Raw genomic sequence first — 122,945 nt, forward strand, 5'->3', positions numbered from 1 at the left:
AAGCTTTGTTATATGGTACCTTCCTGCAAATGCTCATTTGGATTTATGCACCCTCCAGATTCCTGCCTCTACTCGCCCAGCTCCTGCCGCCACGTTCCAGTCCCGGTATCGCTTCCAGCTCGTCTTGTCTCCTGCTCGTCTCGTCTCCTGCTCGTCTCGTCTCCTGCTCGTCTCGTCTCCTGTCCGGTCCTGGTCTCTGGTTTGTCACCCGCTCCCCGCTCTGGTCTTCGTCTGCTCCGCCCGCCCTGGTACCGCACCTGCTTCTATCCCCGTCCTGGTCCTGTCCTGCCCGCCTCTACCTGCACCGCACCCGCCTGACCCGTCTCCCGCTCCCCGGTTCCTGTACCTGCTCTTGTGACCTGTTTAAAGACTGCATTTTCACCGCTGTAAATAAACACTGTTAAAACTGCTCTGGTCTGCATCCTTTGGTCCTATCCGCACCGTTACGACACTTTTTCAGTGCAATAAACACAACCAAAATGAAAAAACTGCTTTAATTTTAGTCTATAAAGTTACATACTGTGGTTTAAAGTTGGAAATACATTGAAAAGTCAAAATAGTCTTGGCGTAAAAGTAAATTAGTTAAAGATGCTTTACTTGATTTCCTCAGCACACAACAGTAGCTCGTTACTTTCAATCAGAGGGACAGCCCGCCTATTTCTGATATAATATAATGTCTATGAGGTTTTAGCCATGCCGCGCTTAAATCCACTGGAGGACCCTTATGTTTACAAAGGTACATCTTTGTTTGTCGGGCCATAGACCGTATAAAAAAGTGGCTTAAGTGAGTGTGACGTCACCCACAGTGTTTAGCTCCACTCAGATAAAGCTCATCGGTTTGGAGCCGAGTTCCATATTAGGAAATCCGACCGTGAGTATTATAGCAACCAAAGAGCCAATCGGGAGTCAGGCTGTTGAAGGCTTAGCAACGCTGTCAATCAAACCTGTTCATATCTTGAGTTACTGACACATTAGCAAAATAATAATGCCAGGATCATGTAGAGCGAGTGAATAATATTTATGATCAAAATAACAAGTCTGATAGCAGCAGAGAGGCCTGAGAGGTTTTTTTTTTAATATAAAGTGAACTGAAGCCAGAGTCGATGGAGCTGGAATCGCGCCCGTGATACCTATTTGGAACGTGGCGTCTAGCAGGTTAGCTATGCCCATTTATATATACAGTCTGTGGTTGGGGCTAATGCTAATACTCATTTCAGTGCCTTATACATATTCAAATAATGACACTGAAATGATCTACTCCTCATTCATTCATTAGCATTAGCACTGACTCACAAAGACTTCCCTTTGTAAAAGCAGAAGTGTCCTCTGCTGAAGTTTTCCTCACATGTGTAGTGTTTAACATGTTGTCCATGACATCACCCACAGCTCCCTGTCCACTTCTTTAATCTGTCAGAATTTATTGATTTTAGTGCCACTCAGAAAAATCCCAGTTGTGCACAGAGCCAATTTAACACTAGGATTCCCAGAATTCTGAAACTACATAAAGTCCCAGTCTGGCAGCGGAGTTCTGAGGGAGTTCTGCCATAGAACGTTGGTTAACTGGCAACAGAATATTTCTCCAATTAAAGTTACATTGAAATGAATAGAGCACTCTCTCATTACTTATGTGTATTAAAAACAAGCTGATGGAAACGCAACTTATTACTGCTGCGTGTTTTGCACTCTTCCATATTGACATTGTAGTGTTGGTAGAGTATGGGTTGTTATTATTTTTTATCTGCCCTGGGACCGGGGTCATGTGCTTCTGGGCAACCAAATAAATACAGTTGTCCCTCGCTATATCGCGGTTTACCTTTCGTGGTCTCACTGTTTTGTGGATTTTTTTTGGTGCAATTTTACATGCTTTGTTACATCGTCTGAGCATACATTGTGTTCTGCGTCCTGATTGGCTGAGGGACTGTAGACCATTGTCCATCAGTCTCCTCCGTGCCGTGTCTCCTGTGCAGTACAGAATGTGTTCAGCCAAACTGACATAAATGTTGGATCGCAGTGTGACTCTGAAGTGCTGTATGTTTGCAAGTTTTCTCCCCGACAAACCCCACAATGTCGATGAAACGTTCTGCACTGACAGTATTTCTAAAAGTTATCATTTTTATTTACAGTATAGGAAAACATTTATATTTTCATCTCTCAAATATATGTTTGGGCCTGAAAACTGGTCTTGATCTTTGGTTTCGTTTTATAATACTGTACTTATTTTTTTAAACTCTACGAAGGTTTGAACTTTGAGAGTGTTTAAAAAAGAGAAATGTGAGGAAATGTTAAACGCCTGTGTGAGAAAAGCGTATAAAGTGTGTGGTGAGGAGTTTTACAGCTGCAAAACATATATAACAGTGCACCTCCTGATTCTCGGACAGTATAACATTTTATAATCAGATGCAGACAGTACACAGTAGACTGTACAGGGGCAAGACTCATTTTCTTCAAACACATGGAGAAAAACATCAGGTACAGGGCCTTTTAAACCTATTCAATTCATTTTTGCAAACATATAGACGTTTGAAGTGCGCAGCTATTTGAGAATCAGGAGCAGAGCGTTTCACACAATGGCAGCAATGGTTCAAAGGCAGCAGACAAAAGACTAACTGCGCTGCATTTATCCTCTTAAGTCAGTCAGGCTTTATTCCCAGAATGCATTATGTTTGTGTACTTTGAGTTGAAGTTTAAGACAAGGGTTAAGTTTGTTTTTGACCCCAATCAGTCTTGTGTTGTGATGAGGGCAGCGTACGACTCGGGTCTATTCTTCTGCTCGCCTGATTAAAGAGAGCGAGTGCAAGAGCGAGAGTCGAACCGGCAACCTTCGGATTAGCGGGCAAACGTGAGCTACTGTCGGCCCAGAGATGGCAGCACTGTGGGCTCATTGTTAACAAATAATAAGGTTCAACATTTGTGGATTTTGAGTTGGGATAGTAGTGTCAAAAACAGTAAATGTCCCATAGAGTTAAAGTATATAAGTCATTTGAGACGATAAGAGACCAAAAAATCATCAATTTCTACAATGTGACCACAGCCTGATTTTGTTTTAGATTTCACCGATTCTTATTTTTTATGAAATGCTACCGAATATGAGGAAACTGAAAGGAAACTGTTGCCAATTGTTTTAGTGGCTTCTCCATTCATCCATACACCTGACGCTTGACACATGACACACTAATCTGAAGGTTCACAGTTCACATCCTGCTCTACACATAAACTGACCCATAGTTTGCTGATGTGATTCCAGTTCGCACAGATGAGACAAGCAAGTGATGGCCAACTTAACTGTTAAATCTGTGGAGAGGCAAGTGCACTCACAAAAAGACAGGTTTTTGTTTTTTTTTAAAGGTATTTCTAGCAAAAATACAAACAAAAATATTGAACATTCCCGGCAAAGAAATAGGTCATACACTTTAATATTTGGTTGGACCACTTTTAGGTTTGATTGCGTCACACGTCCGCTGTGGCATTGTTTCGATTTCGCTTCTGCAATGTCACAAGATTTATTTCCATCCAGTGTTGCATTAATTTTTCACCAAGATGTTGCATTGATGATGGTCGAGTCTGACGCTGCACAAAGCTTCTCCAGCACATCCCAAAGATTCTCAATGGGGTTAAGGTCTGGACTCTGTGGTGGACAATCCATGTGTGAAAATGATGTCTCATGCTCCTGATCCACTCTGTCACTATTTAAGCCCGATGAATGGAATATGCCCGTGCCATCAGGGAAGAAAAACTCCATTGATGGAATAACCTGGTCATTCAGTATATTCAGGTGTCAGCTGACCTCATTCTTTGAGCACAAACTGTTGCATGTGTGATGAGTTAGACCCACTCGAGAAGATGAAAAGTAAAGCCTGATAACATAAGCATAACACATGACATGTATGAGAAAGTTTCCTCTAATTGCTGTGGGATTTGTAGTCCCAGCTGCATGTGTTTGTAGTCCTTACCTTCACCCTAGTGTTTGTTCTGGGCTTTTGTTTACACTGAAGCTGGGATGTGCTGCCTGCCTGGGGTCCTTTGGAAACATGTATTAAAACAAGTGAAATAATCAAGGCGCACACAGAGAATGAATCTAAGAACTAAAAGTACACCTAAAATCTAGTGAAGACTACATTGTGGCTTTATCATTGTGCTTCCTGTGAGTGGAGTGGTGTGTGCTGCAGCTCATATGCCAGACTCTGTGCCAACCTCAACAGAGATTGGAGAGATCGGTTCCGGGCTCAGACAATTCACTGAATGTCCTCCCTGCTCTTCATCCTTTTTTCACTGTCAACTTCCTCTCAAATATGGCCAAATAGCCTTAAAAAACCCCACATATTATGCAAAATTGAAACCGTGTTATACTGTTGTTCTCCTCATCAACAACATATATTATATTTTCTTCCATTAGCCAATTTCAACTCGGTGTGATGTGTCATGTTTGTACAAATGAAAAACAATCTGTTACTTTCTAATGTGATGTGTGGCTATGCATCAGAGGTGTCGACAACTGCTCTTTGTTGTGATTATGTTTAAGCCAATCAGCTTGCATTGGGCACCACATTTTTTTAACATGGAAGTCAGCGGAGTTGTGTCTTAGTATTAGATTAATGTAGTCCAATACAGATCATTATGATGTCTGAATTATAAAATAATGATTAACAGGTTACATAGATTACAACTATATAGCAGACACAAGCACAGTAGGTCTTCTTGACTCTATTAATCCAAGGTCGTCTTTGCTAAGCACAAAAAATGCTGCATTTGCCTGTTTAGTTGCATCACAGATAAAACTACTGACTTTTACATGGTATTTAAGCCCATAACCCATCACAGGATTCATTGTCTGGTCAAATTGTGTTCACAATGAACATATGGCTCTATTAGCATAGCATTCAGCAACAGAGTGACACTATATAAATGTGACCATTTACTCTTTAATCCTAGTGACAGTGTTTGTGACACCAAGACGGTACCTAAATTATTGGCGAGACAGAGGGTTAAAATGTATAATTGTATTGCTCTATATTGGTTCAAATTCATACAAATTGTTTTCCAAATGCATTTATTAAATTATTTGTTTACTTATTTATTCATTTATTATTATTTATTTCAGTTCAATAAATACAGGAGAAAAAATCGTACCTATTTTAATGTAATTTTGTCACATTCGGTGGGCCGGATTAATAAGTTCAAAGGGCCATGTGTGGCCCCCGGGCCGTAGTTTGCCCATGTCTGTGTTAGAGTGTATAGGCTGAACTCCCTGTGTGAAGCGTCCCCTGTACTACTGAAGGATGACACACAAATGCAGCTATACTGTATGTCAAATGAATTGGAGTTTTATCAAATGGCACATTTGTCAAGTGCAGGTGTGGACATGTAGAGGACCCGTTGAGGGCTAAGTGAAGAGGACGTTTCAGAGAGCACATGCTGGTGTGGACATGTTTCAGAGGACCCGTTGAGGACTAGCTGAAGAGGACGTTTCAGAGAGGACAGGCTGGTGTGGACATGTTTCAGAGGACACATTGAGGACATTTCAGAGAGGACGTGCTGGTGTGGACATGTTTCAGAGGACACGTTGAGGACATTTCAGAGAGGACGTGCTGGTGCGTGGGCCGGTGCGTGGGCCGGCTCAGTGCCGCTCTGGGCCTCCTTGTCGCGGGGAGCAGATGGTGACGGAGCCGTGTCTCCACAGACTGTTCCTGACACCAGCTCTGCCTCACAAAATGCAACCATTTACAAGTCATTACTGTAGTTTGTTAGAGCTTAATATTCGGCTCCTTTTTTCCCAAATCATACCTCATTTATTACCAAACAAAACCGTCCTCTGGAGACCATGTGTGAAAATGTGTTTGTTTTGCTCTGATTATGCAAAAGAGAGCTAACTTTTGTTTGGAACGCTAACACTGAGGGATTTCAGGATTTTGCGCAACTTGAGTCAACATTTGTTAATGGATCGCTAAGTACCAATTTAATGAAATAATAAATACAGAAATAATAGCACAAAGTCAAGCAAACAACTTTAACTAATTCTGCAGAGCCAAGGTCTAAACCCATTTGTTTCGTTTTTATTTTTAATTCATCTAAAGAGGAGGCAAAATGCAAAATTGCAAACTTTTTGGATGTTTCTACCATAACATTGTTTCCTCGTCCAAAACATCCCTGAAGAATGTTTTTATGTCATCTGTGCATCTTTGGGCATTCAGAGCTTTCTTACAGTCAGCAGGACGATTCTGTCCAATTCTCCGCCCACAAGCCTCTGTCACCCAGGCTCCCACTTGGCTATTTTCCCTAAATATACAAAAGCATGATACAAAAAAATACACTACAACTTCACAAATCTGATACAATGAGCAGTACTTTCATTAGCTCACTGCACGCTGATTGCGACTCAAACGTGCTCTGAAGGGGGAGTGATTTAGCGCAGAGAGCAAAGGGATACGAGACTCATAAATACATGAAATGTGATAATACCTTGTTTTTGGTGAATAAAGCATTAAAAGGCAACATGGTGAGATCGTCAAACTCATCCTTCACAGCAAGAACTATTTGACTTGAATTTCTCTACGGGGAAGTGTACCTTAAAATATGTAATGTGTTAATAATTAATACCCCATAGAAGTAAAATAGCCCGTCTGTAACATTTTATGATATTTATGGTATTTATCATAAATTCCACATTAGTTAAAGGGGCTGCATCCATTTTTTTCATGTAATTAAGTCAAATCTGTTTTTCTCCAGTACAGATATATTGTAAAGAAGCTCTAGGGTGAAAATCAAATTAATGTTTGCTGTCTGCACCTAATTACTAATGGTCCTATAATCAGGAAGTGTTCTGTTGGTATGCTAAAGTGTGTTAGCTTTAAAAATGATGTAAACTCTGCTTATTCTCTGAAAGTAAAAGTGAAGAATAACTTTAGACCACAGCAAACGTGAAAATTAACTCAAATTAACTGTTTTTATGTCAGTAAAGTAGAGTAAAAATTATGTGCAGCACCTTTAATCCAAATAAGTCACCCGGGTGTTCACCTCTGAAGCATGAAGCGGGGCTCATTCATGTTAAACTCACTTTGTCTTAATTTGAACAAATGCATTTCTGGAGTCGATGTACCATGTGATGATGACAATGACCTACTCTGATATCTCACTGGATTAATAATAGATGCAGACAATCACATCAGTGCGTGTCTCTCCACCAACATGTCCCTTCAGGGCCACCATATATCTAATTATGCAGCTGCAACGTCTCAAAAATATATATGTCTTTAAAAATACGAATAAAGATATGCTTGATACTTAGCCTAAACAAAAGGGACACACCAGGCTGTCAGGTGAGATGTACCAATGTAGCACAATTAGCGCTGCCTGCTAATGAGTGCTCCTGGTGTGCGTGTGTGTATATGTGTTTGTGCGTGCGTGTGTGAGCCGTGCTGAGCAGAATAACAGAGACAGGTGCTTGTTCGTAGCAGCACTGATCTGGCTGTGCGCTCTGACTGGAGGCATGTTAGAGAGAAGGGAAGAGGGGGGTCTAGTACATGAGAAAACAGATTTTGCTGCGATACGATTTCATGTGGTTGCGTTTGCCCTCTGCTCTGGTTTGTGACATGAAGATAGAATCAGAGAAAGCAATAAGGGCTATACCTGATTTGACCGCGTTAAAAACATGAATGTTATTCCCATAGACTGTATATATAAATGGACATAGTTAACCTGATAGCCACCTCGTTCCAGTCACACTCTCTTAGTCCACTTCTTTATACAGTCTATAGTTATTCCTCACATGCCTTATGCTTTCCATCGTAATTATCCACGATGATGACTTTATCAGGGCTTTTCACAACTCTCAAGAGATCAGTGCGGAGTTCTGCCGTGACAGTATAGTAAAAAACAAAAGTGAGTGAAGATGTTTCGCTGCCTCTTCTTCAGTTCTGGTCAGATTACTGGTGGACACTGTCTTATATCTATCTGAAAACAGCTTTTGTTTACAGTTTCAGTATGTAGGCGAGGTTTATTGAGCTACAGAGCCATACTGAGCATATTCATACACCCGTTAATGCGTGTTTTTCATGACAGTATAGGCAACATTAACTATCATGCTAACACGCTCTTCCTAATCACCAGAATATAAAACTCTTTATATTAGATGCAGACAGTACACAGTGAACTTATTCTGACCTCAAGAACTGCTTATACTATAAATCTGTACTGGAGCAGTGCATTCGCTGACTTCCCTGTCCCACTCTGACAATACTTTAAAACACACCTGGCTCTGGAATCACATCCTGTCTCCCTAATTTCAGTCGTGAGTGATAGGCACGTCAACCAATCAGAGAGACACATGGTCCGTCTGTGTCAAAACAAACATGGCGGCTTACGACATGAAAAGAGAATAAAGCAGAGTGATTTATGGATTTAAAAGCGGAGCAGGAGAGGTCCGGGCTTTTACCTGTGATGTGAAAATCATGGAAAATTCAAAATCACATGGGTTTTTTTTAAGTAATCAGAGTACTCAGAGGGAGCGGACTTACTGCACAATTCCTCAAACAAACATGAAAGAAGCTGAATATATCTTTTACAGTCCCTACTCTGCACCATATTCTCCTTCCTCTGCACCATATTGTCCTTCCTCTGTACCATATATTCACTGTTTATTATCACATGAGTAAATACAGTGTTTTAGCTGCATTATTGATCTCTCTCTCTCTCTTTTTCCGGCCTCTCTCTCCCTCTTTCTTTCCTCCATTTGTTGAGTTTCTTCTTTCTCCTCTCCCATTCTTTATTTTGTTGTCTCTTTCTTTCTCTCTCTCCTCATCTTTCTCTTTGTCTCCCCTCCATTCTTCTTTATCTCTCATTTTCACCTCTCTCCCCTTCTTTCCTTCTGTCTATCTCTACTTATCTTCACCTCGTTGAATTCTTTCAACACTTCTCTTTCTTTGTCTCTTTTCCTCTTTCTCCCTCGCTCCACTTTCCTTCTCTCTCCTCCGTCTCTTACTGTAGTCCCTTTTCTATCTGTTTTTCTCTTTCGTTCTTTTCCCCCCTTCTCTTCATCCCCATCTCCCTTTCCTCTCTTTTCTTCTCTCCCTTCCTCTTCTCTTCATCTCTCTCTTTCTCTTCTCCATCTCTCTCGTTCTTCCTCTCCCTCTCTTTCTGTTAAATGAGGCCGGTAATGGACTTGGAGCCAAACCTCCCCTCCACTTCCTGCCTCTGCACACGGCCCGGCCAATCATCTGCTCCCACAAAGGCCTAATTTGCATATTCCCTTAATTGCAGCTGCACCGAGGGCCCTGGTCTGTCTGCTCTCTCCCTCCCTCTCTCTCCTCCACTCGTCTTTGCAAGTGTCTTCTTTGCCGCTCGGCTCTCCCCATTCTTGCTCCAATCAGCGTGTCTTCATCAGGGCTTTTTGTTGGCTCGTGGAGGTGGGAGTGAGGGGGAAGGTGGTGGGGGGGAGGTGGGGGTGGTGGGGGGAGCGTTTTGGCGAGCTCCGCTCTAGGAACACGCTTGTCAGGGTGGAATGATGGTCCCATAATCGCGGCGTTGGAGCTAGCGCTGCACAGAATGACAATAGCTGCTGATGTCTACACGTCCCGCCGCTCCCTTTCTGGCCTTGTTTCATGTTTTCAACCTTTTTATACAAAAGACTGAACAGACTTTTTGTTTTTGTTCTTTCTTTATTTTTATGACTGTTTACACTGCAGATTCTCACTGAAGGCATCAAAATTATGAATGAACACATGTGGAAAGTAAAACAACATAAATCAAAACCTGTTTTAGATTTTTAAAAAGGCACCATTTGCTTTGATCGCTGCTTTATTTGTTGCTCCTGATATTGGACACCTGTGAAGTGAAAACCAGCAGACTTCATCAAGATTTGAGTATGTTTCCATGTGCTCCAGTATCTCACTTATGACCCTTATCTCAGTTATGAGCGCAAAGAGAAACCAGGATACTTATTTCCATGTAAACATGTGTAATCAGAGTATTCTGGATATTTAGAGTAGTTACTATGGTAACTATGGCACAGATATGGCAAGGAGTTAAGTTTAAGTTTTGGTTTTTTTTTGTTTTGTTTTGGGTTTTTTTTTTTTTTGTGTGTGTGCTTTGGTTTGGTTGTTTCTAACAAAAAAGAGGCAACATATCCAGGCCAGCGCTGTCGCAGCTTCAGTAAAAGTCTTTCTTAAGAGGTGAAAAATACAACAGTGCCACAGCATCAAGAGCAACACAGATCAGCACTGACATTAGTCTGGTGTTAAAGTGTGGTTGTGTTAAACAGTAGACGGCTTTATTTTCTTCATAGGTATAAGACATTATTACTTTAAAAATCTCTATTAGAGGTTTGAGGTGTTTTGGGATAGTTCCTGCTCTTACAGTATCTGTTCCTTGAGCACATTCTTTGTACAGCACCATTTTCTTCTGCTTTATCTGAGGTCGGGTTGTGGAGGCAGCAGTTTCAGCAGGGAGGCCCAGACTTCCCTCTCCACACACACTTCCTTCAGCTCTTCCAGAAGGACCCCAAGGTGTTCCCAGGTCAGTCGAGAGACACGGTCCCTCCAGCGTGTCCTGGGTCCTCTCCACGTGGAGGAGCAGCAGCTCTACTCCGAGCTCCTCCTGTGTGTTCCAGAGCTCATGACCATTGGTGAGGGCAGGAACGTAGATTGACTGGTAAATCGAGAGCTTTGCCTTTCAGCTCAGCTCCTTCTTCACCACAACAGTCAGATACAACGACCGCATCACTGCAGACGCTGCACTGATCCACCTGTCAATCTCACACTCCATCCTTCCCTCACTCGTGAACAAGACCCCGAGATATTTGAACTCCTCCACTTGAGGCAGAGACTCAGCACCCACCCGGAGAGGACAAGCCATCCTGGATACTATCAGAATATTGCAGTGAGAGTATCCTGCTTTCTCATAACCAGGATACTGACTTATGCAGGATTCTGAAATCAGGATACTGCATTTACACACACAAAACCAGGACACTCAAAAAACCTGATTATAACTGGGAGACTTACGCATGTAAATGTACTCACTGAGAAAAGACCAAGGGTTTGCAATGCTGTCAATAAAAGGTATATACATATATATACTGTATATATATATATATATATATATATATATATATATATATATATATATATATATATATATATATATATATATATATATATATATATATATATATATATATATATATATATATATATATATATATATATATATATTGTTTTTCCCTCATGATTCATGTCTTAAGCACAGACTTCCACAATCATCTTCTGTAGTTTTGCTGCGTCTGATGAACCATCACGACCCAAATAGTCAAGAATGGTCTGACGAACTCTTCACACCAAAAGTGCTGCTTTTGAAATAAAAGTCCAGGCAAAAGTATTCTGTTGTGGCCATGGGTAATTACTTATTGATTCTTCTAAATCTCATCCAGGGACTTTATCTGTATTGAGTTTTAATCACATAAAAAATGACTGTACTGAGTGGAAATATTGTTTTAAAGGACTCAAATCAAATTGAATTATTCCTGAAAAGACTAAAATCATTTTTGAATTGTATAATTTGGCCATGTATCTGTAGTAAATGTATCACTACACCCCTGTTATGGACTATGGCCCTATTTCAGAAAACAGGTTGAACTAACTGAGCTTAAAGGTCCATATGACACTGTTTTCTGATCTATGTTATAATGTTGTTTCCTCGTCACAAACAGACCTGGAGTTGTGTTTTGTTTCATTCACACATGTTTAACACATAAATCCTGCATATTTAGGCTGAGTTCTTCCCTCAAACAAATAACACTCTGTTCCACCTTGTGATGTCATGTGGTGATACAGGAAGTGCTCCACTGTGTTTTTAAACTCCACACACCTTCACTAGAATCATCTGGGTCATTTCATCCCTGGAATTGGCAATCTCTACTGAACAAAACGTAAAAGGAGCTGTTAACTTGAAACAACCACTTCATGACATCGTGAGGTGGAGCAGAGCATTTTGAGCTTCGGAGATGTAACAGACTAAATAAAGTGTTACTCAAACATGTGTGAATGAAACAAAACACAACTCCAGGTCTGTTTTTGATGAAGTAACAGAATGCTAACATGGTTTAACACTCACATGAGTCAATTTTGTGTAATATAGGACCTTCGATTCCTGACTCAGAGTTATCCTTCCCAGACAGGGCAAACTCCGAGTTTTCCAATCCAGAAAACAGGTTTGAGCCAGAGTTAGACCGCTCAGACTTTGATCACTTTGAGTTTAGCTGAGGAGATAACCCACGATCAATGGACCCCAGAAAAGAGCATTCACCATGGCAACGGTACACCAGAGGAGGCGTCGGTCTTGGAGGGACAGGAAGTCATGTGACCGTGGACAGGGTCAATTCGGGTTTGATGTTAAAATGGGATGTTAAGTAATCCTTTAATGAATAGTTAGTGTGATGCATTAAAACACATTATAGTTTTATACTTGTGCTTTTGTAGCTCATTAATGACTTTTTTACAGCTTTAAAGTCATTTTACACAGCACCATTTTGCAGATGTAGCACTTAAAGGGTAGATTAATATTTGAGCATTTGGACAGCGGCTCTCACACTCACTAGTCCTCGATCTCTTTCCTTGCGGCTCATGTACGATCTCAGGGTCCTGGCTGCATGTTCAGAAGCTTTCGTGACTTAACGTCTGTGGTCTGTATCTCCTCCTTTGGCCAGTTTATGATTCCTGCTGTGTATCTGATTACTGGCAGGGCTGTAGCTGTTTATCGCCCGGGTTTTGTTCTTGCCATTGAGCTGTCTTCTTAAAATATGCCTTACTCGTTGGAGGTATTTGGCTGTAGCTGCAGTCGTTGTTTCCTAGCTACGTTGTAACTACTGAAGATTAGACATGTGATGAATCTGTGAAACTTAAAGGTACCATGTTACAAAAAAATAGATTCTTTGAGCTTTAAGCAGTGTTATAATATCTGGATTTATGTTTTGTTTCATTCTTACATGTCTGAGTAACACTTTATTATTAGTCTGTCTACATCTCAAAAAGCTCAAAATGCTCTGTTCCACCTTGTGATGTCATGTAGTGGTAGTTTTCAAGTTAACAGCTCCTTTTACCTTTAGTTCAGCAGAAATCGGTAATTCCAGGGCTGAAATGATCCAAATGATTCTAGTGAAGGTGCGTGGGGTTTAAAAACACAGTGGAGCACTTCCTGTATTACCACATGATGACATCACAAGGTGGAACAGGGTGTTTTCTGTTTGAATGAAGAACTCAAAGCCTTAAATATGCAGGGTTTGTGTGTTAAACATGTGTGAACAGGTCTGTTTGTGATGAGGAAACAACATTATAACATAAATCAGAAAACAGTGTAAAATGGACCCTTTAATAAACCTAAAGAAGATGATTAATGATTACGGCTCTAACTGTATAATTTTGATCAGCGTGGATATAAAGGACCAGAGTACAGAGGCTTGGTGAGACTAAGCTTTGATCTGAGTGGATGTGTGTCTGCCTGGATCATTCGGAGTTGAGTTTGCAGAACATTTCAGTTCATAAAACACTCCAGAACAGACCCGTGGGTGTGTTTTGCCTCCTGTCTTCACCACCTCACAGTACTTGACCTGTCTATCAGCCCCAACAGCACCGTGCGCTCCTGTTTATTCTGCCAGTCAAATCCTGCTGCGTTAGTCATGTGGGCACGGAGAGGGGGGAAGCGCGGGCGGTTCAGGGAGAAGGGAAGGCGTTTCGGTGCGTTAACAACCCCCTGCGGTGTATACACTGGTGCGCTCGTGAGATAAGCTCGGGTCTGGGCTGCTGCGTGGCACATTTCCATAATTGTCATACTCTGCAGAGAGATGGACACATGTCGGAGGGAGAAGAGGCGTGATGTGCTCCTGAGAGGGGGGGGCGGGGGTGATATATTCAAAGCAGCAGGTTCTTCAGTGACAGGGTGAGTGTGGGGGGTTCGCAGGCAAAGATTTGAAATGGGCAGATGTTGGAATTGGACACTTTAGAGCAGAGGCAGAAGGAGGATGAGACATGTTTGTGAAAATGTTGAGCCATATGCGATCTATAACTCTCTGGCAAATGACTAGTTTCCCGGTGTAGTTTGTATAGTATAGTTTTGAATATCCAGAGTAAAGAAACATTAGAGTCCTCATAATGCATTAAAGCAGGGGTGTCCAAACTATGGCCCGGGGGCTAAATGCGGCCCTCAGACCAGTTTTTTTTGGCCCTCAGACCTCCTGCTGAACCGGCCCAATTGATCATAAGCGGCACTTTTAACAGCAAATTAAACGATTTCTACTATTATAACCTCAAACATCACATTGCAGTGTGATACAGACCTAAAAGTAATGTGTTTGAAGCTTTATTAACACACAGCGGCTCTGTCAAATGTGTATAAAGCACCGCACGGCATTGATGGGCCTCTACTTTGAATATGTTTTGAGATGTGGCCCTTGATAAAAAATTAAAAAAAAGTTTGGGCACCTCTGCATTAAAGGAACTGTGTGTAAGATTTTACTTTTAAATTTCATAAACCTGAAATTCAAAATCTTGTATTTTTGTCCCCAGATACGAGCGAGACATGTTCAAATCAAATATAGCTTTTACTGATAACAATTATAATGCTGATTTGCCCGTTTCAGTGCTGAAATCCAGTTGATTTAAACCTAAAATGCCTCTCTCTGATCTGAATTGTGACTCGCTAAACCCCAGCACCTACAGCCAATCATGATTCATTGCTAGTGCAGCCTCTGCAGCTCAGGGAGTGAATTCTGGAGGTTCTGAGGTTTCACATGAGGCTTGTCCATAAACTGAGAATGAGAAAAAACTTGTTTGTGTTCTCCAACTACAGAATAAGGCACTGGTTACACACGTTTTTTAAACAGTAAGAGCACAGACTACTTTCAAGTCCTTTAAACGTAGATTGTAATACATGCATTTGAAGTATTAAAGAGCAGGTATTACACTTCTATGGGGTGGTAATTGTTAACACATGACATATTTAGATCACCATGTTACCTTTGTATCACAACTCAATCAGTGCGCATCTCGCTAATGAAACTACTGCACATCGCATCAGGTTTGTGAAGTTGTAGCGTGTTGTTTTGCGTCATGCTTTAGTATATTTATGAAAAATTGAGTCTTGTACAGGCTGGTGCTACTAACCGTGAGGAGGCTTTGAATAGGGTCCAGGAGAGATGGCTAAAATACTCAAACATGCACAGATGACATATCAAACCTCTTCAGGGCATGTTTTTGTAATGAGGGAAAATTATAACATGGTAGAAAGCTCCAAAAATCGATTTTGTATAATGTGCGATGTTACATATTTAAGTGTTCCTATCTGAGTCTGGTTATATCTCCACATCCAAGGCCTCTGACGCCCTTTCACCCTCTGGCTCCTTAAATTAAAAGGATCCTCCTGAGCAGCGTCGCAGCCCGAGCTCTACACGTGGTCCGGATCTGCAGCGGTTTCTCCTAATTGAGTTTGGAGTAATTACCAGCAGCCTAATGCATTGTAAGTGCCTTCTAAATCAGGAGTAAAGATTTTGTCTCAGCCTACAAGTGCACGCAGCGATGGGAGGCAGCGAGATGTAAGAGGAGAGGAGACGAGCTGAACCAGAGCTGTGCAGAGGAGAGCTTTTGTGCCTCATGGGGAGGACAGAACGAAGATAGATGGAACCTGCTCACAGTCTACACAGAGACTGATCCCTGGTGCCAGCGTTAGTGGTAATGGAGGTTGGATGAATAAGGCTACACACAGATAAAGGGAAGTTCAATGGAAGTAAACTGGCAGTAATTTTGACCGAGAGGACATAGGCGCACGTAAAAAGAGCTTTCGAGGCAGATGCACGTGGGCTAGCGTGAACACGACAGCCCTGAGTTGTAAGAAACTGAACAAGACCAGTGTGGAGCGACCTCGGGCCGACCTCCACGCGCCGCTTCAAAGAGGTTCATTTTGGTCTTTGGAGTTTATTCTCGGATAAAAGTTCTTTTAAACCTTTCCAATATTTTCTCATACATACCTTGACGTGTTTCTGGAAATGAGCCAGACTGTAGAAGGCACTATTGCCCTACCAATTCAGGTTGGAAAATAGCGCCCAAACTTGTGTAAAAATCATCCGCAAGACATGTCACCCTAATATTATATGAGCCATGTACAGAAGGAAACTGAAACATGCCAAGGTATGAGAGGCAGTGCGTCTGTGTCTGCAGCTCTGTTTGCTTTAAAGAGTCCGTATTACGCTATTTCTATGTTATAATGTTGTTTCCTCATCACAAACAGACCTGGAGTTGTGTTTTGTTTCATTCACACACGTTTAACACACAAACCCTGCATATTTAGGGTTCTCTCGCAAACAGAAAACACTCTGTACCACCTTGTGATGTCATATGGAAATACAGGAAGTGCTCCACTGTGTTTTTCATTACAATCATTTGGATGATTTCAGCCCTGGAACTGTCAATCTCTACTACAGAATTAAACGTAAAAGGTCGGCCTGTCACGATAATTCTGTATCGACTCATCGTTCAAGATATAAAAGGTGGAACAATATTTTTAGGGGTAAATATTTATTGTGTACTTTTGCTTTGCACTGCTGGGAATTTTTTGGTCATTATGTTTTAATATTATTATTTATCATCTATATTTTCTTCATCAATATCTCACATATAAAACAAATTATTATTATTATTATTATTATTATTATTATTATTATTATTATTATTATTATTATTATTATTATTATTATTATTATTATTATTGTTGTTGTTATTATTGTTATTATTATTATTATCATTATATATTTTGTATTTTTATTATTATTTTATTATTTAATTTTTTTTCTTCCCATATATATTTTCTATACCTTCCTATCTCACTTACAAATGACTAGTACTAGCACTCTCCTCTCCCATCTTCACCTTACCCGCCCAGCTGCTCACTTGAAAACTACCACTGCATGACATCACAAGGTGGAACTGAGCATTTTGAGCTTTGTAATAAAGGATTACTCAAACATGTGTGAATGAAACAAAACACAACTCTAGGTATATTTTTGATGAGGTTTGGTCTGGTGTAATAAATGTATCTACTTAGTCTGTGTGGATGTTTATCACAGCCATAGCAACGAATCGGACTCTAGCCACTGGGCCTTCGCTGTGTGTTTCACTTTGTACGGCTGGTCCAAGGAGACAGAGAAGGAGAGACACAAATAAACAAGGCGCTTGCTAACCCCGCCGCCTTCCTCTACCTCGCAAGGATCCTTTAATTAGGATGTAATTGCCTTATTAGCTCAGGATATCGATAGAGGACAGAGCAGAGTACAAGGGGACTACAGACTCGTGTGAAGGCTTTTACAGACAGGGACAGGACAGGGAAGTATATGTGTATATGCGTACACTTAGAGATTTAACTTTATTCAGATTTCTCAGACTGTGGATGGCACTTGGAGTACTTCATGTACTTTTGCAGTTAAGCAAAGGGAGGTATTTATCAGCTCAATTTATCATTTTGTCCATAATTTTCAGTTTATTTAGAATTACAAGACGGACTATTGGCTCTGATGTTGTTTTGTCTATATATTTTGTGTATGTATTTACTCATCCCTTTAATTTAGCTTTTATTATTTATTTTATTTTATTATTATTGTTGTTATTTTATTTTATTTTATTTATTATTATTTATTTATTTTATTTTTTTATGTTGTAAAGTAGTTGTGAAATTTTGTGATTTTTTTTGGTGCCTTCTCTCACCTCCCCCTGGACACCCTGCTGCTCCATTGCCCCCCGATTTCCTGCTGAGGTCAGAGGTCAAAGACTAGCCACATTGCCGCCATGACCCCCTGATGACACTTCCTCATGTCCACCTGCAGCGTGCATCAAACACTTTCCCAACTTTTTTCTTATTTTTGTTACTATGAACACTGATTTATTGGTCAGGACGAGATCTATCCTGCACTTCCTGTTTCCTCTCTGGTACCTTCTGCTCTCTCATCTCCCACTGGACACCCTGCTCCTCAATCGCCTCCTGACCTCTTGCTGGGGTCAAAAGTCAAACGCTGGCCACATATCACCTCTCAGGTCCCCACGGACACGACCTCACGTCCACCTGCGGCATACACAAAGATACACATTTGCACATTAATGCTCAATAGTCACATTTGTATATAGTGTCCACCTTTTAGACAATTAAAACACTTTACATCAAGGAACTACTCACACAGACACAGGGGTGAGGGGGTTAAGCATCTTGCCCATGGACAGTATCTTTCTGTCACAGTTCTACCTGTTTGCATGTTTTTTTTCCTAGTCCGGCTCCGTTTTCCTGCCTGTTCCGGCCCTCCTTTTGTTACCTCCCTGTTTTCCCTGCAGCTGCCTCTCATTTTGTTAATAGTCTATATATACTGCTTCTGTTCAGTCAGTTCTTGCTAGATTGTTATTGTTATGTCAAAAGCAACACCTAAAGCCTTATATCTGAACTACCCTGTTTGCATTTCTGAAATTCTCAATCTGCATTTGTCTGTGTTCGAGTTACCTGTTCCTGAGTTTCCTTCCCTTATTGAATCCCCAGTGTGGAAGAGATTTTCATTGATATTAAATAAAGCTTCATTTCTCAGTTGTTTATTGCCTGATTTACCATGTTGAGTTTTACCTGTTTAAAGGACATCTTCTGTTATGTATGAAGACATTTGGCCCCACTCTTTTTGTTGCATTTGAGTCCTGTTCACCTGCACGATACTGTCTGTCGGAGCTGGAATTACACCGCCAACCTGTGTGTCAGTGGACATGACCGCTCTCCCAGTGACATCTATGTAGAGAGCAGGATTCAAACCTCCAACCTTCAGATCACTGGACAAATACTCGAACAACTGAGCTACTTTTTTATGCTTTAACTCCTTAACTATTCTCCCAAAGCACATGTGTCAAACTCAAGGCACGTGGGCCAAATGCAGCCCGCCACGTCATTGTATGTGGCCCGCGACAAAGTAAATTAAAAGGTATGACTGTTTTAAAATGTCAGTTTATCATTAGATACACAGTTAAACAGCCATTTTTTCATATCTATGCAAATCCAAATGCAATATCTGTAACTCGAATAAGTAATAAATATAGAAATAGTTAATTAACGAATTTAAAACATAGTGACATTTATCTGACAGTTACATCTGGCCCTTTGAGAGCAACCATTTTGTTGATATGGCCCTCGGTGAAAATGAGTTTGACAGCCCTGTCCTAAAGCGTCTGTTGAGCAGCCCTGGTCAGAATTTCAGATAAAAGAAAATAAAAGATTGAGAAATAATTACGTCCAGAATTCCCCTCATTTGTCTCTGCTTAGGCGTGAGTTTGCTCTGAAATATGGAAGTCAGATCATGTTAGCAAATGATGCCCCTGATTAAACATAAGAGATGAACGCTCTGCCTTTTTACGGCTGATAGATGAACATAGCATCGCTCTCATATTTGTGACGCACATTTAGTATATCCCATTACTTTCTCTTGTTACACTACTTCACTACTTTACACAGACGCCCTTTAAAATGCATAGAAAAGACCCGGTCGCCAACTCATTTCATTTTCAATTTGTGTTTTGTTGACAGTAAATCAGAGCCCTGTTAATATCCATTAGCCCTGTGGCGATGACTGCTCGTTTGAACTGCGCAAGAAAAGAAAGGGAGAAAAAAAAACTGAAAAAAGAAAAGAAAGAAGTTATGGCCCAGGATGAAAAAAACAAAAAACAAAAAAAAAAAACATGGTGTCAAAAATTAGCAATTCAACTTAACTGTTAAAGGGGTGAATTATGCAAATGTATTATGACTTTTTTGCTGCTTTCTACCATGTTATAGCGTTGTTCCCTCACACCCTATTTGAATCCTCCTTACTTGCTGGACGAGCCTGTACGAAGCTCCGCCCACAAGTTTATGACCATTTTTCATAAATATTCAAGAGCAGGATGATTCTAGTGAAGGTCTGTGGAGTTTAAAAACACAGAGGAGCACTTTGTGTATTACAAGATGACATCACAAAGTAGAACAGAGCGTTTTCAGTTTGAGAGAAGAACTCAGCCTAAATATACAGGGTTTGTGTGTTAAACATGTGTGAATGAAACAAAACACAACATTATAACATAGATCAGAAAACAGTGTAACATGGACCTTTTAAAGTGCGTATGACAAATTACACTATGTATTTTATTATATTTATTTTTTACTAATAATCTTGTTTTAATGTTGGTGAAGTTTCTACTAAACCCTATAAATGGTTTTAATTAAAGTTAGTTTAAGTTTTAGTTAAAAGCATTATCTACAGTCTCTAGTAATTCTTTTGGCAACTTTAGTGAAAACAAGGCAAACTGGCAGCTTTCTGGTCAAAAACATCTAAATCTAAGTTTGTGCTGCCCCTTGTGGCCACTGTAATTTCAGGTAGATGGTGACATCACATAGGACTGCTCTGATTAAAGGTGTTTCTGATTTGTTTCTGACCTGTTTTTATGTAATCAGACACCACCCTCTCTCCCCGTTTAGTCCTCCAAACCCCGCCCTTCCTCCCCCCTCTCTCTCCCCTTTAGACATCCAGACCCAACCCTCCCCCCCTTCCTCTTTAGTCCTCCAGACCCCACCCCTCCTCCACCCTTCTCTCTCCCCTTTAAACCTCCAGATCCCACCCCTTCTGCCCCCTCCCTTTCTCCCCTTTTGACTTCCAGACCCAACCCTCCCCTCCCCTTTAGTTCTCCAGACCCCACCCCTCTTCCACCCCCTCTCTCTCCCCTTTAGACCTTTAGACCCCGCCCCTCCTCCCCTCTCTTTTTCCTCTTTAGTCCTTCAAACCTCGCCCCTCCTGTCCCCTCTCGCTCCCCTTTAGTCCTCCAGACCCCACCCCTCCACCACCCCTCTCTCTCCCCTTTAGACCTCCAAACCCGGCCCCTCCTCCCCTCTCTTTCTCCCCTTTAGTCCTCCAAACCTCGCCCCTCCTGTCCCCTCTTGTTCCCCTTTAGTCCTCCAGACCCCACCCCTCCACCACCCCTCTCTCTCCCCTTTAGACCTCCAAACCCGGCCCCTCCTCCCCTCTCTTTCTCCCCTTTAGTCCTCCAAACCTCGACCCTCCTGTCCCCTCTTGTTCCCTCTTGTTCCCCTTTAGTCCTCCAGACCCCACCCCTCCACCACCCCTCCACCACCCCTCTCTCTCCCCTTTAGATCTCCAAACCCGGGCCCTCCTCCCCTCTCTTTCTCCCCTTTAGTCCTCCAAACCTCGCCCCTCCTGTCCCCTCTTGTTCCCCTTTAGTCCTCCAGACCCCACCCCTCCACCACCCCTCCACCACCCCTCTCTCTCCCCTTTAGATCTCCAAACCCAGCCCCTCCTCCCCTCTCTTTTTCCCCTTTAGACCTCCAGACCCTGCCCCTCCTCCCCCATCCCCTTTAGTCCTCCATGCACTGCCCAGTTTAACTCCTCTATTTGAAATGTGTGTTTTTTTTGGCAGAGTTTAGAAGTTTAGTTTCACTTTAAGACGTGATAGTGATTAGGAAACGAACAGGATATTTTCGTAATGAGGTGCAACAAACTCATTTATTTAGTACAACAAACTAACTCATTCCACTTCAGTTTGTGTTTCCTTGACAGCGGCTGTTTGTTCCCATTAGCCCTGGGCAGACAAGCTCCGGCTTTAACTCTCCAGGAAAAAAAAAACACCTTTGGAGAGGACAGGACACATAAAGAAGAACATCTGTTTGAGCCAAGATGGTGGACATGCATTTGTATTGTGGCTGTAGGCTGGAGCCATGCGTCTGCGCTCGGAGTTGTCAAGTGTTCTATAAAAGGAAGCCGGGGGAGTGAGAGGGATCGCACAGCACAGGTCTATCTGAGGAGTGAGAGAACAGTGAGGGACGAGCACGTTTTCTATCAGTTTACATTCGCGAGATGAGATATTTACTGAATATACACTGTGTCGGACCTGTATCTGTACTTTACTTAAGCAGATTTTTAAGTACTTTTTAATTTTACTTAACTGTATTTGAAAAAAGGTATCTGTACTTTCTACTCCACTACATTTTTGAACTGAACAGAAAAGTCAAATTTTGGGACCTGCCGAAAAGTCTGAGAGGATTTGTTTTTTACACGTTCACAGTTTGAGTAAAAGTAAAAACAACAAATCAATTCAGTAATTTCGGTTCAACTCAAAATCACTGCATTTGAAGACATCACAATCTGCAAGAAGTGATTTTTTACTCTTTAGGTACTTTTATACTTTTATTTATGTCGATTTTTTTCATGTGATACTTGTACTATACTTTGTTTTGTTTTTTTGCTTCGGTATCTGTACTTTTACTTACGCAATAAAATCAAGTACCTCTTCCACCAGTGCAAACATCACATTAATACTAACAACTATCACTTTAAAATTAACAAATAATCGATGTCAGGAGTTTTGGTGGCTGTGTGCAGTAACTGAATTATAAAAAGAGGACAGATTAACATAAAGGTAAACGCAGATATATTGTACAGCAGCTCTTGAGGTCAAAATATGTCTGTGTACTGTCTGCATTTAATTACAAAGCGTTTTATCGTATTTTCCGGTCTATAAGTAGTTTTTTCATAGTTTGGCCGGGGGTGCGACTTATACTCAGATGTGATTTATATGTGAAATGTGTTTTTTTTCTTCACTATTATGCATTTTTTTGGCTGGTGCGACTTATACTCAGGTGCGGCTTATACTCAGATGCAATATATATGTGAAATATATGTATTTTTTCTTCATTATTATGCATTTTTTTGGCTGGTGCAACTTATACTCAGGTGCGACTTATACTCAGGTGCGACTTATACTCAGATGCAATATATATGTGAAATATATGTGTTTTTTCTTCATTATTATGTTTTTTTGTTTTGTTTTTTGGCTGGTGCGACTTATATTCCGGTGCGACTTATACTCCAGAAAACACGCTAATAAGAAACAGGAAGTGCAGTCGGTTAGCATGCTAGTTGCTGCCCCCAGGTACTATTCAAACACTCGTTATGGTTAGCAGCACGACCCCACGCCTCTTGTACAAGGCTGAACCCACAAGCCTACATCATCCACGCTCCCGTACGGCCATTTCTCATAAAAACACAAGGGCAGGATGCAAAACTATACACTACAACTTCACAAACCTGATGCAATGTGCCGTAGTTTCATCAGCTCGATTGTAATGTGATATCACTCTGAATGGGGAGTCACTTAGGGGAGACTCTGAGCACCAAAATTGAAACAAAAATTGAATTAAACCTTTAGATTTGTTTTCTATATGTTTGAATACGGGTCTAAAGCTCTGTCTCTGTCTTTCATCGCAGACCATTACCTCCACCTCCTCATCAGAAGGCCCAGTCGATCAGCCGTTAACCCAGACACGTGTACATGATCCGGGCTTTGTTCTGGTGCAACTGGCCTCACAGAGTGCTTCTCCCTCCCACACGGGGCCAGGAGTTCGGGCCAAGAACCACAGCTGTCTGGAGCCCCGAAGAGGAAGCCTGGAGGAGAAAGGGAGAGAGTAAGGAAGGAGAGATGTGTGTGTGATAAACGGCATGTATCATTATGCATGTGCAGCCTACGGGCAAAAATCCTGCTAACAGCCCTTACTGGGATTGTGTCGCTGTATTGACTTGATTGCAGTTGAAATCATAAACTGTATATTTAATTGGGCATAGCTTACCTGTTAGCTGAAACGTTCTGAATAGGAAGAGAGCATGGGCGCACTTCCGGCTCCACTGACTCTGCCTTTAATTCATTTTCCAGTGAAAAACGATATAAATGCTGCTGTGAAGCTTTTCATTTTGCTCTTAAAATGTTCAATCTGGTATTTTTATTTCGCTATTGTGTCCGTACATCAAGATATAACAAGTAATAGAAGAAATCAAGCACCTTTTTGTCCAGAGGTTAGCATTAGCAACAGGTTTGATTGACAGCGTTGCTAAGAGCCCACCCCCTGCTAAATCAGCGGTGTGCGCGGGAAGGGGCGTTACCTTCAACAGCCTCGCTCCAGCTTGGCTCTTTGGTTGCTATGATACAGAAATTCGCCGCTATAACTGCTCTAGCCTCGATGAGCTTCATTTGACTGGAGCCGAACTCAGAGGGTCAAGTCACATTCTCTTAGTCCACTTCTTTATAAACATTGTGCCAGTTTTTGTTTCATATGAACCAGCCCAGTGATGATGTAGATACTTTGGATTTTGACAGTTTAAGAACATACTATATACAGTACATTGTCCACTTACAGCTGATTTTCAAAATGCAAAAACAGGAAGCAGGTGTTTAAATATGTCTGTAGCTTTCACAAACTCTATGCTGCATCGTCAGTATCCACGTGGATTTCCGGGCACGTGCACAGCTTTAAAACAGCGTGTGAATTGAAACTGTGGTGGACCAAGTGCGGCCAATCAGAATGCTGCTTCCGGGTTGTCGATTAAATAAAAAAATCTTTATTAACAGATGCAGACAGCGCACAGCAGTCTCATTATGGTACAAAGGGTCGCTTTTACTATAAACTCTCTGAAGGAAATGCAAAATTGACCAAAATAGTTGAGTTCCACAGCTTTACACATCAGACTTTAAAGACCTGCTGTGTTTGTGTCTGCTCTATAGTTACAATCTATAGCTGCTCTATAGTAATCCATGACACCCGTGGATCATTATGTTATAATTTGTACATTTTAAATCACAATAAGAGCCCTGTACCTGTCTGCCTCTCCTATGGACATCTGCAGATCACTTTCAGATCACATATGTTTAAAAATGACTATGCAACGCCGCCGAATCCTACACGTGTCATTGATTAAGAATAAAATTAAAGAACGAAGTAAGTGCAGAGCGGTGGGCGTGCATCAGTGTACGTGCAATATGGTATCTTGAAAATAATTCAATTTATTTTTGTAAAGCCCAAAAATCACAACAGCAGTTTCCTCTTAGGGCTGAACATGAGAACTGATTTGAGCAACAGAAAGTTAGAAAATCAACAATGAAACAGAAACAGAGGGGCAAATTAATCAACAGAAAACAAGCAAATGGAGAAGTGTCCCAGAACATCCCTTGTCCTTAGACCCTCCTGCAAGGAAAAACAAAAAAAAACCCAAAGGGAAAAAGAGAAACCTTGAGGAGAACCACAGTGAAGGAGAGATCCACACTACACATGGACGGACAGGCTGCAGATGTGTCCAGGACTAATGCGAATCCGTTTGCAGATAGACAAAGCATAATAAATGACATAAATAAGCGGTTAAACTTTGCTGAAATATGCGCAAATCACTCCAAAAATAACTTCAGAGGATAAACAAGAAGAGGAAGGGTTAATATCTCTGAAAAGTCCATTTTGCAGACCTACTTTAAAGGGCCTGTACCTGATTTTCCCCATGTAAAGCTCAAATTGTCACTATAGTATTAAATTATTGTACAGCTCTTGACGTCAAAATAAGCCTTCTATGTTCACTTTAAAGCCTTTCATTGTCCTTTAATCAGGAATGAAGGATGTTCGGAATGAATAAGGTAAGTGAGGATTAACTCTGGGCCACTGCAAACTGTTTAAAATGAACTGTTCTGTTTTTCACATTTGTAAAACAGTAAAAATCAGGTACGGCTCCTTTAACACATGAAATATTAAGTGTAAACCATGGTGAATTATTACTGTGAGCTGTACTGTTTTTCACTGCCTCCTCTGTCCTCCCTCGCACTTTATCGTTTCACCGTCAATCATAACATGACCTGACTGGGAGCGACTGTTTAGTCCAGTGTGCGACAAAATGGTCGACCAACAACACGACTGCAAACGCTAATTCCAGCTGCCGTAACTCTCCTCCGTGGATCTATAATAAGAACTGGATAAGACACTCCCCCTCTGTCTCGTCTTTGTGTCGTAAAAACTGATGGAGGTACCAAAGACACACACTCAAAGATACAGTTCACCAGAGTTTATTTGTAGATACAGGAATGTGAATGAAGCTAGACAGAGCAGACAGTTGGGAGCGGTGTCGTACGCGGTCGTCTTGGGTCGCAGGGTCAGAGGCTGGGGTGTTTGTACCGGTCGCGGAGAGCTGGGTCGGAGACGGAGGCGCGGAGTGGCTCCAAGAAGTGGGATCACGGTGGATACATGAACAAATAAACTGGACGTGAAGGACGACCTGTGGAAATACCAGGACAAGATGATCTGGCCCAGAACAGAAGCAGGTGTGTGGAGGTGGTGCCAGAGTCTCCGCCCAGATCCAGGCTCAAACACAGAAGCGAGGGGGGAAAAACAGCACAGAACACACACAAAAAAAACAACCAAATCCTAACACTTTGAGGCCCAACTCTAGCTCTGCCCCAGTAGAAATTCCTTCGATTGGTCAGAAATGATCATGCGGCGCTCGTTTCTGTCATCATACGAACAGGAACAATTTTTCGGGCGTTTTGTACCAATGAAAAACTACACAATGGCATTTTTGGTTTACCTTCCAGCTCTCATTATACTTCTGTGCTCTCCACCCGGACAAACACAAAGCAGCCTGTGCATTGGTATCGTAATCTCTCATCATCATTAACAAGTATCGATCTTGATAAACATACATCAAAGAGCTTGGATTGTTTCAGATAACAGATCGTCAGCTTCAGTTGTGTTTCTACTCTCCAGATCCAGCTGCATCTGTTGTAGTCATTGGCTCCATTCTCGGCTAATCGGGAAGATTTTTACAGCCTAAAAACACTTTCTGCCTCAATCATCTTTTGGACATCTTGATTTTAGATATAATTTTGTATTGAAAAGACTGTCAGGAGACAAGAGGGAAGCAATCCGGTTTATTTAAAGGTCCTACATTATGCAAAATTGACTCTTAAGAGTTTCAAGCAATTGTAGAATGTTGGTTCCTCGTCAAAAACATACAGTTGTGTTTTGCTTCATTCACACGTTTGACTTGACACTTTATTATTAGTCTGTTTATATCTCTATCTCCCAAGTGCAAAATGTAGCTCCTTTTACTCCTTTTTCAGCAGAAATGGGAAATTCCAGGGCTGAAATCATCCAAATGATTCTAGTGAAGGTGGAGCACTTCCTGTATTACCACATGATGACATCACAAGGTGGAACAGAGTGTTTTCTGTTAAAAGAACTCATCTTAAATATGTTAGATTTGTGTGTTAAACATGTGTGAATGAAACAAAACACAGCTCCAGGCCTATTTTTAACTAGGAAATGACATTATGACAGAGATCAGAAAAAAGAGTAATACTGGCCCTTTAAAAATTGTAAAAAAAAATAAATAAATAAATAAAAAATTGTTGAAGAATTTAAAAAAAGAAGTGAAATCAATGAGACAAGGCCCCTGAACGCGCCATCATAACAAAAGAATGTATTTACTTTCCCCGATCTCTGCTCAGTCATACAGCCTCAGAACGTTGCGATAAATCTGTTAAATCATCTCCAACATCACATCATTATCATCATCATTATATTGTTTTTAATGATTCTTTGTAATCCAGAACAACAGAACAAATGAGACAAACATCCATACAAAAGAAGGCATTTTATTTCCCACAGAAAACACACACAGATGAGGAGTTTTCCAGGTCAGCTGCTCATGTTACAGTCATGTGCTGCCATCTAGTGTTCAGTCTATGTCTTAACACAGCACTGCAAAACCATAAAGACCTGCAGGATTGTGTTCATTCATCTGGATTATTGTGACTTCATATAAGAAACAAATGTACATCTTGAAATATCTAAAACAAGCCAGATATTTTTTGACCAAACAGGACTAGGCAATTGCTATAAACAAGAATTAAAACAGTAAAAACAAACAATGTATAGTGGATTTTATCAACACCAATGGGATTATATTTTCTCTTGTCCAATAACAGCTTCATCTGACTAAATGCTGCGCTCTAAGGACATCTTTTCTCGTTCTTTCTCTCCTCTCTTCTGTCTGTCTCTCCTGCCCTCATAACTCTCTGTCTCCTTGTCTCTCCTCCCTTTCTTTCCTCTTTCTCCATCTGTCTATACAACCCCTCCCTCTGGTCGTTCTCCTTCACCCCTTTGCACTCCTTCTCTCTCACCACTCTCTCTCTCCTCTTCCATCCTTCTCTCTTCTCTCTTTTCCTCCCCTTCCCCTCTGTCCTCTCTCTTCACATTTTCCATCTCTTTCTCACTTTTCTCTCTCTCCTCCATCTTTCTCAGTGTGTACTTTTCTGTCATACATGGAGTTTGTTCTTCTCTTTCTTCCCTCTCCCTCTCTCCTGTCTCTCCCTCTATTTCTCTCCATTCCACCTTCTTTGTCTCCCCCTCTTTCTTCTCTTCCTCCCTCTCTTCTCTCTTCCTCTCTTCCACCCCCTCATCCCTCTCTCCCTGCCTCTCTTCTTTAAAGCGAAATATTATATCATTCGAACGTCTGTTTAATGTTTTTTTTTTTACTGGGTTCATTAAAAAACCCTTTAAACCCCCTCCCCCCTTGTCTTCCTCTCCTCTTTCTCTCGTGTTCTCCCCTCTCCTCTTCTCTCTCCCTAGTCCTCCTCTCCCTTCCTTGCCTCTTTCTCCTCTTCTTCCCTTTCCTTTTTCCCTCTCCCCTCTACTCTCTCTCAAGTCCTCCTCTTCCTACCTCTCCTCATCTCCTCTCCCCTCCTTCCCTCTCCTCTCTCCTCTTCTCCCCTCTCCCTCTCTTCTCTCTCTATTCTCTTCTCCCATCTCCTCCTTCCCTTCCCTCTCCTCTCGTTCTCCTCTTCTTCTGTCTCCCCTTCTCTCACCCTAGTCCTCTTCTGCCCTCCTCCTCTCCTCTCCTCTCTCCTCCTTCCCTCTCCTCTCCTCTCTCCTCTTCTCTCTTCTCTTCTCCCATCTCCTCCTCTTCTCTCTCTCTTCTCTTCTCCCATCTCCTCCTTTCTTTCCCTCTCCTCTCTCTCTCCTCTTCTCCCCTCTCCTCCTCTTCTTTCTCTCTTCTCTTCTCTTCTCTTCTCCCATCTCCTCCTTTCCTTCCCTCTCCTCTCGCTCTCCTCTTCTCCTCTCTCCCCTTCTTTCACCCTAGTCCTCCTCTGCCCTCCTCTCTCCTCTCCTCTCTTCATCCCGTCCCTCCTCTCTCCTCTTTGTGTCCTATAATCGATACATTTGTTTGTTCCTCCTGCCTGTTCCTCTTGTCCCGGGGTGTGTGTCTCATATTGGACGTCCTGTGTCGTGAATGAGAACATCCAAATTAAAACGTCTAATTGGTTTCCTCTGCAGCAGATTTACATTGATTAGCGGTGATGGTGCATTGTGGGACGGCACTGGCTCGCTGCTTTTGAGGATTAGGCAAAACCGATGAATTCTGAGCACATCAGCAGCACGGTCCCGCTTTTGTCTCTCGCCGTTTCATCATCGCCGCACTTCTGCCGGGGAAGGCCATTGATAACGGCCCGGGACAGCAATCAGTCATAACAGGCACAAGAAAAGTGGAAAATCTTACAGAGAGGATCACTATGTTACCCTTTGTGTCATGTTTTTGTACATTTATGGAGACCTGTCATGTGGAGGCGTGGATGACGTAGGCGTGTGGGCGGAGCCTTGTACTGAATCTTACAGTGAACATTACGCAGGTTTTGATTAGGGTTTGTTTGGCATTAAAGTTGGTTTCTATTGCTCAGAAATACCTCAAAACCATGTATTTTGACTCCACAGATCTGACCTGTAAGTCGGCCTTGTGGTGTCACCTAGTCCTCCTTTGCCTTCCTCTTCTCTCCTGTTCTCTCTCTACTCCTGCTCCCCCTACTTCTCTCCTCCCCTCCCTTCCTCTCCTCTTTCTCCTCTTCTACCCTCTTCTCTCTCCCTAGTCCTTCTCTCTCTTCCTCTCTCCTCCTCACCCCTCCTCTCTCCTCTTCTCTCTTTAGTCCTCTTCTCCCTTCCTCTCGCCTTCCCTCTCTTCCTCTCCCCTCTTTCTTCTCTTCTCCTCTCTCCTCTTCTCTCTCCCCAATCTTCCTTTGCCTTTCTCTTCTCCCCTCTCTTCTCTCTCTCTAGTTCTCCTCTCCCTTCCTTTCTCCTCCTCTCCCTTTCTCTTCTCTCTCTCTTCTCCTCTCCCATCTCCTCTCCCCCTTATCCTCCTCCTCTTCTCTCTCCTCTTTTCCCCTCTTCTCTATCCCTAGTTCTCTCCTCCCTTCCTTCCTCCTCCCCTCTCTTCCTCTCCTGTCTCTCTCCTCTCCTCTTTTCTCTCCTCTTTTCTCCCCTCTTCTCCCCTCCTCTCTCTCTCCTCTTTTTCTCCTCTCCTCTCTTCTCCTTCTCTCCTCTCTCTCCTCTTCTCCCCTCTTCTCCTCCCCTCTCCTCTATCTCTCCTCTTCTCCCCTCTCCTCCTGTCCCCTCTCTCTCTTTCCTCCCCTCTCCTACTCTTCTCTCTCTCTCTCCTCTTCTCCCCTGTCCTCTCTCTCTCCTTCTCTCCCCTCTCCTCTCCTCCCCTCACTCTCCTCCTCTCCTCTCCTCCTCTCCTCTCTCTCTCCCCTCCTCTTCTCTATAATACTGCTGTATTTCTTTCACTTCATTAAAAACCCTGTACATATTTGTCAGTGTATTTATCTGTACATATTTGATAAAACTCTGACACTTCTTCTTTCTAAACAATTTATATTTTTACTGTAAAGTTTTAACTTCAATATTTTTGCACTAAACACCAGAACAAGTCCAGGGGTGACATTCTGAAATGGGAAAATTACCAGCACTTAATATGATTTCATTAATTAAAGCGGCGCGACTATTGTGAGAGATAAAGCAGATGTCAGCGCTCGGGGCGAAAAGAGAGAATCATCCTCTTTTATTAGGCCACGATCACTCACAGATTAAACCACACTGTACCGCCACTGTGAGCAGATCAAACAAAGAGGATGACGTTTGTATTAAAGACACGCACTCACACATACTGTTTGTGTTGTGATTGTCCTGTAAACACGCTCTGGAGCACCTCTGCTTTGGCATCTCATGTTTTACAAGATCAATATCGTACTAATTCATGTCCAGCCTGTGTGGACATGTCCTGCTGCTGCGTCACGCTGGTGTTTGTGAAAGACGCAGTGAACATCACCTCTGCTCTGAAATACTGAGATCTGACTCCAGGGGGCAGTGTTACACATTTCAGCGTGTGTGCATAGGGCCATGCTGCAGAAGAACACACGCGCCGTTTATAACCAGATTTTATTATTTTATTTTATTATTTATTATTTTTGTATGATTATTTATTTAGTTATTTATTTATTTATTTATTTATAACACGACAGAAGCAGCTCTGCTTTAATCACATATTGATTTTATTATGTGACTTGTAACAACAAAAATGATATTGCTCCATCAGTTCAGGACACCACCCTCTTATGTGTGTGGCCCTGGGCGTAAAGTGAAAAAATTTCAAGAAGAAGCTAAACATCTAAAATTCTAAAAACTATAGACGACATAAACTACATAAAGTACTGCAAAACTACAAACATGTAAAAATACCATAAAGTCTAGAAAATAAAAAGACAATATCTAAACAAGGACCATCTGCAAAACAGTCCTATTAATATGAATGGAAAAAAGGTACAACTTGTACTTCAAGTAGAACATGCACCGTTTGGGAGTTTGGGTTAATTTCCTTTGTACTTTTGGCTCATGTTTTATAACCAGATTTAATGTTTTTATTTTATTATTTATTATATTTGTATGTTTATTATTTATTTATTTATTTATTTATTTATTTATTTATTTATTTATTTATTTATTTAGGTACAACTTGTACTTTTGGCTCATGTTGTATAACCAGATTTTATTATTTTATTTTATTATTTATTTATTTATTTATTTGTTTGTTTATTTATTTATTTATTTAATTTTTTATTTAGGTAAAACTTGTACTTTTGGCTCATGTTTTATAACCACATTTTATTATTTTATTTTTTTATTTATTTGTTTGTTTATTTATTTATTTATTTATTTAATTTTTTATTTAGGTAAAACTTGTACTTTTGGCTCATGTTTTATAACCAGATTTTATTATTTTATTTTATTATTTATTTATTTATTTATTTAGGTACAACTTATACTTCAAGTAGACATACTGCAAATACTATAAGACACACCACAGGTAATACCAACAATTGGACCATCGTGGAAAACCAAAAAAATCCTAGAATGGAAAAAAAAAACAAAAAAAACAACACATTGATAAACAAAAAAATTGATTAAAAAAAAAAAAAAAAGATGCCTAGTTCTTGATTTGTGTTTCCTTAGTGAGGCTTTAGTTGTTGCTTTCTCATTTCAAATAATAACATTTAGTTTTACAGTTGAATTTCACACAAAACAAAAGTAAACGGACAAGTCGAACCGTTAGAGCTGGATCTCACAGAGCCACACACAGACAAACTGCTGCGAGCAAAGTTGAAGTAGAAGAGATGTCCATCCGCCCGCTCCACGATCAAATGGACCAGACCTCGGAGCACGTCCAGGCTGAGCTCCAGGACAATGCAGACCGCGTGTCCTTTTTCCAGAAAGAGATGAAGAACATGGACACTGAAAAGCAGCTGATCGAGGCCATGATCCGGAAATGTGAGGACGCCATCAACACGTATCACAGTCTGGCTGAGGACGACTTGAACTGGATAGAGAGGTTTTCGGAGCTGATGAAACAGTACGAGACCAGGATGAAGGACCAGAGGGACCCGGAGGTGCAGGAGTTCCTCGGACAGTGTCGGGTCAAAAATGGGCGAGTTCTGGCTTTGCTGCTGAGGAATGAAAGACTCATCTTACACTACAAGGTCATTAGGGAAAGATACCAGGCCAAACGGCAGCGGTTAAAGAGGAACATTTCAAAGCGTCAGGCCCTGATGCGACGACTACAGCGCTGATTTTAACTTTCATTTATAGAGCAATAAAATACACATTATTGTACTGAATACGTGCTTTGTATTTAGTCTTTATTTTGAGCGCGGTGGGGCTTTATCTTTGGTTTTAATGTAGATAAAAATAAATAAAAACACATTCCATACCATTACTACAAAGTACAAAATAGTGGTCCAAGAAAGAAGAGTGAAAAAGTATTTGAGAAAAGTACTACTCAGCTAAGAGTAATGGAGAGTAATTGTCAGGATGTAACAAGTAAATAAGTTTAAAATGAAGGAGCGGTGCAAAAAACACAAATCAACATAAAGCTTTTGTCACTTGTAGACTCGCTCACACTGGGAAGACGAACCACAATCTTTCCTTAAGTATGAGTAAAGTTACCTCATACTAAATATTTCTCAAGTAGGAGTAAAAGTGTAGCGTCCAAAAGCGAGTCTGAAAGGTAAACTACCCCCCTCTGCGTACCAGTGTTAATTCATTTTTAAAACACTTTTCCTGTTACTACAAGAGCCCGGTGAAGGTGTAAAGTAAACACACAGACACACAGAGCTTGTCAACATGGAGCCATCGGCTGTGAAGGATTTTTAGCTCATTGTATTTTTTCTAGAAGTTCGTAATGTTTCTCAGCTCATTTTAAACCTGCGGACCTTTAAGAGATAAACTAAAACGAGCACACTTCGATTTTTTCTCTACTAGGCGTGGCAAAGCAAGTGACATGGCTAATTAAGAATCATTTAATAAAAGAAAAGAAAATACTAAATGTGTAATAATCCACCTAGGACAGGCCTAAGACCATAATTAACTTTAGCACAGGAGGCACCCAGGTCGATATTTACTGAGGAAAAAGTACATTTCATTAAGTCAAGTTACAGTTGAGACTAGAACTTTACATACACGATATAAAAAGACATATGAGCTTTTTTTTTCTCACTGTCTGACATGAAATCAGTTCAATCAATTAAAACTTATTTCTATTTGCTAAATGCCAGAATAATGAGAGAAGGATTTTTAGACAACTTTTCATGACTTTCTTCAGTCATACGTTTACATACAGTAAAATGACTATGCTTTTAAACAGATGATGATCTCATGTCTTTGGAAGCTTCTGATTTCTTGTCTTCTGAGCTTCTGGTTTATTGACAACATTTGAGTTAATTAGAGAAAAACCTGTGGATGTATTTGAAGACACACCTGAAACACAATGATTATTTGTGTAACATCATGGAAAAGTCAAAAGAAATCAGAGCAGATATCAGGAAGAGAATTGTGGACTTGCTGGTTCATCCTTGGTCCAATTTCCAGATGCCTGAAGGTGCCACGTTCATCTGTTCAAACTATTATACACAAGTATAAACACCATCCAGCCATCAGACCACTCAGGACAGAGACATGTCCCAGAGATGAATGTGCTTTGGTCTGAAATGTGCATCAACTCAAGAACAAAAGTAAAAGATCTTGTGAAGACGCTGCTGAAGCTGATAAGAGTGTGTCATTATCCACAGTGAAACAAGTACTGCACCGGGAAAGGCCACTCTGCAGGAAGAAGACATTACTCCAAAAGAAACATTAAAAAAGCCAGATTACAAACTGCAAATGCACTCAGAGACAAAGACTGTCATTTTTGGAGTTGTCCAGTTGTTTGGCCGTAATGAGCATCTTTACGTTTGGAGGACGTCCCAAGTATGAAACATGAGGCAGAGTCATGCTGTGGGGGAGGGACTGGTGCACAAAATCAGAGGAGCAAATGATGGGGGTTTAGGGTTTTTTATACATGGCACGCTGGTACTGCTTCCTATTAAAAGGGTTAAAAGTTACAGTTTGGGTCATAATATGTACTTTTATTTCTGAATAATTAGCTTCTTCCCTTATTCCATAAAGGGCTTGTACTGTCATATGGTTCATCAAGTAAAGGATTTTAAATACCTGGGATTATGGGTCCAGTCCTCGGAACAAGACGTGAAAATTACAAAATGTCTTGCCTGGAAACCACTTCAGTCGTGTTTTTGATGAACAAAGTCAATACTGCATAATCTCCCCCTCTTAAGTAATACTTTTCAGATCTTCAGAAGAACTTAGAATCACAAGTATGGAATGAATGAAAAATGACACCACCTGCCAAACCTTGAAGCCTCAAGTAAAGTGTCATTTTTAATTAACAAGGTCTGACCTGGTGTAACGGGCTGAAGTATTTCCTCTGTCTGGACCATCCCAGTGGTTCAAGGGGGACAGGTCTAGACCAGCTTATACTGCGGGTATATTATGGTCTCAGCAAACATAGTATATACTATACTTTAGTAGTGTAGTCTCTATTGTTTATATGTGTTTTACTCAAGTATTACTGTAATCTTTTCTAACTGTGCTGTTTGGTGCCTGTTATATTGGCTCATAGTTATAGTTATATTACTTGTTTCTAACTGTATTGATTTAGGAATAAAAACACAGGTAATTGAATAAATTACAAGTTACATAAGTTATATATATATTCTATAATAAATTCTGAGTCACTTCAACAGTGACACATTGACCACAACTGTTTTCTTTCCCCGATCAAACGTCAGCCTGTCCAGGTGCAGAGGAGATGACACAAGCAAAAATTCAAAGAAATAATGGATCCAATATTTAGGGACATGTCATGTGACCCAGCTGAAAACAACTTTAGTCCAACTATAAGTGATGATCAGATCTATGACTCCCTGAAAGCCGCTCTTGATACTGTAGCTCCCTTAAAACAGAAGGCTGTTAGGCCCAGACCCCCGGCCCCACGGTGCAATGAAGAACTGCACTTACTCAAACGAAAAGGTCAGAAAATTAGAGAGGTCATGGCGCCACTCCCACACTGAGCAATCTTTAAAGCCGTGGAAAATCTGCCTATTGACTTATAAGAAGGCTCTGCAGAAGGCTCAAACCACATAATATTCAAATTTAATAGAAGTAAACAAAAACATCAGGTTTCTGTTCAGCACTGTAGCCGGGCCGACAAACTGCCACAGTGCAGTTGAACCCTCAATCCCTGCTGCTCTTAGACCCAAGGGAATGCAGAACCGTAAGAACAGAGCTGACCACATTGATCGATGACAGAAATGTACTGCTGAAGTTTTCAGGTCTATGCAGGGCCTTGTGCACACTCCATGTAATACTCACGACACAACAGGAAGCGTCGCCATCGTGAATAAAATGTTTCTCTGTGTCTCGGAGCTTTCTATACACACTCACAGCTTTGTAAACAGGAAGCACAGAAGGAGAGGCAGGATCACAGTCGGAGAAGCAGAGAACAAGAGTTTCTATTAGTATGACGATGGATTTTCAGAACTATTGAGTGTTGCATTTTGCACTATACAAAACATTATCATCACTGTGTTGAGGATAGATTGCCAACGCATTACCATGTTCTGATTCTTTGGTGCTGGTGATACAAAGATTACTGCATCTGCATCTGTCCTCAAGAGGTACCAGTCTGTTATCAAACTATCTAAGAGGCTTGGTGAGTTTCAACAAAGCATTCTCAGTGTCTTTAATTTGCGTTTTAACAGAAACAACAGAAGCATGTTGTGTTAAAATCTCTGGGATGGAGTCGAGTTGACCCTCCAGGTGCTCAGATCTCTTTGGATTTTTCCTCTGCTTGTTTGTTGAAATAGCATTTCTACCAAACCACTTGGTTACCTGCGGCAGTCGTATCCCCCCTGGACAAACAATTCTTTTGTTTTTGTTTTTTTGTTTTTTATTAGCCAAGACAAATACTTGGCATATACTATTTTCTCAGGTGATACACTTAAAACCTCATGAGTAACTGAAATGACAAAGACATGCAGCAGTGACTCCAGATGAAAAGAGGCTGTTGAAAGATAAACTGCACAATAAACCAAGATATGAAATAAGAATAAAATCACCATGATGTCTGAACTGTGGTATAAATAAACAATATTTCTTTTAACATTCTGATTCAAGTTGCATCAAAAAAGTACACTTGAATTGCTTTACTCTGCAAAAATAAATAAACATTTAGGTTCATTTGGTTCACACAGCAACATTTAATAAGTTTATTTTTAAAGTGATATGATCCCTCCACATCACTGGTCACAGTGTAATGTTAGTAAGTGCCTTTAGTTTTTTTAACAAAACAAGCATCACCATATATTGTTAAAGATTCACATAAAAACATTAAACCTAACAGGAGACACAATGACAGTGGCAGTTGGTCCTGGTCTGCTCAGACCAGGGGGTAACTGGCTAAACTGGCGATGCCGCACTGGTTCTGTTTGTTTCGGCTCATCTTGATGTAGCCTCCTTCTCCCCAGCCCTCTCCCCAGCTGCAAACACAACACACTGAGTGAGGCTTTTCAGTACAAAGTCAACTGCACTTGATCGAGGAAATAAATAAAAATACCAAAACACCGACATGCACACACAACGTCTGTGAGCTAAAAATACTGGAGAATGTTGCTATTTTTTGGCAATGTAAGTAGCATGCTAATAGAGATAGCAAAAGACGATGTTTAAATCTGTCAACTGGACAAATCGTTGTACGAGTGAAGACGTTTCGCTGCTCATCCAAGTCTCTTCTTCAGTTCAGAAGTAATGGAACATGTGAGAGTACCAAAGGGCCCGGTCGGCCAATCTCATTACGGATGGTAGCTTTAAAAGTGCTTAATAGTTTTGTTCATTCACACTGACACTAGTTAGATCGACCTAAAAGGGATTATTATCTGAGACACACTCTGTCTGCTGTAAGAGATCCTTACCTATTCTTGATTATCCAGTATTCCTGATTTCCAAGGCTGGCGTAGCCCACAGCCAGAACACCATGGTTCAAGTCGCTGCTACTGCATTCGGGCTCATCGTACACTCCTGTAACACAATGTCCACTTTACACTATTTCCACTTTCCCTGTCACATGATCATCCAATGTGTACCTGACTGATAGAGCATGAAGGTCTCCTGAGAAGCATCAATACCCACAGAGACCGGTCCAACGGTGGCCACAGCCTCCTGGAGTGCGTACTCATCTCCTCTGCTGATTGTCATGTAGCCTGTGCACGTGGCTCCAATGTGAGAGGGGTTATACCTGCAGTTACCATCCTGGAACACAACAGAATTTGTATCTATTGGAAATGTACTGTATATGGTTGACCCAAGAGAAATATTTCTTAGATTAGCAATGCATCTTCAAGTCCCTAGTTTTGCAACTTTACACACTGTAAGTGGAAGTTAAACACTGGGGCAACAGAGGCAGTAGCAGAGGGACACATGTGCAGCCTGGCCCTAGGCAAGGCAAGTGTATTTGTATTGGATTTAAACGTAGAGGCCTAGCTCACATCTTCACGTTCTAGGCTTTAGCTGCATAAAACGCTGATTCCTCATGTTTAGTCCTGACTCTGAGCAACAGCAGGAGGCCAGGATTAAACCGGGACTGTCAGGAGGCCAGTCCTTGAGGTCTTTATAGTGCAAGATGGTTCATATCGGAAATGTGTTCCATCCCAAACTCTACCCAGTGTTGAAAGAACATTACAGTCCATGAAATTACTTTGTTTTAGGCATGGTGGTGGTACAAGTGTTTACCTCAGCCTCATAGGGGTAGGAGTCCTCTGTGTCGATGCCTCCATTGTCCTGGATGTACTCGAAGGCCTTGTACATGAATCCTCCGTCACAGCCCGTGTTCCCATAGTCTCCAGAGCAGTCCACCAGCTGCTGCTCACTCAGAGACACCAGTTCACCCGTCTTCCTGAAGGTCTGGCCCTCCAGTGAGCCCGTCTGAATGACAAGAAAATCACTTAATTAGACATAAAGAAAACTGGAACACCGACACATTTATACTGGTGAGGTAGAGGTGACCGGACTCACATTAAGGAGAATGTTTTTCAAGGCATTTTTGAGCAATAAAAACTCCTTTAATTGCTCATTTGCTTAAGGTTTGTACTCAGTGCCTCTGTCTTGCCAATTTATCTGTTCAAAGTACTGTTTACTCACAGCACTGAAGGCCCAGCAGGAGCCACACTGCATCTGGTCCTTGACTGGGGTGACGTAGCCCTTGTCCCTCCAGTCCACAGAGGCAGGCAGGTCTGAGAGTCCAGGTGTGAGCAGGAAGGTGGAGCCGTGATGGGGCAGGGAGCTGTTGAAGGACCTCAGGCATCCCCGGGACACCAGGTTCCTGTACTCTTTGTTTTCCTACAGGATCAGGATCACATGATATAAATCCTCTACCTTAAAGACAAAAACATGAATGTCTTTTCCGTACCAGGTCAGCGAAGTAGTTCATCCCGAGGCGGTAGGACTTGATGCCCTGGTCAGCCAGCATGTTGTGAACCAGCACCAGCTCACGGTTCCGCAGCCACACATCTCTGCGATGAGCCTCCTCTGAGGGGGAGCTGTACGTCTTGTCTACATGTTGACAAGAGAAAAAAAGATCTGGTCACTCCCAATACTACAACCCCAATTCAAATGAAGTTGGACGCTGTGTAAAACTTAAAAAAAAATACAGAATACAATGATTTGCAAATCCTTTTCAACCTGTATTGAACTGAATAAACTACAAAGACATGATATTTAATGTTTTACACAGCGTCCCAAATTCATTGTTATTGGGGTTGTAATAACCTGTGCTCTAAAAAGTTTGATTTTATAAAATTGATCACATGATACAGATTTGGTAATCGCTTAGAAAAAATATATTGATAGAATATAAATCAGTATAAGAATAGTGACGATCAAACATATTTAAAATTATTTGGGTTCAATGCCCACATTGATTAATTAATTAATATGGAGCAAACAGTTAAAATGATCAACAACAGCTTTTATTTGTTGGTTTTAGTTCACCATTTGGTCTGTAACGAAGTACAATAAGAAACAATAGAGCTCGAGTACAAGACCACACTGGTGTGGCCATTTTGGCATAAAATACACAATATATGTATGTTTTTACTATACAGCTCCGTAAAACCCACTGCAGATGAAAAAAACATAAAACATAAACATAAAACATAAAGTGATTTGTCTGCACTTTTGTGTTTGTTTGTTTTGTTTTTTTGTCCTTTCACATTTGTCTGATACTTTGACCCAAATTAACAACATGAAAACCCAGTTTCAGCACATTTCTGAAATATCTTCTGATTATTGTTATTGGTGGTTGCTCCTAAAATATTGTCCACACATATAATGTCAGATAATCAAAACTGGCTGGTAAAGAGATTTCATATTTTGTTATGCCAAGACAAATTAGTCATTTAATTAGACTTTTCTATAAAAGCATAAAAAGGTTATCCATCCATCCATTTTCTTCCATTTAAGAAAAGTACTTTTACTTTTGTACACTGTTACCTTACACAATATATATATCTTTATGTTTTATTTTAGTTTTTAATATAAAGACACTAAGACCTATATATTAAACCATTGAAAAGAAATGCTGTTAAAAACATAATTTTATCTGAATAGATGTGCTGTAAATCAGCTGAGTCAATTCCTGTCATCCTTCCTTACAGTAAGCGTGACGTGCAACAGAAAGAAAACAACATACTCATATGTTTTACTGTCAATACGGTCTATTACAGAATCTACAAACACTACAAGTTTTAGAGAATGAGTCAGAAGAAGATCAGCCCTCCTCATGTAGTTACACTCCTGCCTGTTTCCTCACACAAACATTCACCTGGTAGAACAAGACCCTTTCCCCTGTGTAACCTTGTATCTGTCTTTACAAAAGGCAAAGTCCATCATTATCAAAATAAAAGAGAATTGGGGCGTTACATATGACAGATGGCCCCACCACATTTGTATCACCTGTTCCTCAAATGCAGAGGACGTCTCCTTTCAGAAATTCTCGTAACATTCAGAATGATATATAACTTCTTTTACCTGAGATAAATAAGAGTTTGGTGCTTCGATTGTTGATTCTGCAAAAATCTGATCTGTTTCTCAGTCTCAGCCTCTGGAATCGGGGAGACAGGATTTGATTTCAGGCCCACATGTTTTTGTTTAATTTTGTCAAAGGGTGTGGTTCTGGATGGCCAGGTAATAACAACACCAGGTCAAAAGAGGACGCAGAAAGGCAAAGCATATGCACCGCCTGGTCAAAGAAAAAGGTCACCACCAAAAAAAAAGTTCAGTGGCATTGTTTTGATTTCGCTTCTGCAATGTCACAGGATTTATTTCCATCGTGTTGCATTAATTTTTCACTCAGATGTTGCATTGATGATGGTCGAGTCTGACGCTGCACAAAGCTTCTCCAGCTCATCCCAAAGATTCTCAATGGGGTTAAGGTCTGGACTCTGTGGTGGACAATCCATGTGTGAAAATGACGTCTCATGCTCCTGATCCACTCTGTCACTATTTGAGCCCGATGAATCCTGGCATTGTCATCTTGGAATATGCCCGTGCCATCAGGGAAGAAAAACTCCATTGATGGTATAACCTGGTCATTCAGTATATTCAGGTGTCAGCTGACCTCATTCTTTGAGCACAGACTGTTGCTGAACCTAGACCTGAACAACTGCAGGAGGCTCGTACCTATTTGCTTAGTTAAATCCAGGTGGTGACTTTTTTTTTTTAGCAGGCAGTGTATCAAGATCCAAGAGCTGAGCAAGACCTGTGCCTTGAACTGAACATGACTGGATCATCAGAGCACACCGTAAGTTTCCTTTCTCTGAGGAACTGGATGCTATTCTCAGTCAGATTATTTCCTAATACTTCCTTGGTATTGAACAGCACACACACAGTACGCAAAGCCAGTTTAAGCCGGAGTAAGGCGAGGATGCCTGCTTTCACCCTGTACTATTTCTACTAACTGTACACTGAACAATGACCAAGACCACAGACAATTACAGAAAGGTAAAACAGTGGACCCTTACCCACAGGAACATCCTCTTTCACAGCCACCAATGCACGACCATCATCATGGTAGAAACAACTGCAGCACTAGACAGGCAATAAACAGCAACAAACCAGAGGTGATGAAGATTAGAACCAAGAGGTCACCTGACATAAAGTTCACGGGAACAACAAAACAAGTGGGTCCGTTTACCTGCCTTAGAAGGAGAGCAAAAAACACAGAAGGACAGAAGAAGACGCCCAGGCACCGATTGGGAAAGCTAGAACAGCATTTATGCCAACTACACTGTATGTCGACAATATTCTAGTCAGAATCGTTCTCTTCCAACAGAGGGCGCAATTGAGTATACTTTATAGCTAATACAGTTCTTGTTTTCCTCAGAACCGAGATATGTAACTTTTAGGGCTGCAGTTATTGGTTATTTTAGCAATCTAGTGTCTACATAAAACACTGGTAAATATGTGTGTGTGAATGTGTGTGTGAATGTGTGAGTGAATATGTGAGTGAATGTGTGTGTGAATGTGTGAGTGAATGTGTGTGTGAACGTGTGAGTGAATGTGTGAGTGAATGTGTGTGTGAATGTGTGAGTGAATGTGTGAGTGAATATGTGAGTGAATGTGTGTGTGAATGTGTGTGTGAATGTGTGTGTGAATGTGTGAGTGAATATGTGAGTGAATGTGTGTGTGAATGTGTGAGTGAATGTGTGTGTGAACGTGTGAGTGAATGTGTGAGTGAATGTGTGTGTGAATGTGTGAGTGAATGTGTGAGTGAATATGTGTGTGAATGTGTGTGTGAATGTGTGTGTGAATGTGTGAGTGAATATGTGAGTGAACGTGTGTGTGAATGTGTGAGTGAATGTGTGTGTGAATGTGTGTGTGGGTGTGTGTGTGAATGTGTGAGTGGGGGTGTGTGTGAATGTGTGTGAATGTGTGAGTGAATGTGTGAGTGAATGTGTGTGTGAATGTGTGAGTGAATGTGTGTGTGAATGTGTGAGTGAATATGTGAGTGAATGTGTGTGTGAATGTGTGAGTGAATGTGTGAGTGAACGTGTGTGTGAATGTGTGAGTGAATGTGTGAGTGAATGTGTGTGTGAATGTGTGAGTGAATGTGTGTGTGAATGTGTGAGTGAATGTGTGTGTGAATGTGTGTGTGGGTGTGTGTGTGAATGTGTGAGTGGGGGTGTGTGTGAATGTGTGTGAATGTGTGAGTGAATGTGTGTGTGAATGTGTGAGTGAATGTGTGAGTGAATGTGTGTGTGAATGTGAGTGAATGTTTGTGTGAATGTGTGTGTGAATGTGTGTGTGAATGTGTGAGTGAATGTGAGTGAATGTTTGTGTGAATGTGTGTGTGAATGTGTGTGTGAATGTGTGAGTGAATGTGTGAGTGAATGTGTGTGTGAATGTGTGTGTGGGTGTGTGTGTGTGTGAATGTGTGTGTGAATGTGTGAGTGAATGTGTGTGTGAATGTGAGTGAATGTGTGTGTGAATGTGTGTGTGAATGTGTGAGTGAATGTTTGTGTGAATGTGTGTGTGAATGTGTGTGTGAATGTGTGTGAATGTGGGAGTGAATGTGAGTGAATGTGTGTGTGAATGTGTGTGTGAATGTGTGTGTGAATGTTTGTGTGAATGTGTGTGTGAATGTGTGAGTGGTTCCTTGATATAAAGTGTTTTGAGTGCCGTGAATGTAGAAAAGTGTACACTTACCAGGGCTGTTTGGTCACTCATTTCACATTTGCTTACTTAAAGATACTTAAACCTCAACCAAAATATTTGAACACATTTCGGCCGGATTGACATTGACATAATAAGAAGAAAGGATAACAACAAACACTTCATGGACCGTCAGGTCGTGATGAAAAATAGTAAAAAATAAAAAAATAGAAGAGGTGTTTTATGGTACAGGGAATGTAAATGCACAAAAATCAAAAAAACAAGGCAGTTTCTTGTAAATTTAAAATGCCTTTATTGGTTATGACATGTCTTAATAGACCTGACCCCCAGCCCTGTTCTCATAGGTTCCCTTCCCACACTGCCTCTGTTCGGTGGAGAAGCCCTATTGGAGGAACACATGTATACTGTAGCATTCTGACATAAGGAAACACACCGAATGTCTTCTGGTTGTTTATTTTCTGAGCACTGGGGCTACTGTGGGCCGTAACTCACGCCAAAACAAGAGCAAAACAACGGCAGACTCAACGCACTAGAGCCAGTCTCCAAAACAGACCAGGAACTGACCAACAGAACCTTCACATCAGCATACCAAGTGTCACATACTTAAACAGTTACAAGAACAACAAAATGTGTCAACTCTGAACTAAACACAAAACAATCAGACCATTACATTATTATATCACATGGTGGTTTTGAATTGTGCCCCTGATGAAGGCCGGCAGGCTCAAACACGCCGGGACAAGACATGCTCTGACCAAGAAAGGCATTTTAAATTCATACACTGACACAATATTGTTTGAAATATTCTTCACAGGGATACTCCCAAATAGCTTATACTGAGATATGCATGTTTTGTCAAACTGAAAGGTGAAAGAAAATGATGACACTGATAACGAACAAACTTGTGACCATTAGACCCATCACTTCCTCGTGAAATGTCGTCTGACCAATAAAAGCAGAACAAAAAAGCATCCTAACAGCATCCACAGCGATGGGAAAACACAAGGGTCATTAGATTAGGCAGCACACAATAAGATTTGGACTTATTTTGACTTTAAGAGCTGCTTTTACAAAATATGTGAACTGGGGCAAGACACAGTTTGTTCAAATAGGTCACACAGAGAAACATCAGCTACAGGCCACTGCACTTTCCAAATCAAGAAGGCAAATGCATCTTCCAGCCTTGTCCTGTCATAATCATTGAGTGGTTTGGAGCAAATAACTTGTATTTTTAAGCACAAAAACATGAGTAAATACATCTGTTTGTGTACATTCAATGCAGCCAATGGAAAACCCAGAGGTTTTTTTGGGACATTTTGAGTGAAAGCTATGAAAATATTTAGTTTATTCATGAAACCAATAATTAAAATTGACAACAAGACCTTAAAAAAATTGAAAATACACAAAAAATGGAAGTAGAATACATTTTTGGATGCAATACACACTTAAAAAAAAAGGGAAAAATCAGGTACAGGTCACTTCACTTTCCAAATGAAAAACATTTTGGTCCCCCCTGGTTTAGCTTAGCAACGCCGTCAATCACACCTGTTGCTAACACTAGCAGGAGGGACCTTCAGGATAAAAAGCATCTTATTTGTCCGTTATTAATGCTCATATCTTCATTTATGGGCACACGCAAAAAAAAAAAACATACCAGGACCATGTAGAGTGGGTTAATACAGACATTTTAAGACCAAAGTGAGCAGCAGTTACAGAGAGCGGGGCGACAGTTTTTCAATAGAAAGTGAATTGATGTTGATGTAGCCGGAGCCATACCTGCATCCTATTTGGAACGCAGTGGCTAGCGGGTTAGCTATGTCCAATTATATAAACTGTCTATGGCTGCAACTTTGAAAGGTCAAAATGAAAATACATTTCGTTTTAGCAATGCTTTCACTTTTGGTAAATAATTTACCAAATTTACCAAAAATTCCAACTATTGTTTTGATGATTTATTCTATTCATCATTAGGAAAATATGTGTAGATGGTGCCACGTTGTTTAGATAATAAACAATAAAGCCCCATAGATCCCTGTTCCAAAACTGTATGACATTTATTGACCAACCACAGCAGACAGTCCCTCCAGAGAAAGTTTAAAGAGAAACATAAGGGAAGTTTATTTGCACAATTCATACACAAAGTAATTCAAAGTGCTTTACAGAAGAAGAAACACATTAAAAGTCACAATACAGCCAATCAAAATATAAATAATCACAAATAATCATCATAAAATTAACATTAAAAGAGAAGAGCCCAGAATAAAAACTTTCATTCGTATGCACAGCTAAACAGAACCGTTCTGGATATAAACATTGTCAAAGTAGAGGCCTGTCTCACATCTTCAGGGAGACTGTTCCAGGTTTTAGCTGCATAAAACTGAAACTCTGATTCTCCATGTTTAGTCCTGACTCTGGGCACCAGCAGGAGGCCGGTCCCTGAAGTCCTCAGAGTGTGAGATGGTTCATGTGGCTCTAACATGTGGGAGATGTTCTTTGGTGCTGGTCCATGCAGAGACTTGTTCACACAGAGCTGCTTTAAAGTCTATTCTCTGAGTCACAGGAGCCAGAGACCTGAGCCACAGGACACATGTGTGAAGTACTTCCTAGTTCTAGTCAGGACCCGAGCAGCAGTGTTCTGGAGTATAAACACTATAACTACCACTGATGTGTTCATGACCAGTAATCTCCCTTCCCAGCTGAACTATCTGTTCTCAAATGACTCCACATGACTCCACTATATCAACAGCATGAACTTCTCTTTTCGGAGCTGCCAGGTTTTACTGAGAGCATCCAGCACTTTAATATAATGCTTTTTTAATTGTTTCTTTAATGCATTCACTTATTTGCTCACTGAATATTAATAATATACTGGTGTTCTAGGATGTTGCTTACATGCCTGATGTAAATCCATATTCAGATACTGAGCCTGATCAAATAACTGTCCCTTCTACAGTCTGATCAAATCCAGAAGAGTCTGGACCTGGACAATAGAGGGTAAAAATCTCCGATCCAAACTTGAGACGGCCCAACCACAGTCACTCAAACACAGAAAACATAACATTCAGAACTAGGTAGAACTTATTTTAGCTGAGATTTTGTTGCTTCCATTGTTTCTTTCTTGTTGCTTGCAGTTTCTCAGTCCATATTTGTTTTGTTAAAGTGTGTGGTTCTGGCTGCACAGGTAATAACAACACCAACAAAACCATGGTTAGAATTAATATTTATTCCATGTCATTTCAACAAATTCATTCACAGTGTTTATATGAAAGTGCATATGAATCTAAAACACTGTGCAACAAGAACTGTGCAAAACACTAACATGTAATAGTAGAATTACTGTGGATCGTGTCCCTGTCAAAACCCCAGACCTGCAAACAAAGACAAAACTGTATGTGTGACTGAATACTGTGAATATTCATAGGTTTACCGTGTGATTTTTACACCATTTTTTTACTTGAGCAACTTTTGAATGAATAGTAATATTAATAACTTTACAACAGTACTCTCACTCAATCCACTTTTCAAATCCAATCCAATTTTTGTAGTATAAGAAAGAACGAAGAGTTTGGTTGATAACTGTGAAGTATATCTAAATAAAAGATTGTTTGCCCGTTATACCCCCACTTTTCAAAATAACAAAGCAACTCCACCAATAATTTGCACACTGGGACAGAAGATAACTTAAATGGCAAATAAATGGTCTCATTTATGTCGTGCTTTTCTACTTTTCAGCTCAGTTTATATCAAGCAACTCATTCATTAATCAGTATACAGACACACTGGGAACAAGGTGGGTTAACAAATTAGTTTTTTGGGTTTTTTTTTTTTATGTCAAGAGCCGGATTCAAACTTCCGACCTTTAGATCTGAGGACGACCACTCTACCAACTCCCACTCCGACTTATCATTTTTGTTTTAAATTAGAGTTGGCACTTAATCATACAGTTCATATCTTTAATTTACGTATACTCGACCCTCTGCGCGTCTACGAGAGGCTGGTCCTGACCTGTTCAGACCAGGGGGTAGCTGGCAGCTGTCGCGATGCCACACTGGTTGTGCTTGTTCCTGGTCATCATGATGTAGCCCTTGTTCCCCCAGCTCTCTCCCCAGCTGCAAACACAAGGACACACTCAAATCAGAAAGTTCATCAGGTATTGCAGGTTTTTATAGTGCATATGTCTCCCTTCAACTTCATAACTGATGACGTTTTAGTATTATTGTTATTCCTTTTTGCTGAGAAGTCAAATTTGTACATTTTAACCTTCAAATCTACACCTGTATCTCTAATATTAAAGAAGACGTCTAGTACTTTTGTCTGTTATATTTTGGACATTTAAAATTGATAATCCATATTGATGTAAAACGACTTAATAAAGTTACTAGTTCTGCTGCTACTCTACCCAATCCAACGTGTACCAACCGATTAAGAAAATAAAATTGGAGGATGAAGTACGGCGCAGTGAGCAGTGGTGGAAGAAGTACTCACTTTTGTTATTTAAGTTAAAGTACAGAGACTAGAGCAAACAAAACAAAAAATGGTCAAGTACATTTTTTCACGAGATACTTTGACTTAAGTAAAAGTACTTGTTGAAAAATATACTTAAAGAGTAAAACGGAAAAGCATTTTGAACAGATTTTGACGTCTTATAAAGCTTCAAACGTAGTGATTTTGATAAATATTCGTGCTGAATTTTGTTGAACAGAAACAACTGAATCAATCTTTTTTTTTCTAGCTGTTTTTATTTTTACATTTTTATTTGCTCAAACTACAAAAATAACCCCCTCAGCCTTTTCAGCAGGTCTCAAACAATAATAAACTACTTTTACTTTGTAGTGAACTAGAAAGTACTGACACCTGCTCTCAAAGTAGTGACGTAGAAGTACAGATACCTAAAACTTCTACTTAAGTACAGTGCTTTTATCTGTTGTGCTCCTTCACCGGTCGTGGGCGTGTGTGGCGGTGAAAACGTGGGTAGATCGGAGCAATGACGTCTTGAGATTAGTCAAACGCGCGTGAATTACTCTAAATACAGCTTTTGAGTGGTTATATGAGAAGGGAAAACAATTCTAAGAAGTGTAGGTACTGTATGGTCACATCAGCGGTGTTTGGCTACTACAGTGAACATAGAAAACGAGACACTCCTACTCGGCATTTAATGAGACGCAACGTTTCCATCAGTAGATCTTACTCGGGTCATGGCTTTTTTTGTGTGCCGCTTTCATATTTACCCTCTGCTCACTGATTGGTCGGCAAATCCAAGAATGAGTCACAGGAGGTGAACACGAAACACGATAGAAACTGTACATTTAATTTTGTGTTCCGATCCAAGCCACTAGGGGCCAGTATTTTTAATGAATACACTGTAAATAAAATCGTTCTCGTAACCTGCTCTGTCCCAGTACATTTGAGGGAGGAAACAAGGTGCTGCGCTTCTTTAAAATGAGCAGCTACAGGGTTTCTTACGTCTCCATTTCTAACTTTAGTCCTATTTACAGATATTCGAGTCGTTCGGTGCTGTAGATGTCGCTCATTAAACGCAGGAAGTGGAATAAATGCGCCGGAATTGTCATGTTTCTACGGGAAAACAATTAGAACGTGGTTATAAGCTCTCAAGTTTGACAATTTTGCAGAATAAGTCTCATATTCGTGTTCTTAAACTTTATTACAACTAATGACCAACCACATCAGACAGTCCCTCCAGAGCGTACTATCCAGCACCAACCAAGCTTAACCTCCTGAGACCCGAGCTTTAATCAAATAAAATAATAAAAAAATAAGTAAGTATAAAATAAAAATAAAATAAAAATACAATAAAAATAATAATAAAAACAAATAAAAATAAAATAATTAAATAAAAAATAAAATAAAAATAAACAAAAAAAAATATTCTAAACTCTTAGAAATATTCAAAATTGAACCTTCTCTTGTTGCTGTTCTTCTAAAAATTTGCACTGTGGCCTAAACAAAACACAACAAAATATGTTGTCCACAGATGAGGACAGCAGGTCTCAGGAGGTTAAAGCGAAACGCGAAACATCAACACCACTGAATCGTACAATAACCACCACCGACCTGTTCTTGACCAGCCAGAAATCCCCCTTGTCGGACGACCCATAGCCCACGGCCAGAACCCCGTGGTCCAGTTCGGAGCTGCTGCAGTGAGGCTCGTCGTACACTCCTATGACACACAACCGCATTAGCTCCACCTCAAGGTAAAAACACGACCCGAGCCGTATCTGCACGGTGTACCTGATTCGTAGAACTGGAAGGACTCGTGAGAAGCATCAATGGCCACAGAGACGGGTCCAACAGTGGCCACGGCCTCCTGCAGCGCGTCCTCGTCTCCGCTCTTTATGTCCACGTAGCCCGTGCACGTGGCGCCGATTTTGGAAGGATCGTAACGGCATTTCCCATCCTGCAATACAAAACACAACACAAAATGATGATGTTCACCATAGGATCTATACCAAAATGTCACTCCTGTATGTTCTAATAGAGGTAATGTCTTTTTTTCCTCGTAAGCAGCTATATTTGTTTTGATACGGACAGACCAAGGATGTCTCTGATTGGCGAATTCAGTCACGTCCACGTCTGAACTCTAAATGAAGCTCAACATTGGAGCCATTTTCCCCACAGATTTTTCCAAAAAATTCAGATATTAAGAGTTGAGAGATACTGTGGTTGTTTTAAGTCCAAAGGGGTAATTTAAAATGCAAGATTCTGCTAAATGTTTTAATAACTTTGTGGTTTACAACATTTCAGAAACAGATTTGAAATAAAATTATAGATCTTATGGCTTTAGTTACCACGTAGCTGGTTATCCCTGAGCAAGCTTTTCGACTTTTTTTGCTTCAGAACCCTGACGTGAGCAGTCACTTTTGCGCTTAGAATGAAGTATTACACATGTTTGGGTTTGATTCATAAAAGTCTTTTTAAGTACAACATGATAAAGTGGTGTAGGTGCTGTTTTAAAGGGTGATCTTAATGCCTCTAGAGGGGAAAATACACTTTGAGAAACTGGCTTCTGACGTTACAGTATCAGGTGTATATTCAACAATGATGTTTCCAGGTGAACACTATTTATTAAACCTGCTTCTCTGAATGGACTGTACACTTCACAGGGGTTACACATTATGGCATTAACTCGTGTATTCTGCACGGAGCTGTTTACGATACAGGGAAGGCCTTTAAATAATATAAATAGCATGTAGTTTATAGGAATGATTTTTTTTTCCATTTTCACTCAGCTCCTGAAGTAGAGCTCAAGTTTTTATGAAAATAGATACTTCCTGACATTTTTAGTTGCTCTGTTGAACATTTGTGTATGAGGTGATTTTTGAATGCAGCAATGTGGAGAAAAAATGTACATAAACTGCATTTCTTACATTGACCCCAGGCCGACAGTCGTACGTTTTTCCCCATATTTCACAACTGTCAACGCTGATCGTAATAAAGTCAAAACTGTTTCCTGAAGTATGTTAATCATAGAAGTGACTCGGGGAAAATGTTCTACTCCTCCAGTTGATCAAACTTAAAAACACTGTATTGCCTTGTCCAAACCTGCAGGTGTTTAGTGACGGTCTACATTCAGTTTGATTTGTTCCATTTTTGCAGAGAATACATATCTAATGAATTACACAGTTTGGATTAGTGGTTAGTGAGAAGACCAGGATTAAATCAGGACTTTGGCTGGTTCTTAAGCACTGGTGGTTTTCAGATGGTAGAATGTGAGATGTCATACTCCCAGATGGGGGCTAGAGCTACTTCCTATTGATTACACTGTACTTTGTCATGAAATATCCAAATATCCAAAAGGTAAATCCACAGATGTTGAACCTGACCATTTCAATAGTGCTGTGACCCTAGAACTCACTGTATTACAACAAAAATCTGCATTTAACAGTATTATTTTTATCTGTATTCACTTGTCCTATCGGATGTGATGATGTCACCGGGGACCCAGCAATAAAAAACGACTAAACCAGAACTGAGCAGACTTTATCTGTATACGAGAAATCTGTTCTGGATGTTATTTGCCGTTTATGCTCAACATTGACCTCATTTTAATATGATGGAATATGTCACTCACACTTTATCTGTGTAAGATAAAAAAGATATGAAAAGGACTCAAATTGTTCTGATAGAGACGCCCGTATGAATCCAATGACGCTCCACTGACACTTGAGCTCTATTGCCAGCCCAAGCTCACGGCAACAGTTATTAATAGGTTATAACATGGAACTATATGAAAAAAAAGGCCAGGTCTAATCATCCATGGTTTAAACTGACAGAAAAAGCACAACATATCCTGCTAGTTTTAAGTTAACTAGAGCAGATAGTCCTACTGTCAGCGAGAGCCAGGATCTTTATGTATATTTATGTTTGAAAATGCTTAGTATGTTTGAGTAGTTGGCATGATCAATTTGAGGAAATGTAAATGTTTAAAATGCTCTAAAACTCATAACCAGGTGCCTTTTATCTTTGGGCCCAGTCACAGTCCAGAGAATGTTTGCTAACATCAACTCTGGTGATTTTACGATTCACAGCACTTTCTGTAGTTGAGCTCTGTTTGCTGTGCTGTTTTTTTGGCCACCACAAGACTGTCGTTGTCGGACGTGTTGTCAATCACTGGCATATTGTGTGTGTTTACCTCGGCCTCATAGGGGTAGGAGTCCTCTGTGTCGATGCCTCCATTGGCCTGGATGTACTCGAAGGCCTGGTCCATCAGTCCTCCCATACAGCCCATGTTCCCATAGTCTCCAGAGCAGTCCACCAGCTGCTGCTCACTCAGAGACACCAGTTTACCCGTCTTCCTGAAGGTCTGGCCCTCCAGTGAGCCCGTCTGAAAATAAGAGTCACTTAGTGTTACAAATATCTTACAAATTAAGACATTTTGAAAAATATTCTGAATTACCATGTAAGTTTTTAGACATGTTGTTTGCCTGGAATCTTTCACACAATAGCCGAAATCTCCATGGAGACAAGGTGGTCTCGACAAACTTTATAAATAAATTACATGTTGTTCAGTAACTGTTGTCATTACCCCTTTCCCATAAAAAATAAATAAATAAAATATTGCACCAATTGCTTAATAATGGGTTTATAAGATTTGTGGGTCTGGAGTGAACTCTAGATTGAATGCACTTGTCCACCGTTGTGCACCGTTGGAGGCAGGAGGAGAACACTTAGCAGAGCTGTCAATCATATCTGTTTCTAACACTATCTGGAGCTACCTCAGGGAAAAAAAGGCACCTGATTGGTATTTTGTTAATGATCATATCTTAATTTAGACAAAATAGCAAAAATAAAAACCCCAGGATCATGTACAGCTGGTGTTGAAGCCTTTTTTCTGGTAAAGTCTAAATGTAGCCAAAGAGAACCGTTTACTCACAGCACTGAAGGCCCAGCAGGAGCCACACTGCTTCTGGTCCTTGACTGGGGTGACGTAGCCCTTGTCCCTCCAGTCCACAGAGGCAGGCAGGTCTGAGAGTCCAGGTGTGAGCAGGAAGGTGGAGCCGTGACGGGGCAGGGAGCTGTTGAAGGACCTCAGGCATCCCCGGGACACCAGGCTCTTGTACTCTACGTTTTCCTGAACAATCACATGACATAAACCCTCTACCTTTAAGTCTGACAGGCTAGACTACTCATTTTACTAAAACAGAATTAAGGTAATTATATTTAAGCTTTTGCTAAAAATTCCCAGTTTATAAGTTCAAAATTTTACTCCCTGATTGGAAATGATGACGTCGCACTAGAGAATTCCACAGCTGTTATGAAGCAACCACATTATACACTGTGCTAAAAGTCCTCTCATACACACAGGGATCACAAAAATAAATATATAAGAGAACACTTTTATCTTGTTGAAATAATCTTGTAAGTGTCAGAAAAAAATGTGTTTCTTGTGTGTAAATTGTCTGAAAATTTTTGATAGAATTCTCCCTAGTGTGATTCCTCAATACGTGTAGAACTCTACTCTACTTCTCGTTATTTTCAATATATTTTTCAGCTTTATATTTTCAAGAAGTATTATTCCCCCAAGTTAAGTCAAGATTTGAGGATCATAAAAACCTGTCATGCACAGGCAAAATGTGAATGTCTTTTCCGTACCAGGTCAGCGAAGTAGTTCATCCCGAGGCGGTAGGACTTGATGCCCTGGTCAGCCAGCATGTTGTGAACCAGCACCATCTTACGGTTCTGCAGCCACACATCTCTGCGATGAGCCTCCTCTGAGGGGGAGCTGTACGTCTTGTCTACGAGGGAAGAAAGTCACAAGTTCTGACAGAGAACATGTGCAGTATATATATATGTGTGTGGGGGGTTGGTGTTTTATTATGTAACAGCCATTTAACAGTTTTCCTTGGATGCTTAAAATTACTCTATATAACACATTATGTTGTATAAATAGTAAGTGTAAGAATTGAGATAAGTCATAGGACGTCTGCTCCTGTACCTGATCTCACACACTCTAACGCAGCACACCTCAGTTTATCTGCACACTCACTCTCTAATCCTCCAATACCCTGTCCATATATTTCCTTGTCTCATCTTGCTTGTGTGTCTATCTAAATGTAGGTATACTGCTGCTCGGCTACTTGGCCGGTAGCCCAGTAAATTGAAATGGTTTTCTTAATTGTAGCAGGTCCCAAGTGGGAGAACAAGAATGTGTGTGATAGTAAGACGGGGCTGGATGGTCCACCCATTTATTCACCCAGAAATCCTTTTACTCAAACATATACACCTGCAAATAATCTTGCCAGTTTAGTCTAATCAAACTGTCTGGAGGACGCCAGACACACGAACAAAAGATACACCTTATACATAACAACAGATGGTATTACGAAGGTTAGGTCAAAATGATCCATAATAATACAAATAAAGATTTATGCTAAAGAAAGCCATAACAGTGGAGAGGCGAGGCATGTAGTAAATAATTGTCACAAGGTATTTACAGATCCATAAAAGGGCAAAGGTTGCCCTTTATATATATGTATAGATAGACAGATAGAGAGAGAGAGAGAGAGAGAGAAAGGGAAAAAAACAATGTAAAATTCATAAATATATATATATATATATTACCAAACTTAAGCTTCCATGCGTGGAACTCCAGGTCTTCCAGAGAGACACTGGCACAGCTGCCCACGAGCAGACAAGCAGCAAACCCCAACAGCAGCTTCATCCTGACAGATCACAACAGGTGCACAGAAGTAGTTTCAGATCAGTCACAACACGGAGCTGCTACTTCCTGTTTCCTCTTATCTGTTCATTCCTATTCTCACTCATGGTTATCTTAAGAGTGCCCCTGCCCCACATGAGGAAGTCTATCACTGTGCACATGTGCGTTTGTGCTGGCTCTTACCTGAGTGTAGTGCAGAAATGAGAACACCTCTGGGCGTCCCTCAGGGCTCTTATATAGACCCCTCTGTGTTATTGCCTACAGTGTCTTGTGTCAGGTGATAGTCAGCCGCTTGGGGGAATAAAACAAACCAGCACATGCTCATGACTTTGCATAAATGTATCTTTATGATCACCATTTATATTATCATTTTACTGACTCATAAATGCAAATGATTTTTTAATACAATTGAAATCAGAAGTTACATACACTACATACAAATTTTAAACATCTATTTTTTTTCTCACTGTCTGACTTGAATTCAGACAAAACTTTTCCTGTTTTAGGCCAATTAGGATCACCAAAATTATTTCTATTTGCTAAATGTCTGTCCCTGTGTGTCTCTGTGTAGATTTGCAAATTTGACTCTGGCTTTTTTATGTTTTTTGGAGTAATGTCTTCTTCCTGTGGCCTTTCCCGGTGCAGTACTTGTTTCACTGTGGATAATGACACACTCTTATCAGCTTCAGCAGCATCTTCACAAGCAGCATCTTACTTTTGTTCTTGGGTTAATATGTACATCTCAGATCTCTAGGACACAGAACTCGTCTCCTTCCTGAGTGGTCTGATGGCTGGATGGTGTTTATACTTGTGTATAATAGTTTGAACAGATGAATGTGGAACCTTCAGGCATCTGGAAATTGCACCAAGGATGAACCAGACTTGTGCAGGTCCACAGTTCTCTGATATCTGGTCTGATTTCTTTTGACTTTCCCATGATGTTACACAAAGAAGCAGTGTGTTTCAGGTGTGCTTCAAATACATCCACAGGTTTGTCTCTAAGAAGCGTCATCATCTGAGATTTCCCAGATTGTTTAAATGCATAGTAATTTACTGTAAACATCTGGCTTTGAGGAAGGAAAAGAACAACTGTCTAAAAAAAAGAATCCTTCTCTCATTATTCTGGCATTGACCTAACTGATCTAAAACAGGAAGTTTAGTCCAAGGAAAGAAAACGTCTATGTATTTTTATATAGTGTATGTGAACTTCAACTGTACATTGGATCATATTCAGAGCGACTTTTGTCTTACGCTTTTACAAATCTAACTCTAACCCTATGCTAATTTCAGACAAATCAGCATAGGGGAGTTTTATTAACTTCCCTTCTGGGTGTTGTGCTTTTCATTTCTGTGAAGTACAAGTAACGTTTCCTGCATTCAGTGGATTGAATACTGCAATAGACATTGTTTTAGTGTCTAGGTTGCACTGTAGAATAAGCACATGTGAGAGGTGGTTTCCTCCTCTCTCGAGCTCCACTCAGCTTAGTACTTTACACAGCTGTTTTGACCATTTTTTTTACATTCTTATACAAGTGGTATGGGTTCACTGTAACCTTGCGGATTTACAGTGACATGTCATTAGTTCAAATATTTAAAAGATTTGGGATTTATGAAGTAAAAGTAGGATTCTGTGAGTGCACATTGTAAACAACATCAACATTAGCATAGGGGAGTTTTAATAACTTCCCTTCTTGAAATCATCTCGAGGCAGGATGACTTACTGGTACTGCAGGATTTTACTGTTAAAAAACAAAAAACAAAAAAAAAACTGGATATTTTGCAGAGGACACACAATAATTGCAGCGTTTGTGATTTGATAATTGCTTCAACAAACTGTAATTTTGATTCGATTGTGATTAATTGTGCAGTCGTGTTGTAGAGCCTCCTCTTTCTCATAATCACCTCTTTGTCCGATATAAATCACTGGGAAAAGTGAAACCTTGGCTGAGTGGACTGCAGGTGTGTCCAGGAAACAGTAAGAGCAAAGTTCAAGTGTGTGAGGCTGCAGCAGGGGTAGACGGCAAGAACGACCCAGACAGGTGAAGAGGTGAGGGGCAGTCAATCAGACCTGGACGACGGAGGGATTACACAGACACACGAGCGCACATGTGGTCAGCTAGGTCCACTTTAAAGGTGGCGTAATTGCGTACATTTTTGGGGGTACTTTTGCTTGTAATTGAGTAAAACCATGTAATTAGTACAGTACAAGTCTCAACTGTCCCAATTCATGGCTGTTTCACTGTTTCAGCTCCTCTCTATTCCTAGAAACATACACTGCCTCGCCAAAAAATAAAAAAAATCACCACCTGGATTTAACTAAACAAATAGGTACGAGCCTCCTCCAGTTGGTCAGGTCTAGGTTCAGCATCAGTCTGTGCTCAAAGAATGAGGTCAGCTGACACCTGAATATACTGAATGACCAGGTTATTCCATCAATGCATTTTTTCTTCCCTGATGACACGGGCATATTCCAAGATGACAATGCCAGGATTCATCGGGCTCAAATTGTGACAGAGTGGTTCAGGAGCATGAGACGTCATTTTCACACATGGATTGTCCACCACAGAGTCCAGACCTTAACCCCACTGAGAATCTTTGGGATGTGCTGGAGAAGCTTTGTGCAGCGTCAGACTCGACCATCATCAATGCAACATCTCAGTGAGAAATTAATGCAACACTGGATGAAATAAATCTTGTGACATTGCAGAAGCGAAATCAAAACAATGCCACAGCAAATGTGTGCTAAAAGTGGGCCAACCAAATATTAGAGTGTGTGACCTTTTTTTGTTTTTTGGTGGAGACTTTTTTTTTGGCCAGGCAGTGTATATGACAGTTCTGATTGGACAGAGCATAGAGAATATGTGGATTGTGGTTTGAAATGACTAAATGTATATTAAATACTGATCTAAAATGCTGCTAAAATCTCAGTTAAAAAGTAAAAAATAAAAGCACTCTGAGTAGTGTTTTTCATATGGACTTTTACCATTATGGCAGCAGTATTAGCCATGAAACTCTGTTTTTACTTAGTTTCCACCACTATAGCAGTCTGTGGCTTGACAAATGAAAAAATATCCTTTTCCATGAATGGAGCAACCTGGTTAGTGTAACTAAGATTACAGACTCATGGAAATACATGAATAATTATGTTAATTAAAAAATGCATTTGTGTCGTTTCATTTTATTTTACCTGAGTATGACATGGGTTAGGTCCATAGACTGTATAGGGAAGAGGACTAAGTGAGTGTGACGTCACCCATAGCATTAAATGAAGCTCGCTGGAATGATCATAGCAACCAAAGAGCCAATCCGAAGTGAAGCTGTTGAAGGTCACAGTGCTTCCCGCCACTGCACTGTTTTAACAGGGAGAGGGCATTTAGCAAAGCTGTCCATCAAAACTGTTGCTAGTGCGGGCAACCTCAGTTAAAGAAGGCGCCTCACTGGTCTGTTATTAATGTTCATATCTTGATTTACAGACAAAACAGCCAAATGAAAACACGACGATCATGTAGCATGGATTAATATGAAAGAGCAAAATGATGAGCCTGACAGCAGCAGTTACAGAGAGAAGGGACATAGTATTTCAATAAAAAGTGAAATGGACCCAGAGTCGATGGAAGTGGAAACGCGCCCACGTTTACTTCCTATTTGGAACACAGCGGCCAGCTGGTTAGCTATGTCCATTCATATATACAGTCTATGGTTAGATCAGTCTTACAATGAGCTTGAATGGGAAAAACAGACTCAGTTGCGTGCCACAGTTTTATGTGGTCAGTAGATTTGCACATGATCACAGCATTAACGAGTCAGTACAATACATTACCAATTGTTATGTGGGAGTCGGACAAAACTTCAGTGTCAACTTTATCAATGATTAATCCGAGGGTTGGAGCTGCCAGAATGTAAAGATATGCTGTGACTGCTGTAATCTACATGCCTCCCTCAATAACTAGGGCAAGAAAGCCTTTGGACAATATCAGGGTAAATATGTCCTGTAAGTCTCGATTTTTAATGCACTGCTTTTTTATTCTCTCTCACTGTAAAAATGATCTCACATAAATATTTTTGTTTGCTTTGTTGTTTGTTTGAGGTTTTTTTGTTTGTTTGTTCTAACAATATTTCCAGGGCAACCAGTTCACGGTAAGGATGCATGTTTTGTACATTTTTCAATGCAATAAAAACAACCAAAGTGAAAAGCATTATTTTATTTTGGTCTATTTTCTGACTACGATGTTAATGTACTTTTAGTGCTTTTAGTGCACTAAAATAGTGAAAAATCCCCCTTGGTTGCTTAGCGGTTCCCCAGCTCAGGCAGATGTTTCCAGCCTAGAGCAGGTCCTGTATGATCATGTGGATGTCTTGCACTGTGGGATTCCTCTCAGTTTCATTTTCGACACAGCAGCAGCCTGACAGAGGAGGAAATGCCTCTGCCCCAGATTCAGTCTCACTTCTCTTCTGTGCATCTGTAACCATGATGTCACGAGCATGTCTGATTCATTATGTATTCTGGTTACAGTGATCACTATAGGTCAGAAAGTCACTATTTTAGATGGGAAATTGCAGGCTTTTGATAAAATGGTATAGGCCTGTTACCGAAATTTTAAACCAAGGGGAGGAGATTGGAGAAACAATGAAACATGACAGTGAGGGAAACACACATACTGCATTTGCAAAGAAGTAATGCAAATGTATTATGTACTAGTCTTCAATCTCCTTCCTTATGACTCACACACAGCCTCAGGATGAAAGACTAGTTGAGCTAGCCAGCTACTTTACCATATACTACTGCTGCTACTACTACTACTATATAAAAAGACACACACCCTTATATATGTGTATGTGTGTATGTATATCAATTACAAAAAATTATAGAAATATAATAGCTTTTTCCACACTTTTGGCTCAAGTGAAAAGATAAACAACCCCAACCTTTAGATTGTGGCTTGTTGACCTTTTTCACCATCTAACATGAGAGAAAATCTGATTTTCTATATGAGGCTGTACCGATATGTTTTTCAGCACTTGGAACCTGTTTTGAGTAAGATCAGAGCTCTTGATTACTCACTTATCTCACAGGACGAGAAGTATTATTTGTATATATTTGTTGTGGTGCAGCAGGGTGGGTTTGTTCTGGGGTTTGTGTATATGGGTATGTATTCTTAATTGAATGCTTAATAAAATCACTAAAAAACAAAAAAAAACCTAAAAGTGTTTTGACACTGCACGAATGTGATGAATTCATGAATGTGTTAATGTGTAGTGTTTTGGAGCAATGACTAGGTGGCAGTATTTCACAAAAATACAGTTACTTCTATAATCTTAAGTCTACAGTTTCTCATTCTCATAGTCCTAAAGAAAAGCACACTGGGTATTTTTTATTTTTTTTTCTCCTGCTCTGGCGAAAGGGAATCTTTTGACACGAGCGCAGGTACAGCACTGCCTCTGTTGGGACATACACCCAGGAGTATAGACAGAAATTTCAGGGTCCAGGGACAGAAACCTCACATAGGCCCCCTCTGAGGTAAATTATTGCGATGGAGGTCCAATTCTGGGCTCCTGAGACCCTGAGGCCCGGGACAACAGACCCCGTGGTCCCCTCCTGTCGACTTCTCTGCGTAGACTTAGGCCACGACTACATAATATTGAAACTAATTTATGCCAATGATACAATAACCCGAGAGCAGATTACTACCACAAAAACTATTCTAAATGTACAATATTATTTAAAAAGTTATTACCAGCAATAACTAAACAGCAGAATGAAACGCCTGAATACTGAGTTTGGATCTGTAATGAGTCAGAAGTTATTCATTCAACCTTTTATGGCTTAAAACTCATCATCTACCCAAAAAATAAAACCAAAAATACCCCAGTAGAAATACCCCAGTAGAGCAAAGAAAATGTACACATGATAAATACTGATGATGTTGTGTGATATCGATGTAGTGATTATGCTGACCCTGACCTAGCTGCCATTTCAGGAGATGCTCATTTAAAGGATTTGAACATAAGAAAAAAAAAAAAAAAAAGAAAGAAATTTTACATTCCTAATTCAAAACTACTGAAGGACACAGTCATGTGATATTGTGTCTTACATTAAAGCAGAGCTATTCTGCAGACTGGACTGTTCAGAGCCATGTTAACCATGTTATGGTTGTGTCCCCTTCTCTTTTATTCTCCTGAGCTTATAGTTGGACTGATTCATGCACGTTTGAGCAATCTTTAATTGCATATTTTCATGACGCCACTCAAGATGCCATCAACCCCTGTTTTTCCCTCCACACCCACAGTTCTGTACTTACATAGTTTCTTAATTTATTTTCTTAAACAATGATACATGTAGCATTCAGCAGAGTTGCGTAGTCATTTTGGTACAAATTTAAAAAAACATCTGCTACTTGTCAGCATGATGTGCAGCTCCATCGGAGGGGCTGACTTTTTGTTGTGAATGTTCAAAATCTCTTATCTAATACTCTACATGCATTTGTATTAATACATAAACAAATTGAATCTTACTACGACGGAGTATAAGGGTCACTTAAATAAAAAAAAATGATGTGGGTGCTACAAGAATAAAGTTGAAGCCAGAAAAAGTCGTAATATTACGAGAATAAAGTCGTATCTTTATGAGAATATAGGCTGCTGTGCGTGAATGAGTGACCAGTGCGTTATGAAGAAACAAAGTCAAAGGCAAAGTCTTTTTTTCAAGGATTCATAAAAGTTCTGTCTGGTGTTTGAATGAAGTTGGGATGAAAAGTCCTAGGGTTGTAAATCTCACACTAAAAAAGTGACCCCTCCCACCTTCTAATTCACCAAATACTTTGATTTGAGTACAGTCATGTCATTTCAGTGTTATAGGGCTTTATAATGTCAAAAGTCAGTCATATCAGTTTGAAGTCAGGCTAACCGTAGAACCCAAAATAATAACCTATTTTATGGCTGAGTGGCAAAATGGGGTCAAACTGAACCGAGAGAAACTTCAGTGTCACTTTTTGCTCTCAGTTAAAATAATTTTAAAAATCAAAAATGGCATTTTGCACTCCAGTGTAACTCTAATGGGAAGAACACACACACAGTTAAAACACAAGACAGCGGAAAAGTTTGGTCTCATTCAGTTTAGTTTTGGCACAGAAACATGGCACAAAAAACAAGACTTGATTTATCAAATAAAAATACAAAAAACGACTTCATTTATCAAATAAAAATACAAAAATTCATTTTAAGTCTTTGATATACAGTGACTTTGACAAGGAAACGAGGGACGAGGAGAGAAGAAAAGGAGAGGAGATGAGAAGAAAGGAGACGAGGAGAGAGGAGACATAGAAGGGGAGAGACAAGGAGATTAGGAGACAAGCAGAGAGGAGACGAGAAAGGAGACGAGGAGAGAGGAGACATAGGAGGGAGGTGACCAGGACATGAGGAGAGGAGACAGGAAGGGAGAGACTAGGAGATGAGGAGAGAAGACACGAGGAGAGGAGGTGAGGAGAGAGGAGACATAAAAGGGAGAAATAAATAGATAAATACATAAATATTTCTGAATATGTTGTTTGAGGTGTTTCACTGAACAATGTCCCAATCAAACGGCTTCAGAGCAGCTCAGCACTTCAGTCTCACGGTGTCCCACAGACGGTCACACCCTGTGCATGTGGTTTAGTCTCTGGTGTTGCACAGGGTTGAAGTCTCTTGGAATAGAGTTATAGGGTTATAGGGTTAGGGGGTTAGGGGTTTATTGGGTTAACGGAGTTTAGAGGGTTATGGGCTTGAGAGGGTTGAGGGTTAAGGGGTTATGAGGTTATGGGTTGGGGGATATGGGGTCGGGGGGTTAGGGTATTATGGGGTTAGGGGGTTATGAGGTTTGGGATTAGGAGGCTAGGGGGTAAGGGTTGACCTTTGACCGTTGTGCCCCATGTAGTGCTTTACTTGATGTTCTTGAGCAGACTTGTTCTGGCGTTCACCACAGCCTTAAAGGCATCTTCACTTCCTGGAGCCACACATTTATCCGGATGGAGCAGCACCGCTAACTTCCTGTACGCTTTGTTCACTTCCTCCCTGCACAGGAAGCACAGCAATGAGTACAGAATCAACACAGCAGCTCTGACCTCTGCCCCGCTCTGACCCCTGCCCCGCTCTGACCTTGTGGCACCCGGCTTGACCCCGAGCATATCCCATGAGTCTTTGCTGTTACGGATACGGCGGATGGTATCAGCCTGTTCCTTTGTGAATCCAGCGGCGCTCTCGGACACAGGACGCTTCCCACCATTTTCACACATGTCCACGATCGACGAGAAGAAGGACTGACAATATACAAATATGAATCTTATTGTATCTATTATTATAGTAAAAATATAAACATAATCACACAGGAGACAGGCCATTTCCATAATAACATAAACACACATAATATACATCAAACAAAGCCCTCAAGTTTGGCCAAGTTTGACCGGCATGCACCTGTGGATCTTTGGCCATCTCAGAGCGCTCCAAATTGCCAAGAATGCACTGCTACTTTAATTTTTCTAAACTTTATTTAAGTAGTAAAATGCTTTTTAATAATAATAATAAAAAATAAAAAATGTCTCACAATAAAAGCTGAATCTATACACTATAGATTCAGCACTATAGAGCCATTTTGATATATTGCGCCCTGATTGTATATCATTGCGTTCAGCTTGAAAATCTGCATAAATCCTCTGTTGGATTGAAACAAAAAATGTGTGAAAGAGATTTTTTTTTTTTTTTTCTAAAAATTGCTATTTTGTTGAAAATGCCTAATGCCTAATGCCTAAATTCATATTCAAAATAGAATTGATAATCTTTAATCGCACATGCGTTTAGTGGGTTTTGGCTGTATTTGAAGTGTTTGCGATGAAAACTGTGTGAGGAGAGATTCCCATGTTTGATTCAAGATGGCCAACTTTCTATACATTTTAGGGCAGAACCATAATATAATTTTTTCATGTCCTGACATGTTCTATTTTTCACGTAAATTTTTTTCTAGGTCGGGCTCCGATTGGCCCCATGAAAATCAAAGTTTGAGACTCATTTTTCATTATTTTTTCTCTGGGTCTTTGGTCACAATTAGAGTTCATCGAGTTCTAATTTTTGATACCAGCCACTGGCATGTCAGGTCGTGTTTACTATTTGATTTTTGCCATTTTCCAGGCTCCGGGCTCAGTTTTAATTAGTCCCTCGCCGGGACTTTGTCCCAGGCTCTGGCCTAATAATAATAATCTTTTTTTTTCTTCCATTTTTTTACACCTATATGCTAAAAGTTAGAATGATGGGACTTTGTCACATTGCTCCCCATTATGAAGAGCCTCTCTGTAAATTATGTCACAAGTTCACGACAAATAGAATGGCTTTTATGAATTTTTTAAAAATAAAATTTGAAGAGGGCACTATAGAGCCATCTTAAAAGATAAAGCCCTAATTTGCATGTCATTACATTCAGCTCAGAAATGTACACATGCGCTTCATTGGGTCCATTCGAATCCCACCATGTTTTTGAAAGACAGAAACATTTGAATTTTTCCAAAAACTGTCAATTTGTTTAAAAATCACTATGACGACGCCCAACATTTTATTTAAAATTGAATTGATAACCTTTTATTGCACATGGGTTTTGTATCTTTTGGCCAAGTTTGTGTGTTTTTGATGAAAACTGCTGGGGGAGATGGCAAGAGTTAGTGATTTTTCGATCTCGGGTTTACATGTTCTGACATGATCTATTTTTGATGCGGAGTTTCATTTGTCTAGAATGACATTTTTCTGGGCTGGGCTCCCATTGGTGCAATGTAAAGTGGGCTCACTAAACTCTATTTTTACCTTACACCTTACACTTACTTGTCAATACATTATTGTTTATTGTTTGATTTTTTTGCACTTTTCCCCAAAATTGCACAAATACAATAGGCCTCTAGCAAAAATGTGAGGCGGATGAGTCTCTGACTCGACCTCCGCGCATTCGTGCTCCGGCCCCAATTAGTCAATTAAAACTTTTTTGCTAATTTAAGATGTTGAGAGTCGCGTATGTGAAGACACAAACAGAAACAGGGCCATAATAGAGGGTCTAAACTAGCACCCTTTAGACATAATAAGACTCCATGGAGACACAGGAAGGGCATCTGACACACAGGGAAGGCATCTGATACATAAAGAGGGCATCTGGCACAAAAGGACATGGTCCTATAGGTCTCACAGAGGACAGGTTACCATGGCGATACAGGGGCAGTACCTGGAACATCTCGTTGATGCCCTCTCCGCTCTGAGCCGATGTCTCAAAATAATGGAACCCTCTGGACTCGGCCCAAAGACGTCCCTCGCCCTCGTCCACCACGCGACGCTTGGTCAGATCCACCTAGAATACAACCAACAACCTTCTGAGACAGGCTAACCACACTGCCACACCCGGAGTTTAACCCACAACCTCTATACTGAGAGGAGGAGACAGGATAACCACTTTGTAAGAGGAGGTCAGGAGTTAGAATCAGGGATCAGGGGTTAGGGTCAGTGGGCAGTACCTTGTTGGCGCACATGCTGAACACGATGCTCTCCATGTTATGGTCAGGGGTTAGGATCAGGGGTCAGTACCTTGTTTGCACATACACTGAACACACTGCTTTCCATGTTTATTTATTTATTTTTTATTTATTTATTTGACTGGGACAATGCATATTGATGAACAGACATGATTCAACATGAACGTAAATACGCCAGATTATAGCCAAAGGCTCATTTCCATCTGTTGTCCCAGGGGCTGGGGTCACAAAAGGGTAAGGTTAAAAATTGCGCACTACATTTCATTCACTGCAGTTCCCATGGTTGCACATTCCACACAATTGCACATTCCATTCATTGCACATTACACTCATTGCACAGTTCCCATTATTGCACCATATAAAATATTGCATATTCCAGTCATTACACAGTCCCCATTATTTCAGTCAGTTTGGTCACCCATTCAAGACAATTATATTCTCCACCCACCCCCCTCATATTTTGTCCATACATGCAAATATGTCTCTATGGAACAGATAAAACCACGTTGCTACTATAAGTGAGTGCATGTTTGGTTTGACCATAACCAGTTTTTCATTTGAGCTTTTAAAGAACTGTACGTGGGACATTACCGGGAGACAATTCCACAGGTTCCCACCTTGGACAGATAATACATTCAGACCAAAGGTTGTCTGTCTGTGGGGGATCAGCAGGTCACCTCTGGCGTTGGCTCGTTGCTAGATTGTCTTTATATTTAATGTACTCCTTTAAAGGTGGTGGTGCAAGGGAGTGTAGGACCTTATAAATTATACAAGCTCTTTTGAGGTTGACCAAGTTGTTAAAGTCCAATAAAGAATGTGACAGTGATGGTGGGAAATGAGTTTTTTAGACCTCTTTTGTAGAGGTTTTCAATGGTTTTATGTGTTGTGGGAGAAGAGACCAAGTAGTTAAACAATATGTGGGAGATGATCATAGAGTAGAAGTAGGTTTTAGCAGCAGTCATGTTTAAGTTATTCCGAATGTGGCAAAAATTTTGATTATTGAATTTAATTACCTGGGAGACTTTTTTACGTGACTTTTAAAAGGACAATGTTGGGTCTAGGATGACTCCGAGGTATTTAAATTCTGAGACCAGATCAAGCTCTACACCGTTAAGAAAGACATTGGGTTGCTTTAGATCAGTGTGATGTTTTGAGAAGTACATACAGACCGTTTTAGTGGTGTTTAAAAAGAGACACGAATCCTTAAGGCAGTTATGAACTGACGATAAGGCAGCTGTGAGGTCATCAACGGCTTGCTGAACGTATTTGGCGTGAGTGTATATGACTGAATCATCCGCATACATCTGTGAGAATATGTTACGGTTAAGGCCAGGGGTCAGGGGTTAGTACCTTGTTGGCACCCACACTGAACACAAGGCTCTCCATGTTAGGGTCAGGTGTCAAAGTTAGCATTAGGATCAGGGGTTGGGGTCAGGAGTCAATACCTTGTTGGCGCACACACTGAACACGATGCTCTCCATGTTGGCTGTGGAGCCCATCTCCTGCTTCATTTCTCCAAGCCATGAGTCCAGAGCCTCAAAACTGTCCCTGAGCCCCACGTCGTACACCAGTAGCACGCCCTGAGAGTCCTTATAGAACTCATTACGCACCTGCAACACAGACACATTACTACAGATGTCCTCCCATCAGATGCGCATTACTACAGATGCCCTCCTGTGAGTCACCTGTCACACACACACAAAACGAAACACATCGTCGTCTCGTGCCACTCAGCCTGTAATTACTTTTTGTGGCCACCAGATGGAGTGCTTTTCTTTTTAATGCGTTTAGGTGAAACTGACCTGATACATATAGACTTTTACTTTGACCATGTTCTTTGCACTATTATTATTATTATTATTGTGAATAGTTATATAGTAATATTGAGATTTGTTATTACATTTACTCATTATTATAGTTCCTTATTCTCTTGTTTCAGAACCACAGACTCAGACTGTATAGAATAGACGGCCTCCCTTTATGTCAGATGCCCCTTGTGATTCACTGACCTACACCACAGCAGCAAAAGTATCATATAGTATAGTGGCTGTAGTAATAGTAATAGTAGTAATATCAGTAATATTTGTATGAAACACTAACCTCATAGAAAAAGGGGTGTCCAGCCATATCGAAAATGTTCACCTTGATCTCTCTGTCCCTCACCTGCACTCTGCCAAACAACAGGACACACACAGTCCAGCTTTAGTCAAGCTTAGCCCAAGTTAAACCAAGGTTAGTCCACGGTTAGTCCAGAGTTAGTCCAATTTTAGTCTAAGCAGGGTTTGTCTAGGTTTAGTCCTGTTTTAGTCCAGTTTTAGTCTTGTTTTAGTCCAAATTAGACCAGGGTTAGTCTAGGATTAGTCCAGGTTTAGTCCAGTTTCAGTCCAGTGTTAGTCCTTACTTGGTCACACCATAGTCGATGCCGATGGTTGCCAGATATTTGGGCACAAACCTCTTCTCACAGTAACGCTTTATGATGCAGCTCTGCAGAACATCAGACCAAATATGACCCATGATCTTTAAACATATTACACATCATTATATTACATAAATTATATATATATATATACACAGATACATACATACATACATACATACATACATACATACATACACATACACACACACCCCTACATACACACCCCCCCACACATAATTTATATAATCATAAATTATACAGTGTTAAAAGCAGCATGTGCATGTATGGATGTATTCTAGTCAAATGTAATGACCAGTTATTATTCTGGAGCAGTTTGCTCTAATCCTTCAGGACCACAGTCTGCATACAGTATAAATACTGTACTGTAAATAAACACTGTACAGTTTTTACATACTATAGTGTATATAAATACTTTACTTTATATAAATAGTATATTATTGGTTTATTGAGGCGCGTACCTTTCCCACCTCCGCATTCCCGAGGCTGATCACCTTTACCCGCAGAGACTTCTTTCCTTCTCTGCGTTTCGTGGCCGCAGGCTCCATCTTCTCAAAATTCTCAAAAACACATCAAATTCACTGATCTCAGGTTGAGTCCGGGCTAATGCTAATGCTAATGCTAACAAGCTGACGGCGCTAACGAGCCCCGAATGCAGCCCCGCGTCTTAGAAATACCGTTAAACGAACCCGCAATGAAACGCTAAATGCACAAACCTGTAGATTTGTGCTTTAGTTTAGGCGTTTTATGGATGAAAGTCGCGGCTGAGGCTCATGACTGCGATGCTAAATGCTAATGTTTTTAGCCGCACGGATGTTACGGTGAAATACGTCCCCCACAATGTGTTCCGCCTGAGCCGAAAAGAGCGGACTTAACATATAATAACTATACTTTTTTTAACATGAAATACTAGTAAATATTATATTTAAGGGGTGAAATAAGTAAAATGAGACGGTTTATGTGTAAATGTTAGATATATGTGCTTCACTAACACCATGTGCCCAGTTTGACGTTATTACTCCTCTCTTGGAAAAACGAAGCATCACCATCATCACCATCCTCATCCTCACCATCATCCTCACCATCATCATCATCATCAACATCATCCTCACATCATCATCATCATCATAATCCTCACATCATCATCGTCACCATCATCCTCACATCATCATCATCACATCATCATCATCACATCATCATCGTCACATCATCATCATCACCATTATCCTCACATCATCATCATCGTCACCATCATCCTCACATCATCATCATCATCCTCACATCATCATCATCCTCACATCATCATCCTCACATCATCACCATCATCATCATCACATCATCACCATCATCCTCACCATCATCACATCATCATCATCCTCACCATCATCATCATCACCATCATCATCATCATCCTCACCATCATCATCATCATCATCCTCACATCCTCACCATCATCCTCACCATCATCATCATCCTCACATCATCCTCACATCATCATCATCATCCTCACCATCATCATCATCCTCACATCATCATCCTCACATCATCATCATCATCCTCACCATCATCATCATGACCATCATCATTATCGTTATTATTAATGATATTAATAATATTGCCACATTTAAAGGCTGAGTGAGTCTTTGCTTTTTATTGAGTCAAATCTAAAATCTACATTTTAACAAATATTTTAAAAAGAACAAGTTAAAGCTTTGGAAAAGTGATAAATTCTCAGGAAAAAATAGAACTCAGTTTCACACATGAATTTCAAAATAATTATTCCATTTGTGAAACGGAGCCCTGGTGAAGGACTGTTGAAGCTTTTCTCAGAATGAAAATATAAAAAAAAAAAAAAAAAAAAACCAACATGTAAATACTGAACAAAACTAGAAACATTTGTAAGACGCATCACGCACTGGTGCTGGTCAGTAGGTCTATCATTAAACCTGTAAATATTTCATTTACTCAGAAAAGATACACTGCTGTGCCCCAACAGGCCTAAAGGAGCACTGGACTGTAATGGCATGTGGTGGCCTGTGTGTGGCGCTATAGAGTGGCTCAGTATGAGGGGTGCAGGGAGTCGTAGGTGTCTCTGGTGGCTGAGCTCAGACCCTGCAAGAAAAACAAAAGTAAATAAAGACTTGGAGTAAGTCTCAACATTTAATATGTTAATCATTAATATCATAGCATCAGACGCTTCAAAATTATGTTATTATTTACAAGAACAAGTCCTGAGGCAGACAACGCATAAACACATCTGCATTTTAATCAGGGTTTTAAAGTCAATTTTGAAAAAAGGTAAGATATGATGAATGTATTCTACAGTGATTTAGCCAGGTCCAACAGATGGAATCAGACCAGAAAATGTGTTGTTTGGGAAATAAATGTTAATTTTGTTGTTCAATAGAAAACTGAATATTTGTGAAGTTTACCTCATAAACCTGCTCCTTCTTCCTCTGCCTCTGCTGTGAAATCCAGACACAAGGTCAAGTCATTACATAAACAGATTTAAATATGTTTAAATATGTTTAATGATATAGTGCTATACCTCTCGTCTGGGCAGCTCCTTGTACTCGCTGTCCTCACCGCGTGTGGTTAGGCCCTTCAAAAGAAAACAACAAAACATATCATGAGTGTATTTAAAAATAAAAACGTATACTTGAGATTTACATAAAATAAATAATATAACAACTACAAAAAAAAAAAAAAAAAAAAGAATAATAATAATAATAATAATCATGCTTTTCCAGATGCTCAAAGTTTCTTTACAGTTTCCTGCATTTTTCATTCACTCCACACTTAGTGGTGGTCTGATATTGTAGCCACAGCTGCCCTGGGGCAGACTGATAAACCTTTACATAAAGAAGCACAGGCAGATTTTAATGGAGGCAGATTTTCCATTTGAAGAATTAGGAAAAATCAAAACAAAATGAAAACTTGATTTCATTCATAGCAAAAACTTAAGTCTAAGGAATTAGTTCTAAACGGTGACAGATCTGAACTTTACCGTGTAGACAGAGTCTTGAGCAGCCTGCAAAAAAACAAACAAAACAGAAATATATGTTTATCAAAGTGAGAAAACGTTTTACTGCAGGATTCAATCAAATCAACTGAAACGAGATGCCGCGTGTTTCATGTCTGTGCCTGTGTTTTTCATGTGTGTGTGTTACATGTGTGCATGTGTTTGGTGTCTGTGTGTGTGTATATTTGTTTCATCTGTCTGTGTGTTTTTCGTGTCTGTGTTTCATGTTTGTGTGTGGTTTTCATGTGTGTGTGTCTGTGTTTCATGTCTGTGTGTGTTTTGTGTGTGTGTTTTATGTGTGTGTTTCGTGTGTGTGTTTTGTGTGTGTGTGTTTTATGTGTGTTTCACATCTGTGTTTCATGTCTGTGTGTTTCATGTCTTTGTGTGTGTATTTCATGTGTGTGTTTCATGTCTTTGTGTGTATTTCATGTGTTTTGTGTGTGTATGTTTCCTGTGTGTGTTTGGTGTGTGTGGTTCGTGAGTGGGTTTCGTGTGTGTTTCATGCCCATGTGTGTGTTTCGTGTGTGTGTTTCATATGTGTGTTTCATGTGTTTTGTGTGTGTATGTTTCCTGTGTGTGTTTGGTGTGTGTGGTTCGTGAGTGGGTTTCGTGTGTGTTTCATGCCCGTGTGTGTTTCGTGTGTGTGTTTTATGTGTGTGTTTCATGCCCGTGTGTGTGTTTTGTGTGTGTTTCGTGTGTGTGTATCATGTGTATGCGTTTCATGTGTGTGTTTCATACCTGAGCTTCTCTCCCTCTGCGTCTGTAGCCGTGCTCGTTGTGACCAGCCTGATCCTCACCCCGGAGACCCTGGAGAAACACACAAATTATTATGTACAATTACTATGTGAAGCCAGAATACTATATGACACCATTATTTTATTACCATTAGTCTTATTATTATCAGGTCTTATGTTATACAGTTAAATACGGTGTTATTTTCAGGCCTTATATTACACAGTTAAATACTGTGTTATTTTCAGGCCTTATATTACACAGTTAAATACACTGCTATAATAAGGCCTTATATTACACCAGAGGTGTCCAAACTTTTTTCACCGAGGGACACATACTGAAACATATTTGAAGTGGAGGGCCACAGAGCAGTGTTGACACAGGGAGTCAAACGGTGGATTTAACACGAGTTCGACCGAGCCATTGTACCTTTAATAAGACCTGGAAGATTATTTTTATGTCTGTGTCACAATACAATGTGATGTTTTTCAGATTATAGAGGTAGAATCTTTTCAATTTGTAGTAAAAAATACTTCCTGATCATTTGGGCCAGTTTAGGAGGTAACATGAGGGCCAACAAAAATTGGTCTGAGGGCCGCATTTGGCCCCTGGGCCGTAGTTTGGACAGCCCTGTATTACACAGTTAAGTACACTGGTATAATAAGGCCTTATATTACACAGTTAAACGCTGTGTTATTTTCAGGTCTTATATTGCACAGTTAAATATATTGCTATAATAAGTTCATATATTACATAGTTAAATACTGTGTTAAACACATTAGACTCACGGTGTACAGCGGCTCCTCAGATTTGGCTTTGCTTCTGAAAAACTGACACACACCACATTTAAATAAAACATAACAACTGTAAAATTGTCGAAGGTTTGACTCAGTTTAAGATGTGGAGTTAGGTGTGTCTGTTTCTGCGTGTGTGGGCGTACGTGTGCTTACATGTATGTGTGTGTGAGGTTAGTTTTGTATCTTCTCTCTCACAAACATGGTGGTGATGGTGTCTGTGCGTGTGCCTGTGTGTGTGTTCCTGTGTGTGTGTGTTGCCTGTGTGTGTGTGTGTGTGAGGTTAGTTTTGTACCTTCTCCCTCACAAACATGGTGGTGATGGTGCGTGTGCCATGTGTGTGCACATGTTTGTGTGCATACGTGTGTGTGCCTGTGTGTCCGTGTGTATTTGTGCAAGGTCGGTTTTGTTTCTCCCTAACAAACATTGTGTGTGTGCCTGTGTGTGTGTGCCTGTGTGTGTGTGCCTGTGTGTGCACCTGCGTGTGTGTGTGCCTGTGTGTGCCTGTGTCGCTGCCTGTGTCTCTGTCTGTGTGTGTGCCTGTGTGTGTCCCGTGTGTGCCGGGGTGTGTGTGCCTGTGTGTGTGCCTGTGTCTCTGTCTGTGTGTGTGCCTGTGTGTGTCCCGTGTGTGCCTGTGTGTGTGTGCCTGTGTGTGTGCCTGTGTGTGTGCCTGTGTGTGTGTGCCGGGGTGTGTGCCTGTGTGTGTGTATGTGCAAGGTTAGTCTGGTACCTTCTCCCTGATAAACATGGCAGTAATGAAGAGCCCGTAGATCCCGAGGAAACCGTCAAGGATGAAGCAGAGTTTAGGGTCGTACAGGCTTAGGGCATCTACGGGTCAGAGGTCATTCTCTGTTAATCTGACCTTCTACTTTCTACAGTAAGTGACATGATAAATAATCATCACAAACAGGACTAAACCAGGTCTAAACCAGGTCTAAACCAGGTCTAAACCAGGTCTAAACCAGGTCTAAACCAGGTCTAAACTACATCTAAACCAGATCTAAAGTAGGTCTAAACCAGGTCTAAACTAGATCTAAACGAGGACTAAACCAGGACTAAATCAGGACAAAGGCAGGTCGAAACCTGGTCTAAACCTGGACTAAACCAGGTCTAGGTCTGTACCTGCAGAGACAGAGAGAGGCATGGAGCAGAGGAGGAGCAGCACACAGGGCCTCTGCATCGTCACCCCAGCAGTATTACACAAATACTACAGAAGTACTTCAAAATTGCAGTATGTTAGAGTAGTCCTCCAGGAGCTGAAAAGAAACAATGGATGATTAGAAAAATAGGAGGAACCCAAGTGAAACACAAGACAGAAACGATCTGAGCACAAAAAGTTCTATTTCACACACACTCACGTTTGAGAGGAGGTCAGAGGAGGTCTGGAGACATCAGAGGAGGTCAGAGAACGGATCGGTTGTCCTCTAGAGGTACTTGGTCTTGGCTCTTCTCTGGGTTGTTCTCGGGGTTATTCGTATTCTCTCTCTTGTTGAAATGGAGGAAACAGGAAGTGGTGAGACTGAGGCAGGTGTCGAAACTAGAGCAACACAATAACATTTCAAACTCATTTCAACGAAGAACAGACTAACCCTAATCTACACATTATGAATGCTAATCCAAATGTAAACTTAAACAAGAGAATAAACCAACACACATTATGAACAGTTTAATCAAAATGGAAATTTAAATCCAGTTTGAACTGAAATGACTAAACTAAATATGTGTAGGCGATACTATGAACCTAAACATAAACTCTCTCCTCTGACTGCTCCTCTGGCTCTCTGCTCCTCCTCCTCCCCTGGCTCTGCTTCTCTGACTCTAATCCTTTGGCTCTCTACGCTCTGCTCCTCTGGCTCTGCTCCTCTGGCTCTGCTCCTCTGGCTCTCTGCTCCTCCTCCTCCCCTGCTCCTCCAATTCTACTCCACTGATTCTGTTCCTTTGCTCCTCTGCAACTCTGTGTCTCTGCTCCTGGCTCTGTTTCTCTGACTCTAATCATCTTGGTCTCCTCCTCTGGCTCTGCTCCTCTGGCTCTGCTCCTCTGCTCTTCTGGCTCTGCTCCTCCCTCTGCTCCTCTGGTGCTCTGCTCCTTTATCTCTCTGCTCCTCTGGCTCTCTACTGGCTATGCTCTACTGGCTCTGCTCCTCTGGCTTTCTGCTCCTCTAACTCCCTGCTCCTCTGCCTCTCTGCTCCTCTGACTCCCTGCTCCTCTGGCTTTCTGCTCCTCTGGCTCTGCTCCTCCGGCTTTCTGCTCCTCTGATTTTGCTGCTCTGGCTCTGCTCCTCCCTCTGCTCCTCTGATTCTAATCCTCTGGCTCTCTACTGGCTATGCTCCTCTGGCTTTGCTCCTCTGCTGTTCTGCTCATCTGGCTCTCTGTTCCTCTGGCTCTGCTCCTTTGCTCCTCAGGTTCTCTGCTCCTCTGGCTCTGCTACTCTGCTCCTCAGGCTCTCTGCTTCTCTAGCTCTGCTCCTCCAATTCTGCTGCTCTGGGTCTGCTCCTCTGCCTCTCTGCTGCTCCCCCTGCTCCTTTATCTTTCTGCTCCTCTGATTCTAATCCTGTGGCTCTCTACTGGCTCTGTTCCTCTGGCTCTGCTCCTCTGCCTCTCTGCTCCTCTCACTCCTTGCTCCTCTGCTCTTCTGGCTCTGCTCCTCTGCCTCTCTGCTCCTCTGGCTTTCTGCTCCTCTGGCTCTGCTCCTTTGGCTCTCTACTCCTCTGCTCCGCTGGCTCTGCTCCTCAGGCTCTCTACTCCTCCGGCTTTCTGCTCCTCCGGCTCTGCTCCTCTGGCTCTGCTCCTCTGCCTCGCTGCTCCTCCCTCTGCTTCTTTAGCTCACTGCTCCTCTGGCACTCTGCTCCTCTGACTCTCTACTGGCTATACTCTACTGGCTCTGGTCCTCTGCTCATCTGGCCCTTCTCTGACTCTCTGCTCCTCTGACTCTCTGCTCCTCTGACTCTCTGCTCCTCTGACTCTCTGCTCCTCTGACTCTCTGCTCCTCTGACTCTCTGCTCCTCTGACTCCCTGCTCCTCTGACTCCCTGCTCCTCTGACTCCCTGCTCCTCTGACTCCCTGCACCTCTGACTCCCTGCACCTCTGACTCCCTGCACCTCTGACTCCCTGCTCCTCTGACTCCCTGCTCCTCTGACTCTCTGCTCACACGATCACATATTGACACTTTAGAGATTGTGGTTTATTTTATTTTATTTTATTTTATTCGATCCACTTCACAAACACAGTCAGGGCTCGGGCCCTCTCAGTCTCTTGGGGCTCTGGTTTAGTCCTGAGTTCTGCTTTAGACCTCAGGTCGACTTAGACCTGGTTTAGTCTTTCTGTAGTCCTGGTTTAACCCAGGTTAAGTCCCAGTGCAGGCCATAACCAGTCGATGCATGGCATCGGTAAACAGCTATGTTGCCGTAGCAATGCCCTCCTTCAGCCAATCAGAAGCCGCTCCGGACTTCTCAGCCGAGTCTCTGTTGAACCGCATTTCCCATCATCCTCTGGGATGTAGCTGTCAGGGGTCAGGCAGGTCTGAGGTGTCCACCGTCACCTGAAATGAGCCAACGGGTTAGTCCTAGCTTTAGCCTCGTGTTAAACCAATGAAGATTTAAGATGCAACACTGATCCAGTCCCCGTCCTGCTCCTTGCCTTGATAAAGATGGTGTCGTCCTTTATATAAGAGCCAGACTCTAGCATGGTCTGGTTGGCGAACAGCGGGCACCCAGAGGCAATGTTCATTTCAGCGCTGGGGCGTTTGAAGCTGCTGCTGTTGGGGTCAGGTTTGAACGCGTCACCCAGATGTTTGCGTGCACCACCCTGGTCCATCAGCATCAGTGTCACCTAGGCAGCGCACAGGAAAGAACTCTATCACACCCATATACGTTATAAATCAGACATATAGATACATACACACATATATATGTATTGCACATGTGCCAAACCTTCTGTTTAAAAGGCCAGTGTAGCAGTGCGTCGTACTCTCCTCTCATCACCACGAAGAACAGGGACAAGTGTGTGCCCTTGCCCATGCCGTCCCCATTCAGGTATACGCGGGCGCACATCTTATACCCAAAATAAGACGTGTAAAATGGCTGTGAATAAAGACTTAGCGTCTTCCCCGAAACCGCCTCCTGTTTCCGACGCGTGTAATCCCGAATCTTCCAGATCAGAGTTCCATTATAGCTTGCAGTCTCCAGGACCTGTGCACAGCAGAGGGGTTAGTCCTGGTGTAGTCCTGGTGTAGTCCCGGTGTAGTCCTGGTGTAGTCCCGGTGTAGTCCTGGTGTAGGGTTAGGTAAGGTTAGACTACCTCACATGAGTATCTCTGAATAAACTACAAAGCAGCTTCATAACTTGCTCTTTCAATCCTGGATTTTCTGAATGAACCATGCCACAGAACAGGGGGCGAGATCAGCGCCAGCTGACCAATCAGAATGATAGAAAAGTTAAGCGCTACATACTTCACACATAAGGAACTGTCAATCAAAATTAGGAAATATATAAAGGAGATGCAGTTGTTGTCGACACTTAGACTAATCATGCCAACGTGTCATACATAGCAGAAAGTAGAGCCTATTTGAATGCCACTCACAGATAAAGAAGAAGCTTAAGTTATGACCCCGTGGAGGGGGTGGGTCCTGAAGAAATATTTTTAATTTGATTTTAACTTTTTTATAGCATATTATTAAAAAGCATAGACTTCTGTTTATTGGAGCATCCATCCATTCATTTTCTTCTGCTTATCCGGGACCGGGTCACGGCTGAACCTATCTAAGCAGGGACTCCCAGACTTCCCTCACCCCAGACACCTACTCCAGCTCCTCTGGTAAGACCTCAAGGCATTCCCAGATCAGCCAAGAGGCATAGTCCCTCCAGCATGTCTGGGTCTGGCCCGGGGCCTCCTCCCAGTGGGACATGTCCAGAACACCTCCCTAGGGAGGCATCCTGAACAGATGCCCGAGCCACCTCAACTGGATCCTCTTGACGTGGAGGAGCAGAGGCTCTACTCCGAGCTACTCTAGTGTGACAGAGCTCCTCACTGTATCTCTAAGGGAGCACCCAGCCATCCTGCACAGGAAACCCGTTTCAGTCGCTTGTATGCCATCTTGTCCTTTTGGTCATTACCCAGAGCTCATGACCATAGGTGAGGGTAGAAACGTAGATTGATCGAGAGCTTTGCGCCTTTCGACTCAACTCCTTCTTTACCACAGCAGTCTGATACACTGCAGACATGAACAAGACCCTGAGATACTTGAACTCCTCCATTTGACACAGGGACTCTTCAACCACCTGGAGAGTGTAAGCCACCATATTCTGGTCGAAAACCATGGCCTTGGATTTGGAGGAGCTGATTTTCATCCAAATCTTGTGCCACTTCATACTCCATAAACCGCCCCAGTGCCTGCGGCAGGTCCTGGTTCTCTGAAGCCTTCAGGACAATATCATCTGCAAACAGCAAAGATGAGATCGTGTAGTCACCGAACTGGACCTCCTTCGTCCCCTGAACCGGACTCCCCCTGGCTGCACCTAGAAATTATGTCCATAAAACCAATGAACAGAACCAGTGACAAAGGGCAGCCCTGGTAGAGTCCAATGCAAACTGGAAACAGGTTGGTCTTACTGCCGGCAATGCAAGCACAGCTCCTACTCCGGTCATACAGGGACTGAACAGGCAAAGGGCCTGGATTCTGTACTCACTGAGCACCCCTCACAGGATACTACAAGGGACATGGTTGAATGCCTTATCCGTATCCACAAAACACATGTGGACTGTGGCAAACTCCCATGAGCCCTCGAGCATCCGATGAAGAGACTAGAACAGGTCCAGTGTTTTGTGACCAGGATGAAAACCACACTGCTCCTCCTGAATCCGAGGTTCGACTACCGGTCAGATTCTCCTCTCCAGTTCCTGGAATAGAAGTTACCGGGTAGGTTGAGGAGTGTGACTCCCCTGTAAATGGAACAAACCCGCAGTCCACCTTCTTAAATAGAGGGACCACCACTCCAGTCTGCCAATGCAGAGGTACTGTCCTCCGAGCGCCATGCAATGTTGCAGAGATGTGTCAGCCAAGACCCACAACATCTAGAGACTAAAGACACTCAGGTTGGATCTCATACATCCCTGAGCCACCGAGGAGCTTTAACTACCTGAGCGACTTCAGCCAGGGTGATGGATGGGTCCTCCAAGTCCTCAGTCTCTGCTTCCTCCTCTGAAGACATGACAGTATGATTGAGGAGATTCTAAAAGTATTCCTTCTACCTTCTGACAACATCCCCAGTCGAGGTCAGCAGCTCTCTGCCCACACTGTAAACAGTGTTGGTGATAGTCTACACGAGCCGCAGCACTCTTGGAACGATGGTACTCTTTAGCTGCCTCAGGAGTCCCACAAGCCAACAAGGCTCGATAGGACTTACTTGCGGTGTCGACCACCGGGTTTGGGAGCTGCTGCCACGTCAAGCACCGCAGACCTCACAACCACTGTTACGAGGGGGTGCATTGACAATACAGGCTGAGCACATCGCTCAGTCGATATCTATGTCTCCAGGCTCTCCTTGGAGCTGGGAGAAGCTCTCCCGGAACATCAGAGGTTCCCAACAAACATAGTACGCTTGGGTCTGCCAGGTCGAGGGTCGACAGGTGAGGATGGCCCCACCATGCTCCTTCGGGTTGTGGCCGGCCAGGCCCCATGGGGAAAGGCCCTGCCACCACGCACTCGCTGTTGAGCACCCACCCCTGGCCTTTATCCAGGGTGGGGCCCCGGTAATGCCAATTCAGGCGACATATCTGGCCTTGTTTTTATCCTCTTCATGAAAGGCTTCTGAACCGTTCTTACTCTGACCCATTCCCCAGAACTTGTTTTCCATGGGTGACTAACAGGGGTATGACGTCCCTGACAAGATAGCTCCCAGGATCATTTGATCATTTAATTCAACTTCTTTTACATATTTTTAATTTATCAATTAAAATAGCAGTTATACCAGTGTTATGGTATATTAAGGTGGGAACTAAAAATGTAAATAATTTCCAGCCAATATCAAATTACCTTGTCTTGCAAACGTTTCAGAAAAGTTAGTTGCAAATCAAGTTACAGTCTGTTTAAATAAATGATCCATTCTGAAGTCATCAATCAGGTTTCAGAAAAGGGCATAGTACTGTCACTGGAACCACAAAAGTTTTAAATGACATTTTAAATGACATTTTCTCAGCTCTTGATGATAAACATGATTGTGTAGCTCTGTTTATTGATTTAACCAAAGCTTTTGATTCAGTGAATCACAAAGTTCTCTTGAAGCATCTGAAGTATAGATGTAGATTTGAAAATGCTACATGTAATTGGTTCCAAAAATATCTTTCAAACAGAACCCAGGCAGTAGTAGCCGATGGTTTTAAATCAGATTTTTTAACTTTAAGTAAAGGAGTGCCCCAAGACTAAATTTTGGGCCTCCTACTTTTTACTATTTGTACTTCTATTGGTTACAATTTAAAGGAAAGCCACATACATTTATATGCAGATGATGCTGTTTTGTATGCAAGTGCTCCCTCTGCTGATCAGGCACTTTTAAAACTGCAACAAGACTTTACTGAAATCTAAAATTTTCTTATAAAGCTTAAACTGTCTTTGAATGCAAATAAAACTAAGTATATAATTTTTTCTATAAAACATTTAAGTAAAGTACAAGCTAAAAATCTTTATACGCTAAATGGTACATTCAAGAGTCGATACTTATATCTTGGATTTTGGCTTGATGAAATCTTATCCTTTAAAAAACATATCTCAGAATTATGTAACAGTTTAAAATCTAAATTATCATTTTATTATAGAAACAAATATTGTATCTCAATATATAACAGAAAAGAAATTGTGCAAGCGACCTTCCTCTCCATATTGGATTATGGGGATGTTGTGTACATCCAGACTTCAGCCTCTGCTTTGAAACCATTGGATCCACTATTTCACTCTGCCCTTTGTTTTATTACAGCGGATGGATTTGAAACTCATCTCTGTATTCTCTAGGAAAAAGTGGGTTGGCCATCACTGTATGTTAGAAGAGAACAGCACTGTATGAAGTTTATCTATAAGAGACTACTTCAAAACCTGCTAGAATAACTTGCGTGCATGTTAATCATTGATACTAGAACATTTAATACCACATGACTATAAGTCTAAGGACTAGCCCAGGGATGTGCAAACTTTTTGACACATGGGCCACAATGGGTTCTAAAATTTGACAGGGGCCGGACAAGGATATATATATATATATATATATATATATATATATATATATATATATATATATATGTATATATTACTTTACGGATTTGGCCTGTAACGTGTAGCAAAGCATCAATATTCAAGGCTCATTGTACAAACTGTTTTCCAAATGCATTAATTGAATTACTAATTAATTTATTACATTTCAGTTAAACACAGCACAATAACTCACATCAGTCTTATCAAGTGCCAAAAGATCAACAACTTGTTTAAAAGGTAAATTGAACAAGGTTTACCCTTACCTATTTTAATATAATTTGGTTATCTTCAGCAGGCCAGATTAATAAACCCAAAGGGCCATGTGTGGCCCCTGGGCCGTAGTTTGCCCATGTCTGGACTAACCGAAGAACCAGAACTAAGATGAGAGTGAGGGCCTTTAGCTGTTTTGCTTCACAAAAATGGAACTCTCTCCAAGGAAAGGCAAAACTAGAAACGTTGGTGACACAATCGGAATTTAATCTGAGAACAGCTTTTACACACACCTGCACCTGTTTTTAATGTTTGATACGGACTTGTTGGTTTCTCTGTTTCTGTTCATTGGGTTCCCCAGTATAAATAAAGATAAATAAAATAAATAAATTTGGGAGCTCAAACCCCTCCAGGTGGCGTTCAAGAAGGGGTCACCTTACCAACTAGAGTTAAAATTGGTTAAAATTATGTCACTTGAAACAAGAATTACGAATGCTTCACCTACTAATATAACTCTTAATTTTCAAGTATCTCTACTGCCTCTCTCCTCACACTTGCCTCTCATTCTCTTTCTCTCTCCTCACACTTGCCTCTCATTCTCTTTCTCTCTCCTCACACTTGCCTCTCATTCTCTTTCTCTCTCCTCACACTTGCCTCTCATTCTCTTTCTCTCTCCTCACACTTGCCTCTCATTCTCTTTCTCTCTCCTCACACTTGCCTCTCATTCTCTTTCTCTCTCCTCACACTTGCCTCTCGCTCACTCTCTCTCCTCACACTTGCCTCTAGCTCTCTTTCTCTCTCCTCACACTTGCCTCTCGCTCTCTTTCTCTCCTCACACTTGCCTCTCGCTCTCTCTCTCTCCTCACACTTGCCTCTCGCTCTCTCTCTCTCCTCACACTTGCCTCTCGCTCTCTTTCTCTCCTCACACTTGCCTCTCGCTCTCTCTCTCTCACACCCGACTGGTTCAGTCCTGGTTCAGTCCTGGTTCAGTCCTGGTTCAGTCCTGGTTCAGTCCTGGTTCAGTCCTGGTTCAGTCCTGGTTCAGTCCTGGTAGCAGCACAGTCATCTGACCTGGAAGCGCAAGTCCATATCGGCCAATCGGATCTCGTGAACACTCAGCATGTCATCATGGCGCCCGAGCTGCGTCTCCAGCGTTACTGCACAAAGAGTTTCAGGCTTCACTTACAATGTAATATGTTCTTTATGGAATATGTAAAGGGGCTTTATAATATATAAAAGATGAATGTAGATTATATATGGGTTTATTATGTGTTATATATATGGGTTACAGTAATGGGCTCGACACACGGGGAGCGACTAACCACAGCGTGCAGCGACACTCATCGCAGAGGCTTTAAAATCGAACACACGGGCAGCGACAAACTGCAGCGACTAGCGGCAGCTTGTCACGTCGCGCTCTGTTCCAGAGCAGATCGCGAGCCTCCTACACGTCTGATTGGCTGTTTATTTGGAGGGAATTTTGAGGTTAATAGCGGTAGATGGGAAAAAGACGCTAAAATGAAATCTCGTAAAGTTTTGCTTCATTTGACTAAAATATTATAATTGGTTGCACTCTACAAAACTAAAAAAGCGATCCTGGGTCCACCCTATTCTGCAGCTAATTCTGTTTAATGTAAAAACCTTAAATAAATATATTTTTTAATGTTGAATCAGTCTTTAATACATTTGGTTATTAGCCTCCATAAATTTATCTGAATTAACAAATTTGCGCATGTTAACTTACCACTCATATTCACCCTGGCACCAACGAGTTCCCAGGCAGCTGCTTTTTTTTATATATATATATCTCAGTAGTCTCTTTGAGATGTCAAAAAGAATTGGGAAATCCGACACCGTGAGTATAATTTTCTCCTCCATGATGTTTCTGAAGTGGACAGTGCATTGGCTCGTCAATCAAACTCTCGCTGATTGGCTGTTGTGCAGGTGACAGCGATAAAAGTAGAACATTTTTCTTTTGTTGTGCACGTCGACATGCACGAGCGCGAGGTTTTCACGTGCACGACTTTCGCTTGTCGCGGAGGTAAGAGAGACGAGCGATTTTCGCAGTGTCGCACAGGTACCATTGAAAATTAATGGAGAGCGAGCGACGTCGCTCCCCGTGTGTCGAGCCCATTAGTATATACGAGGCTGGTTGAAAGGAACTGGGTGCAGGGGGTCAGCTGTTTGTGCTGGTGCTGCTGATTCGGAGTCAGACTCATTCAGAGTGTGGTTGGCCCCGGGTATGGGGTCAGGGGTTAGGGATCAGAGGTTAAAGTCACTGTTAGTTAAAGTTGCCTACGCTTCATCATACCTGGGGTTAAAGCGGCCTAGACTGGACTATGCCTGGGGTTAGTCTGAGCAGGGAGTAATCTGGCCTGTTACACCGGGTTAGGTGTTATGGGTCAGTGTTAGTAGGACTCACCCAGCGCGTGGCTGGTCCCGGCTCCAGTCCGGGTCTGTTCCAGGGCTGTGATCCTGGTTCTGAGGTTCTCGACCTCGTCTCTGAGAGAACGAACAGAACGGAACTCCATCTCCAACTCCAACAGCTTCTCAGAGTGAGCACTCAGCAATTTCTGCACCAGAGAGAACAGGCATGAACAAGGACTGAACCCGGACTAAATCCGGACTAAACCCGGACTAAACCAGGACTAAACCAGGACTAAACCCGGACTAAACCAGGACTAAACCAGGACTAAACCAGGACTAAACCAGGACTAAATCTGGACCAAGCCAGGACTGAACCAGGACTAAACCCACTATAAACCAGGACTAAACCCACTCTAAACAGGTTTAAAGTAGGACTGAACCAGGACTGAACCAGGACTGAACCAGGACTAAACCAGGACTAAAGCAGGGCTGAACAAGGTCTAAAGCAGGTCTGAAACAGGACTAAACAAGTCCGAATCTGGGTCCGGTCTAGATTTATTCTGGGTCCGGTTTGGGTCCCTGTACCTGCACAGTGGTCAGCTTGTGTTCGCTCTGTCGGCTCCGCTCCCTCAGGTCTTCAGTGTGGACCTCAGTCTCAGACAAACGACTGCTCAGACCTGGGAGGGACAGGAACCTGTCTGACACCTCCACCCTCAGGTCCTCCACCTGCACAGAGGAAGAGAGTTAGGAGAGGAGGAGGAAAGAGGAGAGAGAAAAAGAAAAGAGGGAGGAGAGGAGGAAAGAGAGAGGAGAGAGAAGAGAAGATGGAGGAGGAAAGGAAAGAGGAGGAGAGAGGTTTTATCGAGGTAGTGATATTTTTCTGCAGGATGGAGGTAACAGAAGATGTAGGACCTAGGATATAAGACCTAGGTTATAGGACGTAGGATGTACGACGTAGGATGTACCTTGCTCTCGAGGGCGGAGCTTCTGGATGACATCATTCTTAAATGCTCAGACACAGAACTCGACTCATGAAGTTTGAGCTCGTCCTTCAGACCCTGAAACAGTTTAAACCGTTTGAACCAAAGGGTTAAAAGATAACATAGCTGACGCACTTTAACCCAACCAATCAAACTAACCCTTTAACCCTAACTCTAAAAGGTAACACCGCTCAACAATAACTAGGTAAGGTAACAGCTGACACACTTTTACCCTGAAACAGTTTAAACCATTTAGGACCCAAGACTCAAGAACCACAGTATCTATAAGAATTTACAGGGGGCACTACCGTGGCCCTGAAGTGTGGAGGCCTTTCAAGGAACAGGGTTAAAGGGTACAGCAACTCTAACCCTTTAATCCTAAACTTAATCTAAGACCCTTAAGTGTGGGGGCATTTCAAGGTTTAGGCTTAGAGTTAACGTTGACCCTTGAACGCTTTGACCCTTTAACTCAGGGTTTCATTTGAGTTTTTTTAAAACAGTTTCTGAACAAACATTAAAGGAGCAGTGTGTCTTGCAGACATTAAAGAAGCAGTATATATTTCTACACTAACCTTAAAGGAGCAGCCGAATCTGTGGAATGGACAGTTGGCCTGAGCTTTGGGACACTCCCCCTGGTGGACATGTAACTGAAACACACAAAGAGAAAATATTTTATTAATAATAATAATAATAATAATAACAATAATAATAATAATACAATAAATTGAAGTTATTCAGCACCTTAAAAGTGCATTAAGTAGTGGTGGTAGTAGTAGCAGCAACAGTAGTAGTAGCAGCAAGAGTAGAAGTAGTAGTAGTAGTAGTAGTAGTAGTAGTATTTTTACCTCTGAGCGCGGCAGAGGGACAGAGGAACACAGGTTTGGGCAGGAAACAGGAAATGCTGGACACACCGTCTCTTTGTGTTTCTACAAAAAACATTTCAAATCAATAAAGAACAGGGACCTGCACCTGTCTTCCACCTGACAGGTGTGTGTGACAGGTACTAACCTGCAGATCTCACAGGTGTGAGTGACAGGCAGTGTTGGGAGTAACGCCGTTACTAACCGCGTTACTTTTTCAGTAACGGAGTAATCCAACTACCGGTAATTACTTTTCCCAGCGTCGTAACGCCGTTACCGTTACTGACAATAAAATGTGGCGCGTTACGTTTAATTGAGTTCACTCTGCTCTTCATCAGAGTCTCAGAGATAAAAGGCTTGTTTGAGATGAGGCGGGCGCAGATACGAGGCCGTCGATCGGTGCGCGGTGCATGCCGGTTAGTTTTGTGTCCAAGATGCCACCGACTTGCTCTGACGCAACTTGTGCGCCGGTAACGGGAAGTTTTTGAGCGCAGCAGCTCTCCACCGACTGCGGCCGCCTGCATGGACTACAAACGCGTAATGCATGATGGGAAATGATGTCCTGTCCACACGTGCATTCACAGCAGATTAGGTCCGAGTTGTGTTTTGATCAGAAACGTGACTGTTCTCTCCAAAGAGGAACAGGCTCAGATCAGAGGTGATTAATATTTGAATACTGGGCAGAGAATTACAGTGTGTGGCCAGAGAAGGTTAAAGGTTTTGTCTTATTTTACATGGTTTACATTTGAATGCCTTAGTTTTGCAAAACATGGTAATGAATCTTTTCAGTATTATACTGAAAGCACTTTATTGTTATTGTTTATTTTAATGAAGAAAATACTTGAAGTACAGTTGACTGAAATTGTGTGACATGTTGATTTATTTGCACTTCAAATGAAATGTTTAATTATTTTTTTTATTTTTGATAAATTCTATAATTTACTTGGAAACAAATGCAAAATAATTACAGTCTGTTAAAGTAAAATAAATGTTAAAGGTTCACATCTGTTGTGCTTTTATTGTTTTAACATAATAAGTAACGTGGAGTAAAGTAACACAGAGTAGTTACTTTGCCTAGTAACTAGTTACTTCTCCCAAAAAGTAACTGAGTTACTAACTCAGTTACTTTTTGGGAGAAGTAACTTGTAACTATAACTAATTACATTTTTGAAGTAAGTTGCCCAACACTGGTGACAGGTGCTCACCTGCAGATCTGCCAGGGGCATCTTGCAGAGGCAGAAGTCGCAGCTGGTCTCTCTGTGTTTACATTTCCAGTTCAAATGTTCAGGGACGTCTTTCCTCATCATCCGCTCCTGGCAGCGGCCCAGCGGGCACGGCACCTCCAGGAACGGGCACACAGTCAGGTGGTCCTAAAAACATCAAACTATTACATGAACTAACTACTGTTTGGGGACAGTGGAGACAGTAGGGAAGGTGGGGAAGGTGGGGAAGGTGGGGAAGGTGGGGAAGGTGGGGAAGGTGGAGACAGTGGGGGCTGTGGGGACAGTGGGGGCTGTGGGGACAGTGGGGACAGTGGGGACAGTGGGGGCTGTCGGGACAGTGGGGACAGTGGGGGCTGTCGGGACAGTGGGGGTCAGGTCTTAGGGCTGTGGGGTACAGTAGAGATCAGGTCTTGGAGGTCAGGGGTCATGGCTCACTGGCAGCTGCTGCAGGCTGAGCTGTTCTTTGCAGCCGTTGGTTTCACTGCGACAGAAAACTTTGAGTGCCAGGATTTCCCGCTGACAGCAAATATCTCGGAAAATCTGCACCACAAAAGTATGACAAGAGTTTTATTTAGGGGACCTATTGTATTTGTAGGAAAATCACAAAAATCAAGCAGTAAAGAATAATGTATAGACGCTATCGTAAATTAGTTTTGGCTGAAGTCACCATTTCCTTTCTCTGGCTAAGATCTTTACCTCGCCATCTTCAAAGGAGTGGTAAGTGTCTTTGAGATGGAGATGTACGGTGGACTGGAGTCCAGAGTAGCTCTCGCAACAGTGTTGATACATTCTGTCGGCTTGTGGATATCCAAAATGGGCTTTCAATATATCTAAGAGAGCTAAAAAACAAGACTACAAGGAATCTGAACCTAGAAGAAAAGGCATAACTATTCCTTACACAGCGGTATGAAATTTCGCTCTATTTCAAACCTACAAACACTTTAAGACAGAAACTGGTTCACCCAAAGGACAAAACCCTGAGCCATAAGCAAAGTAATGCTGTCTAGTCCATTCAGTGAAGTGAAGAGTGCAGTGAGAGTTACATTCCAGAAATTAAACAGCCACTCTATAAGAGAATGTACCAATACCGACACAAGAGCTCCTCTGGACCCCAGTCTGCTGTACATCTCCATCTCAAAGACACTAACCACTGCTTTGAAGACAGTGAGGTACAGATCTTAGCCAGAGAAAAGAAAAGGTTTGAGAAGAAGAAGCTATTTTTGTTAGGAAAGACAATCCTTCCTTAAACAGGAATGGGGGGGCTGAGACATAATCTCTCACCAATCTATAACTCCATCCTCAAACCCAAAGCAAACAAAGGAGCAAGCAAAGGAAATAGAACAATAGAGCAAGCCAGTACGGCTATTAAAGGTTGAATGGCGGCCATTAAGACTGAAACTGGAGACAATAGCTGTTTACAACTTCAGTGTAGTTATCCCTTCAGACAGATATAAGGCAGTGTCCAGCAGCAATCTGACCAGAACTGAAGAAGCAGCTTGGATGAGCAGTGAAACGTCTTCACTCCTACAATATTTTGTCCAATTGACAGATTTAACTTCAGCTTTTTCCCACTTTTTTTCATAGTTTGGCCGGGTGGGTGTGACTTATACGCAGATGCGACCTATATGTGAAATTATTCAAATATATAATTTCGCATCTTCGTTATTGTCACCCTGACAACTGGGGAGGGCACTCTAGGTTTGTGTACCAGTGTCTACTACTCCTGTAACATTGAAAATTAAAAATTTCAACATTTCGGTAATTTAAAAGACATTTGAGAAAGGCTGAACAAAAAGGCGACCTAAAAGAAAATCATATTCTGCTGAGTCTGATGACAGTGACACAGAAGAGGAAGCGGCCCTTCATCTACCTCTGGAGTTGACAGAGTTGTTCAAACTTGTTATCTTATTTTTTATGCTTTAGTTATCCGATTGTTAAAATGTTAACATACCAGACATTTATTCAGTTCTGTCTATTCTTCATGTAGTTGAATAAAAAACGTGTTACATTAGCGTGCTGTGCTGCTATTCAGCCTGTTGTTCTCTATTTTATTGTTATTATTATAACTTGCCTTTAAAGATAAAAAGTCTGTTTTTGGTCTCGGGTTTGGTAAAATAAATTTCCACAAAACGACTTATACATGTTTTTTTCTTCATTATTATGCATTTTTTGGCTGGTGCAATTTGTACTCTACAGTGACTTATAGTTCATAAAATACACCAACTGCACCGATGGGAGTCCGACTCAGAAAAATGTCATCGTAGACAAATTAAACTTAGCATCAAAAATAGGTTACGTCAGGAAATGTAAAAAGTGATATATTGGGGTTAGCGTTACGGTTCGCATTAGGGTTGACATCCTACCTTGTCGGGGAAGAGTGGCTCGCGATCGGCCGGACAAACTGGGTTTGGACGACTGTGGAAAAACAGAACTGAGTGAGCCACCAGGAGGAGCAGGAAAGTTAGTGTTTAATTCCAGACCGAGCAAAGGATCATGATCTATGCAGTCTTTTTCACACAGGTGTTAGCAGTAGGGGTTGTGTGTGTGGTTAGGGGTGTGTATCGGCTACATGTAGAATCTATGTAGGCCTGTCGCCATAACAGCATTAAGCGCTGAAGAAATTAAAGATGAATATTAAAACTGAAAACACACAAATCCAACGCCGGATTATCCCCAAAATAAATGTACTAAATCATGAAAAACATGAAGCTGCAATGAACAAACAGAAACACTGTTTGTGTCTTTGAGTCATAACAGTGACGTCATTGACCTCTCAGATCTGACTGTGGCTCAGAACAGTATCTACAGTAAAAGTCTCCATGATAGACAGCTGTGAACTGTTCTATCTGTTAACTCAGTATCAAAAAATTATGAGAGGCCCTGCTCAGTGTAGGTCTATGTAGGACTCTGAGCAGTAGGGCGGAGTGTAGATCTATGTAGGTCTATGTACACTGGGCCTGACCTGAGCAGCTCTGTGATGCAGGAGTTGCAGAATCGGTGTCCACACTCGGTCTGTCGTGGTTGCACCAAAACCAAACCGCACTTCTCGCATCGATATTTATCGTCAGGAGGAAGTACGAACCGTTCTCGGAAACCCCCTTGTACCGGCAGCAGCGCCCCCCCTGGACACACACAGGAACAGCAGCAGTGAGGAGGATTGTGTAACTCCTGAAAGCTCTGCATAAGGTTAGGGTTAAGCATCAGGTTTAGGGTTAGGTTTAGGGTAGAGTCTCACTGACCCAGAGCAGCAGACAGGTGGCTCTTTACAGGGTCAGGGGTCATATTTAAGCGATTTTTTGGGACTGAGACTTTGCCTGATGCAGGCAAACCTCCAGTAAGGGAGGGCAAAACGTGTGTAATCCCTCAGTGGTCCAGGTCTGATCCATAGTAAGAATAGAGCGAGCCAGTAGGCCCATTAATGCTGAAACTGTAAACAATAGCTGTTTACAGCTTCAGTGTAGTTAGCTCCTCCCTTCAGATAGATATAAGGCAGTGTCCACCAGCAATCAGACCAGATGATGGATGAGCAGCAAAACGTCTTTACTCCTACAACATTTTGTCCAGTTCACAGTTAACTTTGGCTTTTACTCTCTCTAAAACCTTCAAATCAGGTTGGAAATCTATGGGTAATAATGGACTCAGACTTGAAATTTAACAGCCACATTAAATCAGTAACATCTGCAGCTTTTTACCATCTAAAGAAACATTGCAAAAATCAAAAGTATACTGTCAAAACCAGATCAGAGAGACTTATCCATTTCATTTGTCTCCACTAGGTTAGACTACTGTAACGGCCTGCTAACTGGCCTCTCCAAACGAGCATTAACACAGCTGCAGTACATCCAGAACACTGCTGCTTGGGTCCTGACTACAACCAGGAAGTACTTCACACATGTGTCCTCAGGTCTCTGCACTGACTCCTGTGACTCAGAGAATAGACTTTAAAGCAGCTCTGCTTGTGAACAAGTCTCTCCATGGACCAGCACCAAAGTACATCCCCAACACGACATGTTAGTGCCATATGAACCATCTTGCACTCTGAGGACTTCAGGGACCAGCCTTCTAATGCAGTCCTGGTTTAGTCCTGGTTTAGTCCTGGTTTAGTCCTGGTTTAGTCCTGCTTTAGTCCTGCTTTAGTCCTGCTTTAGTCCTGCTTTAGTCCTGCTTTAGTCCTGCTTTAGTCCTGCTTTAGTCCTGCTTTAGTCCTACTTTAGTCCTACTTTAGTCCTACTTTAGTCCTACTTTAGTCCTGCTGGTGTTAAGAGTCAGGACTAAACATGGGGAATCAGTTTTCTGCAGCTAAAACCTGGAACAGTTTTCGTCAAGATGTGAGACACTACTTTGACAATGTTTAAATCTAGGTTCCAAACGGTTCTGTTTAGCTGTACATATGACTGAAAGGTTTTTATTCTGTCTCTTTTAATGTTCATTTTATGACGTGTTGTATTGTGATTTTAATGTCTTTGTAAACCAGTTATGCTATACAAATAAACTTGCCTTGCTTTTAGATTAAGATTCTGATGACATTTTTCAAATGTCCATAAACAGATTTTAAAGTCTGCCACAGCTCGGGATAGTGTCTAATCCCTGGAGAAAATTCAAGGCTTTAATAACAGGCTTAATAATACCTGTGGGGGGTGGGGCTTCGCTGGGTGGCCAGTGATTGGTCGGTCTGTGGGGAGGAGGCGTGTGATTGGCCGCTCGATGCTGAGGAGGTGGGGCCTGCAGCAGCGGGATCTGCACCTCCCTGAGATCATGGCTCCTCCCCGACATCACCTGCTCCAAACACACAAATAAATAAATAAATAAATACATCTCGACGAGCCACCAGGGTTAGGTGTACTTTAGGGTCATATTTTGTTTCTGTTACATGTCTGTCCTTCAGGGTTAGGGGTCAAGCGTCAGGGTTCAGTGTTCAACAGGACACTGATCTAGGCCTGCAACAAGTTAATCGATTTATCTCAACTAATAGATGATTGGAGAAATCATCAACTAATGTAGCAGTAGAATAATTGTTAACTTTATAAAGAGATGTGTCTATGAAGTATACGAAGATATAACAAAATAATCGTAAACTTCATACAGAGGCGAGTCTATGGAGTATATGTATATACAAAACATAAATGGATGGGCTAAGGTGCTTCATCTTGGTCAAATGCTGTCAGCTGTAAACAATAACTGATTGACGGCTATTTAGCCCTGGTTTAGACCAGATCAGCCTTTAAAGATCACAGATCAGCACTTAAAGGCAGTGTCATATTTGTACAAAATTATGTACATTATGTATGTTATAGTATTTTAGATATACATGTAAACAACACACACACGTGTATATATATGTACACATATATCCATGTATATATAATTGAAACCAGAAATACCACTATATAAAAAGACACATACTGTATGCTGTTTTTTCTCACTGTCTGACATGAAATCAGACTAAACTTTTTTCCTGTTTTAGGTAATTTAGGATTATTTCGATTTGGTAAATGTCAGAATAATGAGAGAAGAGTTTTTTTTAGGACATTGTTTCATGACTTTCTTCAAAGTCAGAAGTTTACATACATTTCATTATTATTTGGTACCATTGCCTTTAAACTGTATGACTTGTGTCAAATGTTTTGGATTTCCTTCCATAAGCGTCTCACAATAGTTGGCATTAATTCTGGCCCATTCCTCCTGACAGAACTGGTGTAACTGAGCCAAGTTTGCAGCCCGTCTTGCTCGCACATGCCTTTTCAGTTCTGCCCATACATTTTCAATAGGATTGAGATTAGGGCTTTGTGATGGCCTCTCCAAAACATTTACTTTGTTATCCTTAAACTACTTTGTAACCAGTTTGGCAGTATGCTTAGGGTCATTGTCCATATGCGCCCAAGCTTTAACTTCCTGGCTGATGTCTTGAGATGTTTCTTCAGTATTTCCACATAATGTTGTTTCCTCATGATGCCATCTATTTTGTGAAGTGCACCAGTCCATCCTGCAGCAAAACAACCTCACAACATGACGTTCCCACCCGCGTATTTCACAGTTGGGATGGTGTTCTCAGGCTTACGAGGAAGCCCTTTTTTCCTCCAAACATAATGATGCTCATTATGGCCACAGTTCAATTTTTGTTTCGTAAGACTACATGACATATGCATTACTATATGCAAACTTCTGACTTTAAACAAAGTCATGAAAAATTGTCTAAAAACTCCTTCTCTCATTATTCTGTCATTTAGCAAATAGGATCACCAAAATTGGGATCATATAAATAAATGGGATCATCTAAATGACCTAAAACAGGAAAAGTTTAGTTTGTAATTTTATGTCAGACAGTGAGAAAAAAGAGTGTATGTGTCTTTTTATATAGTGTATGTAAAGTTTTGGTTTCAACTGTATGTATACGTTATAGTATATGGAGAATGTCTCAGAAACATGATCTGTTTGTATCTCAAATATGCAGTCAAAATTTTTAGAAACTGAAAACAAATGTAACGTTTGAATTCACAATACAAATTATTGCTACTATAATAAAACAGAGGGATTACACAGAGAAATAAAAAGAAGATTTATCTCCTCTGACCCTATCCTTTCAACCTAGTTTAGTCCTGGTTTAGTCCCCGGCTTAGTCCCTGGTTTAGTCCCTGGTTTAGTCCCTGGTTTAGTCCCTGGTTTAGACCCTGGTTTAATCCCAGTTTAGGCCCTCTTTAGTCCTGCTTTAGTCCCTGGTTTAGTCTCAGTTTAGATCCGCTTTAGTCCTGCTTTAGTCCCTGGTTTAGTCCCTGGTTTAGTCTTGGTTTAATCCTGATTTAGTCCCACCTCTGTCCTACTTTTGTCCATCGTTTAGTCCTAGTTTAGTCCTGCTATGGTTTAGTCTTGCTTTAGACCTGCTTTAGTCCCGCCTCTGTCCTACTTTTGTCCATGGTTTAGTCCTAGTTTAGCCCCTGTTTAGTTCTGGATTAGTCCCTGCTCAGTCCTGGTCTTGTCCTGTGGTGCGCAGACTGGAGTCTCAGGGATTTCCCGGGGAGCGCTGGAGTTTTGGTTTTGTTTTGGACCTTGTGCTCAGGTTGAGGGTTCTAATTCGGGTCTGAATCAGACCTCAGGACGGTTCTGACCCAAACCTAGTCCAGTCCAGGACTAAAGAGGTTCACAGCAGTGTCCCTGAGCCTTGATAATACTCAGTCCTGAAACACACAGTTTAAACAGAGCTAACGCTAGCCATAGCATTTGTAGTCCTTTACTGTGAGGCTAACGCTAACTGCGGTTCTGCGGCGGTTCGGGCTCCGGTTCTGTCGGGCCCGATACTCACATGAACCAGCGGCTCCTCGGCGGCAGGTCCGCGGGCTGTCGGTGCGCCTGTACCGCCTTCAGGGGGACGGATGCCCCGCGGTGCTGGAGCTCATGTCAGCGGGGATGAGGCTGCGGAGGGCGGCTGCTCCCCAGGCTCGGGTCCTGGTCTGGTCCTGGTCTGGTCTTGGTTCAGTCCTGGTTCAGTCCTGGCTCGGGTCGGTGCTGGGGCAGGAGCAGGAGCTCTGTGGCAGAGCAGTGGAAACCCCCTCCGCTGCTTCCGCCCAGGAAATCCCCCCGTGCGCTGCCCCGCCGCCAGGGGGCGCCCTGCCTTATGCAGTTAGCGAGAGACGGTGTCAGGGGGCGCTATACGCCCATTCATCATCTTTATATGTATCAGTTTTATATTTATAACGTCTATGATATTTATAATTATATTGTATATTAAATTATTATGGTAAATTATCTATATAGCTATATCTATCTATTTATGTATTATTTATTTATTTATTTATTTATAATATTTATAAGTCTGATCTATCTCAGAATATCGAATAACACTTCAGACCGGTTTCTGTTTTTAACTTTTATTTTGAAAAGGATTTTATATTCGTCTTATAATAAAATACAAGATTCTATTATACGATACGACAACGATTATATTATAGTACAATTAAAGTTTTATTTCGGCTTCATTCGCAGCTCAGACCTGAGCAGGCGCATGCGCATTCACACACGCACCTGTGGAGCCGGAGGAACGAGCTGTAGCAAAAACCTCCGGAACAACAAGAACAACAAGAATCTCCACAGCCTAAGCCGGACTGGGACACAGTCCCGCACACAGCCCCGCACACAACCCCGGACACAACCCCGGACACACTGGGCCTTCAACGCAGCTTTGCACGGGCACAGGAGCCTGACTCCGGTGAGTGTTTGGCGCTAAAGGAGCTAAGAGAGCTAATGGTGCTAACAGGAATGTAGCGCATGCGCAGGGACCGCTCTCAGCTGACGAACAGATGAAAAACAGAAGTTTTTAAAGAGCTGTTAAAAGTTTGCTCATCAGAGGAGATGCTCATGGAACTTTACTGAACGTTTACTACAGGCTGTATACACCATGTTTTATATAAATAATGCTGTCTATGGAGGTAATGCACCAGGAAGTAGTAGTAGTAGTAACATTAGCAGTTTTAGCAGTAGCTCCTCATAAAGGTGAATGTGATTCACTTAAACCAAACATTAATGCATTTTCACATCATCAACACATTTAACCTCCTACGGGACACTCCAACAATGAAGTCTGCTCTTTACAACCAGGTCAGTATTGCCACACAGGGGGAGGGCATCTGACACACTTTCTCTTCTGCAGACCATGTTCCTGATCAGGACAAGGACCTTCTGCTCCAGACCTCTGCCTGTACTCACCCTGTTCACCAAGGTACTAAACCAGGACTGGACGGGTCCAAATCAGGGTTCATACTAGATCTAAAGCAGGTCTAAAGCAGGATTGAACCAGGACTGACCCGGGACTGAACCTTGACTGACCCAGGATTGAACCTTGACTGAGCTAGGACTGAACCAGTGTCCAAACCGGGTCTAACTCGGGTCTAACTCGGGTCTAACTCGGGTCTAACTCGGGTCTAACTCGGGTCTAACTCGGGTCTAACTCGGGTCTAACTCGGGTCTAACTCGGGTCTCTCTGTAGGACCCGTGTCCTCTCTGTGATGAGGCCAAAGAGCTGCTGGAGCCGTTCAGAAACAGAGTGAGTCTCGTGAAACATGTGACTCTGTCTTGTGTCCTGATTGGCTCTCTCTGTCCTTCTGTGTTATGATTGAGTGTGAAACTATGGAGCGTGTTCCGATGGCCACCATGTTGGGACAGGACACTCGAGTGTTCTACCGTTAGAATCACTGCATTTCATTTAAAAGTTTCGCCATATTGAATGCATAGAGCATTACCCTCAAGTGGCTGCTAATGTTTACTACACGTAACAGTAGCTTTCTGCCACTTATGTTTTGTTATTTTAAATATGTTTATTGTGGATCTAAAGGTTTCTTCTTTTGTTTATTTAATTAAAATGACCAAAATTTTGGAATCACACTGTTGCTCAAGTCTCATCTTATGGGCCTTTATGTGGCTTCTATGATTTCTGTGAGTTCTTTTTGTTTCTTCTTGTGTTCTGATTGGCTGTTTCTGTTTCTTCCTATGTCCTGATTGGCTCCCTCTTTGTCTCCCTGTGTCATGATTGGCTCTGTGTGTCTCTCTGTGTCCTGATTGGCTTTCTCGGTCCTTCCCTTTGTCCTGATTGGCGCTCTGTTTTTCCCTTTTGTCCTGATTGATTCTCTCTGTACACAGGTGGTCCTGCAGACTGTGGACATCTCTAAAGCGGAACACAGAGAGTTCTGGGAAAAGTACCGGTTTCACATCCCAGTGTTCCACCTGAACGGAACTGAAATCATGAGACATAGACTGGACCCAGAGAGACTGGACCAGCTACTGAACCAGGCCAAGAACCAGGCCTGAACGGGGGGACTGAACGGGGGGACTGAACGGGGGGACTGAACGGGGGGACTGAACGGGGGGACTGAACGGGGGGACTGAACGGGGGGACTGAACGGGGGGACTGAAGCAAAGAGGGACTGGAGTCTTCTGAGTTTTTTTTTTTTTTTTTTTGTTAAACCTAAGCTTAAAGCACAAATATGAATGTGACTAGAGACACACCGATCTGGCTCTTTCTGTTCCGACACTGATTTTGAAACTTGGTATCTAGTGGTATCTAGTTTCTGTCGATACTCGATATGAGCCGATACCAGAGACTGAAAACAGGCATTTATTTAATTAAAAAAATAATAAAATAACACCAAACTGATCCAGATATTCTGGAGCTGTTATTATCTCTCAGGTAACTACAGAGCAACTTTGTGAATAAATGTTCAAACATTCTGCAACTTTCTGGATGACTACAACCTGTATATATCTCATATTTGATACCAGTATCAGATCAGTGCATCTCTAAATGTGCTTGAATCTGTAGCTGTGCTGTCTCATGGAAGTACAATAAGACATTATTATTATTATTGTTATTATCATTATCATAACCTTAACCCTGTAGTCAGATCTCATTGTAGATTCATGTTTTGTCTGTTTTGGTCAAAAGAAGGTTCTGGGGGAAGACTGCTGTTTTTGTGAATAAACTTCTGTGAGCCTCCTCTGACTCTTTTTATTTTTGTCTCAGATGCCCTCCTTTTTAAATAAGTCTTGAAATGTGATTTAAACAGTGTCCAAAACTCAGAGCTCAAGGGAACAGGAAGTTTAGTCCTTGTTTAGTCCCTGGTTTAGTCCTGGTTGGTGAAATGTGAGCATCATCTTCATTAAAGTTAATGGTTTTGTCATTGGCCAATCAGAGTAGTGTGTGGGGTCATGTGACTCAGGTGTGCTGTTGCCGTGGAGACAGTGTTTGATGGCGTCCAGAGTCCAGGACCTGAAACTGGCTCTGACCCGGACTAAGGTCAGGATCCAGGGTCTGGAGCTGCAGGTGCACAGGTAAACTGGGTCTGAACTGGGTCTAAACCAGGACTAGGACTAAGCCAGGTCTAAACCAGGACTAAACTGGAACCAAACAAGCATTAAGTCTGCACTGGATCTAAACCAGGATTTGACAGGGTCTACTCTGATCTATTGTGTTTCAGAGAGTCCGGTCCAGATTCCGGCCCTGACCTGGGTCCAGCCCGGGGTTCAACATGGATCTCCAAAGAACTGAGAGAGTCATTAGTCGACATGTACAAAGGTGAGAGTGCTACTATTACTACTACTACTACTACTACTACTACTACTACTACTACTACTACTACTACTACTACTACTACTACTACTACTACTACTACTACTATTACTATTGCTATTACTGCCACTGCTCCTACTGCTTCGATTATTGCTACTTCTACAACTATTACTGCTATTACTACTACCGCTGCTATAACTACTACTGTTACTAGTACTACTACTACTACTACTACTACTACTGGAGTATAGTATTGTAGTAATAGTACTGCAGTAGTGCACTATAGTATTGTAGTAATAGTACTGCAGTAGTGCACTATAGTATTGTAATAGTACTGCTGTAGGGCAGCATAGTATTGTTGTAATAGTACTGCTGTAGTGCAGCATAGTATTGTAATAGTACTGCTGTAGTGCAGCATAGTATTGTAATAGTACTGCTGCAGGGCAGTATAGTATTGTTGTAATAGTACTGCTGTAGTGCAGTATAGTATTGTTGTAATAGTACTGCTGTAGGGCAGCATAGTATTGTTGTAATAGTACTGCTGTAGGGCAGTATAGTATTGTTGTAACAGTACTGCTGTAGGGCAGTATAGTATTGTTGTAACAGTACTGCTGTAGGGCAGCATAGTATTGTTGTAACAGTACTGCTGTAGGGCAGTATAGTATTGTTGTAATAGTACTGCTGTAGGGCAGCATAGTATTGTTGTAATAGTACTGCTGTAGTGCAGCATAGTATTGTTGTAATAGTACTGCTGTAGTGCAGCATAGTATTGTTGTAATAGTACTGCTGTAGTGCAGCATAGTATTGTTGTAATAGTACTGCTGTAGTGCAGCATAGTATTGTTGTAATAGTACTGCTGTAGTGCAGCATAGTATTGTTGTAATAGTACTGCTGTAGTGCAGCATAGTATTGTTGTAATAGTACTGCTGTAGTGCAGCATAGTATTGTTGTAATAGTACTGCTGTAGTGCAGCATAGTATTGTTGTAATAGTACTGCTGTAGTGCAGCATAGTATTGTTGTAATAGTACTGCTGTAGTGCAGTATAGTATTGTTGTAACAGTACTGCTGTAGGGCAGCATAGTATTGTTGTAACAGTACTGCTGTAGGGCAGCATAGTATTGTTGTAATAGTACTGTTGTAGTGCAGCATAGTATTGTTGTAATAGTACTGCTGTAGGGCAGCATAGTATTGTTGTAATAGTACTGCTGTAGTGCAGCATAGTATTGTAATAGTACTGCTGTAGTGCAGTATAGTATTGTTGTAATAGTACTGCTGTAGGGCAGCATAGTATTGTTGTAATAGTACTGCTGTAGTGCAGTATAGTATTGTAATAGTACTGCTGTAGTGCAGTATAGTATTGTAATAGTACTGCTGTAGTGCAGTATAGTATTGTTGTAATAGTACTGCTGTAGGGCAGCATAGTATTGTTGTAATAGTACTGCTGTAGTGCAGCATAGTATTGTTGTAATAGTACTGCTGTAGTGCAGTATAGTATTGTAATAGTACTGCTGTAGTGCAGTATAGTATTGTTGTAATAGTACTGCTGTAGTGCAGCATAGTATTGTTGTAATAGTACTGCTGTAGTGCAGTATAGTATTGTAATAGTACTGCTGTAGTGCAGTATAGTATTGTTGTAATAGTACTGCTGTAGTGCAGCATAGTATTGTTGTAATAGTACTGCTGTAGTGCAGCATAGTATTGTAATAGTACTGCTGTAGTGCAGTATAGTATTGTTGTAATAGTACTGCTGTAGGGCAGTATAGTATTGTTGTAACAGTACTGCTGTAGGGCAGTATAGTATTGTTGTAACAGTACTGCTGTAGGGCAGCATAGTATTGTTGTAACAGTACTGCTGTAGGGCAGTATAGTATTGTTGTAATAGTACTGCTGTAGGGCAGCATAGTATTGTTGTAATAGTACTGCTGTAGTGCAGCATAGTATTGTTGTAATAGTACTGCTGTAGTGCAGCATAGTATTGTTGTAATAGTACTGCTGTAGTGCAGCATAGTATTGTTGTAATAGTACTGCTGTAGTGCAGCATAGTATTGTTGTAATAGTACTGCTGTAGTGCAGCATAGTATTGTTGTAATAGTACTGCTGTAGTGCAGCATAGTATTGTTGTAATAGTACTGCTGTAGTGCAGCATAGTATTGTTGTAATAGTACTGCTGTAGTGCAGCATAGTATTGTTGTAATAGTACTGCTGTAGTGCAGCATAGTATTGTTGTAATAGTACTGCTGTAGTGCAGTATAGTATTGTTGTAACAGTACTGCTGTAGGGCAGCATAGTATTGTTGTAACAGTACTGCTGTAGGGCAGCATAGTATTGTTGTAATAGTACTGTTGTAGTGCAGCATAGTATTGTTGTAATAGTACTGCTGTAGGGCAGCATAGTATTGTTGTAATAGTACTGCTGTAGTGCAGCATAGTATTGTAATAGTACTGCTGTAGTGCAGTATAGTATTGTTGTAATAGTACTGCTGTAGGGCAGCATAGTATTGTTGTAATAGTACTGCTGTAGTGCAGTATAGTATTGTAATAGTACTGCTGTAGTGCAGTATAGTATTGTAATAGTACTGCTGTAGTGCAGTATAGTATTGTTGTAATAGTACTGCTGTAGGGCAGCATAGTATTGTTGTAATAGTACTGCTGTAGTGCAGCATAGTATTGTTGTAATAGTACTGCTGTAGTGCAGTATAGTATTGTAATAGTACTGCTGTAGTGCAGTATAGTATTGTTGTAATAGTACTGCTGTAGTGCAGTATAGTATTGTAATAGTACTGCTGTAGTGCAGTATAGTATTGTTGTAATAGTACTGCTGTAGTGCAGCATAGTATTGTTGTAATAGTACTGCTGTAGTGCAGTATAGTATTGTTGTAATAGTACTGCTGTAGGGCAGCATAGTATTGTTGTAATAGTACTGCTGTAGTGCAGTATAGTATTGTACTGTGGAGCTTCGGTCTCTTTTTAGTTGATTTTTTGGACTTCCACAAACTTTTCATTGCTTCACTTTTCATTCAGGTCTGCCTCAAACCTGAGTCTGTCCTCCCTCTCCTTTGTCTGCTCCTCTCTCTCACTTCCTCTCTCTTTCTGTCTCTCTCTTTTTCTTCCTCACTCTCTCTCTTCTTCCTTCTCTTTCCCTCTCCCTTTCTCCCTCTTTCCTTCTCTCTCTTGGTCGCTTTCTCTCCTACTTTCTCTCTTTCTTTTTCCTTCTCTCATCTTTCCCTCTCTCCTCCTCTTTCGTGGATCTTGGGGATCAGTGAGATTTGCAGCAGAGCCCTCTCCCTCTCTTCTCTCCTTTCTTCCTCTTTTTCCCCTCCTCTCTCCCTCTCCTCTCTCTCCTCTCTTCTTTTCCTTCTCTCTTCCATAGTTTCTGGGGATCAGTGGGATTTGCAGCAGAGCCCACTCTCCTCTCCTCTCTCTCCTCCTCTTCCCTCTCCTCTCCTCCCTCCTCTCCTCCCTCCTCTCCTTCCTCTCCCTTCTCTCTCTCCTCTCCTTTCTCTCCCTCTCCCCCTCCTCTCCCTCTCTTCTTCTCTCCTGTCTTCCTTCTCTCTCCCGTGGATCTCGGGGATCAGTGGGATTTGCAGCAGAGCCGTGTAATCAGAGCGACACTGTTATAAATATTCATGCGGCCAGTTGGAGGCGCTGAGCTGCCGGCCTGAATTAAATCCAGCTTAAAAAATTAATGAGAGTTTGGCGGCGCGCTGTGATTGGCCGAGGCGGAGCGGCGATGTCATCACTTCAAACGGCCCGTCCAGCGAAACATGGACGGACATTTAAGCGGATTTACGCCAAATGTGCCGAATATTAATCTATCAGAAACCACAAAGTCCATCACAGCATTACTACAGGACAAGTACAACTATACTACAAGTACAACTATATCACAAGTACAACTATACTACAAGTACTAGTACGACTACTACAGGACAAGTACAGGTACAACTATAGTAGAAGTACTAGTAGGACTACTACAGGATAAGTACAAGTGCAACTATAGTACAAGTATAACTATACTACAAGTACTAGTACAGCAATTACAACTATAGTATAAGTACAGCTGTACTACAAGTACTAATGCGACTACCATAATACAAGTACAACTGTACTACAGGTACTAGTACTACTACTACAGGGCAAGTACAAGTGTAACTATAATAGAAATACTAGTATGACTACTACTATAGTAGAAGTAGTAGTAGTAGTAGTAGTAGTAGCAGCAGCAGTAGCAGTAGTAGTAGTAGTAGTAGTAGTAGTGTGTTATTGTGAGTACTGTGGGTTTGTGGCACAGCAGAAACAGCTGGAATCAGAATCTGCATAAACTCCATTTCCCATGAGCCCCTGCAGCGGAGCCATGTGCAGATCTCACATCATCTCACACTGTTTACTCCCTCATATTTTACACTATTTATTTAAACTTATTCATGATGGGCAGTCCTGGTTCAGTCCTGGTTTAGATCTGGTTTAGATTTGGCTTAGTCCTGCTTTCTTCCTGCTTTAGATTTGGTTTAGTCTTGGTTTAGTCCTGGTTTAGTCCAGGTTTAGTCATGATTTAGTCCTGATTTAGTCCTGGTCTAGTCCTGGTTAAGTCCTGGTTTAGTCCTGGTTTAGTCCTGGTTTAGTCCTGGTTTAGTCCTGGTTTAGTCCTGGTTTAGTCCTGTCGTCTGGAGACCCCCCACATCATTCAAGTTAGGACTGTCATTCCCCAATCTCACTGTGAATCTGCATCAGTCATGCTAATCGTTAGCTTGCTTTCATTTTCATGATTAGACTCCACAAACAGTTGTATGTTATGTAGGTTAAATCTTAGTTCTTCATTTAAGTGAAGTTGAGTTTGCAAATAAAGTTTGATAAGGTTTATTTTGATAAGGACGCAGTTCAAATCCCGTCTGGCTGTGATTACATGAAATTCAAACCTCAACTCACAGCCATGTTTGTCTGTGCTCATCTGTTTGCTCTATGGGTGCGCTCACACTTAGTCCTTATGTAGACTTGGTTCGGTCCTGTTCTAGTCCTGATCTAGTCCTGGTCTAGTTCTGGTCTAGTTCTGGTCTAGTTCTGGTCTAGTCCTGGTCTAGTCCTGGTCTAGTCCTGGTCTAGTCCTGGTCTAGTCCTGGTCTAGTCCTGGTTTAGTCCTGCTTCAGTCCTGCTTCAGTCCTGCTTTAGACTTGGTTTAGTCCTGGTTTAGTCCTACTTTAGGCCTGATTTAGTCCTTGTTTAGGACTGTCATTCCCCAATCTGAGTCACTGCCGAATCTTCGTCAGTCATGCTAGCTGTCAGCTTGCCTTTATTTTCATGATTTGACTCCACAAATAGTTGTATGTTGTGTCAAACTTTAGTTCTTCTTCATTTAAGTGAAATAGAGTTTGCAAATAAAGTTTGATAAGGTTTATTTTGATAAAGACTCAAATCCCATCTGGCTGTAGTCCTGGTCTAGTCCTGGTTTAATTCGGGTCTACTGCAGTACTTTTACAACAATACTATACTGCACTACTGGTTTAATTCTGGTCCAGTCCTGGTCCCTGTGTGTTGCAGGAGTGAAAAGTGTGACACATATTTGTGCTGAAGCATCTGGGCATGTGCAGATCCAATTTTGACACAAATTTGGCTAGGATACTCTGACCTCTGACCCCACCAGAGGAGATGTCACACAGGGGTCACACTGGCCATAGAGGGCAGTAGTAATTCTCTTCAGTGATTGAGTTCTTTGTTTGTTCTTCACCTGAGCTCCTATTAACACCGGCTCATTAACACTCGAATTAACATGGTATTAGTGCTGTGTTATTAGCACAGTGCGTTAGCCTCTTCATTAGCCTTCTCTATTAGCGCTCTGTATTAGCTGCTACATTAGCGCCGCATTAAGTGCGTTAATGAGAGCTGTAAACACTCGTCTTTAATGCAGTGCTTAAACGGCTCAGAGTCTAAACTGTTTGTGCAGATTTAAAGTGCTCAGGTAAAAACTCCTCTCTCCTCCTCCCCCTCCTCTCTGTCCTAACTCAGAGAAGAGAAAGGAGAGAGGAGGGTTTACCTATCTCCTGCTCTTCTGTTCTTCCTCTCTCTCTCTTTTAGCTCTAACCTTAAAAACTCCTCTCTTCCTCTTTTTCGCCATCCTCTTCCTCTTTTCCTTTTCTTCTTCCTCCTCTCTTCCTCTTCTTCTTCCTCCTCTTTCTCTTCTCCTCTCCTCTTCTTCCACTCATATTGTTCTAGCCCTAACCTTAAAAACACTCTCTCTTCCCTTAACCCTTCTTCTCTTTTTCCTCTGACCTTGTTTCTCTCTCTGCAGCTAACCCTCGTGTGAACGACGAGCTGCGACAGAGACTGCCCTCTCCTGGACGCAGTCCGCGAGCGCCTCTGTCCCTGTCCCCCCGGAGCCCCCCCAGGAGCCCCCCCAAGAGCCCCCCTAAGAGCCCCCTGACCCCTACCAAGGCCCTGGCCCAAACCCGCAGCCCTCAGACCCACAGCCCGCCCCGCAGTCCATCCCGCAGTCCATCCCGCAGTCCATCCCGCAGCCCACCCCGCAGTCCAGGGAGCCACAGGTGAGTCTCACACTGGGCAGTGGAGGTTTTCATACTGTAGAATGTGATGTCATACTCCAGATGGGGTCAGGGGTCACACACAGTTCTATTAATTACATTATACTTAACCATGAAATGTACAAAAGGTGAATTCACAAAAGTTTAATCTGATCATTTCTATTAGACACTTGACCAGTAAACCTCTAGACCAACAGAAATCTGCATTTTAACAATATTTGTTTTGGCTTCTCCCATCTGTCTTAAATATGACTGGCCTCTAGAATGTGGTGATGTCATCTGAAACCACAGTATGTATACAGAAGTGGACCAAGTGAGTGTGACGTTACCCACAGTGTTGAACTCCAAATGAAACTCCAAATGTAGCATGTAGCAGTTATAGGGGCTAATGTGCATCCAGGAGCCATTTTGGAAATCTTAGCGTTAAACCAAAGATCCAATTAGGAGCAAGGTTGTTGAAGGTAACGCCCCTTTCTTATATCCATTTATATATACAATATCTGGATATGTCTATCCCGCTAATGCCATGTTCCATGAAGTGATCATGGGCACACTTCATCTCAGATTTTATTTCAATATTTTGCCCTTAAATTAAGATATTAAAATTAATAAGAGACTAATCAGGCACCCTGTCACTACTGCTAACATGCAACAGGCTTGATTGACAGCGTTGCTAAAAACTCATGAGCGCATGGTCTAACACTCTTCTCTCATCAAAATCATGCCTGAAGAGGTTAGATGTCATCCAATAGGGCCTGATCGCTCCCAGGCCCTATTCAAACCCTTCCTTAAGGTTAGTAGTAGTTTCATTAGTGGGCTGCACGCTGATTGTGTTGTGATAGTGCTCTGAAGGGGGAGTGACTTAGCACAGAGAGCAAAGGGAGGTGAGACTCAGAGCGTCAAAAACTTATAAAACATGTTAATACTTCGTTTTGGGACAATATCGCATTTTCAAAACAATAAAAGGAAACCTGGTGACCGAATATGTGATGTTTACTCCATAGAAGTAAAATACCGCCTCTTTAATACGCCACAGAATTAAAGTACCTCCTCTTTAATAATTGTGTCGTCTCCACAGAGCTGTGATCAGCCCGGACCACACCTGTCCTCCAGGTAACACTCCTCCCTTGTGACCTTTTACACATTAGAATAACATGTAAATTTTCTTAACACGCTTCTCCATAGCTCCGCCCTCTTCCCCCGCCAGAAAGTCCCCATCAGGACCCAAAACCTGCATGATGGCGGCGGAGCTTAGACCTGCGTCCGACAGGTAAGAACAAGTGCTGCTAATGTTCTAAGGCTGTTCTCTCATCAAAATCATGCCTGAAGAGGTTTTAGATGTCATCCATGCATGTTTGAATAATCTAGTGATCTTTGCCAGGCCCTATTCAAACCCTCCTTAAGGTTAGTAGTTTAGTGGGCTGCACGATGATTGTGTTAAGATAGTGCTCTGTAGGGGAGTGACTTGGCACAGAGCAAAGGGAAGGGAGACTCAGACCATGTTAATACTTTGTTTTGGGCAAATATAGCATTTTCAAAACAATAAAAGGAAACGGTGATCTAAATATGTTCTAAATGTGGTCTTTTATTTGTTCTGACACAACTCAAGATTATTCTAAAAATATTCAGGAAAGGTTCATTTCTGTCACTGGGACTTTTTAGTATCAACCTGCAAAAACTGAGGATCTAGTTTCAATACTAGTTTTAGATGAGGATTTTATTCTTTTGCTTTAGAGCCTGGTGCTGTTCAGAGTCTACAGTTTCAGTTTAAACCTGGTGCAGTTTGAGTTTAAACCTGGTGCAGTTTGAGTTTAAACCTGGTGCAGTTTGAGTTTAAACCTGGTGCAGTTTGAGTTTAAACCTGGTGCAGTTTGAGTTTAAACCTGGCGCAGTTTGAGTTTAAACCTGGTGCAGTTTGAGTTTAAACCTGGTGCATTTTGAGTTTAAACCTGGGGCAGTTTGAGTTTAAACCTGGTGCATTTTGAGTTTAAACCTGTTATGGAGACACTTTTATCAGTCTTTTATTAAACTCTCCTCTTCTGTTTCTATTCTCGCTGTTTTTTTATTGGCTGCATCTTTAGTCTTGGCGCCGGAGCCTTTTTTCCCGCGCTGTTTGTTTTTGTTCATTCACGAAATGCTCCGACCTTTCCCTTGACCGTAGAGCTGCTCCTCGTTTATTACAGCAGCAAGTTCAGCCGCCACCGCCACGGAGCGAAAACACACAAAATCAAAAGAAATAATGTCACTGTTATCAAGGAAAAGACCTCAGATATGAGAGGGAGGAGAGAGAAAAAGAGAGCAGAGAGAGGAGAGTGTGAGAGGAGAGGAGGACAGAGAGGAGAAGAGAGGGAAGAGAGAGTGGATAAAGAGAGGAGGGGAGAGAGAGCAGAGAGACCAGAGAGAGGGAGAAGGCGGGAGAGGGATGAGAGAGCAGATAGGAGGAGAGAGGGAAGAGAGAAGATAAAGAGAGGAGAGAGAGCAGAGACATGGATGAGGATGGATGAGAAAGGGAAGAGCACGGAGGAGGGAGGGAGAGGCAAGGGAGGGGGGGGAGGAGGGAGAGGAAAGAGCAGATCAAGGGACGAGGAGGGAGGGAGAAGGAAGAGAGAGCAGAAAGAGAGATGGAGGAGGGAGAGGGAAAAGAGGAGCAGATAAAGAGAGGAGGAGAGCACAGAAAGATGGAAGAGAGCACGGAGGAGGGAGGAAGAGGCAAGAGAGAGGGGGGGGGAAGGAGAGGGAAGAGAGCAGATAAAGAGAGCAGAGAGATTGAGGAGGAGAGAGGGAGGAGTGAAAGGGAAGGGAGATCAGATAAAGAAAGGAGGAGAGAGGGAGGAGGAGGGAGAGGGAAGAGAGAGCAGATAAAGGGAGGAGGAGGGAGAGGGAAGAGAGAGCAGATAAAGAGTGGAGGAGAGAGAAGGAGAGAGAGTGAGGAGGGTGGTGGGGGGAGGAGAGATGATTACTGATTGGTGCTTACATTTGATATCGTGTTTCAGGATGGAGCTCTTGACCAATCAGAACACAGCGTTCCAGGACAGAGACAAAAACATCTCATTTTTACTGAAGGAGCTCGACTCACTGCGAGACCTCAACACCAAGGTACCAGAATGTTCCACAGTATGGCTTTACACTTTCCATGGAGAGAAGTGACAGATCTGTGGAAAGGCGAGAGGCACATGTTAAATTACACAGTCCACATTTAACTTATGTAAAGGGAGTGGGTCAAATGTCTCTAGCGAAACTGCAGTTGTCCCCGTGTGTCAGATGCCCTCCCATCCTTCTGTATCTCTGTGTGTCAGATGCCCTCCCATTCTCCTGTGTCATATGTGTTAAACATAGTAAACTTTATATAAATGTAGTGATCCATGTTCAGCTCCAGGAGCAGCTGGTGCTGAAGGAAAAGGAGCTCCAGAGACAAGAACTTAACGAACAAATGAGACAGAACCAGAGCGACTCAGAAATATGGAACAGAACCACAGGTATGAACCAGCAGCAGCACAGGTATGAACAGGCCAGAACTACAGGTAGGAACGGGTCAGAACCACAGGTATGAACCACCAGAACCACAGGCTTGAATGGGCCAGAACCATTGTTATGAACCGTCAGAACTATAGGTTGAACCACCAGAACACAGGGATGAACGGGCTAGAACTACTGATATAAACCAGCTAGAACCACATTTCTGAACCACCAGAACCACAGACATGTACGGGCCAGAACCATTGGTGTGAATCGGCTAGAACCACAGGTATGAACAGGACAGATCCATAGGTATAAACTGTCAGAACCACAGGTATGAAACGTCAGAACCACGGGTATGAACAGTCAGAACCACGGGTATGAACAGTCAGAACCACTGGTATGAACCACCAGAACTCCGATATGAAAAGGCCAGAGCCACAGGTATGAAATGTCAGAACCACAGGTATGAACCACCAAAACCAGGTGTGAATGGGCCAGAAATACAGGTATGACCAACAGAAAAGTCTCATGATAAAAACTGACCCCATTAATGAGCAGCTCCGTCTTTTGTTGAACAATGGTCACAGACCTAGAAGCACAGGATAAATATACAAAGCCCCTGGGCTGCTGTTTGAACGCGCTGATGTAAATATAATTTTATTTATTTAAGTCATGATCTTTGTTTGGAGCTGCTTCTTATTTACACCTTATTATGTTTCTGTATTTATGTATTTTATATTAAATATCATTTTAAATAAGTGGGCGGTAGACATGTGACTGTGACATCGTCATATGTTATATATATATATATATATATATATATATATATCTTAAATATTTATAGATTTTAGATTCAATATGTTTATTTTATATGTTTATAATTTAGCTTAAACATGATTGTAAATGTTCTATTTTTTCAGAGTTGGTGGAGCAGCTGATGGCGGCTCAAAAAGAGCGGGAACAGGCGATGATGTCACGGCTGCTCTTGGCCAATGAAGAGCGAGATCAGGCCCTGCTCACAGCCCAAAGACTGACGCAGGCCGCAGCCGATCAGTGAGTCCGCCACTGTCACGTGATCTAATCCCAGTCAATCAGAGAACAGAGATTTGAATCCTGAAAATGTAGACACCACCCGTCTTCCCCCTCTCTGCTGCAGTCTGTAGATTCTTTATGGAGCAGTGACACATTAATTTTTCCCATAAACTTAAAAAAAATTTGAATATTAAAAGTTCAAAGATGTCACCCAAAAATCACACATGCCGTTTATAAAGCAGTTTATAAAGTTTCAGAGACAGCTTTTAAATAAAGGTATAGGTCCAAAACCTGGACTGAACCAGGACTGAACCAGGACTAAGCCAGGACTTACCCAGTGCTAAACCAGGACTGAACCTGACTGGTCCTCACTCTCATTTCACTGAATCTCTCTCTCTCAATCCCTCTCTTTCTCTCCATCTCTCCCTTTCTCTTCTTCTCTCTCTCCATCTCCTTCTCTCGCTCTCTCTCTTTCTCTCCAACTCTTTCTCTTCCTCTCTCTCCATCTCCTTCTCTCGCTCTTCTCTCTCTGTGTATTTCTATCTCTATCTCGCCATCTCTCTCTATCCTCCTCCCTCCTGCAGTCAGCAGATTCCTTATAAAAAATCCTCACTCATTTCACTAAACCTCTCCTCGTCCCCCTCTTTCCATCTCTAACCCCCCCTCTCCTCTCTCATTCACTGTCTAACCCTCTCTCCTCCTCTTCCTCTCCCTCTCTTCCACCCTTTCTCCTCTCTCCCACCCTTTCTCCTCTCTCATTCCCAGTCTAACCCTCTCTCCTTCTCCCCCCCTCGCTCTCCTCCCTCCTGCAGCCTGTAGATTCCTTATAGTCCTCACTCTCATTTCACTAAACCTCTCTCCTAGATCCTTATGTCCTTATCCCTCATCTCCTCACTCCTAAATCCTTAACTCCTTTCTATATCACCTATCTCCTAATATCCACTCTTTATCCCCTCGTCTTCTCTCTCCTCATCTGCTCTCTCCTTGTCTCCTCGCTCCTCACCCCCTCTCCTCGTCTCCTTGTCTCCTCTCTCCTCGTCTCCTCATTTCCTCATCTCCTTGTCGCCTCGTCTCCTCGCTCCTTGTCTCCTCTCCCCTCTCTTCTTCTCTTCTCGTCATGTCGACTCACCCCTCTCTCCTCGTCTCCTTTCTCTTCTCACCTCGTCACCTCTCCTCGCTCCTCTCTCCTCGTTTCCTGGTCTCCTCTCTCTTCGTCTCCTCGTCTCCCCTTTCCTTGTCTGCCCTCTTTGTCTTCTCATCTCTTTTCTCCTGTCTCCTCTACCCTCTGTCCTCGTCTCCTGTCTTCTCGTCTACTCTCTCTTTGTCTCCTCGTCACCTCTCTCTTCATCTCCTCTCCCCAGTCTCCTCGCCTCTTCTCCTTGTTTCCCCTCTCCTCATCTCCTATTCTGCTCTCTCCTTGTCTCCTCTCCTTTTTCCTGGTCTCCTGTCTCCTAGTCTTCTCATATCCTCTCTCCTTGTCTCCTCTGTCCTCGTCTCCTCTTTCATCTCCTCTCTCCTCTCCTCTCTCCTCGTGTCCTCTTTCCTCGTCTGCTCTTTTCCTGTCTCCTCGTTTCCTCTCTCCTCATCTCCTCTCTCCTCGTCACCTTCTAGTTTAGTCGTGGTTTAAGACTGGTTCAGACCTGGCTCAGACCTGGTTTAGACCCAATTTAGACCCAGTTCGGACCTGGTTCAGACCTGGTTTAGACCTGGTTTAGACCTGGTTTAGACATGGTCTTTGTGGGATCTTATTGCCTTGTGGCTCAGTTCTTTATTACAGTTTATTACAGTTCTGTCCCAGCGCTCTAGGTCCGAGATCCGGACTCGGATCCAAACCAGGACTTCAGGGACCCAGTTTAATAAAGTCCAGACTCTGGACCGAGGACTGGACCGAGGATCACAACACAATAATGAGAAATACACTATATGAAAAAGGGAGAGAGGAAGAAAGAAAGGAGGAGAGAAAGAACGAGAAAGAAACAGGAGGAGAGAGAGAGAAGGGGGGGTATAAAGGAGAAAAAGAAAGAGGAGGGGGAGGAGAGGGGGAAAAAGAGGAGGGGGATAGAGAAAAAGAAAGTAGAGGGGGAGCAGAGAAAGCCTCTGTCTTGATCTCTGGTTTAAACCTGGTTTTGTTCTATAGTCTAAACCCGGGTTGGTCTCTGGTCTAAACCCGGCCTTGGTTTCTGGTCTACGTAAACCCGGTCTTGGTCTTGCTTTTAACTTGGTCTTGCTCTAAATCCGGTCTTGGTGTCTGATCTAAACCTGGTCTTGGTCTCTGGTCTAAACCCAGTCTTGGTCTTAATCTAAGGCCGGTCTTGGTCTCTGGTCTAAACCAGGTTGTCTCTGCAGGTTTTCTTTGGAGCCAGACTCTGTGGAGGACTGTGATCTGGTGAGTTTTTCTCTTCATGTTTTTAGTTCACATGTGAATATACAAACAAACTCATGTTTATATATGTCACATCATCATATATATATATATACACACACATATATATATATATATATATATATATATACACACACATATATATATATATAGGTTCAACAACAGTCTGTGCTCAAAGAATGAGGTCAGCTGACTACCTGCATATACTGAATGACCAGGTTATTCCATAAATGGATTCAATGCCAGGATTCATCATGCTCAAATTATGGGAGCATAAGACATAATTTTCACACATGCGGTCAGAAAAATTAATGCAACACTGGATGGAATTCAGTCTTGTGACATTGCAGAAATCGAAACAATGCCACCAATGAATGCGTGCAGTAATCAAAGCTAAAGGTGGTCCAACGAAATGTTACTGTGTGACATTTTTTTTGGTGGTGTTTTTTTTGGCCTGGGTGTGTGCGTGTGTGTGTGTGTGTGTGTGTGTGTACACACGTGGACAAAATTGTTGGTACCCGTCCATTAATGAAAGGAAGACTAACAATGGTCACAGAAATAACTTGAATCTGACAAAAGTAATAACTAAAAAATCTATGAAATTTATCCAATGAAAGTCAGACATTGCTTTTCAATCATGCTTCAACAAAATTATTTAAAGAAATAATCTCACAACCTTCTGAGGCAGTCACTGCAATCAAACGATTCCTGCAACTGTCAATGAGACTTCTGCACCTCAGCAGGTATTTTGGCCCACTCCTCATGAGGAAACTGCTCCAGTTGTCTCAGGTTTGAAGGGTGCCTTTTCCAGATGGCATGTTTCAGCTCCTTCCAAAGATGCTCAATAGGATTTAGCTCAGGGCTCATAGAAGCCCACTTTAGAATAGTCCAATGTTTTCGTCTTAGCCATTAGTGGGTGTTTTTAGCTTGGGTCATTGTCCTGCTGCAAGACCCATGACCTGCAACTGAGACCAAGCTTTCTGACACTGGCCAGCACATTTCTCTCTAGAATCCCTTGATAGTCTTGATATTTCATTGTACCCTGCACAGATTCAAGACGCCCTGTGCCAGATGCAGCAAAGCGGCCCCAGAACATAACAGAGCCTCCTCCATGTTTCACAGTAGGGACAGTGTTCTTTTCTCCCAGAAGCTTTGTGGCTTGTCAACATGTATTTTGGCAAATTTCAATCTGGCTTTTTTATGATTTGTTTTCAACACTGGTGTCCTCCTTGGTCGTTTCCCATTAAGTCCACTTTGGCTCAAACAACGACGGATGGTGCAATCTGACACTGACGTTCCTTGAGCTTGTAGTTCACCTTTAACCTTTCACGTCCAGGGAGGTTAGCCACAGTCCCATGGATCTTAAATTTCTGAATAAAATGTGCAACTGTAGTCACAAGAATATCAAGCTCCTTGGAGATGGTCTTATAGCCTTTACCTTTAACGTGCTTGTCTATAATTTTTGTGATCTCCTGAGACAAGTGTTTCCTTTGCTTCCTCTGGTCCATGTTGAGTGTGGTACACACCATGTCACCAAACAGAACAGTGACGACCTGTAGCTCTATATATAGCCCCACTGACTGATTACAAGATTGCAGACACCTGTGATGTTAATTAGTGAACACACCTTGGATTAACATGTCCCTTTGGTCACATTATTTTCAGTCTTTTCTAGGGGAACCATCATTTTTGTCCAGGCCTGTTTCATGAGTTTATTTTTTTTTTATAATTCTGTTGAAGTGTGGTTGAAAAGCAATGTCTGACTTTCATTGGTTAAATTTCATAGAATTGTTATTTATTATTAATTTTGGCAGATTCAAGTTATTTCTGTGACCATCGAGTTTTTCTTTCATTAACCGACGGGTACCAACTATTTTGTCCACGTGTGTATGTGTGTATATATATGTATGTGTATATATATATATATATATATACACACTCACATGCATGTTCAGGATGTCCTGGAGCTGCTGTGTGTTTATACATAATTTGTTCATATGTAACATGTTTACACATTTGTTTTGTTGTGTACATGTATATATTTATATGTTCACATGTATGTTTAGATATACTCACATGTTCTCAGGATGTCCTGGAGCTGGTCTGTTCTCGTATACAGTGTATAGTGTTTATATGTCATGTGTATACCTCTGTGTTGTTACATGTACTTTACATGTATATACTTATATGTTCAGGACGTCCTGGAGCTGCTGGAGCAGGTGTGCGCCTCAGAGTCTGCCCAGCAGGTGGAGCAGTTTGGTACAATCCTGGTTCAGCGTGTGAGGTCGGCACGGCAACGCAGGAGCGACATCACTGCACAGGAAATGAGTGCCGTGATGGAGGAGCGCGACACTCACGCCGCCAAGGTCAGACACACCCCCTAACTCATTTACAGGCACCGCCCACTCAGGACCCACCCTCTACAGGCCACACCCACTCCCCCACTGCCTCCAATAGGCAATAGTCTGCTTCTCTCACACTGCTTTGAAGTGGTTCATTTCCTATCCTACAGATCTGGGAATCTGTCTCTTGTGGAGTTCCACAAGGATCAATTCTTGAGCTGACCCTTTTTCTGTCATAACCAGCGGGGCGTAAGGACCAAAGTTGCGAGACTCACGAAGTTTTACAATGTCTTTATTCACAATAAGTGTTCATAGAAACCAAAGTGCATATAAGTGTTCATAGAAACCAGAGTTCATATATCCACATGGCCGGGGAAACGAGGCAGCTTCATAGCATAGCGTCTGGTATTACACAGTTCATTAATCCAACGTAGCTGGGGAGCGTGGGTGCGGGTCCGTGAGCGCAGAGAGACACAGTGCACGGCAGTGAAGACACAAGACGTACCAGGGCGGAGGTGCGGGTGCTGGGGTAGTCCGGAGCTGGTTCTGGGGCGGAGATCTGGAGCAGGACAAAAGGGTTCCAATGAGACAAAATAGACGAGCATGAATCAAAGTACTAAGCCATGAGCATAATCACGTGAAACACGCGGACGTTCCGGCGCCGAGTGACTCGTCCGAACCCCTCTTATCCACGGCAGGTGGCGTTGATTGCGCTGATGGGGAGCAGGTGCGCGTGGGAGGAGTCCGGATTCCGCCCAGCTCCGGAGACAGACAGGTGAGGGAGGGGGGAAGACGAGGGCACGGGGAGAGCAGAGCAGGAACCGTGACATTTTCACATTTACCTGCCCTGATGGGCCACCTCATCGTATGGAGTACCCTAGCTACACTTATGACACTCAGCTCTGTGACTTTGGACGAGTTGGATCCCTGCAGAAGCCATCAAAAGCTTCAACATGTTGAATAGTGCTGCCAGCATACTGCTGTAGTGCTCGTGCTACAGTAGTGCTGGTGCTGCAGTATACAGTAGTACTTTGATTCCCTGATGATAAAAGTATTTTTTGTTTCAGGTAAAACGTTTGGAGGAGGAGCAGCTCAGAGAAATTCAACTCCTTCAGGTTTGTGCTACTGCTACTACTAATGCTACTGCTACTGCTAATGCTACTGCTACTACTACTACCACTACTACTACCGCTATTACTAGTGCTATTACTGCTACTGCTGCTACTACTACCACTACTACTACTGCTATTACTGCTACTACTACCGCTATTACTAGTGCTATTACTGCTACTACTGCTACTACTACTAACAGTACTACTGCTACTACTAGTACTACTGCTGCTGCTGCTGCTGCTGGTGCTACTACTACTATTGCTATTACTGCTACTACTACTACTACTACCACCACTACTACTGCTACTACTACTATTGCTATTACTGCTGCTACTACTACTACTAGTAGTAGTAATTTGTACATAAAGTAATTCAAAGTCCTTTACAAAATAAGAAAGACATTAAAATCACAATACAGTAGAGCAAATCTATAAAAAAAAAAAAAAAAAGCTGCAGATGATATTGATTTGATGTGGCTGTTAAAGTTCAAGTCTGAGTCCATTGTTACACCTAGATTTCTAGCCTGATTTGAAGGTTTTAGAGGGACACTGGAGGTGACTGCTGACACTTTCTCTGTTTCTGTGGCCAAAGATGATGACTTCAGTCTTGTCTGAGTTTAGCAGAAGAAAGTTGTTTTGCATCCACACACTGATCTGTTGGATGCAGTGGCAGAGTGAATCCACTGGTCCATATTCATCTGCTGCAGTGAGACATAGATCTGAGTGTCATCTGCAGAGTTTTGGTAGGACACATTATTGCTGCGTATTAACTGGCCTAACAGCAGCATGTAGAGATGGAACAACAGGGTTCCTAGTATTGAGCCCTGGGGCACCCCACAGGTCAGGGACATTTTATCTGAAACACATTTTCCAGGTTCAACAACTCCCTGTTTTCTAGACAGGACTTGAACCAGTTTAGTGCATTACCAGATGCCCTCCCAGTCCTCTAGTCTCTGTAAGACGATTTCATGATCGACAGGGTCAAAGGCAGGGCTTAGACAGGATCAACGCTTTGAGACTTTGCCTGCATCAGTGTTCAGGCTGATGTCATTTGTCCCCTTGATAAGAGCAATCTCAGTGCTGTGGTGGGGTCTAAAACCTGACTGGAAAACATCAAAGGAGTTGTTCATTTGGAGAAAGTTAATAAGCTGTTGGTAAACTACTTTTTCGAGGACTTTGCCTAAAAACGACAGATTTGAGATTCGTCGGTAATTGTTAAATATTGTGGCATGAAGACTGCTGTTCTTTAGGGGAGGCTTGATAACCGCAGTTTTCAAAGCTTCTGGGAATGTTCCAGATTGAAGTGACATGTTAACTCTGCAAGTGAGTGGTGACAGCAAACTGTTGAGCACAGACTTTAGAAATTTAGTGGGTAACACATGGAGGCAGCATGTAGATGAACTCAGACTAGTGATGATCTCTTGGACAGTTTTGTCAGTTACCGGTACAAAGTAAGTCAGCTGTCAAGGTGGCTGCTGGATTTTAATTTGTTTTGTGGAATTGATGGCATTTTTAATGTTCTGAACCTTGTCATTAAAAAACACTGCAAACTCATTGCACTTAATGTGGAAATTAGTTCTAACAGCAGTGGACCTGTGGGGTTTGTTAATCTGTTTACTGCTGCAAACAGGACACAAGAGTTGTTACTGCAACTTCCAATAATGTCAGAAAGATCCTTCTCCCTTGTTCTACATAAACTGTGGTTGTACATGTGCATCTTTTCTCTGTAAATCTCATAATGAACCTGGAGCTTTGACTTGCGCCATTCCCGCTCGGCCCTCTGGCACTCCCTTTTCTGTGCCCTGGCCAAGTAACCATTCATCCATGGAGCTTTCTGCTTATCTTTAACTATTTTAACCTCCATCAGGGCAATGGTGTCCAGAACATTCAAAATACTCAAACTCACAGAGTTCAACAAATCATCAACATTAGAACATGAGGCATTTTCAGTGTATCATTTCCATAAACAGTGCACCTGTTTTATCATTTGTGTCTCCTTCGAACAACAGGAACAGCCAGGGACTGACAGCCAGGGACTGACAGCCAGGGACTGACAGCCAGGGACTGACAGCCAGGGACTGACAGCCAGGGACTGACAGCCAGGGACTGACAGCCAGGGACTGACAGCCAGGGACTGACAGCCAGGGACTGACAGCCAGGTCAGAGAAGACACAGAAATGATCAGACAGAGCAACATCCACCACATTGACATTTGAAATATTTACTCCTTTTGTGATGAGCGTGTCCTCTGTTGTGGGTGGGCTCGCTGACATGCTGAGTCAGACCAAAGGTTTCAAGGACAGAACTGAGCTCTTTAGTGTTTCTGTCAAACACATTATCCACATGTACATTAAAATCACCTGTAATGACTAAACCATCAAAGTCTGTGCGTACGACTGAAAGCATCTCCATAAAATCATCAATAAAACTCACAGTGCTGCGGAGGTTTGTATATGACTAAGTAGAGTATGGAGGGGGATTGTTTTAGTCCAGGCATAGTTTTGTAAGAGATCAGGATAGTTGATATCAGAACTCTTGATCGTGCTATATTAGGTGTGAGGGGAGCCATTTTAATTCCTGATCTGATGAGGCTTTCTAGGTGGTTGAGAAGGGCCATGGATGAAGGTGGGGAGGAAGAGGAGAGTGAAGAGTCCCTAGAGGGAGTAGATGTAGCAAAGGGGACCCAGGGCTGGTCTGTGGGCAGGGGAGGTGATGGGGGTGCTGCTTGGACTGAAACCTCTGCTGGGGCTGTCACAGAGAGGTTCCAGGCCTGTGATGAGAGCCCTGGGGGAAGTGACGATGGAGATGAATCCTTCACTTGGGAAGGTGGTGGTGCTGCTGACTTGTTCTCTGGGGGAGGTGGTGGTGCTGATGAATACCTTGCTGGGGAAGATGGTTGTGGTGCTGCTGAAAAATTTGCGGGGTGAGGTAGTTGTGGTTCTGCTTGTGATGACTCCTTCTCTGGGGTAGGTGGTTGTGGTAGTTGTGGTGGTGCTGGTGATGACTCCTTCTCTGGGGTAGGTGGTTGTGGTAGTTGTGGTGGTGCTGACACATTGGCTCGGTCTCTGGCTGGTGCAGCTTCTCTCATTCCTCTTTTCTCTCACTGGCCCAGGACCCTGTCCCGGCCGGTGCCTCAGAGCGTGGAGGAGGTTATCCTTCAGCTCTCTCACTCCACCTCTGCTCAGGTGCGGGCCATTTCCCTTGAACAGGTCCTCTCATTTCCAGAATAGATCAAAGATCTCAGTGTAGTGCAGTCCTCTGGGTGCACAGGCGTTGAACAGCCGTGTGTTCAGCTGAAACAGCCGGGTAAATTTGTTCATCTTCCTTCTGTCTATGTGAGGAAGAGGTCCACTGATGAATGTCTTAACCTCCACTTTATCAAGCTCCTCAAATAATTTAAGGAAATTCTTTTTTGAGATTTCAGTCTGTTCCATTCTGGTGTCAACTGCACCCATCTGCACAATCAACTCCTCGGTGTGTTGACAAAACTTTTGGCAGGAGTTTTGCAATCTCAGAAACAGTGTAACTGGGATAGGAGCATGTTTGGAGTCTCTGATAGCATCATCTCCTAACAGGAGACCCTGATATTTGGCACAGATCATCTGTCTGCCTGTGCTCTTTTGCCAACTTTATTGCTCTTGTTTAGGGACAAAAATCCCATTTTCTGTTAACCTCAGTCTGTGGCAGTAGCAAAAATGTGTTTGTAAGTTGTATTTTTGATGTAACTATATTAGCATTATCTTTTATCACTTGTTGCATTGGCTTGGCATTTTGGTTTTTACAAAGTTGTGGAAAAGACACTGTATCACTCAGGTTTAAGTTGAAAGTAGCAGTTTTTTCACCCTCTTCTCTGAAAATAACTGTGGGCTGCTTACCACTGGAAGTCACAGAGAGTCCGGTGAAGTCCTTTTTCGGATTCTAAATCAAATATCCGTGCCTGTAGCTCATTAATTTGATAGATCAGTTTTGATCAGATTTCTGGTGGACACTGCGTTTTATCTATCTGAAGGGAGGAGATAACTACACTGAACTATATTGAAAATGGAAACGGCTGAAACTGAGCTGTATCAGAACAAGTATGAGAGCACATAGACTAGTATACGTCCATGGACGACTCTGGGATTACACAGATATAAAGCCACATGAGAATAGAAAAGAAAATACTACCATTTAATGTGGAACATTACATTGTCTAAACAGTGTTTTTATCATCTTGGAATTGGTATCGAGTATCGAGTCTGTTCCTTAGTTTTGAAATCAAGTTTGAAATTTAAGTGACTGCACTACTACTACTACAACTACTATTACTACTACTACTATAATAATAATAATAATTTATTATTATTATTATTATTGTCATTATTACACTGCTATTACTGCAATGGTCTCAGTCTAGTCCTGCTCTAATTTAATTTAGTCCGGGTCCTGGGTCTCTGTGGGCCTTTGTTCTGGTCCGGGTCTAGTCCGGGTCTAGTTCGGGTCTAGTCCTGGTCCTGATTCGGGTCTCCATGGGGAGTCTTTGATCTGGTCTTGGGCTCTTTGATGTGGTCCTGGTTTAGTCCCGGTCTAGTCCTGGTCCGGGTCTCCATGGGGAGTCTTTGATCTGGTCTTGGACTCTTTGATGTAGCGTTTGCTGAATCCCGATGACTTTGACTTTATGAATATTTATGAAAATTAATGTGATGAATTTTGATGAATCTTTTTAATTAAAGACATTCAAACAGCGACGTGTGTGCAGACTCCACAGGTCCAGACCTTTAGACCAGGACTAAACCAGGACTAGACCAGGACCAGGACTAGACCAGGACCAGGACTAAACCAGGACCAGGACTAAACCAGGACCAGGACTAAACCAGGACCAGGACTAGTCCAGGACTAGAGCAAACAGTGACATGTGTGCAGACTCCATGGGCCAGACCTTTAGACAAGGACCAGGACTAGATCAGGTCTAGAGCAGGGCCAGGGCTAAACCAGGAACGGGACTAGACCAAACAGCGACGTGCACGTAGACACCACAGGTCCAGACGTTTAGACCTGGACCAGGACTAAACCAGGAATAGACCGGGAATAGGACTAAACCAGGACTAGACCAAACAGCGACTTGTGTGCAGACTCCACAGGTCCAGACCTTCAGACCAGGACCAGACTAAACGAGGACGAGACCAGGACCATTATTTATTTTTGATGTAGTTACTGTAGTAAGTGTTGTATAGTTTCTTTATGTCATTACTGTTGTGTAGTTTCTTTTTTCTCATTACTGTTGTGTAGTTTCTTTATGGAGTTACTGTTATGTAGTTTTAATGTAGTTACTGTTGTGTATATTTTTTATGTAGTTGTGTGTATTTTTATGTAGTTACTGTTGTGTACTTTCTTTACATAGTTACTGTTGTGTACTTTCTTTACATAGTTACTGTTGTGTTGTTTCTTTATGTGATAAATAGCAGGCTTATTTGGATCATTTCTTTCCTTACACTGGCTTATCTGCCTTTGCCCGATGTGAACTGATACCAAAGTATTGGTATCGGAACAGGAAAAGCTGGATCAGTGCTTCACTTGTGAGATTTGCATCAGTGAGTGTAGGGATGTCTAACTGTAACCCAGAGGTTAAAGGTCAGTGAGTTTAGATGATCTAAGACCCCAGTGAGCAGACAATGGCCGACACCGATACAGGCCCAATTTTAGAGTCCTAGGGTCAGAGGTCTAAGGTCAGGCTCAAGCACTCTGTGCTGCTGTTTCAGTCTCACTGACTCTGTCACGCCCCTTTAAGGCAGAGATTGTGGCACTGCAGAGAGAGAGAGACACTGCTATAGGTGAGCAACAGCGTCTGGAGGCGGAGCTTCAGGAGCTCAGAGCCAATCACAGGTCAGAGTCTGTCGCTATGGCAATGTGTTATATTTGAAACACGCGTAACACTAACTGTCCTTTAGCCGCTCAGAAGCCCCGCTCCCCGTTGAAGAGGTCACTGCGGCGCTCTCTGATGATGTCACCACCCTTCAGCAGCAGCTGCTGATGATGTCACAGCAGAAGAAGACTGCAGAATCAGAGCTTATCCAGGCCAATGAGAGAGTGCGGAGGTGAGTCACGTGAACTGTGATTAAACAAATTAAACACTTAATAAAAATTTATAATACAGACGCATAACAATAATGGTGATTATAATATTTGTGTATGTGTATGCACACACACAAATATATAATATCATATATACAAACACACACTATACACACATGTCTACATGCATATACACTCACCTAAAGGATTATTAGGAACACCTGTTCAGTTTCTCCTTAATGCAATTATCTAATCAACCAATCACATGGCAGTTGCTTCAATGCATTTAGGGGTGTGGTCCTGGTCAAGACAATCTCCTGAACTCTAAACTGAATGTGAGAATGGGAAAGAAAAGTGATTTAAGCAATTTTGAGCGTGGCATGGTTGTTGGTGCCAGACAGGCCAGTCTCACACACAACCATTTCTAGGGTTTACAAAGAATGGTGTGAAAAGGGAAAAACATCAAGTATACGGCAGCCCTGTGGGCGAAAATGCCTTGTTGATGCAAGAGGTCAGAGGAGAATGGGCCGAGTGATTCAAGCTGACAGAAGAGCAACGTTGACTGAAATAACCACGTATTACAACCGAGGAATGCAGCAAAGCATTTGTGAAGCCACAACACACACAACCTTGAGGCAGATGGGCTACAACAGCAGAAGACCCCACCGGGTACCACTCATCTCCACTACAAATAGGAAAAAGAGGCTACAATTTGCATAAGCTCACCAAAATTGGACAGTTGAAGACTGGAAAAATATTGCCTGGTCTGATGAGTCTGGATTTCTGTTGAGACATTCAAATGGTCGAGTCAGAATTTCATGACCACCATGTACCCATCCTCTGAGGGCTACTTCCAGCAGGATAATGCACCATGTCATAAAGCTTGAATCATTTCAAATTGGTTTCATGAACATGACAATGAGTTCACTGTACTACAGTGGCCTCCACAGTCACCAGATCTCAACCCGATAGAGCATCTTTGGGATGTGGTGGAACGGGAGCTTCATGCCCTGGATGTGCATCCCACAAATCTCCATCAACTGCAAGATGCTCCTGTCAATATGGGCCAACATTTCTAAAAAATGAATCAGCACCTTGTTGAATCAATCAAGTTAGTTACATCTTTCCTTCTAGAATTCACATTCACCTGTTTTATTGCTCTCCTAGATCTATTGAAAACATTTTGGATATCCACAAGCCAAGAGGGCTTTCTCAACATGTTGTTCCTCCTTCAGTTTTCCCTCTGTTTGTGGGAAGCACTTCAGCTCCGAGTTTGTGCTGCAGTGGATGAGCAGCAAAACGTCTTGACTCCTACAACTTTTTGTCCAGTTGACAGATTTTACTTTATATATATATATATACATACACACACAAATCAATGAGAAGAGACAACTACAAAATGGTTAAAGATCTCAACTGAACAGTTTGAAGAACAGGTTGATTTAAAGCTATGCTGTGGAAAGTAGTTAAAGATCTGATCAGTTTGTCTGGATATATGTTTAGAACACATCTGATTCAAGGTTATATTTTGAGGCTGGAGTCAAATCACATTATAAAAGCAATAATAAAATGAATAATAATTTCTGTTGTTGAGGCTGGAGCGTCTGGTGGAGGTTCTGAGGAAGAAGGTGGGAACAGGAAGTGTCCGCGCCATCGTCTGATACAAGCCCCACACCTGCCACAAGCCCACTGTCAGTCACCAGAGAAATGGACCAGTGAGGATGTGGCCTGTGATCATGTGATCTGTGTTTTGTTTGATTAAATTAAATCTGTTGGTTGTTGTTGACTTTGGACCAAAGACAAAGTTTTAATGAAGAAATATTTGAATAAATGAAATGAACTTAAAACAAAATTAGTTTGTCATTTTGGGTTAATGCAATACACGGAGCAATTTCAGCTACCACAGACGCATGCTGTCATTGTGTCCTTGGGCAAGACACTTAACCCACCTCGCCCCAGTGTCTGTGCACACTGGTGTATGAATGTGTGTGTGGAGTGAAATAGCTCAGGCAATAACTACTTACTTTACTGATTCAGTGAAGACTTTATCAGCCACAGTACACTATGTGGTCCAACAGTAAAAAGCCCCTAGACATCACGGTGCAACTATGACCCAAGGATCTGAATCTACAGTGGACAGGATCATCTGGAGTCTCAAGAATTCAAGAGCCAAAGATGCATTCGGCTTAGACGCCATCTTTTTTTAAAAAGATAATTGATGATTATGATTATGATTATTAATAAGTCTCTTTAAGAAGGTATTTTTCCAAGTCCGTAGAAGGTTGGAGTCATTACACCAATCTTCAAACAGGGGGACCCTACTGAAATAAAAAAAATGTATCTAAATGTTTCAGTCAGTTATTACTTTTTTCAAAAAAGCCTAGCAATGGATACAGACGCAGATGTATGCGTTCTTGGGACAAAACTGAAAATAGTCCAAGAATTTAAGTATCTGGTAGTTACAGCTGTCGTTAAAACATGTCAGAAGAACAGTGAATAAAATCAAATACAATTTATAAACTTTTCGCCATAGAAGAAATCATCTAACAACAAACTCTTCAATTATGTATTTAAATTCACTGATTTTACCTCCTCTAAATTATTGTATTACAAGACTTAAATTAGCTGAAACTGTTTATAAAAAAGCATTTACGGTATTAGACAAAAAGCCCAATATTTGTCATTACTACTTGACAAATACAAATTTCTTAATTGGGACAGCACAATCAAATACGCAGATTTTGCCGTTTACAGTGGGTTCTAGAGGCGACCTCTCTGTGCCGTTTAGGAAAAAGTGCTTTTGGACAACTCTTTTGCTTATGGAGCAGGTCAGACGTGGAACACACTGCTGCTGCTCGTTTACATGAGCTCTCAACATTATTCGAGGGTCAAATATGTCTCCATGTAGAAGAGTTGTTGGTTTAACTTTTAGCTAACATCAAATTAACTGTTCTATAATTGTCTGTACAGAGAGTGTTGTGTGTATAGTGTGCTAGTGTGTTACATTTGCTTTTGTTATTATTGTTATTGTTGCTGCTCTCTTCTCTGTCCTGTCGGCAGTTTAACAACCTGCCGAGGGATTGAAAATGGAAATTAGCTACATTGGCTCTAATCTTTACA

At 41.9% G+C, this 122,945-nt stretch overlaps 5 protein-coding genes across 7 annotated transcripts; 1 reads left to right on the top strand and 4 right to left on the bottom strand.

Annotated features, from left to right (window-relative positions):
• Positions 1-36,978: 36,978 nt before the first annotated feature.
• Positions 36,979-54,493, bottom strand: ctsl.1 (cathepsin L.1). Its single transcript, XM_033987771.2, has 14 exons — positions 54,364-54,493; positions 53,395-53,537; positions 52,676-52,873; positions 51,935-52,126; positions 49,534-49,699; positions 49,357-49,462; positions 47,297-47,393; positions 43,609-43,666; positions 39,023-39,165; positions 38,755-38,952; positions 38,347-38,538; positions 37,701-37,866; positions 37,530-37,635; positions 36,979-37,097 (listed from the first exon to the last, which is right to left on the bottom strand). Exons 1-14 carry the CDS (start codon positions 54,461-54,463, stop codon positions 36,998-37,000), a joined length of 1,965 nt encoding a protein of 654 aa, XP_033843662.1. The 5' UTR covers positions 54,464-54,493; the 3' UTR covers positions 36,979-36,997.
• Positions 54,494-61,559: 7,066 nt separating this feature from the next.
• dnajc27 (DnaJ (Hsp40) homolog, subfamily C, member 27) lies at positions 61,560-68,278 on the bottom strand. Its single transcript, XM_033988280.2, has 7 exons — positions 67,894-68,278; positions 67,397-67,479; positions 67,096-67,165; positions 66,441-66,605; positions 64,692-64,814; positions 62,591-62,751; positions 61,560-62,506 (listed from the first exon to the last, which is right to left on the bottom strand). Exons 1-7 carry the CDS (start codon positions 67,978-67,980, stop codon positions 62,374-62,376), a joined length of 822 nt encoding a protein of 273 aa, XP_033844171.1. The 5' UTR covers positions 67,981-68,278; the 3' UTR covers positions 61,560-62,373.
• A 777-nt stretch (positions 68,279-69,055) lies between these two features.
• On the bottom strand, positions 69,056-73,449 carry LOC117390793 (T-cell surface glycoprotein CD3 zeta chain-like). 2 transcript variants are annotated; one of them, XM_055231067.1, is made up of 9 exons: positions 73,339-73,449; positions 73,115-73,236; positions 72,711-72,814; positions 71,975-72,016; positions 71,193-71,261; positions 70,440-70,463; positions 69,981-70,034; positions 69,865-69,897; positions 69,056-69,544 (listed from the first exon to the last, which is right to left on the bottom strand). In XM_055231067.1, the coding sequence occupies exons 2-9, from the start codon at positions 73,158-73,160 to the stop codon at positions 69,491-69,493; spliced, it is 426 nt and encodes a 141-aa protein (XP_055087042.1). In that variant the 5' UTR covers positions 73,161-73,236; positions 73,339-73,449; the 3' UTR covers positions 69,056-69,490. The 2 variants fall into 2 exon arrangements, with proteins under 2 accessions (XP_055087042.1, XP_033844486.1); XM_033988595.2 differs by having other exon boundaries at positions 72,711-72,808; positions 73,103-73,236.
• A 1,712-nt stretch (positions 73,450-75,161) lies between these two features.
• Positions 75,162-93,451, bottom strand: traf3 (TNF receptor-associated factor 3). Of its 2 annotated transcripts, none has more exons than XM_033988576.2 (15): positions 93,158-93,451; positions 90,489-90,636; positions 88,823-88,982; positions 88,224-88,275; positions 86,296-86,400; positions 85,843-86,007; positions 84,623-84,703; positions 84,350-84,424; positions 83,763-83,855; positions 83,383-83,523; positions 82,853-83,003; positions 81,502-81,587; positions 75,911-76,168; positions 75,618-75,809; positions 75,162-75,519 (listed from the first exon to the last, which is right to left on the bottom strand). In XM_033988576.2, exons 2-15 carry the CDS (start codon positions 90,631-90,633, stop codon positions 75,484-75,486), a joined length of 1,740 nt encoding a protein of 579 aa, XP_033844467.1. In that variant the 5' UTR covers positions 90,634-90,636; positions 93,158-93,451; the 3' UTR covers positions 75,162-75,483. The 2 variants fall into 2 exon arrangements, with proteins under 2 accessions (XP_033844467.1, XP_033844468.1); XM_033988577.2 differs by having other exon boundaries at positions 90,489-90,639; positions 93,158-93,450.
• A 534-nt stretch (positions 93,452-93,985) lies between these two features.
• mipol1 (mirror-image polydactyly 1) lies at positions 93,986-121,635 on the top strand. The gene is made up of 14 exons (XM_055231063.1): positions 93,986-94,060; positions 96,824-96,919; positions 103,197-103,449; positions 104,525-104,559; positions 104,632-104,716; positions 106,440-106,542; positions 106,817-106,922; positions 107,826-107,958; positions 110,284-110,323; positions 112,516-112,686; positions 113,730-113,777; positions 119,542-119,636; positions 119,702-119,848; positions 121,420-121,635. Exons 2-14 carry the CDS (start codon positions 96,910-96,912, stop codon positions 121,484-121,486), a joined length of 1,293 nt encoding a protein of 430 aa, XP_055087038.1. The 5' UTR covers positions 93,986-94,060; positions 96,824-96,909; the 3' UTR covers positions 121,487-121,635.
• The last annotated feature ends 1,310 nt before the right edge of the window (positions 121,636-122,945 follow it).

Source organism: Periophthalmus magnuspinnatus, chromosome 22 (assembly GCF_009829125.3).
Source record: "Periophthalmus magnuspinnatus isolate fPerMag1 chromosome 22, fPerMag1.2.pri, whole genome shotgun sequence".
Taxonomy (NCBI): domain Eukaryota; kingdom Metazoa; phylum Chordata; class Actinopteri; order Gobiiformes; family Gobiidae; genus Periophthalmus; species Periophthalmus magnuspinnatus.

Coding starts and splice junctions, on each gene's coding strand:
- LOC117390793 (XM_033988595.2), bottom strand. CDS start 73,160: ATGCAGAGGCCCTGTGTGCTGCTCCTCCTCTGCTCCATGCCTCTCTCT. Junction 69,898..69,980: donor AGGAGCTGCCCAGACGAGAG/GTATAGCACTAT, acceptor TGGATTTCACAG/CAGAGGCAGAGGAAGAAGGA. Junction 69,545..69,864: donor AGAAGGAGCAGGTTTATGAG/GTAAACTTCACA, acceptor TTTTTCTTGCAG/GGTCTGAGCTCAGCCACCAG.
- mipol1 (XM_055231063.1), top strand. Junction 107,959..110,283: donor ACGCAGGCCGCAGCCGATCA/GTGAGTCCGCCA, acceptor TTGTCTCTGCAG/GTTTTCTTTGGAGCCAGACT. Junction 112,687..113,729: donor GCGACACTCACGCCGCCAAG/GTCAGACACACC, acceptor TTTTTGTTTCAG/GTAAAACGTTTGGAGGAGGA.
- ctsl.1 (XM_033987771.2), bottom strand. CDS start 54,463: ATGAAGCTGCTGTTGGGGTTTGCTGCTTGTCTGCTCGTGGGCAGCTGT. Junction 49,700..51,934: donor CCTACCCCTATGAGGCCGAG/GTAAACACACAC, acceptor TTTGTATTGCAG/GATGGGAAATGCCGTTACGA. Junction 38,953..39,022: donor TGAACTACTTCGCTGACCTG/GTACGGAAAAGA, acceptor CTGATCCTGTAG/GAAAACAAAGAGTACAGGAA.
- traf3 (XM_033988576.2), bottom strand. CDS start 90,633: ATGTCGGGGAGGAGCCATGATCTCAGGGAGGTGCAGATCCCGCTGCTG. Junction 86,008..86,295: donor TCAGCCTGCAGCAGCTGCCA/GTGAGCCATGAC, acceptor TGATGTTTTTAG/GACCACCTGACTGTGTGCCC. Junction 83,004..83,382: donor ACAAGCTGACCACTGTGCAG/GTACAGGGACCC, acceptor TCTCTGGTGCAG/AAATTGCTGAGTGCTCACTC.
- dnajc27 (XM_033988280.2), bottom strand. CDS start 67,980: ATGGAGCCTGCGGCCACGAAACGCAGAGAAGGAAAGAAGTCTCTGCGG. Junction 64,815..66,440: donor TCAGTGTGTGCGCCAACAAG/GTATTGACTCCT, acceptor GTTGTATTCTAG/GTGGATCTGACCAAGCGTCG. Junction 62,507..62,590: donor GTCAAGCCGGGTGCCACAAG/GTCAGAGCGGGG, acceptor CTTCCTGTGCAG/GGAGGAAGTGAACAAAGCGT.